The following is a 144,179-nucleotide window of genomic DNA, read 5'->3' as shown; positions in this document are numbered from 1 at the left end:
GGGCTCACCCGGTAAAATACTGCACACGCGAGAAACAGTTCAGTCCCCAGCACTCACATGCAAACCCTTGCTCAGCGGCACCCACTGATCATCCTAGTGCTAGAGAGGTGGAGTCAGGAAGATCCCTGGGGCTTGATAGTCAGCAGGTCTAGCCTGATCTGTGAGCCCTAGGTTCCGTGAGAGACCCTGTCTCACAAAACAAGGTAGAAAGTGGTTGAGAAAGAAGCCCAAGACTGATCTGTAGCCTCCACAGCCACTTGTATACGTATATACCTTATCAATATGCATGCACATGGACACGCTCACATGCACATGAAGGAAGGAAGGAAGGAAGGAAGGAAGGAAGGAAGGAAGGAAGGAAGGAAGGAAGGAAGGAAGGAAGGAAGGAAGGCAGGCAGGCAAACAAGAATTGGCCCCAAAGGGTTCACTGACGTCATTGGGCCTCATTTCTCACTGCAACTTCAGGGTCTGGACTCACCACCTTCCAGATCTTTTCTTCCTAGATGGGTACCAGGTCCCCCAGGGGCAAATAGTTATTCTTGTCTCCTGACCTCAGGGAAAGGGTCTAACCTGGCATTTAACCGCCACTGAAGCTCCAGAATACTTGATGTGTTCACCAGCAGATACTGAGCCTCGTTCACCAAGGACAGGGCAACAGCAGTACCGGGAGGCTGACCTGAAAAGGAAGCAAGGATAGAAGGGTTGCTTCCAGGAAATGCTGGTGAGGCTCAGCCTCAAGCCCTGTGGTTTCTACAGGCAGATGCCTTCCACAAGGGGAAAATGTACAAGAATGTTCTAAGCATGGCTCACATCTCTCCAACAACAGAAAGAAGAGGAAAAAACAAGGTCCTAGCATATCCTGCATCAAATAATCCAGAGAAGAAAATAAAACACTGGTATGAATTTATTCTGATGAATTTTGTTTCTGTAGCAAGGTCTTATTACATAGGCTGGCCTCTGGTTCCCAATCCTCCTGCCCCTACTTCCCCGGGTTATGGATGAGTGCCACCACACTCAGCCTCAGAGCCAATGCTTGGAAGCAAAACTGTAGGGCTAGAGCAAGCCCTGCCTGCCCTGGACAAGACTGGGAGGCTTGTGATGTATGCAGGCTTACATAGGGCTTCCATCAGTTATTTTCATGTATACATATGTGTGCGTGTGTGCATGTGTATTTGAATGAATTCATATGGGTATCTGCCTGCATCTCCATGAAGGCCACAAAAACTGGATCACTTAAGACTAGAGTGACTGACAGATGTAAGCCACGATGTGTGTGCTGGAAATTGAACTGGAGAGGACCAGTGCCTCTCACCACTGAGTCATCTCTACAGTCCCACAATGGCCTTCTAGATGTAACCAGAGAGAATGAGACAGGCAGACAGACAGACAGACAGACAGACAGACAGACAGGCAGACAGATAGGCAGGCAGACTTTGGCAATAAACAGAAGAGGATACTCCAGCAGCCAGTGGGTTTACAAATGGTACTTATGCAGAAGTAAACAGAAGATTCAAAGTTATTGAAAAGGAAAAAATACTGCTGAAAGAATCTGTGAGATTGTATTTTTATCTAAGATGTGATAAAGGGTTGGTTGGGTCAGAACTTGCAGAGCATCTTCAAGCAGAGACAGCAGTCTCCAGAGTGTGTGATCCCACTCTATCTATCCTCTTTGGTCAGCCTAAGGAGGGAGTTACCATTTTATCCTCTACAAAGGGCCTTCTTCCCTGTCACAGAGGAAAGGCCACAGGGCTCCCAGTGCTCATTGCCCTGAGGGCTGACCACCTCCAGCATAGCAAACAAAAGTCCCATTCAAACCCTGGAGCCAGGAATGGGGAAATAAAAGTCTCCACAGCCGGGGCAAAAGATCCTCCCACAGGTCAGGTGACACAGCCAGTCCTTCACTGGGCAGGGAACTGCAGGACCCAATTAAGCTGTCAAGTGACAGACATGAAAGGCAATTCATGTTAGACCCCTGTGATCTGGTCACAGGCCTCAGAAGATGTCTGAGTGACAGTATGTTAACCAAGATCCCTTTTCCCTGCTCCTCATTCATGAGATTTCCCAGAAGTGAGTGGTGCTGAGTACAACCAGGTCTGTCTGCAAGTGGCAGACTCTCAAGTGTGGGAAAGCCCAGCTAGGGTTCCAAGACTTGCCCTTTATGTTCAGTAGTTATTTTTCAAGCTATATTATAGATTTGTGTTGTTTGATTGACTAGACATTGTTAAAATCATAAGAACTTAATCCAGGAGAAATTTCCTAACCCAGATGATCTAACCAAACTTCATAGCCTTCTTATATGTTTCCATTTATATTCTTTTTAGTTCTATAGAGATGTGAGAGGATAACAAGAAAGAGAGTTCTATGCATAAAACAGGTCTGACAAGATTCTACTGAAGGAGGAATGAAAGGAAATTGAAAGAATTCAAATGCCTGGCATGGTGGCACAGTGTCATCTCAGCACCTGGGGGACAGAGGGACAGAAGTAGGCAAATCTCTGAGTTCAAGGCTAGCCTGATTTACAGAGATAGTTCTAGGACAGCCAGGGCTATAGAGAGAAACCCTGTCCTGACAAAAACAGAAACAAAAAAAACTACAAAAAAAAAAACAAAAAAAAAACAAATATATGGGCTGGGGAGGTGGCTCAATGGATAAAGTGGTTGCTGTGTGGGCATGAGAGCAGACACTCAGATTGTCAGGATCTACACAACACTAGATGCACTACTATGCATTTGTAATTCCTGTACACCTAAGGTGAGATGGAAGACAGAACCAGGAGAATCCCAAGGATTTAGGGACAATCTCTTGTGTACTTTATGGAAGCATCACCTGTCAATAAAAAATCTGATGGCCAAAAAGCTGATGTAGAATTAGAAGATGGGACATCTAGCAGAGAGAGAGGATCTCTGGGAAATAGTGAGGTGGAAAGATTCCCCACCTGGGCTCTGACGGCCTCTGAGTCATTATTCAAGAACTGGGGCTTGGGTGAAAAGGCCTGTGATGACACTAAGAGGTTGAGGTCCGTGTAGTTTAGTATATGCAGCAGTGAGCCAGAAATTCTGCCTCAAGCAAGGCACACATGTACACATGCACACACACCACATACACACACATATACCATACACACATATCATACATACACACATACATATATACACCATACACACATATCAGATATATACACGTGCACCATACACAAACCATACACATCACATCATACACATACACACACACACATCATACACACATTAAAAAGATATATACATACATATATGCTACATATATACACACAGATATCAGCTCACATAGTCACATGTATTTTAATGAAAACTCATGAAATTTACATTGCTATGGCATTAAGATGATTATCACAGCACTGAAATAGCTATGGACAAGTTGGAAAGAATCTGTACACATTTTAACTCACAATAACGTTCGATAAAATGTGCTGTCGGGCTGCAGAGATGTCTCAGCAGTTAAGAGCACTAGCAGTTCTTCCAGATGACCCAGGTTCAGTTCCCAGCACTCACACAATGGCTAACAGCTGTCTGTAATTCCAGTTCTAGAGGATCTGATTCTCACATCTGGACTCTAAGGGCACTGCATTCACGTGGTGCACAGATCTATATGCAAGCAAAACACCCATGCACACAAAATAAAAATAAAATATTCTGCAGATGCTATCTTTTGCAACTATTTGAACTCCTTCAAGACTTTAGATAAAAATGTAAAAATGCTCTGGGGAATAATGAAACTTAATTTTTTTCCCCTAAAATCTCCAACCACAGAACTGGTTTAAGGCCAGCTAGTCCTCGGGAGCTTTGTCCTGGGAAAGGCATCCTGGAAGCAATCATAAGCCCACCGCTCTCCCGCTCTGATCCCATTTGTACAACCACAGGCCTGGTCTCTTCTCTGTGCCCCCCACCACCACCATTGCTGCATCCGGGAGTGCCAGCTGTGGTTCCACGTCCCCACGTTTCTTACTATGATGCAGCTGTACCCCAGCCCTCAAGGCAGGTCACAAAACTCCCAGCTTAGAACCTTGCAGTGTGTCCTGCAGTCATGAGATGAAGTCAGGAGTCGTTGCCCTGTGAGTCCACTTTCTGGGCTGAGTGTGACATGCACAGTAACCTAACACTCTATCCCAATGAGGTACCTTTTCTAGGCGTCTTCCTGGCATTTCGCTGGAAGTGTGGACTTTGCTTGATTAAATGACATAGACGGCCAAAAAACTTTGACAGCCATCTTGAAACATTTTCGCCACAATCATAAGTATTTACCCTGGCCAAAAATAAATAAATAAATAAATAAATAAATAAATAAATTTATTTTTATGTAGCAACTCTTTGAACAATTATTCAGATATCAAGTGGGCAAATTAAAACAAGATAACATAAAATAAAATGTTGCCAAGTCCTCACTACCAGGCAGCCTGAAGCAGACAACTTAAGAGAGCTTCAGAGATCCCTCCAAAGTCCAAGTAAATCTGAGATGCAGGGCCCATGCGAGGCTTTCAGAGCTGAGCTAAAGCTTTACACAGCCCCCTGAAGACCTTCTGTGAATTAATTACTGACACTGGGAACACATAGATCAGACTTTGACACTTCTAGCATGATATTTTGCATTAATAAGGCCTTGAACCCAGAATCATGTCCTGTTTTGGTTGTTTGTTTTTTTTTTCAAGATTTATTTATTTATTTTATATATGAGTGCTCTCTCTGTATATACACATGCCTGCCAGAAAAGGGCATCAGATCCCATTACAGGTGATTGTGAGCCACAATGTGGTTGCTGGGAACTGAACTCAAGACCTCTGGAAGAGCAGGCAGAAAAGAACAGGCTGAGCCCTCTCTCCATCCCTCAGGCCCTGATTTCTCCAATGGGTCTGATGGAATGTTTTCTCTCACATTCAGATCACATGGGCTGATATGTTTCATTCACAAAAATTAATGCTGAGACTATGAGGTAATGATGTGTAGGTAAATCTGTTGATCTGGTGTTTTCAAAGTGTAGATTCTGTGGCTGGAGAAATAGCTCAGTTGTGAAGTTGTTCTTCTAGAGATCCTGAGCTCAGTTTTTAGAGTTGACATGGCAGCTCACCCCTGTCTGTAGCTCCAGCTCAGGGCGGGGCGATGGGGGGCAGGGCAGGGGCTGATGCCTCTTCTGACTTCTGAGGGCACCAGGAACACACAATGTGCACATACACACATGGAAGCTAAACACTTAGACACATGAAATAAAATAAAACTCGGAGATGCTCCAGAATCCCCTTAAATGTATAAGGTAAAGATTCAGGGTCACAACCTATGGGATCACAATATCTTAGGTTACAAAGTAGATATGGCTGAAAACTTTAACTTTCTTGGGGAAAATAGCTGGCTCCTTTCTGGAAAGACCTGGGACCGAGAAGCCAGTTTGTAGTGTTAGCCCCTGTGCTTTCAGAGGCCACACCAAGGTCACAGCCATCACCATGGACCCATGGCTCTGAGCAGAAGTGCCTCTGACCTCCAGTCATCTGGAAAGCATTATTAACACTGGGTCCATCTAAAATGCAGCCAAGTGATAATTACATACGACCAAGAAAATAGCTGCACATATTCTAAACAGGCAAGATCTCTCACTGGGCTAGGCCCTCACTGCCATGCGTGATGACCTGAGTCAGTTCCCAGAACCCACATGGTAGAGGAACAAAACCAATGTCTACAAGTTTTCCTCTGACCTTCACATGCCTGCTGTGGCACATGCACCTACATACACGCATGAAAAGAAATAAATAGTGAAAATAATTATACATATTCCTATGTAAATATATTTCTTTCTGTCAGAAGTTTTGCTTATAGCAATGTGGGAAAATGTTTACCCAAAATTCATTGTCCCAGTAAAAAAATGTACTGGAATGAATATTTAAATTGTTAAAACTATAAAAACTGGTACAAATACTACCAGCAAGAGGATGTAGCTCTGCTTAACATGTTAGCCCCCAAGATGGCAGACGTTCAATTGGGCATCAGCATTACATTACCATCCTTTTCTTCTTTCCTAGAGGGAAAGGCCTCAGAGGGTACCTTGCCTGTCTCTTGGGAGACACACAAGTCTCTAGTGAACTGTCTATAGTTACATTTTTTTTTAATTGAGAAAGAAGGTTGGTTGGTATTTACTTGGGAAGATTTTTCATCATTGGAAAATTTGCTATTGCATGTTTTAGGAATAGGTCATATTTAGGTCACAAGGGATACAAATGCTAAAACGTTACTGCTGAGAATGAGACAGGTGAGGGCAGGAAATAAGCCCTTGGGAGTCATAAGTAGTGAAGAGCAGGACAGGCACAGGGAATAGCAAATACAGATTTGAAAACGGGGCACGTTGATTAGTCATGAAGCCTGCATGGTTGGGGTAGAGTGTGCAGCAGACAGAGTAGAAGGAGTAAGATTATTGTATAGGGCAAAGCTCTCTCCTCCCTCTGGGCCACTGTGTCCAAGGAGCCAAGGGTGTTACCTGCTTCTGAGCCTCACCTGTCAGCACACACTCTGCTTTGACAAATCTGAGTCTGTTCTCCATCTTCCTCAAGAGGCACCTGTATGGGCTCCATCCCTGATGAACAGAAGGTAGAAGCAAACTGAGCACCACACAAGGCAGATGACTGTGCACGGGAATGTTCGCTGTTATGAAACACAGTCATTTTAATGACACTGGAATTTGATTGAATGAGGAAAGCGGATGACTCTAGAAGCGGATAGCAAAGAGACGGTCTTCCTCGTTATCAGCACCACAGCACGTGCTTCAAAGAGCTTCCTGGTGTGATATCTGTACTGAGCCATCACACCCACAGTCCCCAGGACCCTTTACAGATGTCTTTAATGGATTCCTCTGCTCTACGAGTCCACTTTTTGAAGTCATTGTTCTCAAAGCTACCTAAAGCCTTTCGAAACAGACAAGCAGGTGGTCATACTGCCCCAAACACATATGATTTCATCTGGTCTCAGAAGCTCAGCAGGGTCAGACCTGGTTGGCACTTGGATGGGGGAAATAGACAGGAAGGATGCTACTGTAAAGATACTGGCAGGGAGTGTATATTTCCAGAATCAGATTAGCCCTGCATCAGCAATCATTATTGCTTTTAAAAAGTTGCACTTGTGCAATTGGAAAGGGATTCCAATGTTCTTCAATTGTTATAATCACCATATACATGCAGGACTAACATACACATATAGTAGATTAAATAATAGCATATTAGTATCCTGGGTACATGAGCTTGAACAAAATATATACAAAAAAGGAAGCTATACTCCAACATCACTAGTGAAAAAAGACACAAAAATACTCAACATGATACTATCTAGTCAAACCTAGCAAAGCATTAAGACATATCATCACATACTATTTTTTTTTTCTCAAGGCAGAAGGATAATTCCGGACAGGATAGTCCACTAACAGATCACACACATTAACAGATGATGAGACCCAAGCATGTTTATGACAAGGGTCCCCCAAGTTCACCTGTCTAGAGAAGAGCTGGACCCCAAGACAGAGAGAGAGAACAACAGAACAGCACAAGAACAAAAGCACTGTGCCTTTAAGAAAAGGCAGAAGGTGAGCCGTTTCCAACAGGGCTTACTATTGTTGGCCCCATGCTGCAAAAGTGCCTTGATGGGACAGGGAAGTTGCAGCTATAAAAAGCTCTTCCATGGCAGAGCAGAAAAGCAGCCACAGCACTTGGGCTTTTCAGTCCATTGGTAGCTGCAGATCTACTGTCAGGCTAGTGTACATTATGACTTATGGAAGCCAAGGTGTATCTGGAGTGATACTCAGGACACTGGAAAACATGAGGCCTACACAAGAGAGACTTGCTTTTTAAATGTGTCATTCTTCTATCTAAAAATACAAAGTGAATAAATAAAATAAAAATCAGCAGAGCCGGGGCGGTGGTGGCGCACGCCTTTTATCCCAGCACTTGGGAGGCAGAGGCAGGTGGATTTCTGAGTTCGAGGCCAGCCTGGTCTACAAAGTGAGTTCCAGGACAGCCAGGACTACACAGAGAAACCCTGTCTCGAAAAAAAAAAAAAATCAGCAGCAACAGAGATGCCCTTCGGTGAAACAATGGGCAAATGTACCTTACAACATTCACACTCAGACACACTTCTCAGTAACATGCAGCTACTTGTCATGTTACAGGCAGGACTTGGGTAGATCTCAAAAATGGTCATGCCGCGTGAAGGAAGCAGTCGCTGAGGTTCACATACTATAGATGCTCTTGATTCCACAGAGGCTGCAGAAAAAGAAACTACAACAGGGGTAGCACAGGCGCTTTGAGGTTTTGGACTTGAGCTGTAGGGTGTGATTATACAAATATGCACATGTATTAAAATTGTTACAGTAGAACAAAGGGTCAATACCAGCATTCTCTTTGGAATGTCAGAAATATTACCTACTGGTTTAAGGAAAACTCAACCATGGAACCAGAAAAAAACACAGGTAAAAGACAAAGTCATAAAGACATGGTTATAGGATGTCATGAAAGTTCAACCACAGTTGGGTAGAAACCAAGATATTCTACAAGTGGGGAGGGGAAAGACCCAGGAGAGCTGTAAAGAATATATAAGCTATATATGTAATATATAGTTATATATAACATATATAATATATGCTATATATTATTTCTTTATATAAATAATATATAAATATAACATATATATGTGAATACATAATATATTTTAATTGCAAGTATATTATATTTATATATTATACTTACTTTATATAATATAAATTATATTATAAATTGTATATTGCATATTATATATTAGATATTCGATGCTATATGTTATATGTTACATATTACATATTATATATGTGTGTGTGTGTGTGTGAAATGGTTATGACCATTACCATTGGGCAAACGAATAAAAGTCTGATGACTCGAGTTCAATCCTGAGAACACACATAAAAAGCTAGATATGGCAGCAGGCCTCTATTATCTCAGCACACTTGCAATGAGATGGGAGTCAGAGACAGGAGAATAGAAAGCTCAAGGTCCAGCTAGCCTGTAATACACAGCAAAACAGCAAAAATAGGAGAGCTTGTCTCAAAAACAAAGTGGAAAGAGAGAACTGACTCCCTAAAAGTCGTTCTGTGATGTCCACACTCACACACATACAGTGATTTGTATAAGGAAAAATACAGGAAAGAGAGGGAAGCTTAAGACATTATGCCAAATGTTTGGATTTTATTTTTCTGGTTTTTCGAGACATGGTTTCTCTGTGTAGCCCTGGCTGTCCTGGAGCTCTCACTCTGTAGACCAGGCGGGCCTTGAATGCAGAAATCCACTTGCCTCTGCCTCCCAAGTACTGGGATTAAAGGCAAGCACCACCACTGCCCAGCAAGTCAAATGTTAAATATTGTCTAAACTGATGGCATAGATGTGTGTTATATTGATTTCTGCCTCTTTGCTGATGAATACTATAGCCATTTAGATGAATTAAAATGTAATAAGTTTTGAAATTCAGTTCTGGTTTCTGCTGGGCACATTTTGAGGATTCAGTGGTCACATATGACCAGAGGCTGCCAACTGTACATTGTAGATGCTCAACACCCTCATCACTTAGAAAGTCACTGGACAGAGCTTTCCCTTGTGTGTTCAAGAGGATAGAACAAAGCATAAAACACAAAGCATGATGGGTAGGGAGAATGAAAGTACAGAGAACCCTAAGATCCCAGGCTCTTATCCCGTTTCTCCTGACAAATTCCTCCAAATAAAAAGAAAACGACCTTTGTGGTCTTTCCTGGACATGGTTTCATTTACTTGAAGATAATGCTAACATTTGGTCATCAGGTTTTTGTTTTGTTGTTTAGTCTGAGAATGGAAGCTGCCCCAGTGGTCTCTCTGTGGAAATGAACCATTTCACACCTTCTGCTTTGATGACCATGATCCTCTGCTGCAGGTCAATGAAGGGCTGGATCAGGCAGAGCCTTGGCTCCTGCTTCTGACTCATGCAAATGCCATTGTGATTCACAACCATCCAGCTCCGGTCATACAGCAGCCCTTGGCTCCCCACAGGCCACTTGGTCACCTAAACAAAAGCAGAGAGGATTTAGGTAAGGGCTCCTCAAAATTATTTATATCATTACATCAAAGACTTTCATATCATTATACAAATGCAGATCATAAATTCAATGCACCCTCTCAAAGGATGAGAGGAGGAAGACACACAACAGAGAGAGCTTTGCAAAGGAAGTGTGGAGATTCAAGACCTTCCCTTTAGTCTCCAGATACAGTGTTCACCCTTCTCCACTGATAAGGAAAGGTATGTGTATACAAACATTCAGAATTCAGGAGTCTACAGTAGCAATGCTCTGTCTTACCCCAAAGTTAGCATCCCTCCCCATAGGGGCCACAGACCCTTCCACTTCAGTGGATGCTGGTCCAGGAGTATCCTTACACTATACAGATGTGACCATACCAAAATGGTCACTGAATTGGCCTACTTCAAATGTAAGTTTGCTTGCTGTCCTAGTTTCAATTGGTATGACAAATACACTGACCAAGAGCAGTTTGGGGGATGAAAAGGTTCTCTTCTAGGTTGAAGAGAAAGAAGGCTAGAGAGGAAAGGGGGAGTAGACCCCTTTAGACTACTTCCTTCTGATTAGGAACATCAGGTTTCTTGGTCCAAGCCCAATCAGGATATCTCCAACCAGCAATCCAGCAACCCAGCAACCCAGCAACCCAGCAACCCAGCAACCCAGCAACCCAGCAACCCAGCAACCCAGCAACCCAGCAACCCAGCAACCCAGCAACCCAGCAACCCAGCAACCCAGCAACCCAGCAACCCAGCAACCCAGCAACCCAGCAACCCAGCAACCCAGCAACCCAGCAACCCAGCAACCCAGCAAAAGCAAAAGCAAAAGCAGCAGCACCAGCAGGAGCAGCAGCCACTGCCCTCTCCCCTTTATACCCCCACCAGAGTTCCCAGAATTAAACTATCTGCATCTGGTAAAAATCACACCCTTACTAGTGCACCAGGCAAATCATAATCACCTGCTGTGAAACAGCCTCTTATCCCACACCTGGGATTAAAACAAAAACATATTCACATATCATGACTGGGTTTTTAAAACCAAAGTGACATTTCCTCTCTCTGGTGACTCTAGCTCATGGCAAGCCAGTAATAAAAATTAACCAGCGAACCTGCATTGTTCATATTTGTGCAGGATTTAAATGTGAAGCATATCTATGTGTCTAGATCCCGTGCACCAATGCCATTCACAACCAGAAGGATTGGATTGAAGTCAAGATATCCAAAAGGAGTGACTCACTGAAGTGATCATTTTAGAGAGAAGCTGTTTGGGCAAAAGGGTATGCTGTGTGACACACCGTGACATGCTGCAACTTCCACTGTGAGGTGTTTGCTTGTTTTCTTTTGGAGGGAAGTTACATGGGCAGAGGGTGGATCTGGAAGGACAGGGAGATGAGTGGGACTAGAGTGCATGATGTGAAATTCACAAAGAATCAAGTAAAAGTGTAAAATAAACGAAAGAATGGATTGAAGGAAAAATCAACTGTATTGAGCCTCCGAGTCCCAATGTTCCTCCTGTGCTTACAGCCCATCTGTGAAAACAAAGGCAAGGCAGGGTCCTGTCTGCTCAGGGCATGTGTGCTGACATGCTTACACACTTGTGACCAAACCCTGACATTATGGAAGCAATGTCAGTAAGGAAGCAATGGAAAGGAGGAATAGTTTGTTTGGGCTTCTGGTCTGAGGGAACACCCATGCCATCATGGTGGGGAAGGCATGGTGGTGGGAACAGCTTGAGCCTGGGGTGGCAGAAGTGTGAGTTGCTCGCTCAGATCTCCATGGGCCAGGAGGCAATGAAGAGACAGAAGCAGAGTTGAGCTGTAAATCTAAAATCCACTTTCTTCAGCTTGACTCTACCTCCCAAAGATTCTATGGTGTCCTAAAACAGCACCACCAACCGGGATGAAGTGTTACATGACATGTGAGAGACATTTTACATCCAGGCTCCCAGAGAACCACCCTGGAAAGCAGGACAAGAAACAACCATGATCTCTATGCCTTAGGAGGAGCCAGAGATTGTGCCTGAGACTCAGGTGTCTGGAATCTTCGAAACCTCAGGTTGGCCACAACAAGGAAGACTGTCTTTCAGATAACTAAGTCTGACTGCCAGCCAAGGCAAGTCACCTGTCCCCCCACGCAAGGATCACCCAAACAGCATGTCTTCAGGTGTGTGACATAATTCAGTATCTACAAAATGTTACTTCCAGGGTCCCCTAAAAATGCCCAGGTCTGGTGGATATTGAAATTCTTCTTATTAACCCATGTGTTAATAAGAACACATGTACGATGTACCAATGTACGATGATGAACCAGGGATAATGTTACCACCCCTCTCATGCAGTCATTGAAGAGTCAGATGAAACAAGGCATGTCAAATGATTCAACAAAGAGTCAATCCATCCATCCCGCTGCAGTCACAGTCAACTGATACGACCACGAGGTATTTATTTGCATCTCAGATAGACCAAGCTGGAGAGGGAGCTCAGATGGTGAACTGTTTGTTATGCAAGCAAACTGCATTAGGTCCCCAGGACCTGTGTAACTTAGGTGTGGTGGCTTCTACTTGTAATCTCAGCACTGGGGAGGTGAGGACAGGAAAATTTCTGAGTCCAGCTGGCCAGCCATTAAGCCTACAAAAAGAGATCCAGGCCAGTGACTGACTCAGTCTCAACAGACAAGAGGAAGGAATGATGGCTAACATCATCCTCTGGGCTCCACATGTATGTGTACACATGTACATGCCTTTCATACACACGTGCAACTGTACACACACAGAAACGTGAGTCCTGGTAAGCAGCATCGTATTTAAGAACTCATCCCTACCATAAAGGATAATGTCTGCCCAAACGACAACATTCTGGCATTTGGTTTGAGTTTTGCCTGCTTTTCTTCACTTGGTATATTGTTCATTTGCTTTTGTAAATAAATAAATAAATGAATAAATAAATAAATAAATAAATAAAGCAAGCTATGCACTGCATCAAAAAATAGGAGAGAGGGAGAAACAGCGCTCAGAGAAAGAAACAAAGCAGCCATTTCTGTAAAGCCCTTACCTCAAATGCAGCACAGGATTTGATGGGGTAGAGGTAAATGTTGGTGACAATGTGGGACCCCGGGTCCCCATTCAGGATTCCTGCAGCTTTGTCTTGAGGGGTCTGCTGGATGCTGCTGGCTTTGCTCAGAGACGGGTGCAAGTCCATGATGTTTGTGTCAGGATAGGAGCCATTGCAAACTGAAGGGTCTGTGCAGGAACCTTCCTGAGGTGAGTGACAGTCACTCTTTGAGGTTAAGGCCCCAGCATCACTGATGCTGGCTTGAGGAACAGGCTGGCCACTGGGTGAGTGGAGGTAGATAGCACTGATGAACCTGAGAAAGGCCTGGGCATCTTCTAGTGTGGACATGTATCCAAAGGAAATCCTCACAGAGCCGGTGGGTCGTCCGTCTATAATGTCAACATCATCCCCACAGACATGACCCGCCTAGAATCAGTCAGATACGTCAGTCAGGTTCATGCTTCATGGATAAGTTGGAAAAAAAAATATTTTAAAAATAAATTGTATTTATTTTAAAATAAACTCAGGAAGGCAGAATTGCTGGGTATCTGAGAAGCCATTCCTACTCTGCAGACCCAGGGACACACTGCCTGGGCCTCACTTTAGTCAGCCGCAAGCGAAAGCTGATGCCAGGCTCAAGAGTCTTTAAAGAGAGTAACAGCAATTCGTCATGAAGAGCGTTTCCCAGAGGGCTCGTCAGACAGACCAAAGTTTCAGAAGCACCAAGAGCTCTACTTCACAGTGTTCCCAGGCTGAGACAGAACACCAACTGGCCTCCCTCAAACAACCTCTCAAAGTATCAAAGGAAGCTGGCATCCTGACAGCAGCCCTTGGAAAGGAGAAAGGCCGACAACACCGGTCCATAGCCCTTGAAGACCAGGATGGGAAAGACAGGGGCACTCCATCTCCAAGTCCAGCAGCCTGGTGTTGGTGGCAGTCGTGTGTGCATTAGATGCTCAGGACACATCCTTAGGCCAGGCCAACACTCACAGAGATGTGACATAGCCTTCCATCACCATCCAAACCATGGCCAGAGCTGCAGGCCCTGAGCTCTGTACCTCTTGCTGCCTTCTCTTTCTCTTCTTTTCTTCATCTTCCCTTACCTCCTCTCTCTCTCTCTCTCTCTCTCTCTCTCTCTCTCTCTCTCTCTCTCTCTCTCTCTGTCTCCTGTCTCTCCCTTTCTCATATAGAAATGATATTTTCTCATTTTGACTAGTTTTTTTTGAGAATTTTGGAGAATATATTTTGAATGTAATCATACCCCCTCCCCCAGCTCTTCTCAAATCCACTCGCCATCTCCACCCAACCAACTTTGTGTCCACCTTTTTTTCCAAATATATATTATTTATTTATTTTTATTCTATGTGCACTGATGTTTTGCTTGCATGTATATCTATGTAAAGGCATCAGATCTTCGGGTTACAGATAATTGTGAGCTTCCAGGTGGGTGCTGGGATTTGAACCTAGATCCTCTGGAAGATCAGTCAGTGCTTTTATCCACTGGACCATCTCTCCAGCTCCTGTAACCCCTTTTTATAAGCCTTTAACAAGTACAGTTTGTGCTGCCCATACACTCATAGATATTTGACTCTCTTGACTGGGGCGTGTTCGACCTACCGGTAGTAGGCCCATTCTCTTTTTTTAAAATAAAACCCAGCAGCTAGAGAAAGTACCTAAGGAGCTAAAGGGGTCTGCAACCCTATAGGTGGAACAACAATATGAATTAACCAGTATCCCGGGAGCTCTTGTCTCTAGCTGCATAAGTAGCAGAAGATGGCCAAGTCGGCCATCATTGGGAAGAGAGGCCCCCTGGTCTTGCGAACTTTATATGCCTTGGTACGAGGGAAAGCCAGGGCCAAGAAGTAGGAGGGGGGGGGGAAGGGAAGTGGGGGGATGGGTCTGGGGGACTTTTGGGTTGCATTTGAAATGTAAATGAAGAAAATACCTAATTAAAAACAAAAAACAAAAAACCCTAGCTCAGAAGCTGGAGAGATGGCTCTTGCCACACAATTGTGGTGACCTGAGTTTGAACCCAGGAACCTAGGCAAAGGTGGAAGGAAAGAACCAACTCTAAAATGTTGTTCTCTAACCTCCACATGTGAAATGTGCCCCAAGTGACCACATATCATTCATACACATACAATTGTTGTTGTTGTTGTTAACTGGAACTTAGCACATGCATATCCAGTGGCAAGAAAAAGAAACTCAAATTATCAACTACTGCAAAGTACATAGGGCTCTTTGCCACTTGCAAACTGGAATGCCCCCCAACAAGCTCATGTTTGACACTTGGCCACCCATCTGTGAGCACTATTTTTGGGAAGTTGTGGAAACACTGAAAGGTGGGACCCAGATGCAAGAAGCAGGCCACTGCCCCAGGGTGCTTAGAGTCCTGTCTGGTTATATGCTTCCTGTCCGTTAGGAAGCCAGCATCTCTCTTCTGCCACACTCCCACTGCCGTGATGTCCTGCCCAAGCACTGGGGCCAAGGTGACCATAACTGAACCCTCTGAAACCAGGAGCAAAGCATGAGCTCCTCCCAGGTGAGCTATGTGCATTGGATGGTCTGTCAACAACTGAGAAACTGTTCTGTGAAAGGGTTCAAACAGTCCATGTGTTTCCAGGGTGAAAAACTTCCACTGCAGGAGAAGCAGGGGTGGAGTGAGGGGAGGGGCATGAGGTGGGGGGGAGGAGGGGAGGTTCCTGGAGCCTTGGAAGAGCTCCACACACTCCCAGCCTGGAGGGAAGCTAAGTGTGGTTGGGAGGCTGTGCCCAAGGAGTGAATGGGCGATGGTACGTAGCTGAATGTCTCCCACTAACAACCCTCTTCGGTTATATTTTTAACCCCAAGCCATTGAGACAATTCATTGGGTTAAAGGCACTTGGAACCTAGCCTAAAAACCTAGATTTGATCTGCAGGAAAAGGACAGAACCAGCGTCAACAAGTTGTCCTCTGACCTCTACACACACACACACACACACACACACACACACACACACACATAAAAGTAATGTAACTTTAAACATTACTCGCAAAATAATGAATCAGAACATACTGCCCCAGAGCTAATAACATCAAGCTCTTCCTATTCTCTCAGCCCCTTCTCTTTCTGGTCCATTCACAGAGTGGGCCTGGCAAAAGGGTCCTGAAGAAGCAGCCTCCACCAGGCTCAGTGACCAGCCACCGTACAGCCTTGCTGACTGAAGTCTGTACAGCCTACAGGGTCTTGTACTGACCTGAAAATGTTTCTTCACCATCTCTTCACTTAGCCCCAGGTGCCTCTGGCAGGCCCCTAAGTTACAGAAGCAGCCAGTTCTCAGGTGGATGTTGTACAGGCTGGCCATTTTGTCCACCTGGAGAGAAAGGTGACATGAAGTCAACATCATAAATGTCAGTTTTGCTACAACTGCCTGGATCAGAATTCTGGGACAGCAGTGAACATCTCTTTCCTAACAAAAACATGGTAAGTGATGTGAGTCTGGACGCTTGCTCTAAAAGCCATGGCTGCTATATTGCAAATATAAATGCTCCTTCACATTGGCCACCACGGGCTGTGACCACGCAGCAGACCCCGGTGAGGTGCTGTTCTGGGCAGCACCAGCTTGGCTCACAGCCTGTCTCAAGCATAATGTGGGTGTTGTATGACATCTAAGTCCAGGTTCAAGTTCCTCCAACTTTAGGGTCATATAGGATTACTGTTCACGTGCCTGGACAAGTGGCCCCCAGCTGTTGGCGCTGTTCTGGGAAGTGGTGGGACCCTTGGTAGCTGGGGCTTCACTGGAGGAAATGGGCCACTAACATGTGAGCCTTTGACGTTGTAATCCAGCCCTTCCTCTCTCTGCTGAATGGTGCAGGCATGAGATACCCCGTTCCAAACCCCAGCCATCGTGGAGCTGTCACCCACTATCCCTCACCTCAGTGATGGACTACACCCCTTTACCTGTGAGAAAAACCTCCATCCCTGAAAAAGCTTCAACCAGGTATTTTATCACCATGACAAGGAAGAAAACCAAGATAAGGTTCTACAGGTTTGTGCACATTTGTAAAGTGTTCTAGAAACCAGAGTTTACCCAGCTGAAGTGCACTTGAGAAAATATCAACTTCAGAACGAAGTCTAAACTAAGAGCCCGTGTATTTCCAGTGAGCCTCAGAACAGTGAGTGAACAGTTGGTTATTGCTAACACCTTTACATTGACCACCACAGACTGTGACCACGCAGCGGACCCCAGTGAGGGCAGTACCAGCTTGGCTCACAACCTGTCTCAAGCACACAGGGTATAAGTGTTATGTGACATCTAAGTCCATGGTCAAATTTCTCCAGCTTTAGGTTCAATTAGGATTGCTGCTCGCTCAGTCCAGGTGTTATGAGTCTCTGCTGCCCCCTGGAGGCTCTAGGATGTACCCTGGCAGGTCTAAAACTCCCCAGCTCAAAACAATTCTCTGTCCTCAGCCTCCAGAATAGCAACATGCCACAGTGCTTAGCTAAGTAATAGACCTTTTTTGAGGTGTAACGAAGATGCAGATGTTCTGGGACATTTAGGGGAAATAAGCAATATCTTCCAGCTTTAGCTGAGTCGGTTCCAACTCTAGCCCTTCCCAACCTGCAAACCATAGTTTCCATCTTTCCCGATTCAGGGGGGAAATTCATGCAGAGGGTACCCTGCAGAAACTACTTTTAATCAGCCCACAGGTCCTTTAAGGTCATTTCACCCATAAACTAAGGCAGAAACGGGGGCTTCTTCAAAGCTGGGTGAATTCTTGATGCTGCTTATTTAGAAATAACAAACAAACACATAAACAAAGGAGGCTCTGGACTCTACCTCATGCCAGCAGAGCTGTGGTGTGGTCTGACGTATCTCTGTGGTACGTGAAGTGACCTCAGCTGTGGTGCTCTGCTTTTCTGTCTGATTTAGGTGCCTTCATTTTCAGGCAAGTTGTCATCTGTGCCCTGACCCTTTCTCTCTACCTAAGAAGGCTAAAGACACACACAGGCAAGCTTGGGCAGAATTGTGTACTCATGAGAGTTGAAAACCCCTGAGCTGAGGGTGGTGGACATGTATAATACCGGCCCTCAGGGCGAGGAGCAGGGAGAATAAGAGGTCAAGGTCATCCATGGCTAAATAGTGAGTTCTACACCAACCTTGACTACATGTGACTGTGTACAAACAAACAAACAAACAAATGTCCCTGAGTGAAGCTGTCTCATGGAGCCTGGGCTTTCTCACAGCTATTCCTGGGGACTTTTAGGAAAATTTCAAGAGTCAGAAAGACTTCCAAGTTTAGACAAGAACATTGCTGGTATAAAAGGGACAGTTAGAAGAACATAGGAAAAGCTAGACCTTGTGGTTTGAACCAAGTATAATGGCTAACACCAGCAATTCCAGCACACAGGAGCTAGGGATAGGAGGAATGCTATGTGTGCAAGGTCATATGTGTGCAAGGTCAGCCTGGGCTACAGTGAGACTCTCCCTCCCCACTCCCACCCCCCAAAAAACAAAGAATCAAATCCCACCTGGGAGTAGCCAATGATCTTCCCACCATCATCCAACACGTTAAAATTGATGATTGGACCCTGGACATCGGGGCTGCTGAACTCAGAATCGCTGTAAATGCGCACCACAGGGGCCCCGTTGGGGTAGTGGAGGGAAGACAGGGCAGAGTGGGTGTACTGCACCAGAGCGAAGGTGTGCTGCTGTATGTTCACCATGCCGCCTAGGGACAAGAGCATAGGACACATGCATGGCCTTAGACACAGACTTCACATACAAATCACTTGCTCCTGTCCAACACATGCTTATTACAAATGGTCAACCCAGACCTCTGGTTAATGACTTTAAATACAGCTTTCCTTATGACAAAGTTGATGTATTTTTTATATTTTATTTTACATTTTATGTGCAAACCATGTGTATAGTACCCGCAGAGGCCAGAACAAGGAGTCTGATTGCCTGGGACTGGAGTTATAAACACTTGTGAGCTGCCATGTGGGTGCATGGTATTGAACCTAGGTCCTCTGGAAGAGCAGCCAATGCTCTTAACCCCTGAGACAGGTCTTCAGCCCCAAAGTCGGCATTGAGTAAGTTTGTCTTTGTTGTTTCTATGGAATATTTCTAGAGGAATTGTTGTTACATTCTTTTAAATATATAATTATATACATCATATATGTGTGTGCATAGATATATTCATATACATGTATATTTGTAGTTACATACATATAGTTACTTAAACATTCAACTATTTAAACTCTTTATGAGCCAGTGGCAAAAAAAGTATGTAATATTTTAATCATTTTCTGCCCTTAATGGTTAATGTTTTTGCTCTTAATGGTAAAGTGTTTTAACATAATGTATACCCACTGTCAAATGGATAAAAACATGCTAAGCTAAGTGAATAAAGGTATTATCATGCCTCTTAGATCTTAAACAAGTGGCTGGAGTAGGCAAACTCACATAGACAGAAAGTCGATCCGGAGCCACTCAGGAGTGGGGAGAAGGGAATGAGCAGATGCTCAGTTTGAGAAGATCAAAACTGTTTGGCGATGACCAGTGGTGACCACGGTACAGATGACCAGTGGTGATCACGGTACAGATGACCAGTGGGGACCACAGTACAGATGGGAGAGGTGTTTGGGGAGGCTGAATGAGCAGAAGCACCTGCTGAGTACCCACAAGCTCACTGATCTGGATTTGATGCCTGGAACCCATACAAAAGCCAGATGCAGTGGCATGAATCGGCAATCCCAGCACTGTACAATGTGATGGGAGGTGGTCTCTGAGATCTGCAGAAGCCTGCAGGGGAGCTGACCGGGAGTACACAGCGCAACAGCAGAAAGAGCACAGCAGACCCTGCCTCGGACCAGGGAGAAAAAGAGAACATAAAACTTGCCCTCTTATACACAGAGAGAGACAGAGAGAGAGAGAGAGAGACAGAGAGAGGGAGACAGAGAGAGAGAATGGTACGCACCATGCCACATAGTTCTAGAAGCTCTGGAAAGAATTTCTAATAGCATAGCACCCCAGGTGATGCCTGGCTCACCAGACATACTCTACTCCAGTCACAGACCTTCATGTCCATCCCCAGATGTCCAGCCACAGAAGGTGTTGCTTCTGCCTGTGTCTAGGCACCTAGAGCTCTTGTCAGGAAAAAGAGATTGCATCATATGAAAGATGCTGGAAGACAGAGTGGCTGGGACCTTGATGCCGGGCATTAACAAGACCTAGATTCTCATTCTAGCCCTCCCAGGTACCAGCTTGCCAGACTGGGAAGACATTCAACCTTTCTGAGCATCCACTCCATTGTGTGGTAAGATGGCTTGTCAGCAGCTCCCTTGTGGGGCTCTAGAGAGAGTCCAAGCAGGCGAGAGCTGGTAAGACCTCAGGATTGGTGACATGCCCCACCCACGTCACAGAACTCTGCCTCCACCATGCAGTTACTAATCTCTGTCTCTTGTATGACCCCTGTTAAGATGTGGTTGTGCCTGGAAAGGTGGAAACCAACCCTGCCAAGCCCTCCTGTGTATACTCAGAGCAGTTCTGAAGATGTTTAGAGTCAGACTTCAGTGAGGGTAAATTCCAGCTACTTAGCACAGGCCACGAATTTCCCCAGACCTTGTCTTCTTCACCCTCAGCAGCACCACACCTATACGTGGGACCTCGAAAGGACACAGGCAGCAAAGCCTTCGTCCATTCGGGTAAAGATGTCTACTGACTGACCTGTGAGGCGCTCCAGAGCATCAAATCCATGCTTCAGCGCTATTACATCAAGGAATGAGATGGTGCCATCTTCGAACCTGTAGAGAACAAGGTATCAGCCCTTGGCCAACACACTCACACTCCACCTGAATTCTGAGCTAGATAAGGACAGCTGGCCATAGGCTGAGTGATGTTAATAGATTCCTTCTAGGGCCTTACAAAACAGACTCTCTCCTCCATGGGAGGAGTTTTGCATGCCAAGACCCATCTAGCCTCTGGTCCTGACTAACTCCGCAGCCTTTCAAACGACTTCAGACTTCCTAAGGTGGGCTGCAGCCGTGCTGTGACAGAGGTCACGAAAAGACATGAATGAGACTTGAAACACGAATGAGACACACTTTGCAAATCTCAAGAGGAAGTTGGACAAATCTGGCCGCAAACTCCTGAAATACTGAGCTCTGACCACAAGGGGGCACCACTGACAAATCATCAAGTCGAGGATCCCACTGACCCCTGAGACAAAGGAGTCTCTAATTCCAAAATGTATGGAAGCACAGGTTTGTGTTAAATATGAAAATCTCATTAATATCAAAGATTTGAGTCTTCCTTATTGCCAAAACGTTTGCTGGGTTTACTTTTCATCAGCTTTTTCTTTGGCTCATCACTGACGGTTCACTGTGCCTCGGGCACTGTTCCAGGTGTTAAGTACACAGCGGTGACCTGATAGGCAGGCTCCTTTCCCACAGCATCACCTTCTATAAAACAGGAACAAGGCTCAGCAAGCACAGGCAGAGAAAACGAGTAGCCATCACCCCAAGGCAGGATGGTACAACCTCAGAGAAGGCGGCATGAGGCCAGTTCCTATGTAATGAAGGTTTGAATGGAGGCTAAGTAGACGTCAAAGAAGAGGAGATGAGGACCTGGTGATTTCAGGGAAACAGCATTTTACAAAGGAAATCTGCACAGCCCTTCACAGAAGCTCAGCACACTACCAGGAGTGGCAGGGTAGTGGGACAGTGGCAGGAGATTGTCAGAGAAGTGGATGTGACATGAGGCAGAAATGCTGGGTGGCTCTAAGATGACTTCAGCAAAACCCACATGATCAGGGTAGGAGGGTAGGGTTGGAATGACCACAAGTTCAAGGTCACCCTCAGATGCAGAGCAGTGGGAAGGCTTATCTGGGTTTTGTGACCCAGTCTCAAAAAAAGAAGTGTGACCTCTGGGGAAGGACAACCTCCAAGGGTACGATGGGAACTTTGGGACACATCCAGATGAAGGGAGGCAGGCAACTGCAGCAGCCGTGTCCTGACTGTAAGACTGAAGACATGGTTCACTCACCCTTTACGAATTAAGGTTTGGTCTTTTGCTGTCTGTTGTAATGCTAAGTTTTGGGCCCCCAACACCGGGTTGTCCCAGAGATGAGAGTCCACACGTACATCCTAGCCCCAAGTTATTTCTGACTGGTAAATACAGATGGCAACAGCTAATCGTCAGGTAGAAGAGACATAGGTGGGGTTGAAGTTTCCTGGGCTTCAGGGTCAGAGAGGGACCACAAGGAAGAGGAAGGTACAGAAGGAAGAAGAAGAAGCCTCCATGAGTTAGGAGTCAAGAGAGCATGGCCCTGAGGGCTGGCCTATTGGAGTTAAGAGCAGCCCCAGGGAAACATAGTAAGTAGAAAGAACTCAGGTTATCAATAGGAAAGGAGATTCTAATAGCATAGAAGGTAGATATCTGCCCCAGCTTTTGTACTGTTTAAGGCCTATTGTAAATATAAAGGCTATGTGTGTGTGTTATCTGGGAACTAAATGATTTAAGGTGGGATAAATAATTTCTACAACATTTATGCCTGTGTATTGAGCTTTTCATTCCCAGTTCTAGCCTGGGGCTTGTGGAGAAGATGGGCTTAAAAAGGCAAGTAATACACTCTTCTCTCTGGGCATCTAGTACACTTTAGCCATAAAGATTCCATCCGAACCAAAGGGATGCAGTCTGATCCAGCCAGCCCTAGGATCCAGCCCTCTAGAGCGGTGCATTTCTCCAGACCTTCAGGTTCCCTAGTCAGCCAGATTTAATCACACTGTGTCTTTGTCCTGTTGTTTTGTTTTTAATTTATTTATATTGTGAAGTGCTTGGATGAGAATGGTCCCCCATAGTTAATATGTTTCAATGCTTGGTCCCCATGTGGTAGAACATTTTAGAAAGGATTAGGAGGTGTGGCCTCATTGGAGAGGGTGTGTCACTAGGAGTGGGCTTTGAGGTTTAAGAGTCAGGCCCAGTTTCATTTTCTTTCTGCTGGATGTTTGTGGATAAACCCTCAGGTTCTGCTCCAGTGTTACGTCTGCTTGCCTGCTGCCGGGCTTCCTGCCATGATGATCATGAACTAACCCTCTGAAACTGTAAGCCGGCCCCCAGCTGAACGCTTTCTTCTATAAACTGCCTTGGTTGTGGTGTCCGTTCTGCAACAATAGAAGAGTAACTAAGACACTTTATATCACAAATGCTATTCTTTTTCTCACTTAGTTATTCTAAATGAACTACTACACTCGGGTTTAAAAGATTTTACGCTAGCATTCCTAGTTTAGGGGTAGGGTGCTTTCCTGGTTTTGGAGGGTGGTTTTATTTTGGTTTGGGTTTGGTTTGGTTTGGTTTGGTTTGGTTTGGTTTGGTTTGGTTTGGTTTGGTTTTTTGAGACAGGAAAGGACCTATAGCTGGCCTCAACTTCTTGTGTAGCTAAGAACGATCTTGAACTGAAATCCTCCTGGTTCCACCTCCCAAATGCTAGGATGAAAAGAGTGGGATACCACACAGGCTCACAGCCTACATTAGAGCATTCACTAAGGAGAAGTCCTAACTGGAAGATTCTTCCAGCAGCCTCCTAACATGTTCTGATGTGCATTTATTTATATAAAAGAGCATAAAGTTCAGAGGTCAAGCCATATGTACCCACAGCCGCTGGGTGGGGGACCACTCCCTATCCCTGTGGCCCAGTGACAAGCTAACTAACACTGACTTTGCCACAGAGTGAGACCCTGAGTCTGCACCTGGATGCTGTGCATGGAGCGTGAATCTGAGCCACCTTCCCCTCAGGCCTTCTCAAGTACCAAGTAGTTAACTAGATCCCTACCACAACCCTACACTGTCCTCCCAAGCCAGTGGCCATTTTGACCTGCCACACATTCGACATTCTGGGTCCCACCTTCCCCATCAGGAAGGCCCTCAGCAAGAGTCGCACAGCCTACCATGCAGCCTGAGGAGAAGGCTCCGGCTCTGGAAGGCACCATGCAGCCTGAGGAAAAGGTCCCGGCTCTGGAAGGCAAGCCCCAGCCTGCCCTATATTCTTAGTAACCACTCTCAGCCTGACTCCCGGGAGGTCGCCACCAACACTGCTCCTCAGGTTTTGGCTTTGTTTGGGTTTGGTTAACTCTTGCTGAGGAGCTAAGCAGGGTCCACTCTCGGCATTGGGAAATTGGGGTTGCTGTGAGCTGTGTGCTCGTGTGTTCAGAGTAGCATCTTTTAGGATTACTGCCGATCACTGTACTGCGATTGCTGCCGATCGATTTCTCCCCGGTGCTCTGAGACCAAAGCCTGGCACCGTTTCTTTCCTGCAGACTCCTTCCTCTTGCAGATGCCCATCTGTTTCTCCACCTCAGTGAAGAAGCTACACACAAGGCAGAGAGTACACAGAAGCCACCCATGGCACATTCCTGCTCATCTCTGCCTCCCAGATCTGAGCCCCACCCCAAACTGTCCTATTGATGTCATCAAGCTTCCTTAACCTGGGTTCCCTTATACCATCTTACAGGTCACACATGCTAGCCTGCCTTACTGAAGGACGCAGGACACCCCGTGGCAAGGTTACCTTTCTGCCACCGATGACCTTGGGATGTAAAAGTCCTCTCCTGCAAGGTAGGCAGCTGCAGTCCCTCCTCCGAAGTAGCCTTTCCTCAAGAGAGGAGCCACGTGCTTATTGACTAGCAGAGCACCCAGGCCTGTGGGGAGCCCAAAGATCTTATAGAAGGAGATGGGGATGAAGTCAGCCTGGTGAGCTGACAGATCCAAGGGGGAAGTGCTGACGTAGGAGGCTGCATCCAGCAGCACAAACCACTTCCCCGGTGCATTCACAGGGCTCCTCCACCCAGACTTGACCTCCTCTATCCATGACAATGGGTATCTGGTGCCTGAAAAGTTACTCTGAGCTGGGTAACAGAAGAGGTGTGGAAGCTGACAGTCGGGGTCACAGGCTCCAGCATCCTTTCCCTCTGCTGACCACATGTCCTCTGGCTTGACTGGGGTAGATGTGACACTCATGGCTGCAGCCACCTTCCTCATTCCCACCACAGAGGTGTGGTTGTCAGTGAGGTAACAGAAGTGACTCCCACTGTTTTCTGGGCTCTGGGCCACCCACGGAAACGCCTCTGCCACTAGCCTGAGAGCAGCTGTACACCCAGCTGTGAAGATCACGCTGTAGTCCTCTGGTGTGGTGTGAAAGTGAGTCAGGATCCTGGAAAGAAGCACAATGTCACGGCGGGCTCTCCTCTTTGTCAAGTGCAAGGTTTCCAAGTTGTTTTAGGTCTACTCAGGAGGGCATCTCTACCTTCCAGGACTGCTTGGCCACTGTTGTACAAAGGGCAGGGCAGAGGAAGTTATGCACGCAGACTGGCCTGGAACATTCTATTTAGCTAAAGATAACCTTGAATTCTTGAGAAGAACTTAAACTTCTTGCCTCTGGAGTCCCATCTCTGCTTGGACACAGCAGAAATCTAAGACATAGGTTTGAGGCTGAAGCGTGCCTACAACACAAGAGCCCTGGACTCAGTCCCCAGTATAACCTAGTGGCATTACCCAGAATGCAGAAAGGAGATGAAAAAGTCAGGAATATCCTCAGCAATCTAGTGAGTTGGGAGCCAGTCCAAGACACAAGAGACCTTGCTCCAAAAAAGAAAAAAGAAATTCCAGCATACATAGTAAGTTCCATGGTGGCCTCAGGTATGGGACCAAAGCATCTTAATAAATAAATTATAATTAAAGAAATCTTTAAGGGAGCTGTGAAGATGACTCAGCAGTTTAAAGCATTTCTTGTTCCTGCAGAGGATCTGAGTTCAAATCCCAGCACCAACCTGGTAGCTCATAACCATCTGTAACTCCAGTCCCAAGGGTCCTGATGCCCTCTTCTGACCCCTGTGTACATGAGACATGAACATGCACATATATACATGTGGGTAAAGCACTCATACACATCAAATAAAATAAATAAACCTAAACAATGTTTTAAACCTGTAACCTGATTATTATTTGAAAATGCATTCATCTTTTTACCTCCCCTACGTAATTTGTTTTGTTTTTTGTTTTGTTTTGTTTTGTTTTTTGAGACAAGGTTTCTCTATATAGCCCTGGCTGTCCTGGAGCTCACTCTGTAGACCAGGCTGGCCTCAAACTCAGAAATCTGCCTGCCTCTGCCTTCTGAGTGCTGGGATTAAAGGCGTGCGCTACCACGCCCGGCTTCCCCTACGTAATTTTAATGAATGGATTTTTAAAAGATATTTATTCATTTGTTTAGTGTTTCCCTAAGTGTGTGCCTGAATACACACACACACATACCATGTGTATAAGTGCCCATGGAAGACAGAAGACATCAGATTCTCCAGAACTCATTATAGATAGTTGGAAGCCACCTTGTGGGTGCTGGGAACCAGACCTCAGTCCTCTGCAAGAGTAGTTAGCACTCTTAACCTCTGAGCCATCGCTCCAGCATTGCCTTTCCTGCTGCTGCCCTGATAGCACATTCAAATTTGAAATCATTTGAATTCTGTTGGGTTAAAGTAACCATGTGAAGATTACTTATCACAAGCCAGTTTTAATACATGGAGAACAGTTAAAGAGCTCCCTACCATGCAAGGACTCGTCAAAACAATGGGGAAGTTGAGTGGCAGTGCACACCTTCAGACTCAGCACTTGGAAGGTGAAGGCAGGAAGATTATGAGTCCATGGCCAGCCTTGCTACAGATAGAGTTAGAGGCAAGCTGTGTGATGCCCTGTCCCAAAGTGATAAGAGGATTATGAATAATCAAAAAGGCCTAAGAAAACAACCTACCATTAGGAAAACCAGAATATGTGCTTCTTTCTGAAGACATAATGGGGACCATAGGTCACTCCTGTCACCCCAGTTCCCACCCAGAGCCACCATCTTGTGTTTACCAATGCATATTGTACTTACTCTTGCCCTCTGTCTTCTGACCTGAGGTTATTTTCATACATGTGTTGTGTCTTAGCTGAATTCTTTCTGAAACCATCTCAGAAGTTCTAAGTGGTATAGATGTCTACTAGAAAGTCTGTCCACCTAGGTAGCAGCTTAGGCAGGTATCCCTGTGGCTCACCTGTAGCGGACCTGCTCCACAGTGTCGTGGGTGAGTTTGCTGGTGATGTTCTGGCTGTGAGGATTACCTGGTGGGTCACAGAGACAAAGTCTTAGTCTGTGTCCCTTCAAAGCCTTCTCCCTCCACTTCTTAAGAACTTAAAACATAACATTCCCCTATGGTCCAACAATTCCACTCCTGGTACCTACTCAAAAGAAATAAATGTTTATATTCATACAGATTGAACAAATGTTCATACCGGCTCTAATCATAAAGCCAAATTCTGGAAACAGCAGAAATGGCCAGCGACTGTGAACAGACAGGCACAATACAACAATCCCCATAGAGTGAGTAACTGTTTGGTAATGGGAAATGCAAATCAAAACAACCCTGAGATTCCACCTCACACCAGTCAGAATGGCTAAGATCAAAAATTCAGGTGACAGCAGATGTTGGCGAGGATGTGGAGAAAGAGGAACACTCCTCCATTGTTGGTGGGATTGCAAGCTTGTACAACCACTCTGGAAATCAGTCTGGTGGTTCCTCAGAAAATTGGACATAGTACTACCGGAGGATCCAGCAATACCTCTCCTGGGCATATATCCAGAAGATGTCCCAACCGGTAAAAAGGACACATGCAGCCGGGCGTGGTGGCGCACGCCTTTAATCTCAGCACTTGGGAGGCAGAGGCAGGCGGATTTCTGAGTTCGAGGCCAGCCTGGTCTACAAAGTGAGTGCCAGGAGAGCCAGGGCTACACAGAGAAACCCTGTCTCGAAAAACCAAAAAAAAAAAAAAAAAAAAAAAGGACACATGCTCCACTATGTTCATAGCAGCCCTATTTATAATAGCCAGAAGCTGGAAAGAACCCAGATGTCCCTCAACAGAGGAATGGATACAGAAATTATGGTACATTTACACAATGGAGTACTACTCAGCTATTAAAAAGAATGAATTTATGAAATTCCTAGCCAAATGGATGGACCTGGAGGGCATCATCTTGAGTGAAGTAACACAATCACAAAGGAACTCACACAATATGTATTCACTGATAAGTGGATATTAGCCCAAAACTTAGGATACCCAAGATATAAGATACAATTTACTAAACGCATGAAACTCAAGAAGAATGAAGACCAAAGTGTGGACACTGTGCCCCTTCTTAGAATTGGGAACAAAACACCCAGGGAAGGAGTTACAGAGACAAAGTTCGTAGCTGTGATGAAAGGATGGACCATTTAGAGACTGCCGTATCCAGGGATCCTTCCCATAAGCAGCTTCTAAACTCTGACACCATTGCATACACTAGCAAGATTTTGCTGAAAGGACCCAAATATAGCTGTCTCTTGTGAGACGATGCCGGGGCCTAGCAAACACAGGAGTGGATGTTCACAGTCAGCTATTGGATGTATCACAGGGCTCCCAATGGAGAAGCTAGAGAAAGTACCCAAGGAGCTAAAGGGATCTGCAACCCTATTGTTGGAACAACATGATGTACTAACCAGAACCCCGGAGCTCTTGTCTCTAGCTGCATATGTATCGAAAGATGGCCTAGTCGGCCATCATTGGAAAGAGAGGCCCATTGGACTTGCAAACTTTATATGTCCCAATATAGGGGAATGCCAGGGCCAAAAGAATGGGAATGGGTGTGTAGGGAAGTGGGGGGCGCTATGGGGGACTTTTGGGATAGCATTGGAAATGTAACTGAGGAAAATATGTAATAAAAATATTAAAAATTTAAAAAAAAAAGAATGTCTAACTGACTTACAGTGACAGTTGATATACATGCAAGCAAAACACCCATGCACTTAAAATAATAAAACAATTAAAATAAGTTTTTAAATGGCTGAATTGCACAAATGAATTAGGTAAATGTTATAATGTGTCAATTGTAACTCATTAAAACTGTTAAATAAGAAAACCACTCTGCTAATTTATAAAACAACATTTGTACCTGGGAAAAGGATTAGGGGCAGGAAGTCAGGGACAGCCAGGACAGCCTCAGCACTCTCTGCAAACTCCCCTTAGGTGGCCAGGGACTCTGTCCATTAGCTCTTCCCATCACCAGACAGAGCCACAGACCCCACTGAGTTAGCACTCTGTTGGCTGCCTCTTCATTCCCACCACCTCTGCTGGCTCTGTCTCTGCAGAAACACACTGCTGTCCTCCTGCGAGCATCCAAAGCGGGCAGTGTGAACAGCCCCTGCCACCTACTTGCAACACTGAAGGCTCACCCAATCTCACCTCTCCTTTCACTGACTTTGAGAGAAATATTCCTCGTCTTTGTGTTCCCCAAGTGTCCTAATCTCCCTCAAAGCTGTTTAGACAGGAGCCCCATGGTGATTTGAATACTAAATGTCCTTCTTCTCCTCACGTCTTTAAAACTTGGTTCCTAAGCTGGTGATGCTGTTTGGGAGAGTTGAAGAACCATTAGGAGGTAAATTTTTGCTGGAGGAAGCAAATCAATGGGGTCTGGAGGTTTCATAGCCCTGTCCCTTCATTTACTCTCCACTTCCTGACTATACCTGGGAGATGAGCTGACGCCTTCTGCTCCTACTAAACTGTAGCCCTTTGAACTGTCAGCCAAAACAAACCTTGCCTCTTTTAAGTTGCTTTTGGTCCAGTGTTCGGTCAAACTACATTGGTATCTGGAAAGGCCTGGACTACTGGGCCAGGCACCATCATTCCCATGCTCTCTGTTGCAGGTTTACCCTGTTTGCTTTCTATTCTCCTTCCTTAACATCAAAGGGTCACACTGGATGCCTGGCCACTGCAGCTACCACAGATTCCTCTCACATCAGCTAGCAACCTGTGGGGCTTGGAACACATTCTCGATGCCTTTGCTCGGATCAATTTTTAAGTCTGTGTCTTTAGAAGCACCTAGAACTGGAAGCTGCCAGTCATCTCTCAGGATAACTGCTTTCCCACACTTAGGGCTTTTTTCAAGGTTACAGAAGAAGGTTTTCAGGTCTCTGCAAATCATAGGTGAACATTAAGATAAAATCCCCCACTGGCACCTTCTTCTCTGAGGACTTCCTCAGAATTGAAGATTGCCTGACTGCCCAGAGTGCAGACTTAAACCCCTGTGCATATCTATAGCATAACAGGACTGTCATGAACAGGAGCATCTTGGGGTGGGAGGACTTGGCCTTAGGCTCTGTTCCCCTGAATCCAGAACTTTTAAAGTGTGCAGTGTTAGGTTAGCTGCTTGCCCTTTCTGGACCTCCATTGGCTCACCTGTAAATCAAGATGCTGTGAGGCTTTTCCTGGGAAGACATAGAAACATTGAAGACAGCATCAAGGCCAAAGAAAAGACTCCATCCAAGGCCAGCTTGGTGAACTAATGAGTGTCTTTAGATAACACATGAATGTGGGTCACAGAAAGGTAGGTATACTGTAAGAAGTCCCCGGGACACTTTACAGGCAACTTTACCCAACTACAGAATTGTCCCAAACAGGTCAATTGTTTTTCTCTTGTGTAAACTTTGAGGGAGGGTGACCTTTGGGGAATTTGAGAGTGCTACCGAGTCCCATGAGCTCCTCCATCAGCCTCCCACATGGGAGTGGGCCTTGCCCTGTGAGGGACACATGCACCTGTGAGGGATACCTGCACGGTAGCTGGCCTCTACCTTCTCCTGTTGTCCCAGTGAATTCTGGCTCATCATCCAACATCTGTTCCCCTCCTAACGTACACATTGCCAACCCTCCTGCTTTCCTGCAGATGCCCATGATGTCAGCCACCTTTGCACTCAGCCTTTTTTATACAGTCGTTAAGCACATTTAGTTGGAGATCATTTGATTAAGGTCTTGTCTTTCAGGTCTAGACTGAAGTCTCCCACAAGAAAGGGGCTACGTCTTCTTCTAATGTTATAACACTACAACCCACACATGATAGTGACTCCGTGGGATGTATAGAGTGAATGAATGCTCCTCATGATTCCCTACTGTCTTCACTGTACAGTGTCTTAGCGCCACCAAACACAACACTTTCAAACGTATTTTCCCTTCCTGACACCAACCCATTCTGGAAGTGCTCTGTGTGTCCCTGAGCTGGGACTTTCTACCTCAGACACATGTGTATAATACATGATGACCCAGGGTGCTCGCCTGACCCTCCATGTGGTTTGACCCTGCTCCATGTGTTCCCCATGTTCTCCATGAATCCAACAGGATAAACATAAATTAATGGATTAATCAGAAATCAGTGTACGTAATGTTCCTTACCATAGACATTTTCCATGAGATCCTTAGTGAAGTTTGTGAGCTGGCTCTGGGGGAACAAGGTGGCTCCTGCATGGTCAAGGTAGACAGTTCCTAAACAAAACAAACAAACAAACAAACAAACAAAAATCACAAATAAAGCTGTAGGTCATCCTCCACTAGTCTTCCATTGTTTTATGTAAATCTGACTAGTGTGAGCACACTGGGGTCCATCCTTTTGTTTCTGTTTGTCTGTGTGTGTTTGGTTTTGAGGCAGGATTCCACGTATCCCATGCTAGCCTCGAATTGTCTTTGTAGTCAAGGATGACTTTGAATGTTTGATCCTTCTGTCTTCGCCTACCCAGAGCTGGGACTCCAGGTGTGCAGCACCACACTCACCTTTCAACACAGCAGGGATCCCTGACCCTCTTCCTATGTGTTTCTTAATATAAGCCCAGGGCCCCGAGGAGCCTACTTGATAAGCAGCGCTCTTGCCAACCTGGAAAGACATCCCACACAGGAAGTACCCAGCAGACCTTTGTGACAAATAATGAAACAGCAGTCTCAAGCTCATTGACACCCCATTCTGGAAGCTGTGTGCTTCCCAGAAAGGTGGCTCCCGATCTCTCTTTCGCACACTGTCCTACCGTCCTCAAGTCTAGACTAACCAGTAGGATTTCAGAGAAGTTAAAGGATAAAAGCCTTCCTCGCAGCCTTGCCTCTGAAGACAAAAGACAAACTAAGACAAACTGGAGGTGCTATGATTTGCCTATCAGATTGGCAGAGATCGAAAGAGTAGTGCCTCCCTCTGGGGCAAGGGTGTACGCAGCAGGCCAACAGCACAAGGCTGACAGGAGGGTGAATCAATGCAGTTTCACAGAATAACATCTGGGCAACATCAGTCACACCGTAAATAAAGTCGCTTTGCCCCAACAATTCCTTCTGCAGGTGCAGCTCATAAATACCTAGGATTTTGCAAAATGACTTGTGTGTGAAATATACATTATAAAATCACAAGACTGAAAAGGAATGTCCATTGGCATCTATTTCAGGTAAGCTCAGCTCACATCGGTCTCTTTAAAGTCCTGTTTCTTGTGAGGACTACTTCAAGAATGCTGACCCGAGACAGGAGCAGACGAAAGATGCAGCCAGAGCTCAGCTGGTAAAGGACTCTCCATGTAAGTATGGGAAGCTGACTTTCATCTCCAGAATCCGGGCTTATGATCCCACCAATGGGGAAGCAGAAGCAGGGGGGTCCTTGGGGCTCTCTGGTCTGACATCGTGCTCTAATCCACCATTGCCAGTGTGATGAGAGACCCCCTCAAGGAAACAAGCAAACGGTGCCTAAAGAACCAACAGGCTGACTTATGCTTTTAACAAGTGCTCACCAATACATGTGACCCTGCATGTTCACACACACACACACACACACACACACACAGTGAGCTCCCATGAAGCAAATTCTGGGATACCATTTCAAATTCATAAAATACTAATAGGTCTATTTGGCTTTTTAATTCATTTAATATTTGTGTGTGTGTCATGCAGGGTATATGTTTATTTATTTTAAAATAATTTCATCGTGATATAACCCACATACCACAAAAGTCCATCCTCTGTAAGTGTACAACTTAGTGGCTGCTGTGTGCTTGAGTTACCTAATTCTGGAACATTTTCATTCACCTCCCCTGAAAATCACCATTATTAGTCACATATCTCCACACCCTCAAGTAAGTACAGGGTCTGGAAGTGAGAAACATTACAATTCACCTTAACAGGAAACATATGCACATATGCACACCCAGTGAGCTGCTAGAAACACCCTGATGACAGCCACTGTCCAGGGGTGACAGTGGTACCTGTAGTTGGAACCCAGGGGAGGTTTCTTGGCCATTGTTTTTCTATCTCATTTGTCATCTTTTAAATCTGATGCCATTAAAATATATCACCTAATCTTCCCCAATGTTTTTAAAGTTCTTTCTTGGACAATAATGTTCCAGATGGTCCTATACCCACAAGTATGTGATCAGTACAAATTGAATTCAGATGAGAGAGACAGACAGACAGAGAACAGAATTTGGAGAGTGTGGGAAGGATGAAGTTGAGTTGAGTCTGGGAGAATCTGGGAGCAAAATGGAGAATGAATATAACTAAAATATATTACATAAAATTCTCAAAGAATTAAAATCATAATTTTTTGAAACTAATTCTTTTACTATAGGTTGTGAAATAAATGTTCAGCAAACTGAAAGAAAGGTGTTGTTCATCTGATAGTCAAAGCACTAAGGTGTTTGCGTGAAAGCTGAACCGGCGGCTCACTGGTTAAGAGCATTGGTTTCTCTTCAATCCCCAGCACCCACACAGTGGCATAAAATCCCAGGCCCAGAGGATCTAATGCCCTCTTCTGGACTCCAAAGGCACCAGGCATGCGTGGGACACACGGACACATACACCACATTAAATACCCATATACATAAAATACATTTTTTAAATTTTAATTACAATTTTTAAATGATGTTTGGGTCAAGAGCCAATGCATGTTGAGACCCAGGCTCTGAGGAGCACTGTGCATGTTGCCCAGAACCTTCCAAGGGGCTAAAAAGCTAATCAGAAAGACCTTGCTGTGTTTAGCTTTACCTCAACAGTTAATCTTGCAAAAGAAGGCAACTGAGATAGGTGAAGCAGAGATCTGGCCAACAGTTCAGACCCAAGTCAACAGGCCAAACGGATCTTGCCCCCTGCCAGCCATTCTGGGGCCCTGTTCTGACATCTGCAAGTGGGATGAAACTAGTAGGTATTTGACAGTACCCAGATGGATGCCAATCCAAAAAGCTAGCTATACTAGGTCTTCAAAGAAGAGAATTCAAACAAATTTTATTTTCTTTGACATATTTAACTGTCTCGTTAGCTGTCTGGTTCTAATTAATTAATATTCGGAGACAGAGATGGAAGAGAAATAGAGAAGAGATAGAGGGAAAGGGGAAAAGAGGGAGAGGGAAGGAAAGAGAGGGAAGGAGGGAGGGGTAGACAGCACATGGGGGGGTGTAGGGAGAGATGAGGAGAGATAGCAGGACCTCATCTGGGCCCTGTACCTTTAACTGTCTGTCAGCCCCTGATTCTGGACTGCACAGGCCACAGCAGGATGCTCAGTATATTCCCTTCACTTAGGCCAGGAAACCCCATCCAACTACTTAAGCAAAACATTGCAGCTTCTGCAGCCTACGTGTTTAACTGCTCAGAGCCACTTTTAAGCGGGTACATTTTCGACCCTGCAGAAAATCTCCAGGGAGGGAAATAGAGTGGTGGTTGGGCCTCTTTGACAAGCTTGCTGTGTTGGATAGCTCTCCAGTTTGTTTGTTTCAATAGGGAAAAATAAATATTCCCCAATATTTCAGAGGTAGGAAAAGGTACCTGTTTAATCCACAGAAGTCTACTTCAGGGGTGAGAAGATTTCTCAATGGGTAGAATGCTCACTACCCAAGCTTGAACCAGAGTCCCATCCCTTAGATGGACATTTAAGAAGCTAGGCACACCAGGTGTGGTGGCGCACACCTTTAATCCCAGCACTCGGGAGGCAGAGGCAGGCGGATTTCTGAGTTCGAGGCCAGCCTGGTCTACAGAGTGAGGTCCAGGATAGCCAGGGCTACACAAAGAAACCCTGTCTCAAAAACAAAAACAAAAACAAAAAACAAAAATAAATAAATAAATAGCTAGGCATGATGGTGCACACCTACAAAGCCACAGCTGGGGAGGTGGAGACAGCCTAGACAATCAGCAAGTGCTAGGCCAGGGAGAGGCCCTGTCCCAAGAAATAAGATAGAGAGTGACAGAGGAAGACACTGTTGTCATCATCCTCTTGTCTCTGTACACGTGTACCGTACACGTGTACCTGCACAAGTGTACACACTCAATGTGCACCTGCACAAGTATACACACTCAAAACTGTACTTCAAGCCAGACATGGTGGAGAAAGGGGCAGGTGATATCTGTGAGTTCAAGGCAAGCCTAGTCTACATAGAAAGTTCCAGGCCAAACAGGACTACACAGTGAAAATCAACTAACTCTCTCTCTCTCTCTCTCTCTCTCTCTCTCTCTCTCTCTCTCTCTCTCTTCCTCTCTCTTCCTCTCCAACCCCTCTAGGGGGTATCTATTTCAACCACAATGCATCCAAGGAATTCACTAAATAAATAAAAGACCCATCTGGGTATAGCCTCTTGCCTGTAACCCTACCTCTTGAGAGGCTTGAAATAGGAAGCTCCTCACAAGACTGAGGCTAGCCTGGGCTACATAATGAGTTCTAGGGCTGAGTGTAAAGTGAGATTGTTTTGAAAAGGAAAGAAAGAAAGAAAGAAAGAAAGAAAGAAAGAAAGAAAGGAAGAAAGAAAGAAGGAAAGAAAGAAGAAAGAAAGAAAGAAAGAAAGAGAGAAAGGAAGGAAGGAAGAAAGAAAGAAAGAAAGAAAGAAAGAAAGAAAGAAAGAAAGAAAGAAAGAAAGAAAGAAAGAAAGAAAGAAAGAAAGAAAGAAAGAAAGAGAACCTATATCCCGTCACTGTGGATGTTAAAGGTTTTAAAGGAAGATTGGCTGCTACAAGCTAATGTCAAGTCTGGGTGCTATTCTCTGACAAAAAGGAGTGGGGCCAGGACGGACCTAACAGACCTTTACTTTCAAGGTGGTATAGAGGGTGTGAGAGATCACGATTGGAGAGGATCTGAGATTAGAGGAGGGTGGCACTGAAATCATTATTCACTACACTCTTCAATTTGCTTCAAAAAGAGAGGAGGCCTGCTGCTCTCTGCACCTGTGGATATTCATATCAGACTATTTATGTTTGGCAAGAAATTTCCCTATGAAGGCAGGGTATAAAGGGAGGAGGGGAGCCAACAAAGAAGCTGAAAGGCTGTCTCCAACCAGAGAAGAATGGGGAGAAGTAGGTAGGAAAGCTTTCTCTACAGGGACACAGGGAGGAGGTCACAGCTCCCCAGGCCCACAAAATAAAAATAGTTGTTCTTCCAAATGAGGAAGGACCACAGCGCTGCTGTTCTGCCACACACAACGAGGCAGAAACCACAAGGGACCAAACAAATCCATGGACCGCAATCTTCCTGCTCCTGTGGGTTCTGAAGTTTAATGAAGCGCCCCCTTCTCAGCCAGACGCTTGATCTGCAGCGGTGGGCTGGGCTCTGCTACACCTGCAGTTAATCTTAGCTTAATTTCCAACTCAATAAACAGGTTCTACCTTATGATTCCAAAGGATAGGATCCAGTCTAACAGGCGGGCTCACAGACTGAGCCTGTTCTTAAAGTTCAAATTGCATGCTTCTCTAATTCTTCCAGTTTTCCCAGCAAGCTAGAGCTCAGACAGAGCATTGTTCTGGCCTCAGAAAAGAGAAAAATGAGGCTTGGTGCCAGGAGAGCTTGGGGCACACCTGTAAGCCCAGAGTTGCAGAAGCCTGAGTAAAGAAGATCGAGGTAAGCCTCGCCTGAATATCAAGTTCAAGACCAACCTGGACTACGTGACTACAAGGAACCCTGTTTAAAATGCCAATAGTAATAATAGTAATAAAAATAATGTTTCCAAAAGACTATGGACAGAGAGGACATCCCTATGGAGAAAGGGGCGTGGCCACGTGAGATCTGTCAGCTGATTGATCGCAATCTCTGGATTCTCTGTCTCAGAGTCGCTTTTTCAAACTGCGTGCAGTAGCTTCCTGTGCACTCCTGGCCTGTGTGAGGCATCCGAGAAATACCTCTGCTCAATAAATTGTGTGACCTTGGCTATGGTGGCGTCTTTAGGGTCGGGTATTCTCCCGGCAATAGAGTAGGGTAAAGAGAACCCAAGTTCTATTTGCAGTGTGTGGAAAGGCCTAAAGAGAGGTCAGGCTGGTCTCACACCACGGAGCAGTCTATGTAACAATTATAGCAAGAAGGTCTATGTAACAATTATAGCAAGAAGTCTTGCTACTGCGGATGGGACAGTGGGGAGCCTGCGCGGGAACTGGGACACCGAGCAGACGCTCACAATTCCTCCCAAACTTTCGATTCCTGAGGAGTCCATCCCTGCTTGACCTTTTAGCTAAGATCAAGTGCAAAGTGCGTCCCAAGTGAGACAGCGCGCCCCACACCTAGGTTCCAGCCCTGTGTGTCGCCGCCGTGTTAGTCCCTCACCTGCCAGACGGCCAAATTCCTGGTCCCGCAGCGCGCTCATGCTGCGCAAGCCGTAGCCGTGGGCCAGGCGCGGTGTGCTGGCTTCCAGATGGCGCTGGAAGGCCGGGGGCTCAGGGCCCCGCTCTGCCGCCCCGCAGGCCATGGATCGCGCTTGAAGTCTGCGGGATCCAGACCGTCCAGCCCGGGAAGTGAGCAAGGCAGGCGATTTCGCCAGGGCTGAACCCCGGGTGACTCGGGTCCCCACCCAGGGGCGGCGCCTCGCAGGCCGGCCTTCTCAAAGCTCGCTGACTCACGGAAAGCTTTCAGTTCCGTGCGGCCTTTGCCCACCTGGGACGGGACAGGACCCGGTCGCCCACTCTGCGGTCATCGGTCATCGCCACAGCTCAGCGCTGATCAAGGGACACCTGGGTGCGAGTCCCGAAATATCTAGGTGCTAGTAAGGCAGGTGGCAGGAACAACGTGCCTTTTTCACTGAGAGTAAGTGACTCCGAGTCACTCTGAGTCCTACTGGCCCAGAACCTGGGATCCTCGCCCGCTGCGTTCCAGCCCAGCAAGTCCTCTTGGACTGCTGTGGTCGCCTGCACTCCCTGCGTTTCAAAGGAAACCACTGGGCTGCTTTGTGCAATTCCCAGCGATTGTGCAATTTTGGAGCCCGGACGCTCTGGTGTGACTTCCTGCACCCCGAAGCTCAGAGCACAGGTTCTCAGCACTGCTGAGAGAACCAGGCAAACACAACAGCGCAGAGTAGGGGCCAATATCACCTATATCTGAGACAACGGGGATGGGGAAGTGGCTGGTTGCACAATCCCTGGCGGCATAGGAAGACATGATAAAGTGAACTCAGGTAAAGCGGGGGGGGGGGGGGGGGGGGTGTGAGAAACCAAATTTGGAGGGCACCACTGCGGAACACTGTCTTCAGGAATTGCACGTACTTGGAAAGAGGCTCACATCCCTACACAGAGGCGGACCCAGACTGAGGCCCGGGAGTTTAGAGCTGGGCGATCAGATGGGAAGCCACCAAGTTTGAAATCTGGGTCAAGGCCAGCCACTCCCCTCTCTGATACCCTGGACAAGGGCCAAAGATACAGTGGGATAGGTGATGATGGTAGGGAAGCCTAGTGGTACGTGTGACTCCTGGCCTAGTGCTACAAAGGTTGGGCAGGAGTGTCCAGAACAGAGAGGTTATGAGGTCCAGATAGTGCAAAAGGGGATTCAGGGACAAGGGGGGCGGGGGGGGGGGTTCCTGAAGACCAGCTCGGGATGACTCAGCTTAGTGGGATTGGAAGACAGAGCAGAAGGGGGCGGGGCTTGCTAGGCTCAGGCACAGAGAAACAATGTGGGCATCTACTCAGGCTGTCTAAGTGGGGATTCCCAATCAGTGCGGGGACGGGGCGGGGAGATAGGCTGGAGACAGAAGGCACATAGGGAGCTTGTCTGGAGCTTGTCGGAGGGTACCAAGGGAGCTTGGGGAGGAGAGAAGAGTGACAGGGCACCGAGGGAGTTGGTATAAAGGGGACACTAGAGGACAGGGCCTCTGGACCTGTGAGGGTTAGCATGACTTAGTTAACTGGTTCACTGTGACCTAGTGAGGACAGTTGTCACTGAGCCAACTCAGATGGAGAAGCAAGGAGGAGGCCTTCCCACTCACTAGCTACCTCCAGACGACCTTTGCCTATTGGTCTTGGATGCCGCTGGAGGTCAAGGCCTACCCTCATGAGGCACATCTCCAGACAGGTTAACATGAGGTTTAACATGAGGTCTGCCAGGGTGCTCCCTATATGAGCTGATTCACTCTAGCTCATGCAAGTAATTCTGTATGTCCACCAAAGTAGCATGTACCTCCCGAAAAGAGAAGCTGCCAGTCTAGGTATTGGGGTAATTAGGAAATCAAAAGGGGTCAGTTGAGCAATGTAGCAGCTTTCTCTCCAAAGCCCAGCTGTTTGCTATAGTGGAATGAACTAGACCCCAATCAGAAGAAAAACAAAACAAAAACAGGAAGCTCCCTCCCCCAGAGGGACTGAAGAGACCTTTCCTGTGGGTAGAAGCTGAAAGGGCAGCTTGGAACCATGAAGAGATTGGGAACAAGGGTCCATTATATTTATATTTATAACGTAATGTTCAAAACAAAACCTAAGTGTACTGGCAGACTATAGCCAGCATGGGCGCACCCAGATTTGCTCCTCCAGGCGCTGTTTTATCCTGGAAGTTGTATTTCCCCTGTATTTATCCAGAAGCCGCCCCTCCTCTCTTCCTTCTGTGCTAGGACATCTCATCTCTCCTTGCCTCTCATCCGGCTCTTTGCATCTTAACTCTGCCACTAAGAAGGGGAAAGGACGTTTTAGTCTTCATAGCAACTGACAGGTAACATTTGAGGATGCTTCCTGCTGGATTATTTGCCCAAGCAAACGCTATGTCCCCTAATTCTGTAAGTGGGTGACAATGCACCCTCCTAGGTTCTGGGGAGGGGCATTCTTAGGCTGAGGCTCAGCAGTAGAGCCCCTTTTGGTGGGAAGCCCTGGATTAGAACCTCAGCACAGCAGGAGGGAGTAGAGGGAACCAAGTAGAGAGAAAGAAAATGGAAACTCTGACTCAGAAACCAAGTGTCTGGGGTGGAGGGTTAATGTCCCAGCCTCTCTTTGTATTGAATATAGCCACAATCCTAAATTTTGGCCAAGGATATTGGGCAGAACTATGTGGGACTTCCAAGAAACACCCTTAGTTAGGAAAGCAGAGATCATGGCACGCAACCACACAGCTGGCAGGTAGAAGAAACAGGGCAAATGAAAAGCCTGGGGATCTGGAGTTGAGAAATTCCCTGCCCATTCTGGGCTGCCTAAAGTAACTTCTTTTGTTTGAGAAATAGTCTACCTTGTATAAAGGAAGACCATTTTGCATTTTCTTTCAGACACAGTTGAAGCGAAAACCAGAGTAATATTCGAATACTTTCCACTCACAGCGAAGAAGGGAAAACTTGCCCACGGTGGGTAGGAGCCAGGGTAAGCCCCGTATATCCACTGATTGCTCAAGCATAGGTTCTGAGGTGCACCTAAGTGGCTGTCAAGAATACACAGAACCCAGCCAAAAGAATTAGCTGGACAGTCACTGGCCACTCGATACAGGGAGCTCTTGAGAGAGCCCACAAAGCCAGGCATCTCAGGAGGATGCCTTCTGCCATGGTTCCAAAACTCTGGGCCTACCTGATTGTGGGGTTCAGAGTTCTCTAGACCTTCCGGGGCATGGCACCCATTCTTTCTCTCCCCTCCCTCCAGCCTCACGGTCATTGTCATGCAGGTTGCTTGCTTGCATTATCAGGGAGTTCCATCAGGGCCATCCACTATTTGTCAGAAGGGGAAGGAGTAACAAAATACATCCTTTGGAATTTGTTCCATCTATGGATTTGCCTGTTCATACTTTTTCACATGTAGAAGACTATATGGTGGGTTTTTTTTTAATATATAAGACCATTTCTCTCTGTCAAAATTCTCTGATGTGCAATGTATAGACAACAACAGATCTATTACCCTCAGGAGCCTTGCGTAGCTGAGAACTCAGATGTGCCCTGAGAGTCATCACATACATGTGTGTAAATGTCTGTGAGCACAAGTAAAGGTATATATGCAAATGTCGCTATGTAAAGGGGTGCCAGTTAACTTTATACAGACAACAAATGCCTAACCCCAACCCCCAAAACATGGCTAATGAAGACTCCTGAGTCTGCTGTGGAAAGACAGCAGCTACAAACTAAACTCACCCCGAACCATGCTGAATAAAAGTGACTTCAATGCCTGGAACAAAGACATCTCTTTGTTTAGTGTAGTGTCCAAATATATTTTATTTAGGGATTTTTTTTTCAAGGCATACCAATTAACACCCAGGAAAGGGGTGTGTCTATGAACATTGTTTAAAACTGTGGTTAAATATAATACCTGCCATCAGGCGCACCAGCTGTAGTATACTTCCGCTTGCTCACTGTACAATCTCCAGAGCCTTTTCACCTGTGACACTGTGCCCAGCAAACAACCCTCGGTTCCCTCCCCCCCCACCCACCCCCCAGGGTCTGCTCACCAGCACTCTGGAGAGCTAGGATAAGAGTCACATAGTATCTGTCTTTGTGGCCAGTCTATTCCACTTCGCATGGTCCCTCAGGTTTTACCCATGTTGCTATGTGGGAGACTGTGTCCTTTTAAAGGCTGGATATTATTCCTGTAATGTAAACCTGTTCATCCAGCTACGAAACACAACATTCCCTCTCTTGGCTGTGGTGAAGGATGCTGTGTGCTTCAGAGAGCTCTTTTAACATTTTAGTACAATGTTTGCTCCATCTATTCTGTCCATTGAAAAGTTAACTCCGCCAATGAAAGGAACCAACTCAAGCCAAGTTAAAGTATATAAAGGCAGATTTGTTGGGAAGCTGCTCTTGGGTGGGTTTACTGGTCCCAAGGAGTGAGACCAGGGAAGTCATCATGGGGAGAGAGACAGAGGGGAGAGGGAAGAGAAAGAAAGCATACACATGCAGGGAGGGAGAAAATGCAGAGAGAAGGAGGGAGGGAGGGAGGGAGGGAGGGAGGGAGGGAGGGAGGGAGGGAGGGAGGGAGGGAGGGAGGGAGGGAGGAAATGTGGGAGAAGGAGGGAGGGAGAGAGGGAGGGAGGAGAGGGAGGGAGAGGGAGAGAGACTAAAATGTCTGGGTAACATAGGAGAGAGCTTCTGGGGAGAAGGTAAGTCCAGCCCCTGGCTGCCAAGCTCAGCATAGAGGGCAGGGTATGACAGCCATTCATTCCCTGTAACAGGTAGGGACTGAGGGATGCTGGGAGAACCTGGAGACCAGGTCCTCTTCAGTATGTAAAATATACAACTCAGCATATTTTGTCCCAAACTGAATCCCAACATCCATCAATTGTATTTTTATGTATTTAAAGCTAAGTTTCTTGAGCAGTAATATGCCCCTAAATTTAGGGCTAGCAAGGTGGCTCATCTGGAAAGGCACTTGGCACCAGCCCTGATCACCAAGTCTGAGCCTCAGAATCCAGCTGGTGGAGGGAAAGAACTGACTGTAGAAGACTGTCCCCTAACTCAACTCACATGCTCACACACATGCACACAAAACTAATAAAGAATAATGAAATGTTTTCATTTCCCTAAATAGTAGTCTATATACCAATGACAAAGGTTTAAGTTTTTGATTTTCCAAAGTCATTTTGAAAAGCTAAAAGAATGAATGGCCCCCAAAGTACACATACAGAGCTAGACATGGTGGCTCACCCCTGAAATCTCAGCAGTTGAGAGGCAGAGGAAAACCAAGAGACACACACACGGAGCTGGAGAGATTGCTCTAAGGTAAGAAGCACTTACTGACTGACCTTACACTGAGTTCCATCCCCGGTCGCCATGGCAGCTCACGAAGCCACCCTGTAACTTCAGTTCCTGGGAGGACCTGACACTTCTGGCCTCCTTGCACACCTGCAATCACTTGCACATACCTTCACACAGACATATACACAGAATCAAAAAACAAAACTTAATTTTTAAGGCACATGCAGTGCTGGAGATAGATGACTAAGTGGTTCAGAACTATAAAAGGAACTTCTATTCACCTGAAAAAATTGTCTCAGGCTTGCTGCCTCCGTCTGCTAATCTAGGCCTAGTCCAGGAAGCTTCTGGCCTCTGTAAAATCTAATCTAGGCCTAGAATGTTTTTGGCCTCTGAAACTTGCTGCTGGATAAACTCACTCTTTCTAGTTCTTTCTAGTCTCTGGCTGGTTGGTTCAACTCAGTGGTTCTGGCTCAAACTCATCTCCACTCCGACTGATTCAATCTGGCTTCTTCTGAATTGCTCTGCTTGGCCTCATACTAACTTTGGCAATATGTTCTAATCTTCTACCTCCTTCTCATTCTCTGTTTTGTTCTGTTTTCACCTGTGTCTAACTCGTCCTCTCTCTGCAACCTATCTCTTAATAACTGTCCCAGTAAACTTGCGCTCTCTCTCTCTCTCTCTCTCCCTCAGGTAGCTCCCCTTTTCATTTCTCTTCTCCTGAGGGTTGGGCATATCCTATTCTGTCAAATCTAACTCTGATTTGTCATTTTGTCTGCCACTCAATTAGACATCAAATTTCACTTTCAAATATGGGTGTGTGCTTCCCTCTACAAACTAACCTTGCCTTCATTATTTGGGATTAAAGGTATATACTAAGGCTAAGCCACACCACAATTAGAAACTGGTTTTTCCAGTAAACAACACAATCTCAGGGTTTACAGTGTAATCAAATATACTGCAACAAAGAGCACACTACACCAAAACAAAAACACAAACATTAATATCCAAGACTATACCTTCACCAAACCCTAGTACAGTAGGCCCTGAGAATGCAAAGTAACTGAAGCACAAAATGAGGATATATTCAAAATAGCTTTTATGAACATGTTCAAAAATCTTAAAGAGGGGACAAATAAATCCCTTAATGAACTTCATGAAAACACAAGTGAAACAAAATAATGAACACAATTCACAATATAAAAGTAGAATTGAACAACAACAACAACAAATAGACTCACTAAATAAAACCCAAACTAAAATAAAACTGGAAATAAAAAACCAGAGCCTCACTGCCAGAGTACAAGACACTAAAGAGAGAATCTCAGGCATGGAAGATACGGCAGAAGAAATGGATATCTCAGTCAAAGAAATGTTAAGTCTTAACAAACAGCCCAGGCACCAAAACACCCAGGAAACCTGGGATAGTCTGAAAAGATCAAACTTGTGAATAATAGGAATAGAAAAAGGAGAAGAAATCCAGGCCAAAAGCACAAATATATATGCATATATATACATATATATATATATATCAAACTCATAGAAGAAAATTTCCCAATCTGAAGAAGACGGTGCCTACACGAAGCAAACAGAACACTAAATAAGATCAGAAAAAGCCAGGCAGTGGTGGCGCACACCTTTAATCCCAGCACTTGGGAGGCAGAGGCAGGAGGATTTCTGAGTTCGAGGCCAGCCTGGAACAGTGAGTTCCAGGACAGCCAGAGCTATACAGAGAAACCCTGTCTCGAAAAAACAAAAAACAAAAAACAAAAACAAAACAAAACAAAACAAAAAGATCAGAAGAGAAATTTCCCACAACAAATAATAATCAAATCACTATATGTGTAGAATGAAGAAAGAATATTAAAAACCACAAGTGAAAAGGACTAGGTAACTTATAAAGGCAGACCTGTAAGAATAACACCTGACTTCTCAATGGAGATTCTGAAAGACAGAAGGACATGAACAGATGTTCTATAAACTCTAAGAGAGTACAGATGCTGGCCCAGACTACTATACCATGCAAAAACTTTCTATTCTCACACACCTATGGTCACTCAAAGGAGCTAAAACCATCCAGTGGAAAAAAGACAGCATTTTTAACAGCTGGTTCCACTGGCAGTTAGCATGTAGAAGAATGCAAATTGATCCATTCTTATCTCCTGTACAAAGCTCAAGTTCAAGTGGATCAAGAACCTCCACATAAAACCAGATTCACTGAAACTAATAGAAAAGAAAGTGGAGAAGAGCCTTGAGCACATGGGCACAGGGGAAAATTTCCTGAACAGAACACCAATAGTTTATACTCTAAGATCAAGAATCGACAAATGAGACCTCATAAAATTGCAAAGCTTCTGTAAGGCAAAGGATACTGTCAATAGGACAAAAGGGCAATCAATACATTGGGTAAAGATCTTTACCAGCCCTACATCTGATAGAAGGCTAATATCCAATATATACAAAGAACTCAATAACCAGAGAACCAAATAACCCTATTAAAAATGGGGTACAGAGCTAAAGAAAGAATTCTCAACTGAGGAATACTGAATGGCTAAGAAGCACCTAAAGAAATGTTCAACATCCTTAATCATCAGGGAAATGCAGATCAAAACAACCCTGAGATTCCACATCACACCAGTCAGAATGGCTAAGATCAAAAACTCAGGTGAGAGCAGATGCTGGCAAGGATGTGGAGAAAGAGGAACACACTCCTTCATTGCTGGTGGGATTGCAAGCTTGTACAACCACTCTGGAAATCAGTCTGGTGATTCCTCAGCATATTGGAAATAGTACTACCTGAGGACCCAGCTACACCACTCCTGGGCATATACCCAGAAGATGCTCCAACATATAATAAGGACACATGCTCCACCATGTTCATAGCAGCCCTATTTATAATAGCCAGAAGCTGGAAAGAACCCAGATGTCCTTCAACAGAAGAATGGATACAGAAAATGTGGTACATTTACACAATGGAGTACTACTCAAAGAACTCATGAAGTTCTTTGGCAAATGGATGGAACTAGAAAATATCATCCTGAGTGAGGTAACCCAATCACAAAAGAACACACATGGTATGCACTCACTGATAAGTGGATGTTAGCCCAGAAGTTTAGAATACCCAAGAAACAATACACAGACCACATGAAGCTCAAGAAGAAGGAAGACCACAGTGTGGATACTTCTTAGAAGAGGGATCAAAATACCCATGGGAGGAGATACAGAGACAAAGTTTGGAGCAGAAACTAAAGGAAAGACCATCCAGTGCTGTCCCACCTGGGGATCCATCCCATATACAGTTCCCAAACCCAGACACTATTGTGGATGCCAACAAGTGCTTGCTGACAGGAGCCTGATATAGCTGTCTCCTGAGAGGCTCTGCCAGTGCCTGACAAATACAGAAGTGGATGCTCATAGCCATCCATTGGACTAAGCACAGGATCCCCAATGGAGGAGCTAGAGAAAGGACCCAAGGAGATGAAGGGGTTTGCAGCTCCATAGGAGGAACAACAATATGAACTAACCAGTACCCCCAGAGCTCCCAGGGACTAAACCACCAACCAAAGAGTACACATGGAGGGACTCAAGGCTCTAGCCACATATGTAGTGGAGGATAGCCTTGTGGAACATCAATGAGAGGAAAGGTCCTTGGTCTTGTGATGGCTCTATGCCCCAGTGTAGGGAAATGCCAGGACAGGGAAGCAGGAGTGGGTGGGTTAGTGAGCAGGGGGAGGGGAACGGATAGGGGGGGTTTTGGAGGGGAAATGGGCAAAGAGGATAAAATTTGAAATGTAAATAAAGAAAATATCTAATAAAAATTTTTTTTAAAAAGCCTACTACAATAGGCAGAAAGAAAACCATTCTATGTTAAAAACAAATCAAAGCACTACCAATCTACAAGTCCAGCTCTACAGAATGTGATACAAGGAAAACTTAAGTCTAAAGATGTTGACCTCACCCAAGGAAATATAAGGAATAAACAATCCCAGGACAATGAATCAAAAAGGGACTGTGGGAGCCCACACTATAGTAACAAAAATAACAGTAATCAATAAATACTGCTTATTGATAACTCTCAATCTTGGCAGTCTCAATTCCCCAATAAGAAGACGCAGACAGATTGATTTTTAAAAAACAGGATCTATCTTCCTGCTGCTCCCAAAAAACACACCTTAACATCAAAGATAGACATCACCTCAGGGAAAGATATTTTAGGTAAATGGACCCAAGAAGCAAGCAGATGTAGCCATTTTAATATCTGACAAAACAGACTTCAAAACAAATCTAATCAGAAGAAACAGGAAAGGACACTACTCATCAAAGGAAAAATACACCAAGACTATATTACAATTCTAAACATTTAGGAACCAAACACAAGACTACCCAAGCTTATGAAACACTAATACATCTAAAATCACATACTGGACCTCACATAGTGACAGTGGGTGACTTCGTTACTCCACTCATGTCAATAGACAAGACTTCTAAACAAAAACTAGACAGAGAAATGTTGGAGTTAAATAACATCGTAAATTCAAAGGACCTAGCCTAACAAGTATTTACAAAGTATTTACAAAAGATTTCACTCAAATACAAATGCCTTTGTATCAATAGCTCATGGAACTTTCTCCAAAACTGACCACATACTTGTACACAAAGGAAGTCTTAACAAATACAAGAAAACTGAAATAACACCCTACAGACTACCTGACCACCATGTACGAAAGCTAGATATCAACAAGAGAAACAACAGAGTACACAAACTCATGGCAAGTGAACAACTGAATAAAACAAACAAACAAAACAACACACACACACACACATAAAGGGTCAAAGCAAATTAAAAAGAAAATATTTTCACACAGAATAAAAACTAAAATAAAACATACCCAAACCTATGACACGGTGAAATTACACGGTGAAATTAGTTCTAAAAGGCAAGTTCATAGCACTAAGTGCCAGAGAGAGAGAGAGAGAGAGAGAGAGAGAGAGAGAGAGAGAGAGAGAGAGAGAGAGAGAGAGAGAGAGAAGAAGAAGAAGAAGAAGAAGAAGAAGAAGAAGAAGAAGAAGAAGAAGAAGGAGGAGGAGGAGGAGGAGGAGGAGGAGGAGGAGGAGGAGGAGGAGGAGGAGGAGGAGGAGGAGGAGGAGGAGGAGGAGGAGGAGGAGAGAGAGAGAGAGAGAGAGAGAGAGAGAGAGAGAGAGAGAACCTGGAGAGACTAGAAATACAAGGACCATACCTCAAAACAACAGAGGCTACATACAGTAAGCCCACAGCCAACATCAACCTAAATGGAAATTCAAAGCACTTCCACTAAGATCAGGAACAAAACAAGGATGCCCACTCTCTCCATATCTACTCAGTATAGTACTTGAAGTCTTAGCTAGTGCCATCAACTGACAACTGAAGGAGATTAAGAGGATGGCAAATAATAAAGGAAAAAGTCCAAGTATCTCTATTTGCAGATGACATGATCTTATGCATAAGAGTACCTAAAAACTCCACCTGGAAGCTTCTACAGCTGATAGACACATTCAGCAAAATATCAGGACAAAATTAACACACAAAAAGCAGTAGCCTTCCTACATACAAATGACAGACTGAGGAAGAAATCAGAGAAATAATACCTTTCATAATAACCTCAAAAAAATATCTTGGGATACCTTTAACCAATCAAGTGAAAGACTTGCATAATAAAAACTTTAAGACTTTAAGAAATTGAAGACATCAGAGGTTGGAAAAATCTCCCATGTTTGTGAGTTAGTAGGAGTAATATAGTAGAAATAGCCACCATACCAAAAGCAATGTACAACTGAGTAATAAAAGAACTACTGGAAGTATCACCATCCCTGATTTCCAGTTGTACTACAGAGCTATAGTAATAAAAAATAGCATGATATTGGAATAAAAACAGACACATTGATCAATGAAGTTGAATTGAAGACCCAGACATAAGTCTACACACTTATGAACACCTGAAGCCAGAAACACACACGGGGAAAAAACAGACACCAAGATGTAGGCATAACGTTATTGTGCACTGTGTAAAGATGATCCTTGTATTATTCAAATGCAAATGTATCCCCATATCTGGTCTCCATCCTTATTCTGAGAATCTCCTTTCTCAGATCAGGATACCACCAGCAACAGACCAACTCCCTGCCTCAACCACTCTATGTATATGTAGATGAGGTCTTTTGCCATGTGGTCTCTGAGGTCAGAGTTTCTGAAAACAGGAATAAAGGCTTCCCAAGTGCTGCGATTACAGGTGTGAGTTACCATACCCACTCTCTGGGTGCTTTTAAAGCCATACTACCCATTCTACAGGCTTTACAAAGTGGCCTTGAAAACTCAAATACTGAACTCTCATTGTTGTGTAAACCAGGCTGGCCCACAGAGACACTCTAAAGAGTTTAAAGACCCCAGGAAGTCATCAAAACCTGGTACTGATGGTATTGGGATTATGTGCTCAAGCAAATGCCCAGTTGTGCCACAGGGCTTCTGAGGCTTGAAGCTGTTTCACAGTCACCTGGAGATTTGAAATGGATTCCATTTCTGGGCACAGCATCCCTGGGACTGATGCCATGGGTATGGATGTATGATGCCGGCATGGATGTGGGACAGTTGAGAGCTGAGGCTACAGTATGACAGAAGCGCCATCAACATGGAAACTTGTGTTCCTTGGACCTTGTCACAATAGTCTCCTCCCAGATTCATACAAATGCAAAAATATGAGACCATGGTTGTGGGGCAAGTGGAACTGTTACCAGACAAAACTGAGAAGGTTGGACAGATTCAGAAGCCTTGCTATTCTCATATCTGAGACCAGTAGTCCTGTCATCTGCTCCCAACCTGGTTCCTGTCCTGGAGCACGTGACCATGACACCCCCTTGGACAGAGACCTACAAACCATAGGAAGAGAACCTGCCATTCTTGTCATCCCCTTTTCCCTCTCTGAAGGCTCAATGGTTAGTCAAAACTCGCTCCCACTTTGCTATCAGCTTAATAGGATTCCCAGGACAAATTGACAACCATTATCCTGACAAAATATAGCCTCTGCCCTCCCTCTGTTGCAATGGCTACCCCCCCCCCAAACTATTTTCAAAAAGCCCATAGTTGGAGCCCCCTCAATATTTACCACTGGTGGAAAGAAAGCTCAGCAATAATATACTACTCCCCTAAGGATGAAGCCCCTATTCTCTGATTCAGAGAGCTATCCCATCAATCCCCCAATATAAAGAATTATATGCCATCTATCTAGTTCTAAAAGAAGTCAAGGGGCCCCCTAACCTCTTTTTCAGACAGTGTATATGCTGTCAATTTGCTCCCCTGGTTGTCAAGATCCTTCATCAAACTAGACACCAACCCACTTTCCCCTCTACTCATACAGGTCTCCTCCTCCTATAGGGAAGAGCCTCTCCCATCTATATCTAGCATGTCCAATCTCACAGTCCTCTGCCAGGTTCTATATCCGAGGGAAATGCACTCACTGACCAAACCACCTCAACAGGGACATTCATGGCCTCCACTGAGCAAGCAGACCAATTCCATTCACACATACACACACACACACACACACACACACACACACACACAAATATAAAAGGGCTTCATGTCTGCTTCCCCCACATCCTCCCTTGCTCAATTCCAAAGGATAATAAAGACATACTGCTCTTGTGCATCCCTCATTACCATCCCAGCTTTACAAATAATGGGTACCAATCCCCTAGGCCTTAAATCCAATGCCTTATGGCAAATTGATGTCATCCATATTCACCAATTTGGTAGACAGAAATATATATTTTGTTACCATAGATACATACTTGCATTTTATATGGGCTACAGCCCAAAAAGGTAAAAACTTAAAAATGTTAATTCACCATATGCTTTCCACCTTTGCCATCATGAGCATTCATCAACAGATTAAAAACTGATAATGGCCTGGCCTTCACTAGCTCTCAATTCAAAACCTTCTCCACATATTGGGAAATTGCCCACCATACAGAGATTCCCCACAACCCTCAGGGCCAAGGAACAATGGAAAGAACACATCAAACCCTAATAGCCCAAATTCTAAAACAAAAGACAACCACCTATCCCCCTAATGTACAATTAATGATAGCTTTGACTACACTAAGTATATTTAACATCTACACAAACTCCAAACAAACCTCCTATCTCCCTCCATTGGCACACACCAAAATTAACACCACCACCTCCCATCCCGATGGCATGATCCTTTGGATGGAATTTGGAAGGGACCAGACCCTCTCCTTACAACCAGGTGGGGTTTCATTTGTGTTTTCCCACAGGAACAGTCTAAGACTATCTGGGTTCCTGCCAGAAATGTCTTGACACCCCACCCCAAACAAGATGGCCCACCTCTCACTAGCAGATCAAGAACAGAAGAGGAGGAAGAAGCCCCATGCCCAAAGGAACAAGATCTCCTAGAAGGTCATCCATGACCTGGTGACTGCCGCCCAGGCCATATGCCCTCCACAAGCTCCCCTCTCCTCTATTCTCTTGGCTGTTTTTGCCATTCTTCATACTAACTCTGCTACTGCCCAGTCTCCTTAGCCTTCCCAACACTTACCACAAGAGTCTTTGCTAGGAAAATCTACAATGAATACAACAATGTCATAGGAACCCAGGATTGCTCACTGGAAGGATGTCGATCAGGATTGAGATCCCCCTACATCTGAATTCCATCTCTACTACCCCTAGCCCTTTCCTCTGCTTTCCTTACTGAAATAGGTGTCTCCAGGTCTCCATATATAGAGGTTGCATATATTGGAGCTGCAGAATTGAATCCACCAACTGCAGCGGCACCATGCTCGCTAACCTTAAAGCTCATTTTCAGCTTTCCCATCAGTGATCCATGGGATAAGCATTAGTGAACAGGCGTCATGGGTACACACCACCCTAATGGCTATGCCAAATACCCCATAGTCGACCTACATGTCTTCTGTGAGCTTGTCCCCACTTCCAAATCAGTCTTGACCCATGTTAATATTCTTCAACAGGAAAATCAATCTCAGAAGGAACTCCAGGCCACCCCCTCCTGGCTATAGTATATCCAATATGCAGCTGACCTCCGTCCCTTAACCACCCACCCCAACTCCTCCCAATCGTTTTCCTGTGCTTCTCTCTCCTAACAGCTATTAGCAGCCATTCCCATTTCCCTTCATGAATTCCATGGACCCTTACCCACAAGAAAAGCACAAGACATTCCCCTCTTTGCCTTGTAGAACCCTCCCTGAAACTCCATCTTACATGTGCCTATGACATCACCATTGCTAAGTCAGTGTTAACCCTTCTGCTCTCCTCTGTTGCAAAGGCACTACAGATGCCTGTATTAGCCTCCCCTTTCAAGGCTCCTGCAACCCCATGATAATTGTTCCCCAAGTTTATCTCCATGAACCTGAAGAACTCACCTTGCAGATGAGAGGAAGCTGAAAGAAGAGAGATCTTCATCCCTCTGCTCACTGGACCGAGCCTTGTTGTTTCCCTGGGCATGACAGAAACCAGTAGAGCAGCCCTTGTCCAAACACATCTGGCCAGTGACTTCCAGGACAAGCTTGACCAGGCAATGGCCTTCTCTGCAGACAGCCTTTAGTCCCTTCAATGCCATATAACCTCCTTAGCAGGCAGGAATTATTCTCCAAAACCAGATGGCCCTGGGCTTACTGACTGCTGAACAGGGAGGGACTTGTATTTTGCTGGGGGAGGAATGTTGCTTCTATGTCAATGAATCTGGGCTGGTAGAACAAGATGTACAAACGCTCAAAGAGCTCTGGGGGGATGTCCGCACACACTATGCTCCCAGCACTCCTATCCCTTAGTACTCTAACCCCGTGGTAGCCTGGCTTTATCCTCTCCTTGGCCCCATACTAGAGCCTTGCTTCTTTAGGCACCCTGCCTCACCTAATTTCTAAAGCAGCAGATGAGTGGCATTGTAAAGATCACTACTCATCAGGTCCTGCTTCAGTATTAAACTGTTCCCAACACAGGAGACAGTTACTCTGATGACACTGCTTCTTTACAAAAAAGAAAAGGAGGAGATGTGGGGCAAATGGAGCTGTGCTACCAGACACTGGCAAGGGTGAACAAATTCATAAGCCCCGTGCTCTCATATCTGAGACTGGTAGCTGCTTCATCTGCTCCTGACCTGGAGCAGATGACCATGGCACCCCGTTAGGATCATGACCCCTAGTTATGTAGTACAGAGTTCTCCATGCTAGAGAGGGATTTGGATGGGCCAGCCCCAAGGGTTTAGCCAATAAGCTTCCCTTCCTGGACATTCCTTCTTGCAAAACGTATTTAATCTCGGGTCCACCCTGAGAAAGTGGTTTCTACACGTTTTCCACAATGAATGAACAATAGGGACAAGCAAGGACTGTCTTTCTCATTAAGAACTACTGTGGAGGAAGCCTTCTGTCTATATGACGCCGTATACCAAGTCTCCCACAGAAGGCCCTTCCCTGCTTCCAGATCCCCTGAGCTAAGCCAAGTCCCCCTCCCCCTGAACCCGAGAGGCCCCCTTGGTCTGACTCACAAGGCTTCCAGCAGCGACTGGATGCCTGCGAGTCTGGTAACCCAGCTCCTCACCTCAGCCTGCCTTGTTACTCACCTGGGCCGGGACCCCCATCTTTGGCTATGTTCATAGCCTAGCGCCCCTGTTTTGTTTGCCCAGAAGAGTTCACACACCCCAGTGGTGAGATGGAACATGGAACCACACGTGGCCAGTAATGCATCAGTGTATAACCAGCTGGACAGGTGATATTGACACACACCCAACTGATAAAGGGCTGCTGAGAACAGCCCAGCCAGGATTTCCCAATGCTGTCAAGGAGACTTAGGCCCCGAGTGCAAAGTCTTCACTTTTCATGCTCTCCTTCTGGAGTGAATAACAGAGCCATCTTCCTATGAAGAGACCAGACAGACACCAGGGACATGTAGGACTCGTGGTGTTCAAGGCAAGTGTATACTTGGAACCATTATCACCTCTCTTCTGCCTAGGACAGCTGTCGAGACAAAACCATCCATTTCATTTGCTGGTGCTAGACACTGATCCGTGCTGCAAGCTGAGCATTATGTAAGTAAAGGAAGGAAGGAGAAACCGGGAACTGGGAATACACCTCAGCTTGACGATGGCATCTGCTCCCACCAAGGAAACCCTCATGTTCTTCCCTTTTACATTCAATTTGCCAGATGACCACTGTCCAGGACAGTGGAATCCCAGGCTTGCAGCAGGCTGCAGCCTCACATCCTCCCACACCTCTCCCAAATGCCCACTGTTACTGGCCTTCCTCATCCCAATGTCTCCAGCCCTTCCTTTCCTCCTGAAGTTGTCCTGATGATGCATTTCCTTCACTCTCATGACATCAGCTGTCATCTAAATTCAGGTGGCTCTTATTGTCCATTCCATAATTTATTACTTTATATCCGGAAATGATACTTGAAGCCCTTCAGTGCCTTTAAGTAAAGGAAGGGAACAGCTACAGCTCAGGCCGGCAACTGCCTGCCAAGGTCTGGAATACTTGTCAGCTAGTAGGACAAGAGGTCAGGACAGCAGACTGTGTGGTGTGCTATTTACAGGGAGTGTACAAATCAAAGCCCAATACTCGGGACTTCTGTTATTTCTTCTATCTCCAGCCTGTGAAGAAGGCAATAACAAGAAAGCATCCCAAAGGTGCTTTGAACGCGGCCTGAGTGTGGACTCTTGCTACGCTCTCTGGTCGAGTCAACTGAACAAGCTGAGAGGCTTAAAAGTCACTCATGAGGCAAAAGAGTTTCAAGGAAGCTCTCCTCCTGGAGTCTAGCGTTCCCTACCCATACAGTAATTTTTCATTCCCGAGTTCCATTCCCACGTTAGTCTAGTGTATGGATCCACGTGCTCTCTTTCAATATTTTCCTATCATAAGTGCCTTTTAAGATTGAATTCTGACATAGCTAAAGCCGTCTGCCAGTGTTCCAACAGTCCTAGTTCGTCCTTAGCAAGACCTTGGGCTTGGAATTCAGTACTGCCCCTGGTATTACACTATCTCTTTGAGTAAAAGTTAGGTCACTGCCCTTCACAGGAATCTACCATCACCTAGGAAGAAAGAAGTTTCTGACCGTAGGGGAAACCAGAATAGATGCTTAGAATTATAGCTGAGTTACACCTATTTACAGGAATTCACAATGGTTTAGGAAGCAGATCGGGCTGTGGTTTTAGAGTATTGCATTATTCATGAGATGGTTAGCTAGAAAGGAACTCCCTAGTTAGAACCATGACTTGGGTGTGAAAGCCCTTGCCCTAGGAGTGAAAAGTTCTCACACCTGGCTTCTAAGACTATAGCTGACCTTAGATAGGGCTGACTTTGTCTCAATTATTTTATTGCCCAGTTCCTTCCGATCTTTGCATTTTCATTCCTCTGTTCTGTGTAAGAGTCATTAAGCATCCGGTTACCTCATTTGTACCTTGCAGCTATGTCACCCAATTTCTTTATTGTCTTCTGTATAAAAAGTCTGATGCTCGAGTTGTAAAATTACATTCAGATTCTACACACAACCTCTCCTGTGTGCATCTGTCTGTCATTCATCCACGCTTTGCCCACCCGCGTCAAGAGACCCCGTTCCACGCAGACACAGGGACCCAGAGGGTCTGCAGCAGACTCTAAAAGTCCACATGCTGGAAGACTACTGCCTAGTGTGGTAACGTTGACCGTTAGGGGGACCTTGAAGAGGCAGGGTCTAATGACTGCTAATCGGGCCTTTAAAGGGGAGTGCGGTCTCCTGAGAGCATTTTAAGCAAATCTGGTCCCTCCCTCAATCTCTGTTGCCTTCTGTGTTGCTCTCCCTATTCCACAGGCTTTCCCCACTACTGACATCCCACCTACAAGGCCCTCACTAGAACCAGGAGACTCCAGGTCCATGCTCTTCAACTTCAACAACTCTGAACTAAATAGCCTGTTTCTTTACCAAGTACCCATCCTCAGCAATTGGTCACAACACAAAGCAGACACAGAGCTGAGGACTCAACATAAGGCAAAATCAGATGAAGTTGGGCACAAATTAAAAAAATGTTCTTAATTTGGAACACACAGAGGTACATCCAGGCATCTCTGACAGCATGGGTAAGGTTCAGGGTGGTTATATATATACCATGTGACAAGGGAAAGCATTTAGGGGCTTCAACAGATAGTAGCTAGGGAAACTCATTCATTCAAAAGGTAAAGAAAGGGGATCTATTTACATAACAAACACTTAAGACAATTCAGATGGCTAGGGTGCGGACGCGACTTCACAGTGCGCGTCTGTTAACTCTGTAAATCTTCACAGTATGGTCCTCGCCACAGCTTGCAAAATGCAACCACTCCGGCCCCTCTTCACTCTGCTCGGTGTCGTCATCGTCACCGTCATCGTCATCCCTGCAGCTCTTCCAGCATAACCTTCTGATACCCAGGCTGTGACTCTGGCTGCAACCGAGACAGAGATCATAAGGTCAACACAAGTCATGATTACAGAACACTCCACTGGAGTTGTCCTACAGTGACGTAACCACAGTACCCACGCAGCAGTTATAGCATGGATGGAAGGCTAATACTCCAGTAATTTTATCCTATATTGTAAATACCTTGCTCTATTTACTTTCAAAACAGACTAATACTTTACTCACTGGCCAATGACAATGGCCAAAGGAACAAGAAATAGTAAATTTCTGTCTAATGTCTTCTTTATCGTCAGTAGAATGGCTGAAGTGACTATTAAGGTGAGCCTTTTAGAGGCCAGCTAAGAATGTAAAGGTATTTCCACTAGGTCAGGCCACCTTAGTTCAATGCCTGTGACAACCCAACTTATGCAAGTTGACCTCTAACCTCCATTCACATTATTGTATGCATATGCTCAGATATGAACACAGTCTTACATAAGTAAATGTAAAATTTCCTATAAACTAGTCTTTTAAGATGACATTTTATCTCGATTTAATTTCAAGATTATTGATTTGTTTTTGTTTTTGTTTTGTTTTGTTTTTCCAAACAGGGTTTCTCTGTGTAGCCCTGGCTGTCCTGGAACTCACTTTGTAGACCAGGCTGGCCTCGAACTCAGAAATCCGCCTGCCTCTGCCTCCTGAGTGCTGGGATTAAAGGCATGCACCACCACTGCCTGGCTTTCAGGGTTTTTTGTTTGGTTGTTTGGTTTGGTTTGTTTTTTTGATACAGGGTTTCTCTGTACATCTCTGGCCTTTAGGAGTTGCAAAATTCAGACATCTCTTCTTACTTGTTTTTCATTTGTTACCTTTTAGAGTGTTGTCTAGCTATGTTGGCATTCTTTTTAAAAACAGAGTTTCAAGTTCTATGACAGTCTTCAGTAGTTAACCCTAAGTAGTTAACAATCTATTTTGAACATTATTACTCTAATTGCCCAATTTTGTAAGACACCAAATAGATCTTTATCTTCATTTGTGAGCATTTCTTTTCTTTTGTGTACAGTGTTTGGCTTTCATGTTTTCCCATAATCTGGTTTATAAAATAATGTTCTCTTTTCTAGTCGCCGAGATGACATGGAATCTGTGTGGACTGGAGTCAGGAAGACTGCCAGGGCTTGCTGGCCACCAGCCCAGTTCTAGATTCAACGAGAGTGAATATGGCAGAGAGGAATAGAATGGACACCTGCTGTCCTCTTGTACATGTTCAAGGAGACGGGGATATGTTGGAACATGTGTGCATATAACTCAATGGTAGAGTACTTTCCTAACATGCCTAAGACCCTAGGCGGAAACTCTAGCACCACAAGATTCATCAGTTAATTATAGTACATGGCTCCTAGGAAGCCAATCTGAAAGTCCTGCTTTTAGTTCTGTGAATGCACTACTAACAAAAGCTAAAATTTAGTAATTAGAATACCGGTTATCCAAATAACCCAGCATATTAAATCTAGAATTACTTTCATGTTGCACACCCTGCCTATCATTACAACCAGAAGGAAATAATCACCAGATGAAAACCCTGAACTCTTTACATCTTCCTTCCCATGCTAACTGGCTTCCCACACTGGGGCCATGGAGAAGTCTGAATACCAAGCCAGGGGCCACGCACTGTGTCCAACAAGGCAGAAGGAAGTAAAGAGAAAGGGAGGGCAGGAGCAGGAGTGCCCCAGGGATGCCCCCAGCTGCTTCCTTTTGTAGCAAGCGGAGCATGAGCTACTTCAACGGCAGGAACAAGTCAGACACAAGTTTTAACAAGCAGTTACAGTGAGCACTAATGGCTGTGGAAGGCCTGCTCTCTAATCTCTCACCAGCATGAGGACACTGTCAATTAGGACAGCATTTGAAACTATGTTTAAACAGTGCAGACCTCAAAGACTGAAAAGCCCAAGAAAATGAGACACAGAAAGCTATCAATGACTTACTGAAAGCTCAGACATTAAAAACAGTAACATGTGCAGGTAAAAGAGGCCTCTGCTAGGATAGGGGTGTAGCTCAGCTGGTGGAATGCTTGCCTAGCATGTATGAAGCCCCAGGTTCCATCCCAAGCGCCACTGTGATGGTGCAGGACTGTGATCCCCGAACTCAGGACACAGAAGAGTTCCCCAGACCTCATCTTGGAAAGGAAAGAAGAGGAGAGAGGAAAGGCAATGGACAATGTCTGTAATTGCAGTGCGACAAAACCCGGCAGTCTAGCTGAGGATACCAAAAGCTGAGTCCCACTCAATAGCAGCTGTCATTTTAGGAGGTACAACTTGGCCAGAAATCTCTGTCCCTCTATGTGAAAATGTTCACAAAATTTGCCACCAAAGACTACTGCTTTTTCTATCTAATCAGATGGAAACAAAGTAGAGAGAAAATACCTTGGATTTGTTTCTACACAGCTGGTCCAGTCATTGATTTCTTGGTTGGTCTTGTTCCAGGAGTATATACAAATCTTCCCACTCTCTAATCCAATTGCAACAATGTATCTGTTTTTTTTTTTTTTGGGGGGGGGGGGGGAAGATGACAGAGGTTGGTTTAGCATGAATTTCTCTTATCTCTACCTGCTCTTGAGTGCTTCCTCAGTGTCTCAATTGCCCATCCCATACTGCTTTGCTGAGTCTCTGCAGAAGGTACATGTAGGTCCACCTGTCCTAAGCTGCCAAGCCCTCAAGTGTTTTCCCAGCACATGCACTGAGCCCTGTTCTCCTAGGCTGTTTGTAACAGAAAGCAAGGTGGTGCACAGACTAGAATAAGAACCTTCATTTCTACTCCTATTTGACCACCAATCACAGAATTCTAAGACTTAAAACTTCTTACAAGAAGCAGAAGCACCTTGAAAGCAGTAGCAATTCTGAAGGTGCATCCACACACCAAGACAAACAGTAAGTGAGATGCTACTGAACAACCAACCAGGCTTCACAGAAACTGACCTCTGGGCTGGGTTAAGCACAGGGCAGACACTGACAGCTGTCACAGAACTGCCCACATCCAGGATCGAGGAGCAGGGACGGATGGGGTGCTCCATGGGGTTATGGCTGGAGTTACACTCGCCCCAGACAACCACCTAGAGCACAAATCACACAGTGAGGCATCTTCCGCAAGGTTTCTAGTGCTGTATTCCAGTGGGGTTTTTGTACAGCACAGAGAAGCCACAGTGTGCCAGACACAGGATGAGATCTCAGAAACAGAAGTGGACCAGAGAGCATGGAGTGTTGTCTATTATGTTCTGTAACACACAACATGGTTCCAATGCACTGAAATCCCACCCATCATGCCTTGCCTACAGTTGCCTTGCTACATATTAGTTAGAGAGGAAGTGAAGCTCCTCTTCTACACTACCTAATTCTCAGGCAGTCAACTTGGCTATCAGGAGGACAGAACGTTGACAATACATCCTGCATAAGACACACAGCTTCCCTGTGAGCCCAGGGCTCAAGGTTATTTGACTGGCACACAGAAACGGAGAAGGAAGCAGGGCTCCAAAGGCAGGACCAAAGCCTGATTCTGAACAGGCTCTGGAAAGCACACATTGCTGAAACTGCAGCAAATGCACTTGGTCTGTTTTAGCCAACATATCCCTGAGAGTTAGGTAGACAGAGCCTGCATCCTCAGCACCCAGCCAGACTGGGAGAATGATACTGGCAGGTCCACGGTGATGTGCTTAGTATGCACCAGGCCCAGCTTGCCGGCTCTGTTCCAGGTATCCAGATTGCTTTCACAAAGGGAAGTTGAGGAAAGGAAACACTACACCGTTCTACCAGCCCTGGACTAAGAAACTCAGAAAAGACAATACTCTAAGGAGCACGAGAGCAGAGGGACGGCCAGGAGCCATGGGCAGTCCTTAGGCACTGGGCAAGGGTGAGCTCAAGCACAGAGGGCTGCCTAGTTCCCTGAGTTTGTCAAGCTTCAGTCATGTTCTGCTCTTCCATCACTAAATTAGACAGTCATAACCTTTATTACCAAAAACTGGGAACAGGGAGATGGCTGAGTCTTTAAAGGCTTGTCACACAAACACTAGGGCCTATGTTTGATTCCCAGGACCCGTGTTAAAAATAAAACCCAAACCAAAATAAACTAATCCCAAGCAAGGTGTTATACCCAAACCCTGCACCAATAATGTCCTGGCTCAACAGCCACAAATAAAGCCCATTCCCAGGAGTGTGTCACTCAGGACACAGGAGTGCTGTCTCCAGCCCTAACCGCTCTCCTGGGTTCTCCCTTAACCAAACTGGGACTACCTGATAACAGAAACTGACCAAGAGTTCTTCTCTTCATGTTTCAGAGAATATATTTATAAAGCTTAAAAAGAAAAACCCTTTTAATATACATGTATAATGAAGAAGTCATGAACTAATTTGTAAACATCACGAGTAAGGCAGAACAATGTGCTCTTAAATATAACTGCAAAAACATTATCTCACATTTGTAAAAATATTAAGTTTTACCTTTGGTTGAGAAACAAAACTTACCTTTTTGTCTCGACTTCCAGTGAAGAAGTACTTGCTATCAGGACTCCAGTCACAAGACCAAATGATTCTACTATGCACAGAAGTAATTTTGTTGGTGAATGCAAAGAGACTAAAAAATGGATCTGAAAATTAAAACAAAAACATTACCACATATACACTGCTCACAAAGCAGGACAGGTGCTCTGTGAGGCACCAACATAACTCAGAGGCCACTTGGCCTATGTGCACTGACCCTGCAGCAGAACCAGAAACGCTCCCTCAGCACAAGCCTGTGTGCACACGGCTCATACTGCCTCCACTTGCTAGTAACTGACAACAAGAATCTTTTACACATTCAACAAAAGGCTAATTTATGCTTCTAAAACAAGTCTGAAATGATTTAACTGTATTCCGGAAATAGCCATTTGCATATTACAGGAAAAAATACTACAAAGAGAGGAGGGAAGACATATTTTTTCTCATAATATATAAGCAGAAGGCTTAAAGGTAATTTCTAGCCTATATATTTACTATGAAACTGCTATGAAAAAAGAATAAATTTATTAATCCATAATCCAAAAAGATATAAGAAATTAACACCTACATCATTTATAGTATTTCAACCTTTTCTTTTTGTATTTATTTTTAACATCTGCTTATTTATTTATTTAGTGGGTGTGTGTGCACCCACATGCATATATAAGTGCTTGTCAGAGAACAAACAGCTTGTAGGACTTGGCTCTTTCCTTCCATGTGTGCATTCTAGCTACTGAAACTGGTCCTCAGCCTTGGTGGCAAGTGCCTTTACCCGTGGAGGCATCTTGGAGGTCCGAGCACTTCAACTTTTAAAATGAAGTGCTGCAAATTAGGAAGTCACTAGTGATGTCAAAGGAGAACAATTGCTCTAAACGTACAATGGTGTTACATCCTGACAAATGGATCTACTGAATGTCCTAGCTTACACAGTCTGCTGTAGAGTGGTAGCTTTCACCAGGACAGCTGTGGGTCCCCAACGCACACCACACACCACATGGCTAAGCTCAGGAGAAGATCAAGATTCAATTTCTGAAATGGGGTCTGTACAGTGGGCCTATCACCTTCACATGACTACGAGGAATGATCTGTGTCTGATCATGCCCACCCCTCTACAAATAATAAACAATTAAATCTTACAAAAGAAAAAGGTTTAAATAAAGCCAAGTGCTCTCCAGTTGCCCGAGAGCACTGAATTCTCACAGCCTGTCACAGGCTGTCTCCACCCTGTTGCCTTTCTCTTCATTTCACAGCTGCTAAACATGGATAAACGCCCATGATAGCCTTACTGAGAACTTTCACTACACGGGCTGCTTTACCGAACTCTGCGGAGGTCACATCCTGTCTCTTCCACAAAGACCAGGTTCGATCTCTGGAAACAGCCAGTAAGAACTTGTCATCAGGTGAGAAGGTCATCTGTGTAACGGTCAAAGTGTGGAAAGCAAGACTCTGCACTTGTTTCCAAGATGCCGTGCTCCAAAGAATGATAGCTGCGTGTTCCTTCTGAGATGCCTGCAGGCCAGAGATGAGACACCATGGGTATAGAAAAAAATCGAAAGAACACATTTAAAAGAGCTTAGTGTCTCGGTGGGTCTATTTTAATACATCTCTAACAAAAGCCTCCAGAAAACTCTAGGGAGGTCACACACAACCGCAGAGATGAATTTCTAAAAGATAACTCCTCAGGGACCCAGGCACAAAGAGAATGTCTGAACATTTAATAACAACAGTCGCGTGTGTGTTAACTGTGTGGTGAGCAGTTTAGAAGTCTCTATTCTGGTGAAGAAAGGAGTGAGTAGCACTGGACAGAGTCACTCCACAACAACAAATAGACTAAGGAAGAGGACTTCACCCTATTTACAAACCTACCAACAGAGCTTCAAAGCATAAAAGAAGGAATTGAGAAGGACAGGTAAATAACTCTCAGTGGAGTCAGAGACCTCAAACTCCACCAGGATAGCAAAGAGCATACACAGCTTACACCATCCTTAACTAACGCCCATGACTGACAGTCACTAATTCTATACCTTCCTTTCAACTGGACAGGAGATTTCACCACCAACAGATTTCAAAGGAGTCAAGGCATAATGTGGTCTTAAACTTAGTGAAACAAAAACAAAAAGCAGCAATAGAAAAAGGTTTTGTTTATGGACACTAAATAATACAGTTAAAAATAGTCAGGAGGCCAAAGGTGATCAAAAGGGTGCAAAGTGTTTTTCACTGAATAAAAACACAACATACTAAAGTTTGTAGAATGAATGCCTTATATGGACCAGCTCGTCCCAAGGTTATGCTACAGCTGAGACAGAAGAAAAATGCAGACAAATCCAGGTGAACTTTGTTGCACTGACAGAAGGCAGAGGTGCACGTGAATGCATGGATGAACACACACACACACACCATGAAGACTAGGTAAGGAGAGGTATAGAGGTATTTCCAGTACAAAGAATAAAAAGATGGCATCTGGTGGTTTGCATGCAATGTCCCCCATAGTCTGGGCATTTGTAGGAGTATGTATGGTCTTGCTGGAGAAAGTACGCCACTGGTAGAGGGCTCTGAGGTCAAAAGACTCTCCCTATTTCTCTGTTTTCCATTTGTGGCTTGATAGGCAAACTCTCAGCTCTTAGCTGTTCTGTTGCCATGGATGCCTGCTGACACATTTCCCCACTATGTGGGTGACTGACTCTTATTCTTCTGGAACTGTAAGACCACACAAACCCTTCCTTCAACAGTTGCCTTAGACATGGTTTTTACCACAACAATAGAAAACCAGCATCTCTACTGATTCTGCAGCTACTGAAAAGGCCCTAAGGGATGGCTGTATAACACACAGGCTTATTTAGCAGCCATTAAAGGATTCACTTGTAGTGTGGCATTTTGAATGACAATGGCTCCCATAGGCTCATAGATTTGAATACTTTGTCATTGAAAGGTTTAAGAGGTGTGGCCTTGTTGGAAGAAGTGTGTCATTGGAGGTGAGCTTTGAGGTGTCAAGCCAGTTTCAGTGTCTTTCCTTTCCTGCTGCCTGTAGATCCAGGTACAGAATTCTAAGCTTCTTCTCCAGTACCATGTTTGCCTGCATGCTGCCAAGCTCCCCACCGTGATGAAAATGGACTGACCCTCTGAAACCAGTAGCCAGCCCCAATTAAAAGGCTTTCTTTTTATAAGAACTGCCTTGGTATCTTAACAGCAATTGAATACTGACTAGATTAAAACGCTAGTTTTTACTTAAAACTAAGTTAAACTAAGGTTTAAAACCTTTCCCAGGCCGAGCAGTGGTGGCGAACACCTTTAATCCCAGCACTTGGGAGGCAGAGGCAGGCGAATTTCTGAGTTTGAGGACAGCCTGGTCTACAAAGTGAGTTCCAGGACAGCCAGCTAGGCTACACAGAGAAACCCTGTCTCGAAAAACCAAAAAAAAAAAAAAAAAAAAAAACAAAAACAAAAACAAAAACAAAACAACTCTTTCCCACAAAACCCACTTCCATCATGAACATTCTACAAAACTATTGGAGGGGTTTGGCGAGATGGCTCAGTGGTCAAGAACACTGGCTGCACTTCTGGTTCAGTTCCCAGGAGTCACAGGATGGCTCACAACTGCTTCTAACTGCAGAAGAGGGCAGGGGATTTCTTGGTTCTGGATGCATGAATATGGCACAGAGACATACACTCAGGCAAACACTCATACAATTTAAAAAAGGGCAAATCCAGTTTTATAAGCTCATCAGGGAAATTATAGAGAAGGAGATATTTCCATGAGGCTCAAATTGCTCATTCCTTAAAACCAAAGGAAACTACGCTGGTTTGCTGCTGCTGCTGCTGCTGCTGCTGCTGCTGCTGCTGCTGCTGCTGTTCTAAGTTTTCTGAAACAGGGTCTTAGGTAGCCCTAACTGGCTTCAAATCTTACAGCTGTAGCTGAAACTGACCTCAGGTTCCTGCTCTTCCTGCCGCTACCTCCCAAGAACAGAGACTGCAGGTGTGTCCTGTCACTTTAAAAGGCCTTTTACCTTTATCTATTTCTCATGTCTGTGGGCGGTGGTATGGGGAGAGGGAGCCATCTGTGGATGCTGGTCCACCATGCAGATAGTAGTGATCAGACTCGGTCCTAATGGTATGCCTTTACCTACTGAGCACAGCATCAGTCCTTGGTAAGCTCTTAACAAACTTGTATTGAACTGAATTGAATAATATGTAGAGAAATGGGGTTTGGTTCTAGGAATGGTAAAAAAAAAAAAAAAAAAAAGATTAAAAATCATACAATGTGCTTGGTATGGCTCATGGCTTCAGTCCCAGTAATTGGGAAGTAAGGCAGGCAGATCTCTCTAAGTTCAATGCCAGCCTGGTGTACAAAGTAAATTTTCTTATCTCAAAAAAACCATATAAAATATATAGGAAAAAGGTCTCATAACCATGTGCTGAGAGCAGACACCAAAACCTCTCAGCTTTCCAGAGGCATTGTGTGGAGAGCAGCACTGCACGAGGTGGGCAGGTAGCTGAGACAGTGACAGCTATTTTACTTTGACTCTAAAATTATTCTAAAAGGTCATCCCTAGGGGAAATTAAAGACTCGTACAAAGAAGGCGCGTTATTCAGACATTGCTAAAATTCTCTTCAAACTGATGTACAGATTCACTACCATCCCCAGAGACTGTAGAAACTGTAATAAAACAAACCAGAACATACAGTTGGTAATAACCTTCCTAATTTAAAGGTGTGTCATACAAATAACACTTGGCAGGAGACGCTCACAAGATCTCAGCCCTCTCAGAAGCTGTCGGCCTGGAATGGCTGCTGAGGAATCTCTCTGACCATGACTGGAGGGTGGGGAGCGAGCACAGCACAGCACAGCACAGCACAGCACAGCACAGCACAGCACAGCACAGGCCCTCAGCAGGGCCGGCCAGCGGGGATGAGCCGCATCTTCAAGCTCATCTGTGTTAAACTTGGGGAAGCCAAAGCTCTTTGCCACATGGATCTGCCAGTGGACAGGGAACTGGACCTTGGCCCTGCACAGGGCCTCAATCACATGGTCTTTACCCTGCAGCTTGGTGAAGACAGACATATGATCTGGCCCCTGTGCTCTGAAGCCTCTCAAAGCCACCCCCATACATGGCTGGAGCCTAGACTGGGGACAAAATGAGATCCCAAACATGCATACATAGCAGCCAACTAACTCTGTCGCCAAGGCCCCAAATGACAACACAGGCTGCACTCTCCCAAGGAGCTGCTGCTGCAGCCACTGCACACCCCTGTAAGGAAAAGGCCTGGGCAGCCTACCTAGCTCCCAAGAGCATTCTCTTGAGTGATGTGAGCACTGAAAAATGTCACGTGCACATTGTTTGTGTATGTGCACAGGGATCAGTACCCCAAACCCAAACTTTTCAAGGATACACTCTAAGAAAGAATGAGTTCTAAAGTGGATTTAAAAATGTAATCATATGTTTTTAAAGAAAGATGAGGAGAAGAAAATATGAAAAAGATTCAGGCAATGGTACCTAACGGGCCGTTTCATGCAGACTCTGCCCATATCTGCTGAATTTACAAAAGCCTAGTGTCTATAATTACCCGTGACTGAGTAAAAGTAAATACACACACCCCACAAACACCCTACCTTGCAAGCAGAGGCAAGTAGAGTCTTGGAATTGTTACAGGCCACACAAACTATCTCATAGCCATGTCCGTACCTAAAAGTGAAAGAGAAAGGATATGCCTTTACTTTACACTGTAAAAAGACTACAGAGAAAGGATCGCTGCCTAAACCTAACTCACATGCCGTCACGGAATGTCACATTTGCCTAGCTAACTGTATAGGAAGAAACCCAGGAACCCAGAGAAAAACAACAGCTCCCAAGGTAGCGTCCCTCCACACAGGTTTTCATGTCTCACGGCCACCAACCTGAGCATCCACCATGGAAACATGTTGCTGGGAACCCACAAAAATAAAACCGTCTGGCTGAGTAACGAAGAGAAACAGAGACTATTCTAGACTTCTCTACCTGGGAAATTAACACCAACTGACTGGCAAACATAATAAACAACAATATAAAACAAACAAGAAGAAAATTAAAAACCCCATGAGGTTCTCTCATCCCTAGGACGCTCCATTGGGCAGGAGGGCCCCGTAGGTAGGAGGAAGGGGAAGGCCAGCGTCAAGAGGAGACCCTTAAGCCACACTAACTTCAGGACAGTTCAACTTACAGTTTCTGAATCTCAGGCCACAGGGTGTTCTGCAGAAGGTGATCCTCAGTGGGAGGTTCTACAAGACATTTTTAATTCTATCATACATTTTGAATACTACATATTCTTTTTCTCTCTTTAGCCAAATACAAAGTAAAAGCCACCACTCTACTTTAGGTCCCCAATCACAGAGTAGACTGTGTGTGCTAAGGATTTCATTAACTTGTCGTTTTGTCATGTCTTACCATTAAGGACAGCGGGCTGAAAGGTCACCTGGGGAGACCCAAAGGCAGGGCCTATGAGCTCATCCTCCTCAAAGGGCTGAGAGGCTATGTCTCCTAGTTTAGAGAGACACAGATAACATGAACAGAGGGGCCATGACAGTGCCGCAAAGCTACATATCAGAGAGCAGCAGCCTTCCAAATAATTACCTCAGAGCTGTGCCTAGGTGCTGCAAATGTGTTTCTATTCTGGTATTTTCCAAACTAGCTCCTGAAGTAAGAATGAATTCCATAAGGATTCTGTCCATTTTTTTTCACCTAGCTATTTGCAAGGGTGTGTATATATATATATATATGGTCTGTTATATATGCAATATATATTTTGCATATATAAATTTTGCATATATAACTGATCATTCAAGTTGCTCACAATCTCACTGGTGACTGAATGGCTCTATGAAATCCTGGGTGAGAACTGTTCCTGTGTCAGTGGCTACATGTGAATAGAGCAGTTATCACAAAATAGGAGGTTTTAAAACAGTCATACAGGAACACTGGGAGTGCATTACACAAATCTGTAACTAAGTTTTAAGTACTAGAGCCATTCAATTATTTTGGAAACTAAATCCTTACCCTGAAAGAGAGCTTTATTTGACAGCCCTAATGCAGGAACAGTGGCTCCTTCTGGAAGATCATAGTCCTGGAGAATGAAAGGCACATTTCAGACATTAAAAGTTACTGATACGTCAAGTACCACAAAAAAAGTCTTGTTCATAAATGCAGAGAACAATTCCAGCCTGTTGTGTGTGGCTGCCATCTTTCCAACTCCTGAACTGGCAGATGCCACTCCAAGCAATCCCTCTCCAACAGACAGGTCCTACCCGCCATCCCACCTTCCCCACAGTGCAGTGGGTTGCAGACTCTAACAGTACTATAAAATGTAAGGCCAAGGTCTCTGCCTCCCCACCAAAAGCCTCAAGGGATGCCCCCAAGACAGAGAAGTAGCCCGAAGACACATAGTCATGACATTTTTACTACATATATGTAAATAACTTAAAGCTACTTTTACAACTCAGTGAAATATGAGTGGAAGAGGAACTCTGCCTAGACCCTGCACTCACATGTGAGCCATATGCTAACCACCAGGAATGGTATACAACCATATGCTGAGTGTTTACCAATTCAGCTCTACACAGACTCTGCAAGTAGACATGAGTGATAGGAACTTAAAACACCAAAGGACTGAGAACGGCGACCTGGCTGGGTAATGCTGCATGCTGTCCCATACACTGTGGAAAGGGCAGCGAGAGGCAACCCAGCACTCGTCATGAGGACAAAGTCCGCTATAGCACACAGAACCAAGTATATGTCCGGAGCTAAACCTTTCCTGGAATCCCAGGAACAGCACTTCATTTCCTAGAACTTGACAGACCCTGAACCTGCTCTCCCTCCATCCTTCAGCAACTGAGAAAGCTGAGGCAGGAAGTGCTGCCATTGAAGCCTTTCCTACTCTGCTGCTAAGCCCCTCACACTCTGGGCTCCCACAGAATCCTCTCCTTCCACAGTGCTTTTCATGCCATTCTTCCAACAGCACCAATATGAGCGATTATTAACTGCCACCTAAAGCCCTCCAGCACGCTCCTTCAATTCTCCAGTTCCCTCTTCAACAGCCTCAGCAGCTCTGGCTTCCCTCTCCCACCCATCTATCTACCTTTTACCTGTGACCCAACTCTTAGTAATAAAGTATAAACAGGCACTTATGTGCAATAGAACCATTCTCTATAGCCAACTACTTCATTATCTTGCTCTCTCTCTCTGTCTCTGTCTTCCTCTCTGTCCCGTGTCCCCCCCCCCCCCCCCCGCCTCTTGTTTTGTTGTAGACAGGTCTCACTACATAGCTTTAGTTGACCTAATACTCACTATGGAGACCAGGCTGACCGTGAACTCATATACATCTGCCAGCCTTTGCTTTTCTTTCTTTTCTTTTCTTTTTCTTTCTTTTTTTTTTTCTTTTTCTTTTGTAGCTCTGCCTGTCCTGGAACTCACTTTGTAGACCAGGCTGGCCTCGAACTCAGAAATCCACCTGCCTCTGCCCCCCCCATCCCCCCCCTCCACACCCGAGTGCTGGGATTAAAGGCGTGCGCCACCATGACCGGCCAGCCTTTGCTTTTCAAGCACAGGCATTAAAGGCATACACATCTAATTCACAATCTTATAATCCACGTTATTTGTTTTCTTCAGCACTAGAACCATGGAATGGATCATGTACATGCCACATAACACAAGCTGAATTTTAAATCCAAATTCAAATATTTTTCTAAGTACCCCAAATCTTATGTAAAAAGCAGACATAAATAAACAAAAATAAAAAATAAGTCTCATTAAAAAAATATGTCCCAGTAAAACATTTCAGTGGGGCTAGACATGGCTCAGTGGTTGGGAGCACTGCTGCTGTCCACAAAGACACTGGTTCCATCCCCAGCGTCCACACGGTGGCTCACAGTCAGCTGTGAGGTCCAGGAGCTCCTCCTCTTCTGGCCTCTTAGGCACTGCATTTATATGATACTCAGACATATATACAGGCAAAACACTCATACATACAAGTCATAGTAACTTTAATTTTTAAAAAAATGGCTCATTATTCTAATTGGTGAGCTCTTTCTTTCACAACTTATTTTCCCGTCATATGATGCAGTTATTAGGCCAGAAGTGGTGGCACATATCTTTAATCCCAGCACTTGGAAGGAAGACACAGGTGGATCTCTACAAGTTTGAGGCTAGCCTGGTCTATGCAGCAAATTAGAGCCCAGTCAAGGCTACATAATGAGATATTGTCTCAAAATAATTTAAATAAAAGATGCAGCGATTAACTCTTCCTAACCTATTAGTTCAGTGCCCCACTTCTGCCCTACAGAAAGACTGGAATCTTTATCAAGATAAGCTTTGTCCATCACTCGATCCAGTCACCTACAGTAGAGACAACATTTGACAATCATATTATCATCATATCAATGAACATGATATTGCTGTTTTAGAGTCTTGAACTCATTTGTTACACAAAGATCTGTATTTATTTATTTTATTTATTTATTTAAGAGTTATTTTCTGTGTTCATGAGTGTTTAGCCCACATGTATATGTGTGCACCACATATGTGCCTGGTGCCTGTGGAGGTCAGAAAGCACCTGATCTCCTGCAACTGGAGTTAAGGAAGGTTGTGAACCACCACACGGGTGCTGAAAATGAAACTCAGGTCCTCTGCAAGACCAGCAAATGCTCTTCACTGCTGAGCCATCTCTCCATCCGTGTTTAACACGATAACCACTACATGTCATGGCTCCCATAAAAGTCTATGAAACCTGAAACATGACTTAACTTTTTTCTACCTGTATGCTATATCTAAATTAGAGAAATACTCACATCAGAGAGCATGTGACTTAGTGACTGTCGGGAAATGACACTAAAATTTTCCACAAAATTCCGAGGAGCAGAAAAAACACGAAGAACTTTCTCGTCTGCTCCAGACACAAACTGAAACCGATCAATCATTGCCAAACACTTGATGTTGTATCCATGTATCTGAGGCCTTGCGATCTCATGCCAAGTGACCTGGGGTTAAAACACAGCACATATAATGAAAACCAGTGCACACTTCAAAACTCAGTCCTCTTGAACAAACAAAATGCAGGATGCAAAACTTGCCACTGCCAAATAGTTCCCATTGCCAGCAATCCAGTGGTGTGCAGTGACGTCCCATGGTAGCCTCAGCCTGAACGTCCTAATGCAGGCTACTCACTTGGGAAATGTCAAGTGGGAGGAAGGCCCTGAATTAAGGAGGAAGATGTCTTACCTGTGATCGGTCCTTCTGGTCCTTCTTCTTCCATGGAGCGAAAAGGCGAGTGGTCTGATCGGTGCTGGTAGTGATAATGAACTCTCCCTCTGGATCCCACATCAGGTCTTGGACGCCATCGAAGTGTCCTGAAATGACAATCTCTGGAGCCCACTGCCTCTGCAATGAAAATGAGCATACACATAGACAAAATAAGCAGGGACCACCAAGAGGAAACTGCTAAATATTCAAGATCAGATCATAAAATAAAAGGAGCTGTTTCCCAACCAACATGAAACTGTAATATGCAAATGTGTGCTGTATCCTTTGAAACAGTAATTGTGGGAAACTTCCCAGCAGCCAGATAGCTTGATGTTACCTGTCTCTCAGCTCTCCTGTAAACCAGGTATTAAATAATGACCACCATGCAAATGAATTAGGAGGACTAAATGAGTTTATACTCATGAAGTATGCAGACAATGACAGCATATTCCATGTGCTCGCTGAACACTTATTAAACTCCATAGGGAAGAAAGAATATTAAGTCAAATGAGATGGATTTTGAGTGGGAACCTAAAGCGTTTCTATATTAAATTAGAGGGCTTGGCCAAATATGCTAGTGCACACCTCTAAACCCAGCACTGGGGAGGCGAAGCTGAGAGAGCTCTATGAGTTTAGGTTAGCCTAATCTACAAAGAGAGCTCAAGGACAGCCAGATCTACACAGAGATACCCTGTCTCAAGAACGAAAGTTACAGGACCTGTGGGTACAAAGACAGAGGGATGAACCACACCAAGTTGGTCTACCTGTTCAACTCACAACAGCAATCATGGACACCGAGGCCGCCACATCCCTGCCCCCACAACCCCTTTTTCAATAAATTCAAGTAAGAGGAAAATGAAATTAACTATGCAACCAACAGGTTGTTCAAAGCCAAGCCTAATGAATATAGAGTATTTTCTTCTGTTTTATTTAAACAGGTTCTCGCCGGGCGTGGTGGCGCACGCCTTTAATCCCAGTACTCGGGAGGCAGAGGCAGGCGGATTTCTGAGTTCGAGGCCAGCCTGGTCTACAAAGTGAGTTCCAGGACAGTCAAGGCTACACAGAGAAACCCTGTCTCGAAAAACCAAAAAACCAAAAAAAAAAAACAAAAACAAACAAACAAACAAAAAAAACAGGTTCTCATGTAACCAAAGCTGGCCCCAAACATGCTTTAACCCAGAGGCTGGCACTAACCTCCTGATATTCCTATCCCTGCTTCCAAGCACTGGAATTACAGGCATGGACTAACATGCTGGCTCAATAATTGCACTAAGCTATATCTTGTAAGAACATATGGCAAAGAAATTATATTAATTCCCCTACCGTACAAGTACAGGTTGTAAAGGTAAGCTCTAATGGGTGCTTATAACAGGCTCTGAGTGCTATAGGCAGAACTCTGCAATTATCAGCACAGTTTTCCAATAGTAACTTCCTACTTGTTCATAAAAATCAGCCCTGGGCTGGGGAGATGGCTCAGTGGTTAAGAGTACTTGCTGAGCAATCATGAAGACTAGAGTTCAGATCTCAGCAGCCACGGAACAAGCCAGGCGTACTGAAAATGTCTGTAACTCCAGCTTGCAAGGACTCTCCTGTGCACAGGCAGGTATGAACACCTACATATACAACTGAGCACATACTCACACAAACATACATACATGCACACAAAGTAAATCTTTGAAAAATAAAGAATATCAATCTTGAAGGGTTAGAAAGATGGCTCAATAGTTAAGAGTCTATACTGCTCTTCCAGACCACCTAAGTTCAGTACCAAAAAAACCATGTCAGCCAGCTTACAACCACCAGTTCCAACAAATCCAATGCTCTCTTTCAGCTTCATTGGCACCTTTATTTACATGCACACACCCACACACAGACACATTAAAATAAATCTTAAAATTAATCTTGATCATGAACAGTTCATGTGGGCTCCTGCAGGAACTCTGTGTGCTCAGTTTTGCTGACAACCTAACACTGTTCTAAAAAACAAGGTCCATTTAAACCTCCCTCCCAGCAACAGATGGAAATCCTCTGCACAGGCACAGCGAGACTGTTCCCAGGTTTGAGTGCCTCCTTCCTCATCTTGTGCTTTTCTTCTGCAAAGGTCCTCAAAGTCCCGCTGAATTAAGGAAATAAGGTTAGAATTAAGAAAATAGTTCTAAACTAACGTCATAGACTTAGTGGCAGTTTTAACTGTGAAAGTAATCCTAAAGTTAAGTCAAAACGGAGTCTGGGAGACAAAATCTCCACTAGGACAGGAAGTTAAGATCTCAGAGGGATTAGTATCAAGGCCGCAAACCGAAATTGTAAAGGGAACTACTGGGCTAGTGAGACGGCTCAGAAATCAAGTCACTAGCCACCAAGCCTGCTGACAGCTGAGCTAAGTGCCACCCATAGGACAGGAGGAGGGCACGGGTCCTGCAGGCCGTCTTCTAACCTTTACCCCTGTGCACCAACATACCCACCCATGCACACCAACAAACGCACAAAAATTTGCAAAATATATTAAAATAGGAAGGTATAAGATATGAGTTCAAAATACAAGTCACATTTCACCAAATATTCTTATTTCTTTAGTTTGTTAAAATTTAAAAATCACTTACATAGCATCCAGACCCTGACTTTCATCTGTACATGATTGGGGGGAGGGGAGAGGACAGACAATCCAGGGCCTCAGATAAGCTGAGCCAATGCCACTGAGCCACACTGCAGACTCACATAGACAGCATCATTCAATACTGTCGCACTGCTATACAACTCTGCATTCTTCTTCCTAGAAAAGCCCAAACTTCTAACCTAGTATAAATACCACAGACTATCTTTAGAAATGAATGTCATTTCTGCTTAAATGTGCCTACTAGGAAAGCCCAAGTCAGCAAGAGGCCCACATGCTCGTACTGGGTTTACGGTACTCTGTTTCCAAAGGTGCATTGCTCCGTGGAATGCATGAGCGATGATCATGGTGCCATTTTCACCGAACTGGCAATCATAAAAGCCCAGGGTATTTCCACCTACTTCACCTACTCGGACCTACACAAGAACAGAAAAACACTTATCAATCAATCAATAGGTCCATTTCTCACACTAGAAAAGGAGTTTAGAGGGTAAGTTACAGTTTTTTTAATGTGCAATGTATACAAAGAGTAAAAATTTACTCTTTGAAAATTTACTTTAGGAAAATACTCTAAAAAGTTCCATTTTGTATTTCTTAAATATCTTACCTGTTCTAACCAAACCCCTGACTCTTCATCTGGAGCCCAGAGAATCATGGTTTTGTCCATGGAGGCAGACAGCAGTCTCACTGGCTGCTGCAGAACGCCATCTGAAGACAAAAACTATCTTTAGATGATCAAAAAGCAGAGTTGGGAGACTGCCAGGACAAAACAGAAGGGCAGGTAGCACACTGCCTGCTACAGCCAAGCCTGCAAAGGCAGGTGTGATGGCTCACACCTACAGCCCAGCACTCAGGAAGCTGAGGCAGAACCACTGCCTCAAACCCAAGGCCAGCCTGGGCTCCACTGTGAGACTGGACAAACAGCCATAAGATCTGCTCTAGTACACACAGCTGTGATCTATTTAGACAGTGGAATATTATAGGGTAATGAACCAGCGCTACATGAACCACTATGGCTGTATCTTGCAATCCTCCTGCCTCAGCCTCTCTAGTGGTGGAATCACAGGCACGGCACCATCATGTACAGTAAGATTATTTTTTAGTTTTCAATTAAGCCTGGCTTGCTAGAACAGGAAAAGTAAATCACACAGCTAAGCGAGCAGGCTCTGAGCTGCAGAGACGTAAACAGTGGGGCCTGGGCCAGAGCAGGTGCAGACTTCTGTGTTAAGGACAGTAGCGCACATGGGTCAGGAAAAGGGATGGGGTATGGGTTGGAAAGAAAGAGAGCACTATGCAAGGTTGCAATGCACACACTGGAGCTAGCTGAGAAGCATGGAACAGTGAAGAAGACGCGGGGCAGACATGCACTACCTAAGAGCTGAGTGCTGACCACCTGGGCATTAGTGATTGCTTTTCCTGGGTCAAAGAACCAGCCTGCGCCTTCCTCAGCTTTACAGCAGCACCAGCCTCAGCATGGTACCCTGTCCCTCCCTCATACACAGAGAGGAAGGGCAAAAGACAGAAGAGAAAAGCGTTGTTTTCCTACATACTGCCTCTCAGTGTCATCCCCTGCACATTATCAAGAAGAGTAAAGGTTCCAGTGAGGTTGGCTTGAGTCAATTTTCCTTACACTCCCGAATCCCACAGAAACTTTAAAGAAACAGAGCCAGCAGGATGGCAGTGTTAGCATCTTGCAGCAGCCGGCCAGACGTCAGCACACTGATTACACAGGTCAAGACGCCTCACATTTATGAACTTTAGTTCCCCTCAAAGCAATCCCCCGTTACATGTAATGAAGCAAAAGCTGTCGGTTGTCCTCCTACCTTTGTAAAATGAAGGCTGCCAATGAACTGCGTTTACCCAGTTTTCATGTCCAGCCAGCACTGTCTCCAGGGTAACCGCAGCCGTTGTTCTAACACCTACGACAGAAGCAACTCAGGGACCCTTCCTCATAGCTCTTCCAAAAAGAACATTTGTAAATTCAAGAGTGTTGTGTAATATGTTAAGAAATTAGAACAAAACATAATCCAAATTCAACAAAAAGAACAAACAAACAAACAAACAACCCCGTACTTCATTAACCTCTCCCACTAGAGAAAAAGCTAAACATAAATTTTCTCCTACATTTTTCTATTTTAAAGAATTAAGAATATATTTTACTATTTGAAATATTCCTAAAAAGGCTGTTACACAACAAAGAGCCAAATCACACATGATTACATTTTGAAACATCTCATGTATGACTCTTATGTGTCAGCTCAAAACTGAGGCTGGACTGGAGATCAGCTGTACTCTGCCTAGCATGTGAAGTCCGGGGTTTAATCTCCAGCACACCAAGGAAAAAAAATAGCCTTAAAGTAAAACCAAGGCTAGGGATATAACTCAGGTGAGAGGTGGGAGAGGGCAAGTCTGGCACACCACAGTCTGGCTTCCATCCATAGTGTAACATTAACAGGGCAGTGTGCACAGCCTGGCTTCCACCCCTAGTGTGACATTAACAGGGCAGTGTGCACAGCCTGGCTTCCACCCCTAGTGTGACATTAACAGGGCAGTGTGCACAGCCTGGCTTCCACCCCTAGTGTGACATTAACAGGGCAGTGTGCACAGCCTGGCTTCCACCCCTAGTGTGACATTAACAGGGCAGTGTGCACAGCCTGGCTTCCACCCCTAGTGTAACATTAACAGGGCAGTGTGCATAGCCTGGCTTCCACCCCTAGTGTGACATTAACAGGGCAGTGTGCACAGCCCTCTAACAGCAACAGCATTCAGAGGGTAGGAGGAGGAGGAGGAAGTTCAGGAGTTAGGGAGGCCAGCCTGGGATGTATGAAACTCTATCATTCATTCATTCATTCAGATAGATAGTAAAAACAGGTAAGCTAGCCTCCTTATTTCCCTACTTAATAAAATAAGGAAAACTAAATTCCTATTAGAGACTTTAAAAGCAAATACATGAAAATTTTCATATTTTCCCATAGCTATTTATTTTGTCTATGTCATTTCTTGGTTTTTCCCTATATAACTGCTCGCTTTGTAACTAAGACAACCCAAGAACAACACCTAGAGAGCGAAGTCTAATGAGGACCGACAAACGCAGATACATCTCCATCATACAACATGCCCATAGCATCTGTGGGTGGGGAACCCTGTCTATTACCATACTTATGCAACAGTCCATTACATCTAATACTTAAGAAAACCCGAATTACACATGCCACTCAAATGTAAACAACTTAGCTTGTCCTTATGAATGTACTCCAACAGGACCAGAAGTCACACTATTCCTTTAGGTCTTATGCTATGCTTGCAACAATCCACAAATTAATTCACTGAATAACATTAAGCATACCCTTCAATAATTAAAAAGGCTGGAATACAGTTCATAAAAATGCTTTAAACATGAAAAATAACATCTCATATAAAAATAGAAAGCTGCCCTTCACACAGAAGTAAGACCCAGACAAATGAAAGCTAGCAGAGCTAGGCACCGCTACCTCAAACCCCTCATTGTCACTCACCGCCATCCTTTATAGTGAACGTGTTTTCCTTCAGCCTTAAACTACCATCCTTGGTTTCATAAGATGCTGGTTTCATATACAGTCTCCATATTCTTATTAGGCAGTCCTGTGAGCAGCTTGCTAGGAAAAGGTCTCTACCTATTTAGAGAACACATACTACATTACTTTTTAAAACACAGTAAATTTAGGTGTAAGACTTTTTCTTCTATGGTGTATATATTTCTAGATCCAAAATCATTAGACTTTGTTTCCTTATCCTTCATTTATTTGACTGGCATTCATTTTTAATGCTACTGGTAAATATCCACAATGTTAGTAAATATGCATATAACAAGTGGTTCTCCACAGCTAGGCCATGAAGTTCTAGAAAGAACTCTTCAAGAACATCTACATATAAGTAAGATAACTACTGTCATTCTGCAAATATCAATTTATCTCGTGTTTTACCATGCACTCAGGAGTTAACAAATAGGTTTTCTGAGCCACTGAGACGGCTCAGTGGGCAAAGGTACTTTCAGCCAAGCCCCTGTGACTTTGATCTTTACAAGGTGAAAGGAAAACCTGCTTCTCACCCCACAGTGCTGTCTTTCAATCTCCAGATGCGTGTCATAGTATGTGTGCTCCTTCTAACCAAACTTTTTAAGTTTTGTTAGACAATGTGGGACAGCAGGCAATGTAGCCCACAAAGAAAACTTAGAAACTAAAGCAGGAAAGGCCGCCTTTCTGGACTAACACAAACTTGTCCCCATCATGTTCACATCTAGTAAAACTTCAGACTGACCAAAGGTTGCCCATTCCACGCCTCTTATCCAGTCCTCATGTCCGCAGAGAGAAAGCGCTTTCTGAAACTAGGAAGATAACAGTCAGTAAGGTGCGCCTTGGATACAGCACTGAGAATACTGGACCTAGACTTTTACAACTATTCCAAAATTTCTTACAGAATGAAAGGAAACAAGGGCCTAGAACTAACCAACTCTATTCCTGGGACTCTCTCCTTTGGCTCAGAAAAAGCATACACTCTGTGTAGAGGACAAACAGGACCAGAGAGTACTTCAGAGGGGATGCTATAAGGCACTCGAAAGGTTAAGGGGCAACACCAGCATGACATCTTTCTTCTCTCCCTCCTCCATGTAGCAGTTTTATGGGTGTTAGTTATCAGTTTTCCTCTAATATCTGTGCCTGATGACCAAGGAAGTGGTTATGTGGTGTTCATAATGTGAAAGAGCATCTAACAGAACTGTCGAGGAGGTTATCCTGTGAATTACTCTGCTTTGAGTTGTAACATTCCTAAAAGTGTATCATCAAGAAGTAGTTTACATTTAGACATGTCACTAAGCAAAACACAATTCTAGTTTCTAAATTGCCCTGTTTGGTTGCTATCCCTGGGAGGCTTCTCTCTTCTGAAGGGAAACGGAGGAGGAGGGTGGAGAGGAGGATGGAGGCGTGGGGGACGGAGGAAGTAGGGGCAGAAGGAGGGAGGATGTCATGTACGAGAGAACACAAACACTAGTTACCTGGTCATCCTGTTGAACATATAAGTGAATTCTGCAGTCATCATCACCACATGCTAATACTGGCACTAGGAAGGAAAACAGGCATGGTTGAGAGTCCTGCAGCTACAGTCACAGGCGAAGAAACTGCCTTCTGCTTCCCACACCATGACACAATAAATAAAAGGTCATTAGACATTCTACATGGTTCACATCAGTGATTGTTGACAAACTCTAATAAGACAGTGCACTCTGTGCATTACGATGAAGGGGAGACAAAGGGAGAAGCCGAACAAGGAGGGACCAGGAGAAAACACGGGCTAAGTGCTTGCCACATAAGCCTGACTTCAATCCTTGAGTTCAATGCCTGGAACCCACATAAAAAGCCAGCTGTGGCGATAATCCCAGCACTCCTTGGCAAGATGAGAGACAGACAAACTGGCAGAAAGTTTGCAGGCATCTATCCTAGAATACATGGTGTGAAGAGAGACCTTGCCATAGAAACTGGGTAGACAGATAGAAGGACTCCCAAGAGTTGTCATCTAACCAAAAGAAATGTTAAGTAACGAGTAAGGTGCATTCCTACACCACCACCAGAGGACCTACGGGAAAAACTGTTACCCCAGCTGGAAATGAAGCACCTCTGAGCCCAGCATCAGTCACTAACTAAACATCTCAACTTTATGTGTTCCAGGACTTCACAGACTTCACACTTTGCTTGAAAATGAATTAAATGTCAAAATACAAGAGCACACAATCAAACAAATGGTTAAGAAGCACTAACCTCCCTCCCTAGCCACCTCTGCATCAAGCAAGCATAGCATGGAGTCAGAGTCTCACCCAGCTCCTGCTCTTGAGGGCAGAGAGCAGAAGAGCTGGAGTTTCCCAGCCTTGCCTCTGGCAGGTGGGCCTGCCCTCCAGGGAAAGGAGGGGGTAAAGAGAACCACAGTCTCACATCAACTGCCATTTCCGTGACTAAAAGAGGCAGGTGAAGTCAAACTCATCACACAGGACATGAAGAGCTGCCATCTTAAGAAGCTCTCACAGGTAAGCACTTTTCCACTTAGTCCAACCCTCAAAGAACTACTTTCTCAAAACTATATTTAGATACATCTATGATAAATTACATAAGCAGCAATATTAATTTGGAGCATATATTAAGTCAATAAAATCTCAGCTAAATTCCTAATAGCTGTCTGTCTTAGTCAGGGTTTCTATTCCTGCACAAACATCATGACCAAGAAGCAAGTTGGGGAGGAAAGGGTTTATTCGGCTTACACTTCCATACTGCTGTTCATCACCAAGGAAGTCAGGACTGGAACTCAAGCAGGTCAGAAAGCAGGAGCTGATGCAGAGGCCATGGAGGGATGTTCTTTACTGGCTTGCTTGCTCAGCCTGCTCTCTTATAGAACCAAGACTACCAGCCCAGAGATGGTCCCACTCACAAGGGGCCTTTCCCTCTTGATCAATAATTGAGAAAATGCCTTACAGTTGGATCTCATGGAGGCATTTCCTCAACTGAAGCTCCTTTCTCGGTGATAACTCCAGCTGTGTCAAGTTGACACAAAACTAGCCAGTACATTGTCCTTAACTTTATGATCTAGATTTAGGTGTTGAATACTGTAATAAATGTTACATTTTAACCATCTCTATTTGTTCTTCTATTTCTGAGTCAGAGTCTCATGTAGCCCAGGCTGGCCTTGAACTCCCGATCCTCTGCCTCTATCTCCCTAATGCTGAGGTTACAGACATTTCTCTCAACACCCAGTTTATTTCATAAGCACATTTAGATACAGGACTGGGAGCTCAGTGGTAAAGAGCTATGTGTGAATATGTGTGAGGCTATCAGCTGGATCACCAACACAAGAGAAATAAATGTAACAGATACAAAGTCAAGGCTCCAAGTATTTTCTTTATGCATTCTTTTAATAAATAGCAGGACACTTACCATTAGTACCAGGCAAAATAGCCAGGCAGACAGAAAGAACGAATCCATCCCTGAAGCTCAAGGTCTGAAGGTATTTGACTGAAAAACAAAACTCACCATGAGCAGCTGCCTCTCAGCTTCTCTAAGAAAAGAAGCTGTGTGCTATCACTAGTCAGGGTGCCAGGAGACAGAGGGAGAGACGTCAACCCCAAGCCTCAGTCATCTTGGGAAATTAACTTGTTAAATTTCAACAAAATTAGAGAGAACAAAATAGCTCATTTAAAAATTAGGAGGAGTTTACTTAGTCAAATAGTTTGGATAAGGGATATTTTGAAAAAGCCAAAAAGAAACACATTCACATTAGAATTGTAATATTCTAAAGATGCTTAAAATGTTGGAACTTATGTGTGTTCTTGTAGTTGCTACTCATTTCACAATTTCTACTTCTTTTCCCTAGATTACCTTCAGACCCCTTTTTAGACCAGATTCGCACAGTAGAATCTGAAGCTGCAGAAGCTATCAGGGCATGCTGCTCCCCTTCGGATGGCCCACTCTGGTAAATAGCATGTACAGCATAAACAGGTCCTTCATGGCCTTGGAGACGGACTGATTTTAAAACCTGAATCAGGAATGACACACGTGTTATGAGAACAAAGGAATTATAAAACTGGGCTGGCTCATGTCTCTAATCCAGAACTCAGGAGGTTGATAAAGTCTGTGGCTAGCCTGGGCTATCAAATGACTGTCTCAGAAAATCAAGATCAGGAGACCGTAGATAGAATATGAAAGCTGTACATTCGCAATGTTGGCATTTGGGAGGTAGAGACAGGGGGATCATTAGTTCAACATCATCCTCAGCTACACAAGATGAGAGGTGCACTGAGCACTGTGCACACAGAAATACAAGAGTAGGTACCCAACCCCAAGGATGCCTTTCCCTTGAACCCCAATTCCTTTCACACCCCCACCCCACTCAGTCTGGCCTCACTCCTCCCTCAGTTGACTGTCCCGTCACTAGGAGTTTAGAGAAGCACTAAGGAAAAGCCTGGCAAGTCTGTCTCTTCAGGTCTCAAAAATAATAGCTCACTTCTCCCTGGATTCTTCTGCTAAGACTGGGCCAAGTGGGAGTAGGTGGCATTCTGCTCGCACTCAAATGCAGGTGGCTCCAAAACCCATCTCTACTTGGCCCTCTATTTCCGGTACCTCATGTTGGGGGCATGGGGCAGTAAGTCTGGTCATAGAGCCAGCAGCTCCCATGACATGACTGCACCTGGTTCTGTAGCTTCCTACTTGCCTATTTTTCTCTGCAGAAGCGCCTTTCCCTGGGGCCCTAAGAAAGAACTGAAGTTTTACTTACTCATCTCCCTGTCCATCATAGTCCCAATTTATTTTGTAACTAACCTGTCAGTGCTGAGAGTCTTTAGACCCCTTCTTCCTTCCTGTTTCTCCTATGCTGTTAGCACTGCTCTCACAGTAATTGACGTACTCCATTAGCAAAATCCTGGGCCTCATACATAGTAGGCAACTGTTCTGCCACTCCTCTGTACCCCAGCCTTGAGACAAAAAACCTTGAGACAGTGTTCTGCTGTATAGCCTATAGTGACACTGAACTCATAATTCTCCTGCCTCAGCCTGTTAAGTGCCGACGATATGGCCTGCACCACATGGACAGCCTAAACACAAACTCCTAAAGCTAGTACTCAATGTGATCTTCTCCTCTTCTTCTGCACACATGTATTATATAGTAACGTTTCCAAAACTGTCTCCTCTGAATTCAATGGGATGTTAAGAGATTTTAAATGGGAATGGCAAGGTCATTCCTGTAATGTTTTTCTTACTTGGAATCCTCACCCCCTAAATTTTTCCCAAGACAGTTACCCTCCACTTTGCACTCCAACTCAAAAGTCATCCATGGTTTGGGAGGTGCAGCAAGTTCACACACCTGGGCTGCGACCACTTTGGATTTTCGTTATTCAAGTCCACTCTACCCTCAAGATGATGTCCTTGACTCACAACAGGAAGGCTCTGCTGTATGTACTCTGTAGGGTAATGTTCAAAACCAGCACAACTACTTGTTTCACGTTTTTTAGTCTTTGCCTAAAACTAGAAACAACCCAACTACTCATCAAAGAGGCCCATCACGTCATCACACAGTGTGTGGAACACCACTTACAACTACAGATCTACATACACCTGACAGCAGCTACCCATTTACTACACCAAAATGTCTGTCATTATTAAAAACAGAACAGCTCGCATGAGATCAGTCACCGGGACAAGTGACAGCACATAAATTTGGAAGCAGAAATTAGAGGAAGGATACAGGCCTCCCAGCTGGGAGACTGCACACAGCTGTAACTCCAGCCGTCTAGGTCATCCTGTCTTTAAGGCTAGATGAGGGCATATAGTGACACTGTCTCAGAAAGTGTGTATGTGTGTGCTGTTTATGTGTGTCTGTGCACATGTCTGTTTTCTGTTGACCAGCTACTCCTGGACATGGCCTGGCCTAGAGTATGAAAAATCCAGCAACACGCCATTGTAGAAGTCGATTTTCTCTTTCCCAGAAGCTATCAACTACAAAGAGCTTCTTAGTTAGGTGTGGGACTTTGTGTCCACTTCCCCTTCTTTGTGCTGGGACTTTATCTTCGGATTTAAAAACAATAAAGTATATGGGTTATAGATAAGCAAATAATGTTCATAGATAAGAAAGAAATTAGGGCACTTCATAAATAAAGAAAACAACAAGCCAGAAATGAGAGCTCAAACTTGAAAAGTAAATATCATTTCTTAGAATGAGACACAGCTACTGACCTGATTATTCTCCAGTTCCCAGTGAATCACCCGATTGTCAGATCCTCCAGACACCAGCTCAGTGGAAGGGGCTGAAAAAGTTGTATCTCAGTAATTATTTGCATTCATACCATCTCTTTACCTAGTTATTTTCTTTCTTGTTTTTCTGGGTTTTGTTTGGTTGGGTTTTTTGTCTTGTTTTTGTTTTTGTTTTTCTAGACAGGGTTTCCCTGTGTAGCCCCTGGCTGTCTACTCCCTCTGTAGACCAGGCTGGCCTGGAACTCACCAAGATCCACCTGGCTCTGCCTCCCGAGTGCTAGGACTAAAGGAATGAGTTACCACCTTTTCTTAAATCAAGTTACTTTCATAATCAAGTTTTTAGGAAATCTAAATTATCTGGTGACAGAGCCTTATTAGAGAATCACAGGCTATAGTGTAACATATAACTCATTTAATGTAACGTCACTTTTAAATGGAAGGTAAAATTAATATGTCACAGCAACAACCTATGAGGTGATTCTAGCAGTCTTTGATAGTAAGTGGTAGCAATTAATATATTTACAGCTGGGCTCTGCACATACATACAAGCTGTCCTTTGTATTATATGGTGGCTTTACTGACTTGATGCAGAGTTACTCTGATTTGCCAATTGAGATAGGTAGTGAATGTATTAAGCTTTTTCTTTTAATATCACAGATAAAACCATAGAAGTCTCACCAATTCAAGCAAATTCTGCATTTGTACCTGGATCATAATGCAGAACGGGAAGGAAGTTACCTCATAGTACAGGACTACAGGACAGTAGATCCAGAAGGACAACTGGGAGAATTCCACAGGACTGAGAGTTTACAGCAACCAATAAGGTAATGGAAAATCCTGGAGTCAGGGAATCTTAAATGAGGGGGAATCCAATACAGTCAAGCATTCTAAACTTGTGTTCTACTTCACTCTCTGAAAACCCTAAAAAGCTCGGAATGTGGGCGATGTGTGTCAGTATTAGAAGTTAAAACTAAAAAATACTCCTTAATAGTTCATTTAAAAACTACGATGATAGCCAGGCAGTGGTGGCACACGCCTTTAATCTCAACACTTAGGAGGCAGAGGCAGGTGGATTTCTGAGTTCGAGGCCAGCCTGGTCTACAAAGTGAGTTCCAGGACATTCAGTATTTATAGAGAAACCCTGTCTCGAAAAACCAGAAAAAGAAAAAAACAAAAAAACAAAAAAAAAAACTACAATGATGTTGGGCCTGGGAACACACACCTTTAGCCCCAGCAAGCAGGAGAAAGAGACAGGGGCAGTGCTGTGGATTTGAGGCCAGTATGATCTACATAGTGAGTTCTAGCCAGCCAAAGCTACACAGTGAAACCAAGTCTTTAAAAAACAACAATAATTACACAACCTAGATGGCTCATTAGGTAAAGGCACCTGCTATACAAACCTATGACCTGAGTTTGATCCCCAAACCCTGAAAGGTAGATGGACTTCTTCCACATGCACTGTGTGTGACATGTACCCTAACCCCACTGGCAATAGTAATTTAATGGGGCTGAAGAGATGGCTCAGCGGTTAAGAGCACTGACTGCTCTTCCAGAGGTCCTGAGTTCAAATCCAGCAATCACATGGTGGCTCACAACCATCTGTAATGGGATCCAATGCTCTTTTCTGGTGTGTCTGAAGACAGCTACAGAGTAGCTGTACTATACTACAGAGTAGCTGTACTATAAATAAATTAATCTTTTTAAAAAGTAATTTAATTACTGATGTACAAAATATGTTGTATTGGCCGGTTTTGTGTCAGAAACAAACTAGGCATTGGAGAGGAAGGAGCCTCAGTTGAGGAAATGCCTCTATAAGATCCAGCTATCCAGCATTTTCTCAATTAGTGATCAATGGTGGAGGGCCCAGCCCATGGTGGGTGGTGTCATCCCTGGGCTGGTGGACCAGGGTTCTATTAGAAAGCAGGCTGAGCAAGCCAGGGGAAACAAGCCAGTAAGCAGGACCCTTCCAGGATTTCTGCATCAGCTCCTGCTTCCAGGATCCTGCCCTGTTTCAGTTCCTGCCCTGAATTCCTTCAATAGTGAACAGTACTCTGGAAGTCGAATAAACCCTTTTCTCCTCAACTTACTTGTGGTCATGGTGTTTCATTGCAGCAATAGAAGCCCTAACTCAGACAAAGGTTAATACAAATTTTTATAGGAGCTAAAGAATTCTAATGTTAGAACCATAAAAAATTAATAAGAACAAAGGCACAATGTTGTATGTCTACAAGGCTCTTTAATGTCTGGCTATGTTAAAAAACAGCTTAAGCTTCCTTCATATCTGCTTCTTTGTTTAGTCTGTTAAGTATCACAGGTTGAGTGGCTGATAGAAAACCATACAGCACACTCATGACAGTCTGTGAATGACTACACTTGTTAGTGTGATGAAAACAACATGGGCCTCACACATCTCAGAATCACCTGGAGTCCTCTGATCCAGTATAGTCGCTTACTTTTCAGACAATGCCATCCAGTGCAACAGAGGTACAAGGTCTTAACTAAATAAAGCAATGGTCTATCTATGGCAGAACAGACTTGGGTCAACTCCATCTATGCCCTGCTCACAGGTTTTTCAATCAGAAGCCATGGCACAGGGTATATCCATGCTTCACCTGAGGTCAAGTAAAAACACTAGTCAGCCATTTCACTGGGTAGACCTTTGAAAATTTTTTCCAAACATATAACGTCAGTGAAGGAAATGCTAAAATATGAAGAGCAATGAAAGAAAAACTACTAACCACACTTTATCAAAAAGCATCTGAGATCAACACTTACAGCCATCCTCTGTACGTATCCACTGCAGGCAGTTGACTCGAGCGGTGTGGCCATTCAGATTGGTAATAACCACCTTTTTCTTTAGAGAAAAAAAAATACCAGTTAGTATATTAGAGTGGAGGCTACAAAGGAATCGGGAAGTAAAATATCAGTTATCAGTACTTTGACACAAAAAAAAGGAGTAGAATTCCATCAATAGAGTTGCATTTCAAACCACACACGTCTAACTGTAGCTTAGGCCACCCATTCACTAGAGAGCTTTCCTGCCTTTCCACACATCACTCTCAGACTCCTACTCATAACTGAAGACCTGAGCTCCTGGGATCTTCACTTACATAGTTCTGCTCGCCCCACCCACCTTGTCAGCAAACCTGTCTTGGTTCTCCAAGACAAGCAAGTAGTCCTTTCTTTGTGGGCCATAGTCTTTAGCAAAACACTATTACAATGCATTAAGTCAAAGACTAATTCGTTTATTTCATGTGCATTGATGTTTTGCCTGCATGCATGTCTGTATAAGGGTGTTGGATCCCCTGGAATTGGAATTATAGACATTGTGAGCTGCCATGTGGGTGTTGGAAATTGAACCCAGGTCCTCTGAAAGAGGAGCCAGTGCTCATAAGTGCTGAGCTATCTCTCCAGCCCAAGTTAATGGTTTAAAGAAAGAAAAAGAAAAATCTGCAGTTAATGTATACACATTCATGGTTCATTTTGAGCAATCTGTATTTAATGTATACGAAGTTGTGGCTAGTCAAGTGGTAGGTTCTTTAGCCTTAGTGACCAGTGACACAAGGTCACAAGACTACAGCTATCATAGCCATTCCAAATCTGATCCCTGCAAGTTCTACAAACAGATTCCCAGCAGATCCTCAGCCGCCCGTGGGCAGCCTTACCTCACCCACAGCTAAGGTTTGCTCAATGCCTTCTCTGTATAGCCCTTCCCATGTTTGTTATCAACAGTACTGACTGGATGCCAAACGTATACCAAACAAAATTTCTCATGGCCAGGAAAAGGGAAGAGGCAAGTATGCATAAATTAATATAGTTAACGAATGAGCCCTCGAGGCTGGAAAACACTGGTGGATTTTGTTGTCTCTCCCACTAGATAAGTAATTACTCATTATCTTTGTAGCTTCACAACGCCTACAGAAAGCTTAGAGGGGGAGAGGCGCTCAAAAAATGCTGAATAAACAGCATCCTCAAATCTGTATTGTAGCATTTCGTGTGAAATGCACACGCCTGTGCGTGCATGTGTGTGTGTGCTCATGCACACCAGAGGCTGATATCCAAATGTCTTCCTCAATCAAATTCTCCACCTTATTTCTGAACCTGAGATGTGTTTTGGCTGGATGGGTAGCAAGTGAGCTCTGGAGTTAGATACACACAGATGTGCCTGGCCTTTACATGGGTGCTGGGGAATCAAAATTTAGGTCATGTCTGCCATCATAAGCCATCTCTCAGACCCCGTATGTGTCTTTCTACTCCTTTAATTAAATACCCAACCAGAAAAATACTTCACAAAGCATTTGGGGGGTTCTATGTTAAAATATAGTTTAAAATCCTCTAACATGACTATCGGGCTATCGTTACAAAATATGACAAAGGTGAACAGGGTGGCTCAGGTCTGCAGTCTCAGCACCTGGGTGGCTAAGGCAAGAGGATAGAGAGTTTGAGGGTAACTTCAACTACACAGTGGATTCAAAGAGACAAGGCAGCCTAGGCTAAAAAGTGAAACACTAAAAAATAAAAACATTTTTAAAAAAATGATGGAAGCTATCGGGGACAAATTCACCAAAGCCACTGACTTCTGCCCAAAGATGGGGCTTCTGCCAGCTTAGTTAACCATCACTGAAGGCCAATGCAAAGTTTGCCTTTGGCTTGACGTGCTTCTTCTTCTTTTTTTTTTTTTTTTTTTTTTGGTTTTTCGAGACAGGGTTTCTCTGTGTAGCCCCCGCTGTCCTGGCACTCACTTTGTAGACCAGGCTGGCCTCGAACTCAGAAATCCGCCTGCCTCTGCCTCCCGAGTGCTGGGATTAAAGGCGTGCGCCACCACGCCCGGCTGACGTGCTTCTTCTTGACAATCAAGACTATCTATAGCAAATTGATAAGAAAGAAGAGGCCGAGCACTTGGGAGGCAGAGGCAGGTGGATTTCTGAGTTGGAGGCCAGCCTGGTCTACAAGGTGAGTTCCAGGACAGCCAGGGCTATACAGAGAAATCCTGTTTTGAAAAACCAAAAATAAAAAATAAAATAAAATAAAATAAAAAAGAAATAAGACCAGCATGCTATAGGTTAGAGGAAATTTTTTTTCATGTAGAACTTTGTATCTGCAAAGTTTAGGAAAATGGGATTTAAAATTAAATTTTAACAATGCAGCACTGCCGGGCAGTGGTGGTGCACGCCTTTAATCCCAGCACTTGGGAGGCAGAGGCAGGCGGATTTCTGAGTTCGAGGCCAGCCTGGTCTACAAAGTGAGTTCCAGGACAGCCGGGGCTATACAGAGAAACCCTGTCTCGAAAAACCAAACCAAACCAAAACAAAACAAAAAAACAAAACAATGCAGCACTGTGAGAAATAGACAGGCATCTACACTACATTTTAGTTTACAGCGTTTCAACAGGCACAAGGACCATGCAACTAAGGGCACCATCCTAAAGGTTACTTTAGGAGAGGGTCCTAACTCCTGTAGCGTGCATTAATTACTCACTTGAGAAGCTAAATAGGAAAACTACCAAATAATAATCAGCCGGCTGACGTTCAAAAGATGGGTTAAGGCCTGCCTTATAAACAGGAGTTAAGACTCCCATCCTCTATTTTCTCCACAGTTCCTTAAAAGCTGCATTCACGTACCTAAAATGTCTTTACATTTCTTTGCAATTCAATGTAAGTTCGCTAACTATGCTGCAGGGGAAAGAAAGAAGAATTCAGCTGCTTTAACCCACGTCTACATTTCAGTTCTTGTAAGGGTATTGAGAAGGATGTCATCCTTGGGATTTCAGCCCGGGGATCACAAGCCACAGGCACCCTACGAGACGCAGGAGAGAACAGAGCCCAGGTCGCTTGGGAGGCTCCTACACCCCTGGAGTGTGCTGGACCGCGCACTCGGCCTGCAAGCGGGGCCCGCAGCGCACGCACGCTAGAGGCTCCGAGTCCAACTAATCCCTCGTACCTGAGGGTCATAGAGCACAACGGAGCAGGATGTGCCGAAAGCCAGGAGTCCTCCGGGCCCGGTATTCCAACTCAAAGCTCCTCGAACCCGGTTCGGGCAGCAAAACACATGAGACACCTCCAGCACAGAAGAAACCATGATGCTAGGTGGTCAATGGCCGAGCTCCTCCCGCGCACTTCCGCCCCAGAGCGGAACTACTCTACCCAGCCGCGAATACTCCGGCCTTCGCCAGCCGGTCGGGATTTCGAAGGGGCCGGGGCGGAGCTAAGAAGCCCAGCTCCGCAGGCCACGCCTCCCGGCCACGCCCCCGTCTGCTGGCGTGGTTCTCTCCGGTAGCCTTCGCTCGCCTCGCGCATCATTCTGACCGCTGCTCCGCGCGTGAGCCAGGCCTGACCGCTGTAGGCAGGGCACTCTCGAAGGAGCTCGTGGTCCCGGACGGTTCCATCGGGCCCGGCTGCCCACAGCGGACCAGACTGGGCTGAGGTCCTGGCGTGGAGCGGAAGGGCGCGAGGAAAGGACCCGCGCCCGCCCCTCCATCGCGGCGAGCCCGTGGCGTCTGAGAACACGCGGAAAAGCGGATCGGTCTTGGCAGACCGGGCTCCGGAGCTGCACTGCGCGTGCGCCACGGTGCTAGCAGCGGGAGGCGGCGGTAATTACCGATTGTCCTGCTTGGAGGAGGCGCGGCAACCCCGGGGCCGAGGGGTGGCCGGGCTCATGATTCTGCCGCTGCTCCACGCCTCGTAAAGGCTTCTCGGAGACCGGAGCTGCGCGGGTTCCCAGCCCCCTCGGACCTCCCGCGGGGAACCGAACCTGCGCGCGGGGCCGGGCGGCGGGACATCAGGAGAGGTGAGTTCCGCAAGACCGCAGCGGGGCGGCAGGACAGAGCCCCCGCAGGCCCGGATCCACGGAGACAGGGTGCTGGGACCAAGCCGGGCGACGGAGAAGGGATGCTTCGAGGGCCCCGCCTCACGCCCCACTAGCCCGGAATAGCTGCCCCTCCCAACTTAGGGGCCCCATATAGGTTTGGGAGCCTCAAACTAGGAACTTTCTGCGATGGTTTAACTTTTCACCTTCAAGGAAGCTTACTAACGTGTTTCATTACAGAAGCCCTCATAAAGCAAGCGTTGTGCGCTTTTCCGTTTTCTCCACTACCTCCTTTTTCGAGGCCTCTTCTTCTGGCTTGCTTATTTCTTCCACATACAGAGACTCGGCCTGTGAGGAGATCCAGGGACCGGTCTCTGGCCCTCAGCATCTTACCCTGGCTCAAGGCCAGATCTGCCCCACCCATCTGGTTGACTCGCCTCTTCTCCCCCTGGGGATGATTTTTTTTTTTCATGAATCTTTTTGCCTATCACGTGAATTCCCACCATGTGAGGCCCCAAAGATAATTGGCAGGATTCTGGTCCTATATGGTTTTGTGTGCATCCGTTTACCTGTGTGCCTAGTATGATAATCAGCACTTGGGCAACAGAGGAGTTTAACAAGCACTTCCACTCTGAATTCATCCTTGCAAATAGATATTACCGGCTTTTCAGATGAGGTCATGAATGTGAGACTGTGCCAAGGAACAGCTTGGAATATGGAAGTTTGTTTCCCAGTGTCCCTGTATAGTTCAAAAATCCCTCAGTATCTTTTACTAGAGACGTGTTGAAAATCCATCCAAAAATCTGAGCTGACTCTACTGTACTATAGTGCTTCTGCTGCATTGACTTCTGCTTTTCCAGTACCACTTGAAAAGGAGTGAGGTCAGACCTTGAGTTCTGAACTTTATCTGAGAGAACATTCTCTAGCTAATATGTAGCATCTGAAGAACAATGCTGTGTGTTTTCAAGAAGCTTAAATTACTTGTTCAGAGAACTATTATGCAGTTATTCAGAAGAATTGGGAAATCAGAAGCACTGCCACAAAATCAAGTCTGATTCAGTGCTGAATGGGGGGGGGGGTGCAGAGATCTCGTGTGTGTGTGTGTGTGTGTGTGTGTGTGTGTGTGTGTTCCTGTCTGTTTGAAGATGGGTAGGAAATGACCTGATTCACACAACAACAAACTTGGTAAAATTATGTAGGGCATAAGGAGCATGATGTGTGTCCAAAGAAAATGGAATCTTCTTTTTAAAAAATTCAGATTGCCAGTTGAGACTATTGTTTCTACTTTTTCTATTTGTAAAACGGTGGCGGGGCCGGGGGGGGGGGGGGGAGGAGGGAAGTGGTTTTGAGCTGAGGTTCTCAGGAAGAAGCTGATGGCATGGCTATGAGCACATGGTTCCTCCTCCTCCTCTTCCTCCTCCTCTTCCTCTTCTTCCTTTTCCTCCTCCTCCTCTTCCTCCTCCTCCTGGAGCATTTGCAGGGTTAATTAATTGTATCTTTGCACGTGACTGTCCTGCATCTGCTTCAGGAGACCACAAGCCCATAGTCAGTCACCCATGTCTCCACAGTACCTCATGCTATCCTAGCCAGAACTAGCAGTGCTGTGTGGTGTAATTAGGCATCAGTTTTCAGCATGAAGTTTCTTCAGTTGTTCTAGAAGTATGGTAAAGCATTCCCCCCCCCCCTATCTTTTCTAGGAAGGTGCAATGGCCACAGATTTATCTGTAATCATGATCTTGACCTTTGCCCTTTGGGTTACAAACCCCCTTCATGAACTACAATCAACAGCTGCTTTCTCTCAGACCACTGAGAAAATAAATTCAAATTGGGAACCTGGCGTTAATGTTGACTTGGCAGTTACCATGCAGCGACACCATCTGCAGCAGCTATTCTACCGCTATGGAGAGAATGGTTCCTTGTCTGTTGAAGGCTTCAGAAAATTGCTTCAGAACATAGGCATAGATAAGATTAAAAGAGTCCATATACACCATGACCACGAGCATCGCGCTGACCACGAGCATCACTCGGACCACGAGCATCACACTGACCATGAGCATCACTTGGACCACGAGCATCACTCAGACCACGAGCACCATTCCCACCGCAGTCACACAGCTGCTGGTAAAAACAATCGGAAAGCCTTTTGTCCAGACCTTGACTCTGATAATTCAGGTAAAAATCCTAGAACTAGTCTAGGGAAAGGATCTCGCCCAGCAGAGCACATGAATGGTAGGAGGAACATCAAGGAGAGTGCAAGCTCTAGTGAAGTGACCTCGGCGGTATACAACGCTGTCTCTGAAGGAACTCGCTTTGTAGAGACAATAGAGACTCCAAAACCTGGGAGGCGCACCAAAGATGTAAACCCTTCTACTCCACCCAGCATCACGGAGAAAAGCCGAGTGGGCCGGCTGAGTCGGCTAGCTAGGAAGAAAAGCAATGAGTCTGTGAGTGAGCCCAGAAAGAGCTTTATGTATTCCAGAAACACAAATGACAATATTCAGGAGGTAAGATAAATGCTGTGCAGTATTTAATGCGCCTGTTTGTTCCTCCTAGGGGTGAGTGTGAAATAAAAATAAAACGGTTGTTCTAAAAAGAGAGAGCTTTTCTTCCTTCTCAGCAAGGCGTTGGCTCACTATGCAGACTGTGTTGTAAACATCCTTGGAGACTAGCTCAGAAGAATAGTATTGGGCTGTGCTGGGTTGTAAACATCCTTGAGAACTAGCTCTGCAGGAGCACAGTGCTGCCTGCTGAGTATTCCTAATACAAGGTTTATTACAACCGTAGAGAGATGCTAAAGTTAATTGTGGAGAAGGTGTCTAAGGATAAAAAATATTAATAAATAGGCAGTGGGGGATCTGAAGAAGTTGTAGGGACAAGCACAGTTAAAGTGCTGAAATCAACAAGAGCAGCTCTGTGTCTCTCCTTGGCAGAAACAGCCAACAGTGTCTTGGGAAGTGATTGAACTTGGAGCAAATTAGACCAAGAATGTCAGGTAGTGAGAGTCTCAAATCATGTGACTCTTCTAGACTAGACTTCCCAGCCCTACATTAATCCCTTCAGCTGCTCAGTAACCAGCACCAACAACAGCGGACTTATTCGTTGCTGGTCTTTAATGACCAAAATGTAGCTATGCTGGGATATGACTGAAGTTTGGAGTCATTATAGCAGTAGTCGCAACCCTGGCAACACTGGCTATGAAGTTGTTGCAAGTAGTGTTGGTGAACAATCATGAGAGTCTGAAATGTGTTTGTAGATGAGAAATAGATATTTTAACCAGGTAAGCTTTTGCTTTTTGGACTGGTTGCCTAGAGGAGTTTCTCTTCAAACTAAGCTTGCGGTCCAATTAAGCTGTTGACCGCATCTGCCTGCTGGGGCAGGTTTGTTTCATTAACCAGCATTGCCCTCTGTAAGAGTCATCTGTATCATTTAATAATCTCTCTTTGCAGAGAGTCACTCTGCCAGGCACGTAGACAGAACGGAGCTGAGTTTTTGCAAGCAGTGTCATAGCAGGAAGAGCAACGTGTCTTGGGCTTGTTGAGGCCAACTCAGAGAGTATTAGTCCCAAAACCTATTTCTCAATCTCTAATGAACCCCATTTTGAAATTAAAGCTCATTTCCTTAATAACTTTATACAATGAGTTAACAGGCTTGTGAATCTCCACTTATCCCCAAGCTTGTTCCACAGGAGGTTTTCTCCCTTGGAGAATGACATACCATCGTTGTGTCAGCGTATCTTCTTTGGGCTACTAGAAGCAAATTCCAAAGTGCTGAAAGCAGAGCTGATTTTAACTGGCATTAATTTTATCAACAAAGTAGCTTTAGTGAGTAAAGGTGATGAGTCAGACTGCATTTTAGAGTCTTCCAGTGGGAATTTCTCTCTGTGATTTTTTTTTTCCCCTGTCATTTCCTTCAGTGTTTCAATACAACCAAGCTGCTGACATCCCATGGCATGAGCATCCAGGCTCTGTTGAATGCAACGGAGTTTAACTATCTCTGCCCAGCCATCATCAATCAAATTGATGCTCGGGCTTGTCTGATTCATACAGCAAGTGAGAAGAAGGCAGAAATCCCTCCAAAGACCTATTCTTTACAAATAGGTACAGTTGCCTCCATTCCATAAAAACAGTTTCTAGTAGATGCACTTAGGTTGTACTTCTCTTTCTATTTGAGACTATTTTTCATTGTCGCTCTAGATACAGTGTCTTAGTTGTTCTGTGACCTGAATGTTCTGAATATACATGGTAAAAGTTGTTTGCTTCTTTTAAAAAGGCATGGGGTGGGACGGGGGAGGGTGTTGGCACTGGAGAGGTGTCTCTGGTCAAGAGCACTGACTGTTCTTGCAAAATACCTGGTTCAGTTCCTAGCACCCACAGATGCCTCACAACCATCCGTAACTCCAGTTCCTGGGGATCCAGTGCTCTCTTGTGACCTCTGAGGGCTTCTGAATGCATGTGGTGCACAGACGTGCACTCAAGCATATACACTGTACATAAGATAAAATAAATACTTGTTTTGTTTTGTTATGTTTTTCGAGACAGGGTTTTTCTGTATAGCCCTGGCTGTCTTGGAACTCACTTTGTAGACCAGGCTGTCCTCGAACTCAGAAATCCGCCTGCCTCTGCCTCCCAAGTGCTAGGATTAAAGGCATGCGCCACCACGTCCGGCAATAAATACGTTTTTAAGTAAATGAAGCCTTGTATGTTAGCAGCTGTAATCCCAGCCTTGGGGAAGCTAAGGAAGGTGGATTGTGAGTTCAAAACTAGCCTAGCCTATGTATGTATGCACTCTGGCTGATATTAGGATAGCCTGCCTAGAATGTGTCATCTTTGTGGGAGGCATTCAGTGCCTTTAATGTACTGAGAGAGAGAGACTGTCTCAAAGAAGGGAAACAGTGGGGAGGAAGAACACTATAATGAGGAAGAAAGAGAGACTTTTTAAAAATTGTTTACATGGAAATTAGTTTTTCCTTGTTTTCTTCTCTCTCCTGTTTCATAGCTTAGCTGTTCTAAGAATGAAAGCAGTCATTGGGCCCCAAGTAAGAGACAGTTTATCCTTGTAAGTTTTTCTCTTCCGTTAACCCCCATTTGAAGATTTTTTTCCGCTGTAGGTAGGCATAGAAACACACACCTTTAATTCCAGCACTCTGGAAGCAGAGACAGGTGGATCTGTGAGTTCCAGGCCAGCCTGATCTACATAGTGAGACCCTATGTAGACTAGATTTACCCCTGATCTTGAAGTCTCTGTATTTGTGTGTGAGGTTCTCCATCTGGACCTGCAACAGGATTACATGAGGGTCCTAACCACCCCAAATTCAGCTGCTCTGCTTACATGTTTAATGCCCTCATGGGAATCCTCTTGGGTTATAAGTTACATGACTTTCCTCTGCTCTGATTGGTTTGCCAGCCTGGCTTGGTGGCTTCATCGCCATTTCCATCATCAGTTTCCTGTCTCTGCTGGGAGTCATCTTGGTGCCACTCATGAACCGGGTATTTTTCAAGTTCCTGCTGAGCTTCCTCGTGGCGCTGGCTGTCGGAACTCTGAGTGGCGATGCTCTGTTACATCTTCTCCCACATGTAAGTTCCGTGGCTGGCCCATTCCTGCTGTGGTTTATCTTTACACATTGAAAATATGAGCATTGGCGTTGCGCTCAGACTCCTGCTGTTGGTATTTATCAGAGGTTAGAAGTTCTGAAAAGAGCCGGGCGTGGTGGCGCACGCCTTTAATCCCAGCACTCGGGAGGCAGAGGCAGGCGGATTTCTGAGTTCGAGGCCAGCCTGGTCTACAAAGTGAGTGCCAGGACAGCCAGGGCTACACAGAGAAACCCTGTCTCGAAAAACCAAAAAAAAAAAAAAGAAGTTCTGAAAAGTTGATTGTAGAGTGTGTTTGATCACATGCATGATTGTAGTACATGTTTGATCACATGCATGATTGAAGTACATGTTGTAGGGACTTTGTCTTTGCTTTTTTGCTTGTGTCTGTTACTGACTGTACCAAGTTGGACTAAGCTTTTTAGACGGACTGAAAGAGAGAAACCCTGCTTGAAGCTGAAGCACTGTGACAGCAGCCACAATGGGAACTTCTTGCTTACCTGTTGTTGTCACAGACTGAAAATGTGTATGCCTCTTCATGTACCCACGACATTTAGGGGTTTCCTTCAAAGTTGAATCTGTGTGTTTAGAGATTCATTCTTCATGACCTGGATGACCATTTCAATAACCAGGCGTGATAAGTCCCAGAAAGGAAGTGTTTGGGGGTCCCATTTTTAATTTTCCTCAGGGCTGAGGGTGTAGCTTACTGATAGAGCACTTGCTGGAAATGAATAAAGCCCTGGCTTCAGTATACAATACTGAAAAAGGAAAATTAGCCCAGAGGTTTATTGGTTTGGTAGAAGGGGAAGTTATTCCTTTCTAGAACACTGGCAATCTCATGTTGGATTCAAAATGAAAACTATTCTGAGTGGCAGTCTCCCTGACTACCAAATGACAGGTGTTTAGGCGTACCATCTGCAGGAAGTGGCCTGTGCATAGCTGGTACCCCATGCCTTCGTGAGGATGCTGCGCAACTCACTATTTTCCTGTCAAGTAGCATCGGCTAATTACTGCTACATTTTGCTACAGCCTGCAGATGCAGTGCACAGCTTCTCAGATACCTGCAGAGCCCATCCCTGTGCACTGCCTAGGCTTCTCACAAGGCTGATCTGATGAGCCTGATAGGAGCCTTTCAAGTGGGCCCTGTAAGTCACAGATACTGTGCATGGTAAGCCTCTGTTCATAGTGGCCATGGTAACTTGGCAGACATTGAGAATATTCTATTCCTAAGTTATGGTGTTCAGTTTGGAGAGTATCGCCCTTACACCAACCAGACCCACCCTGTTAAGTGCATAGCAGATAGCATTCACTGAGCTCTGGGTTGCTAGCTGCCCAGTGTCCTCTTTATTTTCTCAATGCCTCCTTAATTCTAAAGTCTTCAACTAATAGCTTAATTCTGAATTATGTCATATGCTGACATAAGAAACCAGCGAATTAACAGTGCGTATCATTTCCCTTGCAGTCTCATGCAAGCCATCACCACAGTCATAGCCATGAAGAGCCAGCAATGGAAATGAAAAGAGGCCCCCTGTTCAGCCACCTGTCGGCTCAGAATATAGAAGAAAGCTCCTATTTTGATTCCACGTGGAAAGGTCTGACGGCTCTAGGGGGCTTATATTTCATGTTTCTTGTGGAACACGTACTCACACTGATCAAGCAATTTAAAGATAAGAAAAAGAAGGTAAGGCTACAGTTACTGAGGACCTGCCCTTACTTAGAGTGGCACTCTGGCTGCCATTAGGATAGCCCACCCAAAATGTGTAATCTTTGTGGAAGGTATTTGGTACTTCTAAGGTGCTTTGGACCCCAGAGGTATTCATGTAGAACTTCTACATCATGGTGACCCTGAAGGAGAAGCCTGCCTCCCTGCCTCTTTCCTTTCCTCCCTCTCTCCCTCCCTCCTTCCCAGCCTTCTTGCCTCCCTGCCTCCCTACCTTCTTCCCTGCCTCCCTCCGTCCCTCCATCCCTCTTTCCTTTCCTCCCTCCCTCCCTCCCTGCCTGCCTCTCTGCCTGCCTGCCTTTTGTACACATGCATCTGAATAGAGAACAGATGTTAACATCAGTCTCCCTCAGTCACATGCCACTTATTATTTGAAACAAGTGCATGCTGAACCTGGAGCTTGCCAGCTCGGCTAGGAAAACCTAGAGAACCTCCCTTCTCCATCTCCTTAGCTCTAGGATCACAGGCACACATTGCCACCCTCAGTTTTGGGGGTTCTGGATATCTAAACTGAGGTCCTCATAGTTGCACAGCATTTACTTTGCCAACTCAGTCATCACCCAAGCCTCAACCATGAAGTGTCCAATCTGCTTTATTCCTTGTAACTCTTGTGTATACATGCACACCCCCCCCCAAAGCAAAAGCCTCGAAGTAGCACAAATGCTATGGAATACATCAGTATGTATTTGTGCTGTGATTAAGAAATGTCGTTGGTTTTAAATTAATTGCTCTACCGCTGCAGTGTTGTTGTGTTTTGGAGGACACATGACTTACAAGCTTATCCTTTGAAAACTGCAAATACTACCTGCCAGGCATGAGGTGGTGTCCCTGTAACCTGATGTGAGCAGGCAGCTCAGCCACAAGACTGGCAGAAGAGCTCTCGAAAATGAGGAGCGTGCCGGGCGTGGTGGCACATGCCTTTAATCCCAGCACTCAGGAGGCAGAGGCAGGCGAATTTCTGAGTTCCAGGCCAGCCTGGTCTACAGAGTGAGTTCCAGGAAAATGAGTGCAAGCAACATGAGGTGTCTGACTGTAATCCCAGCACTGCAAGGATAGTCAGCTGCCATAGTCAGTTGGAGACCAGATGGGCTGTGTGAGACCTGTCTCAGAAGAATTTAGATTAAAGCCAGTTAAATGTTCATCACCTGATTCAGAATCTTGGCAGGTGGGGTGTGGTAGGGTAATGACTTCAATATCTATTTTATTTATGCCTATGCTGTAGCTCATCTACATTTCCAATTTTGGATTTTTTTGGTTTCTCTAAAATTGAACAAGAGGTTACATACTTACAGAGCTCTTCTGCTATTCTGAACATGGATGCTAGCTTTTGAAAATACTGTATGGACAGCTTACATAGATTAGCTTTTTTTTTTTTGTCAGAACTTGCCTGTGCATTTTTAAAGGCATTCAGCTTCTTGCTCGCAGAAGTAACTATTCTCACCGTCATTTCGAGTTTGAGCAACCTGTAATTAAGTTGGGCAATTATACAACCGGCGTCGCTGGCACGGAAAGTCTGAAAATAAAGCGTAGCTGGCTCGGCCTGAGCATCAGGCTCACGGTGGGAACAGGCACATGTGTGAACACAGGTGCCTGAGCATCAGGCTCACGGTGGGAACAGGCACATGTGTGAACACAAGTGCCTGAGCATCAGGCTCACGGTGGGAATAGGCACATGTGTGAACACAGGTGCCTGAGCATCAGGCTCACAGTGGGAACAGGCACATGTGTGAACACAGGTGCCTGAGCATCAGGCTCACGGTGGGAACAGGCACATGTGTGAACACAAGTGCCTGAGCATCAGGCTCACGGTGGGAACAGGCACATGTGTGAACACAAGTGCCTGAGCATCAGGCTCACGGTGGGAACAGGCACATGTGTGAACACAAGAGCCTGAGCATCAGGCTCACGGTGGGAACAGGCACATGTGTGAACACAAGTGCCTGAGCATCAGGCTCACGGTGGGAACAGGCACATGTGTGAACACAGGTGCCTGAGCATCAGGCTCACGGTGGGAACAGGCACATGTGTGAACACAGGTGCCTGAGCATCAGGCTCACGGTGGGAACAGGCACATGTGTGAACACAAGTGCCTGAGCATCAGGCTCACGGTGGGAACAGGCACATGTGTGAACACAGGTGCCTGAGCATCAGGCTCACGGTGGGAACAGGCACATGTGTGAACACAAGTGCCTGAGCATCAGGCTCAGGGTGGGAACAGGCACATGTGTGAACACAGGTGCCTGAGCATCAGGCTCACGGTGGGAACAGGCACATGTGTGAACACAGGTGCCTGAGCATCAGGCTCACGGTGGGAACAGGCACATGTGTGAACACAAGTGCCTGAGCATCAGGCTCAGGGTGGGAACAGGCACATGTGTGAACACAGGTGCCTGAGCATCAGGCTCACGGTGGGAACAGGCACATGTGTGAACACAGGTGCCTGAGCATCAGGCTCAGGGTGGGAACAGGCACATGTGTGAACACAGGTGCCTGAGCATCAGGCTCACGGTGGGAACAGGCACATGTGTGAACATAGGTGCCGCATCAATCCTGTGATTGTTCACCCTTAGGGATCTTGCACTCAGAAAAATGTCTTGTGTTAAACTGGGCAGGGTGACACACACCGGAAAATCCCATGCTTAGGACTTGGAGGAAGGAGTGCCATGAGTTTAAAGCCAGCTTGAACTACATAATGAGTCTCATGGCAGTCTGAACAATATAGGGAGACTCTTGTTTCAGAAAAAAAAAAAAAAATTTAAAAATTACTCATTACAAATGTGAACCCTCTGTTTAATGGCCCTGTGATGAGAGGAAAGTAAGTAAAAATAACTTGCCCCTGAGCTGGGCATGATGTCACATGCCTGTGCTCTTAGCACCTGGAAGATGCAGGCGTAAAGATTAAGATCTTAGGGTCATCATCTGCATAGCAAGTTTGAAGCCAGCCTGGGCTATGTGGGTCTCAAGGGGCAACACAAAGAATACCTTCTTCTTGCTTTTTCTTTTAATTTTTAAAATATTTAGTTTATTTTATTCTAGTATGTGTATGAATGCTTTGCCTGCATATATGTGTATATACCATGTGTGTGCTTGATGCCAGTGGAAATCAGAAGAAGGCATCAGATTCCCCCTGGTCTAGAGTTACAGGTGGCTGTGAGCTACCATATAGATGCTGGGAGTGGAACCCAGGTTCTCTACAAGGGTAAAATGCTTTTAACCACCGAGCCAACTCTCCAGCTCAGCCACTTTATTTTAATGTCCAAAATCAGGTTCCATGTGGCTGTTTTCATTGCTATACTAAGACTGGTTTGAAGATATCCTTTTTATACATATATATCCTTTAGAATTATTCTTAGCTTTAAAAAATAAGCTCACGGGGCTAGAGAGCATATAACGAGTATATGCTGTCTTAAAGAAGACTCAGGTTTGTTTTCCAGCATCCGTGTGGGGCAGCTTCCAGCCCCTTGTAACTACAGCTCCAGGGAATCTTACACCCTCTTCTGGTGTGTGCAGGCACCTGTACTCATGTACACATACCTGCACACATACATATAACTAGAGAAAGTAAAAATAAGAATATTTTAAAATTTGTTCATTTTTTATGTAGGGAATACTTGAAATTTGGTTTGTGAGGCTTTGGTTAATTTTTACTGTGCTTATTTATTTGTTTATTTACTTTTTTTTTTTTTTTGAGGCAGAATTTCTTTGTGTAGCCCCTGGCTATCTACTCTCTCTGTAGACCAGGCTGTCCTTGAACTCAAGAGATTTGCCTGCTTCTGCCTCCTGAGTGCTAAGAATAAAGGCGTGTTTTACCACTGCATGACTGTGGGTTTTTTGTTGTTTTTTTTTTTCCAAATGTCCAAAACCATAGTTTGTTAATATCTTTATTTCAGTTAGTTTCAGTTTTGTAATTATGTTTATGTGGAGGAGTCACGTGAATGCCAGGACACACACAGAGGAAAGAGGACAGCTTGCTGTAGCCATACACCACACAGGTCCCAGGGAGACAAGGCAGGTCCTCAGGCTTGGCAGAAAGTGTCTTTCCCACTGTGCTTTCTCAACAACCCTAGTTTTAAGTTTTTACCTAAATCTTACCTAACCGTCCTTTAACCTGGTACTCTATGCCTTGAGATTCTAAACAGCAGGCCGTTATGTGAAATATAGCAGTTTATTTTCTAACTATAGGTCTCTAGTGAACTATGAACCGTGTGTGGTGCCAGGATCGTTAAGTGCAGCAGTAATGTGATCTGCATACTGCTGTGCATTGCCACAGGGAAGCTGAGTATCTCTATTTTAAGACACCCAGTAGAGTGTAACAGAAGCATTGAAGATCCAGGGCGTCTGTGTCCGGTGCAGTCCCTCTGTCCATGTTGTATCTGGCACATAGCAGGTGATGATAAATGCTTATGGAACAGAGGAAACATGAGACACATGGACCAGCAGAAACTACTCCAGATAGCCTTCACCAAGCTTTGGAAACATTAGCTGTTCTGTTCCCAGGTTAGGTTTCAATGTTGGGTTTATTTTTTTAAGAGCATTCAGGTCTTCATATTACATCTTAATTTCTTTTCTCCCTCACAAAGATAAATAAAGTTAAAAAAAAAAAGTTGAGTATATACCATGGCTGCCAGAAGCTGGTGAGTCCTTATCATAAGAGGGACTTTCCTTGAGCAGGTGTAGTGGCAGTGTGGAGCCTGCATTCCAGTGTGGGTTACTGCTCATGCGCAGTCTGTGTATTTAGACCTTTACAGCAGCTCCCAGGGCACATTAAATATGTCCACAGTCTTTCTGTCCCCCGCCCCCTTCACACAACCATTTTTGATGCTGTTGTAGTCCAGGCCTAGTTAGCTTCCTCTCCCAGTAAAACAGTCACCTCCTAACCAGCCTGTTCACAGCATTCCATTCTTCCCTCTGCTCTGTTTACACAGAGCAGGCAGCGCTCTACAGCTCTGCTCAGAGTCCTCCAGTGACCTCCCATTGCCTTCTAGACAGAGAGCACTCCCAGCATGTTCTGTGTTACCTGGCTTCCTTTAGCTGCAGCTTCCACTCTTCTAACCCACCACCCCACCGTGGAGAGAGGCCTCTCGGGCTATCAGGAGTTCCTTTTAGCTCCAGAAGAGAGCTGGATCTTTGCTATTGAGGGCCCTCCCTCATACTTAAAAAACTCCCTAGATCCTGCCTCTCCATCCTTCACTCCAGAGTCCGGCTCACCCTTTCATTTCGGTTTTACTGCTGCATTTTTAAAGAGCCCATCCTGAAAGTCCACTAGGTCCTATGTTTTATACTCTAATAGCACCCTGTGGTTTTCTTTCATATAGTGTATCAATGATTACAAGCAGAGAATTGTATAAGCTTTATCCGTAGTGAGGCTCCAGCCCTCTGAGTAACAGCTGCACGGTAGCGGCAGTAGTGACTAGGTGTGTCTTGCTCATGTAAATAAATGTAATGCAAATAATATAGTATGTGATCATTTCTATAATTAGAATATTATCTTCCACATAAGTAGATAATGCTCAGGCTCATTTGTTCTGAGGGACCTCTGCAACATAAATGTTGCTCAGACTCACACAGGGAGCCTAGCCCTTGGAGTGGTCACAAAACTCAGTAATAGTCAGTTCCTGAGGCCCACACCCAACCCCAGGACACAGGGTGAGATAAACAGAGTGCTGTGCAGCCTTAGCTACTGATGGAAACCCTATCTCAAAGCCGGGGTGGAACCAGGGCAGTGGTGGTGCAGGCCTTTAATCCCAGCACTTGGGAGGCAGAGGCAGGTGGATTTCTGAGTTCGAGGCCAGCCTGGTCTACAGAGTGAGTTCCAGGACAGCCAGGGCTACACAGAGAAACCCTGTCTCAAAAAAACAAAAAAAAAAACAACAAAAAAAAAAGGCTGTGGTGGGGTGGGGAGGTAGGGGAGAAAGAAAGGAAAGAAGGGAGGAAATTCTGATAGAATGCTCGTAGTAGACTGCTTGCCTAACATGCATGAATACCTGAGTTCTCTCCTGGTCACCACACAAAAATGTACAAGAAAGGAAAATGGTTTTTAAGAAAGATAAGATTTTTTTAAACTGATAATTTCAAGGCTAAATAATAAATAGTTCAAAGTTAAGCATGAGGAGTGGAGAGATGGCCCAGTGGCGAAGGGCACTTGTTGCTCCTGCAGAGGACTGGGGCTCAAGTTTCAGAACCCATGTCAGGTAGCTCCAGTGCCCTTACCTGGCCCTCTGGGCATACAGACAGACAGACACATAAATGAAAACTAAACCTTTTTAAAAATGTTGGTGTTTTACTAGGGATAAGTACTTGAGTCTGCATAACAAAAATGTATGAAAAATGTGTCTAAGAAGTGGCCCAGAGGTAAGCAAGCCTGAAGGAGATGGCTGTAACTGGCCCTCAGTGCGTAACAGGTTTTTGTGGGTTTCAACATATGGATGAGTCACCCTAGGATCTAATTAAAGTCCGCATTCTGCAGCATTGCCAGGACTCCTGTGTTTCTAACCCTTACCACGTGAGTCCATACCACAGTAGCTGGAGCAAGGCTACACAGGAAGGTAACTGTGGTTAATCTGACTTGGGGTGCCAAACAAAGAAGTAGAGGCACTGTCCCTGGATGGCTTTTATTTCAGTAGAGGTTGCCTTTTCTGTGTCTTTTGCTTACCTGGTTTTTGATTGGTTGTGGTGCTCAGGCTTGGGACCCAAGGTCCCACCTATGTTAGGCAAGTGCTCTAGCTCTGAACCACAGACCCAGCTGTATTGAAAGCTGTCCACAGAAGCAAATCAACTATTTCAAAAAGCTGTTTTTGCTGGCTGTTTCAGAATCAAAAAAAACCTGAAAGTGATGAGGATGTGGAGAGCAAGAAGCAGCTGTCCAAATACGACTCTCAGCTTTCCTCAAATGAAGAGAAGGTGGACCCAGGGGAACGTAAGTCTCTCTCAAGACTCAGACTGGATGACACTGGGATACAGGCACCAGGGACCATTTGGGAGAGACGGGGCTATGACCTTTCATTTGTTTCCTAAAGTATCTCATTTTAAAAATTCTCTCTTGAGTGCTCAGATGAGGATCTGTAGTGTGTGCTGGGAGCCTCCTGAGAGGCAGGATCGAGTGTCTAAGGAGTGGCTTATCCCAGAAGGCAGTTCTCTGCAGGTGTTGGCTGTGAGCAAAGAATATGGGTCAATATGTCTAAGGCCTTCCTGCACACCTCTCATTGAGTCATGGGAACTACCACAGGAAATCACTGCTGGAGGGTTCCTGTGTAATTATCTGTGATGAATTCTTTCCCTGGGGAAATAGAAACAGTTGCTTGCTCTCTCCACCTGCCCAGGACAAGGCATCAGTGACAAACCTAAATATTGCTTTCACCAGAGCCTAACTTGGAGAATCAATGAGCTTCTAATAGTAGCACGGGCAGCCCCAAGGCAGCCATACCACCCACAAGTCTCAACCAGTATAGACGATGAACTCCCCATAGCTGCATAGATGGAGTCTCCCTTCTGTTCACCTTCTACCCTCCACTTACCCCACCAGGTACAGATCTTAATGCTAGAGCCAGTTAGGGCAGAGTAACATACCTGGCTGGCTGGCATATCAGGTGAGAGGTCACCACACTCTGGTGCCTCCTGCTGTGAGGGACTGTCAGCTATCAAGGGGCCCAATCTTGAGGGTCTTAGCTTAAAGCCACAGTGTGTGTTCCTGGAGCTATGCCTCCAGGACCTTGGCATGAACCTAGGGACTCTGCTCTCACTTCCTTCTGAGTGAGGTCATGTGAGACCAAGGTGAGTGTTGCTTTGTATCACCTTGACTTCTGGGAAAATCTTAATGGTACTTCCTTCCCGAAGTCACACACAGACAAGCAAACTTCCTCTTAGCTGACGAAAGAGACTTGTGTTTCTTTGCTTTCTACTCACTGAGGGTCACAGTTTTAAGAATAGATTTAGAATTTTTCACAAATTCATACTCTATCATTAGAGTCAACTTAAACTTGTTGAAGGTGTCCGCATATCCCCAGGGCCTGTGAGACAGGTGCTTCAGCCAGGCCTGGGGTCACAGGCCTATAATCCAAGCATTGGGATCTCTAGACAGGAGGATTGGGAATGTGAGGCCTGGGCTATATAGCAAAACTATAAAACAAATAACCCAGAATACCTAGCACAGGATAGGAGCTCAACAAATAGCTACTGCCTAAGGACAAGAGCCTGCTGCTTGTCAGTAAGTTCCCCCTGCATTTTCTAATATGGTATGTACTGGCTGGCTGTGTGTGTGTCAACTTGACACAAGTTAGAGTTATCACAGAGAAAGGAGCCTCCCTTGAGGAAATGCCTCCATGAGATCCAGCTGTAAGGCATTTTCTCAATTAGTGATGGGGGTGGGGAGGGTCGGCATTGTGGGTGGTGCCATCCCAGGGCTGGTAGTCTTGGGTTCTATAAGAAAGCAAGCTGAGCAAGCCAGGGGAAGCAATCCAGTGAGCAGCACCCCTCCATGGCCTCTGCATTCCCTTCTGCCTTCAAGTTCCTGCCCTGTGTGAGTTCCTGTCCTGACTTCCTTAAACAGCAATGTGGAAGCTGAATAAACCTTTCTTCCCCAATTGCTTCTTGGTCATGATGTTTTGTCCAGAAATACAAACCCTGACTAAGGCATGCTGCTTTTCTCTAAATAGCAAATAAAACATGTTGACTCTTCTTTCTGTAACTGGTCATTCTTCAGCATTCTGAATGGTCTTGAGTGACATTTGTAAGGATAGGACCAGCAGGTCAGGGATGCTCCCCAGAAAACTGGTAACAGTGTACAGGACAAAGGGCAGCCTTACTGTTCCAGTCTCCTTTTCTTTGTCCATGAAGACAATCCATATGGACCGTGGACAGGAGCCACAAGCCCAGCCAGTAAATGTTTCTTAGTGATGATGATGATAAAGTAATTAAGATTATTTTGCTGTTACTGTTTTCCTTCAATTTAGTCATCTGATGAACAGGAAGTCAGCTGATAGGGCTACACTTTTTTTGTTTGTTGTTTATTTTCTGTGACAGGGTTTCTCTGTATAGACCTAGCTGTCCTGGAACTTGCTCTGTAGACCAGACTGGCCTCCAATTCACAGAGATCCACCTGCCTCTGCCTCTCAAGTGCTGAGATTAAAGACTGTGCTACCACAGCACACCATGATTTTTTTTTTTAATGAGAAGAAAAACTCATCTTTTCAAATACAAGGAGGTAAAAGATCTTAAGGGAAGATCAGAAGGGCAGTTGTGGAAGACTAATATTCCAAATTCTTTCATTCAAAGGATGCAGTTCAATTGGTAGCTCTTGCCTAGCGTGCATTGATGCCTGGCTTCCATTCTCAGCACCACGTAAAAACAGGCTTTATGTAAGTCTGTAATCACAGCACTTGAGAAGTGCTGATGCCGGGCAGTGGTGACGCATGCCTTTAATCCCAGCACTTGGGAGGCAGAGGCAGGCGGATTTTTGAGTTTGAGGCCAGCCTGGTCTACAGAGTGAGTTCCAGGATCAGCCAGGGCTACACAGAGAAACCCTGTCTCGAAAAACGGAAAAAAAAAAAAAAAAAGAAAGAAAAAGAAAAAAAGAGAGAGAGAAGTGGTGACATCAGGAGTTTTAAAGACATCCTCTGCTACATAACAATCCAAAGGCTACCTGGGCTATGTGGACCTTGTCTCACAAAACCAAAATCAAAATAAGCTCTGAGCCTGGGTGTTGGTGGCACCAGATGGACCCTTGTCTTCCCAAGCTTGGGCCACTCCTGTACTGAGCCTTCTGGTCTTCTCTTCCAAGAGCTGGGCCCGCCCTGTGAATGTGCTGCTCAGAGGAATGGCTTTGTCGAGACTAAAAATGTTAATGCTCCCAGCTTTAAAATCATACAGGAGCAAAGGGGAGCTTTCAACTGTGTTTACCACACACATCCCTTCCTGGTGAACCAGAAGGACTGTGTGGAAGTCACTGTCACAGCTCCCAGGAAAGTCACTTAGGCACTGCAGATAATTCTAGAACATGGAATTCTGTGTTTTATGTACTGACTGCAGAATTTGGATTTATCAAGATGAGATCCCCTCATCTCTCACTTTTTACTTTATGACAATTACAAGTCTGACTGGCTGACAAGTAAGAACAGAGAATAGCATGTATGACATTGACTGAGTTTCAAATGGACTGTGGATAATTATGATAGAACTTGGTTTTTTCAGTTCCAATTTGTGGAAGTCCTGTACTATCACTGTTACTAGTGATCACAACAGTTTTAGAGATATGTGATTGGACAGAAATGTCAGAGAAAGTGAATAAATAAACAACAACTACAACAAAACCCACTAGTTTTTTACCACTTTGAGAACAGTCATATTCTAATGATTTTTAAACCAACATGTATTACAATTCTGAAATTTTTCCTGTAATTAAAAAAATGAGTCATTAATTGGCTGGAGAGCGAGCTCAGTGGTTAAGAGCACTGGCTGCTCTTCCAGAAGATCCGGGTTCAATTCTCAGCACTCACATGGCAGCTTACAACTGTCTGTGACTCCTGTTCCAGGGGCTCTGACACCCTCGCACAGACAAACATGCAGGCTAAACAACAGTGCACGAAAATAAATGAATAAGTCCTTAAAAAAAAGAGTCATTAATAAACTAAGTGGGACAAAAGAGAGGGACTAAGAGGAAATAGGATCAGTGAGCCAGATGCTCAGTGCAGACGGGTGCTGGGTGTCAAGCCTGCTTACCCGAATTCAGTCGGTGCTCCCCTCATGGCAGGGAAGACAACCCCAAGCAGTTGTCTCCTGACCTCCACACACGTGCTGTTGCCACATGCCAATCCTGCGCACACCAAATAAATACGTGTAATTAAAAATTAAACTTAAAAATAAACCCTTTAATCTTATAAGATAGGATCTCGCTATCACTGTGTTGCCAGGACTGGTCTTGGAGTTCTGAGCTCACGTAACCCTCCCTCGGCTTCTTCGGTGCTACAGTTATGTACTTGAAACCCATTCCTAAAACATGTGATATATTTCACATTTGAAGAACTCACTAGAGCCTGTTGCCATTCCTCATCAACACTGCTCAATCCTGCAGGCCTGAGAGCTACAGGGCCCTAAGGTGATTGACTGGTCAGCAGTGGGAACATCTGAGCTGTGTTCAGGAACACCAACAGATGTTCATTTGGTCTCAGTGTTCTCTGTATTTATTCCTAGGACCTGAAAGCTATCTTCGAGCGGACTCCCAAGAGCCCTCCCCCTTTGATTCCCAGCAGCCGACGATGCTGGAAGAGGAAGAGGTCATGATAGCCCATGCACACCCACAAGAAGTCTACAATGAATATGTGCCCAGGGGCTGCAAGAACAAGTGCCATTCACACTTCCACGATACGCTGGGCCAGTCCGACGACCTCATCCACCACCATCACGACTACCATCACATTCTGCACCACCACCACCACCAGAACCACCACCCCCACAGCCACAGCCAGCGCTACTCTCGAGAGGAGCTGAAGGACGCTGGCATTGCCACGTTGGCCTGGATGGTGATCATGGGCGACGGGCTGCACAATTTCAGTGACGGCCTTGCTATTGGTATGCTGCCGCATAGCTGCCCCTTGCTGTTAGCCTGGAAATGTTACGTTAAATGTTCTCTCAAATTTAACAAAAAATAGGCGCCAAAATGATCAAAATACTTTTTTTGTCTGCTTTCTAGTAATGAAGTGCTCAGGAAATGTGGGCTACAGATCAGCCTCAGATCTGCGCCCCATCTGTTGCCTAGGTTGTACTTTAGGCTGGGGCTCTCGCTCCGTGAGTGGTAGAGCACTTACATGGTGTCTGTAAGCCCAGGGTGGGAGCCCTTGCATCAAACACACAAAGGTTGTTCTTCATCCAGGAGTTCTTAAGATCAGGGTTTAAACAGGAGTGGTAGTTCTTGCCTAGCATGCATGAGTGCCTGGGTTCCAGACCCCTAACGTGAAAGCACTTTCCCTGCCGGAGGGCAGAGAGGCAGTGCTGCGTTTCAGCCAGGCCCACTGGGCCCACTGCTTAGGCTGATGGGAGGAATGCCCCATGCACGGCTGGTAGATGATTGGTCAGCAGACTTAGCTTTTTGAATGGGAGGGGCTCTGTCTTGCTGCTCACATAAAAGGGTGTGTGTCCACAAGTCTGGTGGCATCGTGAATTCCCCTGAGGCCAGTGAAGTACTTCCGACTGCAGAGGGCTTTCAGCTAGTGGGATTTACATTCTCAGCTCAGGGTTCTGTATGGTAGCGGTCCCTTCTCAGATTTGTAGATGTAGGCTCATTGCTAGTCAACTGAACCTTTCCCTCCCTGTCGAGTATGCCTGTGCTTCCTAGGGGCATCTAGGCCCAGTGAGATGGGCTCTGAGATTCCTTAAACAGAAGATAGGGTTGAGGCCCGTGGGACAGCTCAGGGGGTAAAATCCCTTGCCACCAAACCAGCCTGTCTGAGTTCAGTCCCTAAAATCCACGTGGGAAAAAGAGCACGCCAGCTCCCACAGGCTGTCCTCTGACCTCACAAGTGCCATGGTCACACACAAGTAAAATAAGTATTTATTTTTATTTCTCTATTTTTTGGTACAGAGTCTCTTTCTGTTGCTCTGGCTCACTTGGAGGGGTCTATATAGGCCAGGCTGACCTAGAATTCGCAAAGTTACCCCTGCCTCTTCTTCCTGGGTACTATAACTAAATGCACAACCATGCCCAAAGTAAGAAGGTGAAGGCTGAGCTAGGAAGATGGTGTTTACACACAATGTAATGTCCTTGTTTTCCCGTCGTTTCTGTGTAGTGTGTACTGTGCTTTCGGGGCCTCAGACTCACCCTTGCTGACTTCGTTTACACAGGTGCTGCCTTCACCGAGGGTTTGTCCAGTGGGCTAAGCACCTCTGTCGCTGTGTTCTGTCATGAACTGCCTCATGAACTAGGTAAGAGAAGCATGTGGGCAGCTTCTGCTGTGGGACTGAACCTTGCTGCTGTCGCTGGTGCCTGAGGAGCACTCCAGTAGGCTGCTTCATAGCCAAGGCCTGCCTTCCCGGCGTCTGCTCGCCAAACTGCCCTTCTTTCTCGCTGGACACAAATTTGTTTCCAGCCAGAATTCTGACCCTACGAGTGCATAATACCTGTGTGGGTCCAGCTACACCTGGGTCCCTTCTGTAGTCGTCCTTTCTGTGTTGGCACACTGGGGACGTGAGTGGCTGGGCTCCTACAAGTGCACGTGCATGACCATCATCCCACCACTTGGGTGGCAAAGCAGAAGGATCAGGAGTTGACAGTCATCCTCATCCACATAGTTTGAGGCTAGCCTGGGCTAAGTGAGACCCTGCTTCCCAACCCCCAACTCCCAATTCCCAAACCCAAAGAAACCAGAACTACAGCATACATGGGAATACGTCTTAAATTACACAGGAAGTTAGGAAGGAGGCTGTAGCTTGTGTAGTCGTGGCTCCATAGGAGTGCACTTGCCCAGACTGCGTGACAACCTCGATTTAGCTCCAGCACCACCTAAAAGACAGCAGTGGGTCAACACTCAGTAGGTAAGAGCACTTGCTGTGCCAGCCCAAGGACCTGAGTTCAAATCCCAGCGTTCTGTGTTCCCGGAGCCCCAGTGTTTTGGAGGATGGAGACAGGAAGGTGAGTGGGCTTACTGACTGCCAGGCTAGCTCAGGGTTCAGGAAGGGACTGCCTCGGAGGGTAGAGTGGAAAATGACAGCAGGAAGTCTTGGAGCTGAAGGAAAGGGGTTGGTGAGTGGCACTTCTCACTTTACTACAATGTGAAACCTTCCTCCATCATTTGGATCCCAGTTCCTGTTTCTTCTCATGGGCACATGTTCATTCACAAACACTTGGACAGCTTCACTTTTGGTCCTTGGCATGCATCCTGCCATTCAGAAGGCCTCCCCTCTACCTGGCGCATGCTCTGTAAGCCCGTGTTTCCCTTGCTCCCCATTCTCAGTCCTTCCTGCCCCGTGAGGCTCTTAACATTTCCATCTCCATGACTCAGTGGCTCTTAGGTGTTGCCTTTGTCACTTGCGACCATTCCTTCAAGTCCACACCACCCCTCCCTCCATCGCCAGGTGTTTTATTGTTGTTTCTGCGTTAGTGTTTCTGAGATTGGGTCTCATGTAGCTCAGGCAAGCCTTAAGCTCACTGTGTAGTTAGGACAACTGAACTGTTGCCCTTGCCTGCAGCTGCAGTGTCAACCCCTTCTAGACAGTGCAGGAGTGCAGCAGGGCACGTGCCCTCCCTCACTCACCATCACTGACACCAGGAAGCCTGCAGACACTGCTGCATGGGATTATCAAGTCTTTGAGACTGCTGGAGCCTGCGAATGCTGCTCTAGCCCTGGATAGTGTCTTTCTTTTTATTCCCCTGGAAAAAGATCAAACTTTTTTTCTATATCTGAAAAATCTTTTAGATGTGTGTCAAAATTATCTTCAGTGACCCTGCCCTCATTTTTCTTGTTTGTTTGTTTTCTGATAAAGGTGACTTTGCTGTTTTGCTAAAGGCTGGCATGACCGTCAAGCAGGCTGTGCTCTATAATGCTCTGTCAGCCATGTTGGCCTATCTTGGAATGGCAACAGGGATATTCATCGGGCATTATGCAGAAAATGTTTCTATGTGGATATTTGCACTCACTGCCGGCTTGTTCATGTATGTCGCTCTGGTTGACATGGTAAGTTTCCAAGAAGTCAGAGGGCATTGACTTGTATGGTAAAAAGCCATTGCAGGTTCTGGGGAATGGCTTGGCTGTTAAGAGCACATCCTCCTCTCGCAGAGGATCAGGGTTTGGTTCCTAGCACACATCCTGTGACTCAGCCCCATGCAGCTCCATCACCAGGATCTGACCCCCTCTGTAGGCAATGCACAAGCACAAACCCACATTCACATAAATACAATTCATCTTTTTTTTTTCTTTTTCTTTTTGAGACAGGGTTTCTCTGTGTAGCCCTGGCTGTCCTGGAACTCACTTTGTAGACCAGGCTGGACTTGAACTCAGAAACCTGCCTGCCTCTGCCTCCCAAGTGCTGGGATTAAAGGCGTGCACCACCACACCCGGCTCTAATCTTTTTTTTTTTTTTTAATTAAAAAAAATCATTGCAAAAATGGTGTTAATTCCAGTGGTGAGACAGGATTGTGGGTCCAGAAGGATGGTAGTTAAGACTGTAGGAACCCTCTGAGCTCATTGTCTTTTGTTGATTTCTGTTTATACAGCTTTCTCCTACCCAAGAGTTACCAGGAAACACGTGAAAACTCCTCCATTTGTAGAATGAGGCCCTGCATTGTCTATAAACTCACAGTAAGCCCAGCCCAGGCCACGTGTTGTCAGCAGGCCATACTTAAAAGGCCCTTTTGACAAAGTAAAATTCCCTTGTCCACTTAACACTCCTAAAGCAGGCCTCTTGTGCACTTCCATTCTGTGCGGTGTGAGAGCAGCCTCTGCATCAGAAGTGAACCTCAGACCTGAAGGTAGTACCTCAGTACCTGAAGCAAGGAAGCCAGCATCACCTTTCACTGAACAGTGGGTGAATGTTTACCTGCTTGGAACCATAGTCGTCATTGTCCTAGTCAGCTGCTAATGCTCAGGGCCCAGTGCCCTACCAGAGTCAGTGTGCATGTAGTCAGTCAAGTCCTGGGACAAAGACCCAAGCCACACTGTCCTTCAGACTCTCTGGTTTCTCTGTTCTGAAAGCTAAACTGTTGCTTCTGCCTCTTTCAGGTGCCTGAGATGTTGCACAATGATGCTAGTGATCACGGATGCAGCCGTTGGGGATATTTCTTCCTGCAGAATGCTGGGATACTTCTCGGCTTTGGAATTATGTTACTCATTTCCATATTTGAGCATAAAATTGTGTTTCGTATAAATTTCTAATCAAGTTCTAAACCCTAGAGCAGCTTAAAGAAGTACTGTTGTTTGTAGTTCCAGTAGATGGTAGAAATACGTTCATATGCTGTGATACACAGCATTTAAAACTAGTGAGTTTTGCAATTTTTCTATCAAATTTTGCCATTTGTTATGCTTATAAAGTCAGTTCCATTGGGTAACATAAAGGTACGTTTTAATATTTAAGTTATTCTGTTTTGGAAATGTAAATGCTATGTGCGATCCACCAGTATTACCCCGCTGTATGTTCTGGCATGCCGTGTTGTGTCTATTTTAGAGAAAGTGTCTTTAATGCTCTCCTGTATAGCTTTAGCATTAGTTCCCTGCTGGAGTTGGGCCCTTGCTAGTGGTGAGAAAGAATGGGCACAAAACCCGAGACACCAACAGTTCACACTGAGTGTAGTCAGGAAATAGGAGGAAAAGAGAACAGGAGGATTGAGGAGGTATATATTGCTTTGAAAAATCACAAGGTTGGTTGTAACGTTGAGAGGGGGAAATTCTAGATGTGTTTTAAAGGGGCATGTTTAGTTCCGAGTACGTGGACATCTGTCAAATTGTTATGTTCCTGTGAAACAAGTGAACACTCTGATACACTTCATCTGCTTGTACATCTGTATGATAGACAAATCTAAATATGTTAATCCAAGCAATGTGTCACTTGGCTGAGAAATGAGGAGTTTAAATCTGTGTGTGGAGATGGGCCAAATGAGTAACTAGTGTGTGTCACCAGAAGACTTGGTTTTCACCATGGTCAGTTATGCCTGAAGTTATGTGAACATTCTAGTTGTCTAGGCTTCCAAGTGGCAAGTATTAAAACTTTAGCCCATGAGAGGAGGGTAAGACCTGTTCTGAAAATATTTTGACTTCTTGGATTCAAAAAGCACTTAGCTCTCTTTCTCTCTCAGTGCTTTAAAATGTCATTGTGAACAACTGTCCTTTAATGTATGACACTGTAGATACATTGGGGCTGTCTGTAGCACTGTCTGGATGTTTCTTTCTTAAAAAATTAAAGTGTCAACTCAGTGTCAGGCCTTGTTCTCTTTCTTCTTACAGTCTTAGCCACTGTCAAGCATGCAGCTGAGGAGTGCTGAGTCTGTTTACACTGTCTTCAGAACCTTTTATCTTGCAAGATGAAAACTAGACCCATTAACAACTTCCAGCCTGAGATAGTGGAACATGCCATTAATCTCAGCACTTGGGAGAGGCAGAGGCAGGTAGATCCCTGTAAATACAAGGCTAGCCTGAACTACATAGTGAGACCCTGCCTCAATACAAAACTGCTCCCCTCCTCCTCCTCCCACCCTGATAATTTCATTTCTATAAGGTTGAGATCCCTGAGGTCTGGAGAGTCGGAGCTGTGGGTACAGCCCTTACTATAGCACATTAGGAGGAATTCACAGCCCCAGCACCCATATAAAAAGTCAAGCATGGTAGTGTACTCTTGTGTAACCCCAGCAGTGCAAGGGCCAGAGACAGCAAGATCATTGGGGTTTGCTGGCCACTAGCCTAGCCAAAAGAAATCCATAAGAGACTAATACAGGCCTCCACACGCACATGGGTGTGCATATTTACATACATGTGTGCAAACATGCCAAAAATTACATGTCTAGTAGTTGTGATTTGAATGGGGGATGTCCCCTGTACACTCATATTTGAACACATGGTGATGTGTTTGCATGGCTGGTGGTGCCTCTGGGGAGGTTGTGAAGGAAGTGGGGAACCCAAAGTAAACCTTGAGTTTCTCTGCTGGTTTGCTCTCTGCTTGCTTCCTGAGTGCAGATGCAGTGTGACTGACACAGTGTGACACCAAGCCTCCAGTTTCTGTCACCAAACCTTCCCTGTATCTTAGCATGCCCCCCCCCCCCAGGCCTCCATGATAGATTCCATCCCTATGGCACTCAGCCAAAATCCATCCTTCCTCCATTAAGTTGATTTTTTTTTTCAGGGTTATTTTATCACAACAGAAAAGTAAAGATACTGTTTTTTTATGTAATAATCTAGATTAAAATATACCAGCCAGTTCACCTATATATTACTTAATGTATAGCCTTACTCAGTTTCTGAATTCTTGATTTCAAAGGACATTTTAGAGAACCGTGATCCATAGTTTGACCCCAGCTTTCTCTGACTTTGGAGGGGAAGGGAGATGGGTGCACCTGAGCATGTATGTGGTTACGCATCCAGGTGTGTGCACATACATGTGGGGGCCAGGAGGTCACCTTGGGTGGCTTCCAAAGTCATTCACCATATTGTTTGAGAGAGGTTCTCTCACTGAACCGGGAACTCTTGGCTTCAGCAAGACTAGCTGGCCACAGAGCTCCAGGGCTCTGCTGCTCCACCCTGCCAGCTCTGAGACTCCGGTGAGCATCACTGCATCTGGCTTCTTCCATGGCTGCTGGGGATCCCAGCTCAGGCCCTCATGCTTGTGTGGTCTGCACTTCACCTACTGAGCCGTCCCCCAACCCCAGCTGTTCCTAACTAACAAACAAACAAAAAAAGAAACAGTGCCTAAAGATGGACAAGTGTTCAAAGTATTATTAGCTACATTCTAAATAGAATCAGAACAAGTGAGCAATTCCCCCACCTCCTACTATTGGCAGACTGTGAAACCATTATTTCTTTTCCCTAATGCAGAGGATTATGGGTAACAGAATTACTTGTTAGAGAGCCTGCTGGAAAGAGAAAAGCGTCTGCTTGGCTGACTGACCGCTCTGCTCCCAAGAGCCACAGACCTGCTATGCTGCTCCTACTCTGGCTGTGCAAGGTGAAGGGCTACTTGTTCTAACTGGAAATGTCCCTTGTCCTGAGACTTATCAGGTGACAGTGTGTGAGCCTGGCCCATGGAAACAACAGGACCCCTGTGCAGTTCCCATTCCAGTTTGAACATGTCAGCATGGACGGTACATTGAAGCAGTTAGTTCTTGTGTTTCTGTGTAAAGCAGAAAGGAAAACCAGGAACTGTAAACCAGACAAAGTCGATGTTGAGGTGACTAAGTGAGGCCACTGAAGGAAGTGACCCTCCCTTTTCTCCAGGACAGTTTAACAGTATGCTTTCCTCCATGGTACTTGCTTAGCCGATTCCAAAAGATTTAATATGTTATATTTTCATTTTTGTTCACTTTCAAGCTAATAGGATAGGGGAATACTATACTTATATAAATCCAGCAAGTTAGATGAGATGGAACAAGTTTATAAAAAACAAATAAATACCCCTCAACAGAGGAATGGATACAGAAAATGTGGTACATTTACACAATGGAGTACTACTCAGCTATTAAAAGGAATGAATTTATGAAATTCCTAGGCAAATGGATGGATCTGGAGGGCATCATCCTGAGTGAGGTAACATATTCACAAAGGAACTCACACAATATGTACTCACTGATAAGTGGATATTAGCCCAAAACTTAGGATACCCAAGATATAAGATACAATTTGTTAAACGCATGAAACTCAAGAAGAACGAAGACCAAAGTGTGGACACTGTGCCCCTTCTTGGAATTGGGAACAAAACACCCATGGAAAGATTTACAGAGATAAAGTTTGGAGCTGTGAAGAAAGGATGGACCATCTAAAGACTGCCATATCCAGGGATCCATCCCATAATCAGCTTCCAAACGCTGACACCATTGCATACACTAGCAAGATTTTGCTGAAAGGACCCAGATATAGCTGTCTCTTGTGAGACAATGCCGGGGCCTAGCAAACACAGAAGTGGATGCTCACAGTCAGCTATTGGATGGATCACAGGGCCCCCAATGGAGGAGCTAGAGAAAGTACCCAAGGAGCTAAAGGGAACTGCAACCCCATAGGTGGATCATTATTATGAACTAACCAGTACCTCAGAGCTCTTGACTCTAGCTGCATTTGTATCAAAAGATGGCCTAGTCGGCCATCACTGGAAAGAGAGGCCCATTGGACTTGCCAACTTTATATGCCCCAGTACAGGGGAATGCCAGGGCCAAGGGGTGGGGGTGGGTGGGTGGGGGACTGGGGGGGGGAGTGTATTGGGGACTTTTTGGATAGCATTGGAAATGTAATTGAGGAAAATACCTAATTAAAAAAAAAGAAAAAAATTAAAAACAAATAAATAAAAAACAAGAATTACGAAGACTTCCCCAATAACCAATGAGCAGTGTTAATAACACTAGCTGTAAACTATGACCTCTTGGCTTTTTGACTGATATCAAGTATACTGTAATTATCAGAAAAATAGGATTAATAGTTAATACTTCTGAAAAAACTGAATTCAGACTGAGATGATTTCACTGGTAAGTGAGCTAATAAGAAATGAGAACAAAGGGTCAGAGAGACTGCTCAGCATGTAAACAGACTGCCAAACCTAATTACCTGAGTTCAGTCCCCAAGACCCCATGATGGAAAGAGAATGCTGACACCCACAGGTTGTTCTCTCGCCTCTACACGCAGGCCAGGGCATGTGCATATACATGGGAAAAGAAAGAAATGTAATTAAGAATGTCTGTAACTCTAGCTCCAGGCAATCTGACAGCCTCTTCTGGCCTCTGCAAGTACTGCCCTCATGTGACCATATTCACACATAATTTAAAATAATATAAATAAATCTTATGGAAAAAATAAGAACAATATCAACTACAAATCAAGGAGGGCAGTAAGATGATCGTTAGATGGAAATCAATTATATATGACAGAGAGGAAGAAGCCTCAATAAACTACCAGCTAATATAGAGTCAAAGTGCTAGTGCCAGGAGACTAAGGCACAACTGTCTAATTGCAGCACTTGCTTTCTCCATATTCAGGAACTCCTATATCTCAAAGTCAGGAAAATAAGTCGCATGCAGGTTTGAAAGGGTGAGGTTGTTGCAATTCCCAGATAACATGACCATCCACATAGAAGACCCCAAGGATAGGGGCTGGAGAGCATGCACAAAGCCTCGAGTTCAAGTCTCACAAAAAAGTCCCAAGGTTTCAACAAAAGGTACAAAAAAACCCCAAACAAACCTAAACCCTCCTCCAACACTGGGATGTGGAAATAATGTCAGTTACTTTGTTACATTGTGTGAAATGTATTAGTTATTTTGTTACATTGTGTGAAATGTATCAGTTACATTTGGGGACAGCAATGACCAAAATACCTGAAAGAAACACTCTTTTTTGACATCCAGTCTCTGCATGCAGGAGGTGCACATAAAGTCACATAGCAAACATATACATAAAAAAACTACTAATAAAACTTTAAAAATAGATGTTGTATTAGTCAGGGTTCTCTAGAGTCACAGAATTTAGGGATAGTCTCTATATAGTAAGGGAATTTGTTGATGACTGTAGTCTGTAGTCCAACTCCCAACAATGGTGAGCAGCAGCAGCTGTGAATGGAAGTCCAAGGATCTAGCAGTTGCTCAGTACCACAAGGCAAGCAGGCGAAGAAGAGAGTCTTCCTTCTTCCAATGTCCTTATGTAGGTCTCCAGCAGAAGGTGTGGCCCAGATTAAAGGTGTGTGCCACCACACCTGTATCTGGGACTTGCTTTGTCCCAGATGACCTTGAACTCAGAGATCCCCTTGCCTTAGTCTGCAGGGATTCATAGCCACGATGATTCAAGATCTCCACTCCAAGATCCAGATCAGAAACTTGTACCTCCCAGCTTCAAGATCAGGATCACAGGTGAGCCTTCCAATTCTGGATTATAGTTCATTCCAGATGTAGTCAAGTTGACAATCAGGAATAGCCATTACAATTCACCCCTTGTCAACTTGACACAAATAATATCTCATGTCCACATGAAACAATAACAAGGTCATGAATACACCTAACATGATATAGCTATCCTTGTACAGTAACAAGCACATTTGTAAATTTACAATGGGGCAATGCCCCTTGGGAACATTCTTTTAGTATCTCAACTTAAATACCAATTAACGTTAAAGAAATTGGAAGAAGACAAATGTGTTCTTTTTTTAAAAAAAAAATATTTATTTTTTTATTTATATAAGTACACTGCAGTTATCTTCAGACACACCAGAAGAGGGCATCAGATCTCATTACAGATGGTTGTGAGCCACCATGTGATTGCTAAGAATTGAACACAGGACCTCTGGAAGAGAGGTCAGTGTTCTTTTTTTTTTTTTTGATTTTTAATATTTTTATTACATATTTTCCTCAATTACATTTCCAATGCTATCCCAAAAGTCCCCCATAGCGCCCCCCACTTCCCTACCCACCCATTCCCATTCTTTTGGCCCTGGCATTCCCCTATATTGGGGCATATAAAGTTTGCAAGTCCAATGGGCCTCTCTTTCCAGTGATGGCCGACTAGGCCATCTTTCGATACATATGCAGCTAGAGACAAGAGCTCCGGGGTTCTGGTTAGTACATCATGTTGTTCCAACAATAGGGTTGCAGATCCCTTTAGCTCCTTGGGTACTTTCTCTAGCTTCTCCATTGGGAGCCCTGTGATACATCCAATAGCTGACTGTGAACGTCCACTCCTGTGTTTGCTAGGCCCCGGCATCGTCTCACAAGAGACAGCTATATTTGGGTCCTTTCAGCAAAATCTTGCTAGTGTATGCAATGGTGTCAGCGTTTAGAAGCTGATTATGGGATGGATCCCTGGATACGGCAGTCTCTAATTGGTCCATCCTTTCATCACAGCTACGAACTTTGTCTCTGTAACTCCTTCCCTGGGTGTTTTGTTCCCAATTCTAAGAAGGTGCACAGTGTCCACACTTTGGTCTTCATTCTTCTTGAGTTTCATGCGTTTAGCAAATTGTATCTTATATCTTGGGTATCCTAAGTTTTGGGCTAATATCCACTTATCAGTGAATACATATTGTGTGAGTTCTTTTGTGATTGTGTTACTTCACTCAAGATGATGCCCTCCAGGTCCATCCATTTGGCTAGGAATTTCATAAATTCATTCTTTTTAATAGCTGAGTAGTACTCCATTGTGTAAATGTACCATAATTTCTGTATCCATTCCTCTGTTGAGGGACATCTGGGTTCTTTCCAGCTTCTGGCTATTATAAATAGGGCTGCTATGAACATAGTGGAGCATGTGTCCTTTTTACCGGTTGGGACATCTTCTGGATATATGCCCAGGAGAGGTATTGCTGGATCCTCCGGTAGTACTATGTCCAATTTTCTGAGGAACCGCCAGACTGATTTCCAGAGTGGTTGTACAAGCTTGCAATCCCACCAACAATGGAGGAGTGTTCCTCTTTCTCCACATCCTCGCCAGCATCTGCTGTCACCTGAATTTTTGATCTTAGCCATTCTGACTGGTGTGAGGTGGAATCTCAGGGTTGTTTTGATTTGCATTTCCCTGATGATTAAGGATGTTGAACATTTTTTCAGGTGCTTCTCTGCCATTCGGTATTCCTCAGGTGAGAATTCTTTGTTCAGTTCTGAGCCCCATTTTTTAATGGGGTTATTTGACTTTCTGGAGTCCACCTTCTTGAGTTCTTTATATATATTGGATATTAGTCCCTTATCTGATTTAGGATAGGTGAAGATCCTTTCCCAATCTGTTGGTGGTTTTTTTGTCTTATTGATGGTGTCTTTAGCCTTGCAGAAGCTTTGTAGTTTCATGAGGTCCCACTTGTCAATTCTCGATCTTACAGCACAAGCCATTACTGTTCTATTCAGGAATTTTTCCCCTGTGCCCATATCTTCAAGGCTTTTCCCCACTTTCTCCTCTATAAGTTTCAGTGTCTCTGGTTTTATGTGAAGTTCCTTGATCCACTTAGACTTGACCTTAGTACAAGGAGATAGGAATGGATCGATTCGCATTCTTCTACATGTTAACAACCAGTTGTGCCAGCACCATTTGTTGAAAATGCTGTCTTTCTTCCACTGGATGTTTTTAGCTCCCTTGTCGAAGATCAAGTGACCATAGGTGTGTGGGTTCATTTCTGGGTCTTCAATTCTATTCCATTGGTCTATTTGTCTGTCACTATACCAGTACCATGCAGTTTTTATCACAATTGCTCTGTAGTAGAGCTTTAGGTCCGGCATGGTGATTCCACCAGAGGTTCTTTTATCCTTGAGAAGAGTTTTTGCTATCCTCGGTTTTTTGTTATTCCAGATGAATTTGCAGATTGCACTTTCTAATTCGTTGAAGAATTGATTTGGAATTTTGATGGGCATTGCATTGAATCTGTAGATTGCTTTTGGCAAGATAGCCATTTTTACAATGTTGATCCTGCCAATCCATGAGCATGGGAGATCTTTCCATCTTCTGAGAGCTTCTATAATTTCTTTCTTCAGAGACTTGAAGTTTTTATTATACAGATCTTTCACTTCCTTAGTTAGAGTCACGCCAAGATATTTTATATTATTTGTGACTATTGAGAAGGGTGTTGTTTCCCTAATTTCTTTCTCAGCCTGTTTATTCTTTGTGTAGAGAAAGGCCATTGATTTGTTTGAGTTAATTTTATATCCAGCTACTTCACCGAAGCTGTTTATCAGGCTTAGGAGTTCTCTGGTGGAATTTTTAGGGTCACTTATATATACTATCATATCATCTGCAAAAAGTGATATTTTGACTTCATCTTTTCCAATTTGTATCCCTTTGATCTCCTTTTGTTGTCGAATTGCTCTGGCTTGGACTTCAAGTACAATGTTGAATAGGTATGGAGAAAGTGGACAGCCTTGTCTAGTCCCTGATTTTAGAGGGATTGCTTCAAGCTTCTCACCATTTACTTTGATGTTGGCTACTGGTTTGCTGTAGATTGCTTTTATCATGTTTAGGTATGGGCCTTGAATTCCTGATCTTTCCAAGACTTTTATCATGAATGGGTGTTGGATCTTGTCAAATGCTTTTTCCGCATCTAAGGAGATGACCATGTGGTTTTTGTATTTGAGTTTGTTTATATACTGGATTACGTAGATGGATTTCCGTATATTGAACCATCCCTGCATCCCTGGGATGAAACCTACTTGGTCAGGATGGATGATTGTTTTGATGTGTTCTTGGATTCGGTTAGCAAGAACTTTATTGAGGATTTTTGCATCAATATTCATAAGGGATATTGGTCTGAAGTTTTCTATCTTTGTTGGGTCTTTTTGTGGTTTAGGTATCAGAGTAATTGTGGCTTCATAGAATGAGTTGGGTAGAGTACCTTCTGTTTCTATTTTGTGGAATAGTTTGTGAAGAACTGGGATTAGATCTTCTTTGAAGGTCTGATAGAACTCTGCACTAAACCCATCTGGTCCTGGGCTTTTTTTAGTTGGGAGACTATTAATGACTGCTTCTATTTCTTTGGGGGATATAGGGCTGTTTAGATCATTAACCTGATCTTGATTCAACTTTGGTACCTGGTATCTGTCTAGGAACTTCTCCATTTCATTCAGGTTCTCCAGTTTTGTTGAGTATAGCCTTTGGTAGAAGGATCTGATGGTGTTTTGGATGTCTTCAGGATCTGTTGTTATGTCTCCTTTTTCATTTCTGATTTTGTTAATTAGGATGCTTTCCCTGTGCCCTCTAGTGAGTCTGGCTAAGGGTTTATCTATCTTGTTGATTTTCTCAAAGAACCAGCTCCTTGATTGGTTGATTCTTTGAATAGTTTTTCTTGTTTCCACTTGGTTGATTTCACCCCTGAGTTTGATTATTTCCTGCCGTCTACTCCTCTTGGGTGAATTTGCTTCCTTTTGTTCTAGTGCTTTTAGTTGTGTTGTCAAGCTGCTAATGTGTGCTCTCTCTAGTTTCCTTTTGGAGGCACTCAGAGCTATGAGTTTTCCTCTTAGAAATGCTTTCATTGTGTCCCATAAGTTTGGGTATGTTGTGGCTTCATTTTCATTGAACTCTAAAAAGTCCTTAATTTCTTTCTTTATTCCTTCCTTGACCAAGGTATCATTGAGAAGAGTGTTGTTCAGTTTCCACGTGAAGGTTGGCTTTCTATTATTTATTTTGTTATTGAAGATCAGCCTTAGTCCATGGTGATCTGATAGGATGCATGGGACAATTTCAATATTTTTGTATCTGTTGAGGCCTGTTTTGTGACCAATTATGTGGTCAATTTTGGAGAAGGTACCTTGAGGTGCTGAGAAGAAGGTATATCCTTTTGTTTTAGGATAGAATGTTCTGTAGATATCTGCCAGATCCATTTGATTCATAATTTCTCTTAGTTTCTCTGTGTCCCTGTTTAGTTTCTGTTTCCATGATCTGTCCATTGGTGAAAGTGGTGTGTTGAAGTCTCCCACTATTATTGTATGAGGTGCAATGTGTGCTTTGTGCTTTACTAAAGTTTCTTTAATGAATGTGGCTGCCTTTGTATTTGGAGCATAGATATTCAGGATTGATAGTTCCTCTTGGAGGATTTTACCTTTGATGAGTATGAAGTGTCCCTCCCTGTCTTTTTTAATGACTTTGGGTTGGAAGTCAATCTTATCAGATATTAGAATGGCTACTCCAGCTTGTTTCTTCATACCATTTGCTTGGAAAATTGTTTTCCAGCCTTTCATTCTGAGGTAGTGTCTATCTTTTTCTCTGAGATGAGTTTCCTGTAAGCAGCAAAATGTTGGGTCTTGTTTGTGTAGCCAGTTTGTTAGTCTATGTCTTTTTATCGGGGAGTTGAGTCCATTGATATTAAGAGATATTAAGGAAAAGTAATTGTTGTTTCCTGTTATTTTTGTTGTTAAAGTTGGCATTCTGTTCTTGTGGCTGTCTTCTTTTAGGTTTGTTGAGGGATTACCTTCTTGTTGTTTCTAGGGCGTGGTTCCTGTCCTTGTATTGGTTTTTTTCTGTTATTATCCTTTGAAGGGCTGGATTCGTGGAGAGATAATGTGTGAATTTGGTTTTGTCGTGGAATACTTTGGTTTCTCCATCTATGTTAATTGAGAGTTTGGCTGGGTATAGTAGCCTGGGCTGGAATTTGTGTTCTTTTAGTGTCTGCATAACATCCGTCCAGGATCTTCTGGCTTTCATAGTCTCTGGTGAAAAATCTGGTGTCATTCTGATAGGCTTGCCTTTATATGTTACTTGGCCTTTTTCTCTTACTGCTTTTAGTATTCTATCTTTATTTAGAGCATTTGTTGTTCTGATTATTATGTGTCGGGAGGTATTTCTTTTCTGGTCCAGTCTATTTGGAGTTCTGTAGGCTTCTTGTATGTTCATGGGCATCTCTTTCTTTAGATTTGGGAAGTTTTCTTCTATAATTTTGTTGAAGATGTTTGCTGGTCCTTTGAGTTGAAAATCTTCATTCTCATCCACTCCTATTATCCGTAGGTTTGGTCTTCTCATTGTGTCCTGTATTTCTTGGATGTTTTGAGTTAGGATCTTTTTGCATTTTACATTTTCCTTGATTGTTGTGCCGATGTTCTCTATGGAATCTTCTGCACCTGAGATTCTCTCTTCCATCTCTTGTATTCTGTTGCTGATGCTCGTATCTATGGTTCCAGATTTCTTTCCTAGGGTTTCTATCTCCAGTGTTGCCTCATTTTGGGTTTTCTTTATTGTGTCTACTTCCCTTTTTGGGTCTAGTATGGTTTTGTTCATTTCCATCATCTGTTTGGATGTGTTTTCCTGTTTTTCATTAAGGACTTCTACCTGTTTGATTATGTTATCCTGTTTTTCTTTAAGGATTTGTAACTCTTTAGCAGTGTTCTCCTGCAATTCTTTAAGGGATTTTTGTGCTTCCTCTTTAATGTCTTCTACCTGTTTACCAGTGTTCCTTTGTATTTCTTTAAGTGTGTTATTAAAGTCCTTCTTGAAGTCCTCTATCATCATCAGGAGATATGCTTTTAGATCCGTGTCTAGCTTTTCCGGTGTGTTGGGGTGCCCTGGACTGGGCGAAGTGGGAGTGCTGGGTTTTGATGATGGTGAGTGGTCTTGGTTTCTGTTAGTAAGATTATTACGTTTACCTTTCGCCATCTGGTAATCTCTGGGGTTAGTTGTTGTCGTTGTCACTGTTTAAAGATTGGAGCAGAAGCTGTGTTCCACTCACCAGCAGTCTCAAAATCCTGTGGCGGGGGTCGTGGGTAGCTGGTGGTACCCCGGTGCTGGTCCAGCCGGAAGAGGCCTGTGGTCCTACTCAGGCCGGTTTTCTGCTTCCCTAACTAATGCAGTCTCAGGTCCCGCGCGCAATTGGATTGTAGCAGAAGCTGTGTTCCACTCACCAGCAGTCTCAAAATCCTGTGGCGGGGGTCGTGGGTAGCTGGCGGGTGTCAGGCGACCCTGTGCTCTAGCTACCCCTGTGCTGATCCGGCCGGATGAGGCCTGTGGCCGAGGTCAGTGTTCTTAACGGCTGAGCCAACTCTCCAGCCTGACAAAGGTGTTCTTAACAAAATAAAACAGAAGCATTCTTGTTACTTTATAATTCTTGTTTCTGTAACAAGATAACATGACCATCCTTATGTGGCCTTATAACTCCCTTCCTCTAATACCCACTGTGTTTCCTCCTCGGCAAGCACCTCTGCAGGTCTTGGCTCTTTTCCTGAAGGAGTGACCCATCCTTCATTCCTGATGGGTCTGCATTCTTTGTCATCCTGCTTGGATTAGGCTGTTGTTTTTTCCCATTGATTTTTAATCATAGGACATGGTAGTACTGAGAGATGCCCTAAGGGATCTCCTACACTCCAGACATAATCCTGCTCACCTCCATTGTGGAGAGGCAATCCAATGTCCCCATGGTAATCTGGATCTATCACCCCTCCTAACTCTGTTATTCCTTTTTTAGCCTGCTGGTTTAAGGCCATTAGAAGCCCAAAATGACCAGGGAGAAGTCTGAGCTTCCAGTTCAATGGAATGTTTGTTGTGGCTCCTGGTAGGAGCACTCCACCCTCTGGAACCAAAACTTCTAGGCCAGCAGAACCTAGGGTTGTGGGGACAGGAAATGAAAAATTTCCTAGAGGGTCACTAGGAGTGATAGAGAGTGGAACTATTCCCTTTTCCACCCCTTGATTCTTGGACCCATGGATCCTGGTTATGGGAGAAGCTGTACCATATATCGAACACTGATTAAAAGCATATACTGCCTCTGAAGAACTCTGTCACAGCCCTCCATGCTGCTGCCACCTAATTGGCATTGTAACTGAGCTTCATAAGGCCATTCCATCTTTCTACCAGACCTGTTGCTTCAGGAGGATGGAAAACATCATCATCATAGACCAGTGAATTCCATGATCATGGGCCCACTGTCGCACTTCTCTGACTGTGAAATGAGTTCCTTGGTCAGAAACAATGCTGTGTGGAATACCATGACGATGGATAAGGCATTCTGTGAGTCCACACATGGTGGTTTTGGCAGAAGCATTTGTAGGGAAGGCAAATCTATAACCAGAATACGTATCTACTCCAGTAAGAACAAAACATTGTCCTTTCCACGGAGGAAGTGGTCCAATGTAGTCAACCTAGCACCAGGTTGCTGGCTGGTCACCTCAAGGAGCGGTGCCATGTCTGGGGCTCAGTGTTGGTCTCTGCTGTTGGCAGATCTGGAATTCAGCAGCAGCTGTAGCCAGGTCAGCCTTGGTGAGTGGAAGTCCATGTTCATGTGCCCATTGAGCAATGACAGGGATGGCTGGGGAAAGAGGCTGACCATCCATGTTCCCCTCCCGAATATACACAAAAGAGCTAGTCTCATTTAACATAGATATTCAAGAGCTATATAAAGAGAACTTCAATCCCACTGTGGTCATAAATATTTACATGTATGCAAAGGTATTCTTCCTATAGATAAAAGGAAGGGACTATAGACATGATCTGAGAGCTCATGGAAAAAAGATAACTTTACATCACAGAATTTGAGCCTCTCTCTTATGCTTTTTAAAGGAGAGAAAAAGGGACTTGTAATTTAAGTGTGAGCAAGGTGGCTAGCATTCATATTGCTAAAATGTGCTACCCAGTCTGCTAAGGGAGAAAAACCATCAATGGTCTTACCTAGCTGTAAGATATGAATGCTATGATAGCAAAGTGCCAGGTAAGATGTGCCCACTGGTTCAATAGTGCCATAATTGTTATGTGGGTAACCACCTGCTTTCTGGATTTGTTAACCTGTCTCAGTTAGGATTTTATTGCTGTGAAGGAACACCATGACCAAGGCAACTCTTATAAAGACAAACATTGAATTGGGTCTTGGGTCTGACTTATAGTTTCAGAGGTTCAGTCCTTTATCAGCATGGCAGGAAGTATGGCTGTGTGCAGGCAGACATGGTGCTGGAAGAGCCCAGAGTTCTACATCTTGATTCGCCCATCAACAGAAGGGGACTGTCCTTCGCAGGCAGCCAGGCAGGCTCTGATTCCACACTCAGTGGAACCTGAGCATAAGAGCCCTCAAAGCCCACCTACATAGTGACACACTTCCTCCAACAAGGCCACACCTCCTAGTAGTACCACTCCTTATGGCCAAGCATTCAAACATGTGAATCTATTGGGGGCCAAACCGCCACAAGGCCTGATACACAGGATGGAAGTCTTGCCTTTCTTTTTTCTTTCTTTTTTCTTTTTTCTTTTTCTTTTTCTTTTTTTCTTCTTTTTTCGAGACAGGGTGTCTGTGTGTAGCCCTGGCTGTCCTGGAACTCACTCTGTAGACCAGGCTGGCCTCGAACTCAGAAATCCACCTGCCTCTGCCTCCCAAGTGCTGGGATTAAAGACGTGAGTCACCACCGCCTGGCTAAGTCTTGCCTTCTTAATGTTTATGCCCATAGATTATCCTGTTCTTGCCCTTGTTCAGAGAAGCTTCTCCATGCAATGACTGATGACTGATGCAAAGGCTCACAACTGGCCAAAGTGCTGAGGACACGTGACTGTTGACTGTTGAGCCCAAATGAAGCATCTGTACCATCCCTGCAAGGCTCAGGCATGCCATGGAAGAAGGGCAGGAGAATTGTGTCAAAGGATTCAGAGGATGCTATGAAATGCATCTTCTGGACATGGAAACGGCACGGCTGTTGTACTTGTGAACGCAGTTACTTTTCTATCGCTGTGATAAAACACCATAACCAAGGCAACTATGGTAGTTTGAGTGAGAATTCACAGGCTCATGTATCTGAATGCTCAGTTACCAGGGAGCTGAACCATTTGAGAAGGATTAGGAAGTGTGGCCTTGTTGCAGTAGGTGCGGACTGTTTTGTTGTGGATGAGCTTTGAAGCTTCAAAAGCCCCCACCAGCCCCCCACCTCTGTGGACTAACCCTCTAAGACTGTAAGCAAGCTCAATTAAATGTTTTTCTTTTTAAGAGTTGCCTTCCTCATGGTGTCTCTAACTAAGACAAGTGAGAATAAAGAAATTTATTACTATTATCATTATTTTTAAAAATAATAATTTTATCACTATCATTATTTTAGAAGATAACTTATATGAGTCTGCTCTCTTCTTACACCGGATATTCAGGTTATCAAGTTTGGGAATAATGCGGTTCCCTGTTTGAGCCATCTCACTGGCTGTACTGGCTGATTTTGTGTATCAATTTGACATGCGTTAGAATCGTCAGAGAGGACAGAGCCTCCATGAGATCCAGCTGTAAGGCATTTTCTCAATTAGTGATGAATGGGGAGGGCCCAGCCCATGGTGGGTGGCTCCATCCCTGGGCAGGTTGTCCTGGGTTCTATTAGAAAGCAGGCTGAATGAGCCATACGGGTTGAGTCAGTAAGCAGCCCCCTCCATGGTGTCTGCATCAGCCCCTTTCTCCAGGTTCCTGTGCTGCTTGAGTGCCTGTCCTGACTTCCTTTGGTGATTAAACAGTGCTGTGGAAGTGTTAGCTGAATAAACCTTTTCCTCCCTAACTTACATTTTAGTGATGGGTTTTTTTTGTCAAAGCAATAGAAACCCTAAGACAGTGGCCTTCAGTTTTTCTTAACAAAAACAAACAACAAAAGAGGCAAATTGAATATTGGATAGGATCATGAAATTAAATGTCACATTGCACATATATGTGTTATACACATGTACTTGTACAGGCATACATGTACATGTAATTTATTAAGGTCTACTGGAGTCCTCTATGTAATCCCCCCACCCCCAGTTCTCCAAAGAGCCCAATAGTATTCACCCTGTCAGTTCTACATTGCCCATGAATGAAGTTCTATGAATTTAATTGCTTTCATGAAATTTCCAAAAAGTATCAATGCCACAGTCAGGGCTCAAGATCCTGCCTACTGATACCCCCAAGCTGAAAACGTAGGGAATTTAGATTAGGCATCCTTGTTCTGAGAGAGACTTCCTGCTCTAAAGCCTGGTTTTCTTCTGTTTTACCTTGTTTGAGGCATGGGCTCCCTCCACTAGAGATGTGCACACAGCCTGAGCTGTGAGGGCTCCTCAGGTCATGGATTTTGTTTTCTCTTCGGTTCCCAGGAAAGTGTGTGGTTCTGAGGAGGGAGGCATGGTGTCGTTAGGAGGTGCAGCTGTCAAACAGGCTCGACTTGTTTGGCTGCACCATAAATCACCAGACTTTGCGCAGAGAGGAGCCAGCCTAGCAGTCCAGGACTTAGCTAAGCACAGCCTGATCATTTGAGATCATTTAGGAACACTGTCCAAAGAATGAACTACTGTCAAGATGGATTTACAAGTCTTTTCTGAGCTCCCACTGTGACCAGTGACCTTCTATGTTGGTGGTATTCTGTTGTGTTTTCTAGGAACATTCTAATAACAGTTCAGAAAAGCATGCCAATAACCTGGCATCCCACAGGTTTTTAACCATCAAGAATGTTGTTTGTGCCAAGTCAGGATCTAATTACAGTTCGATGGTGACGGTGCTACCAATAAGCAAGTACACCCTCTTCCATGGCTGGGAAGTTGTCCCAATACACTAACCAGGCTAGCTTTGAACTATGGAGGCCAAGCTGGCTTCAGGCTTACAGCAACCTTCCTACTTCAGCCTCTCAAGTGCTAGAACAATAGACATGAGCCATCCAATACATTGAAACACACTGTTTTGTGAATTGGACTTGCACCTCCCCCCAGGAAGCACAGTAGAGCTGACCCTATTGGTGGAGCCCATTGTGAGCTGGCCTCAAGAGCGTGAGAATAGGCTGGCCTTGTCATTTGTCTGCCATGGGCATGGGCAAGGGCCCTCTTCCACCCTCACCCCTCCCTACCTATAGCAGGTGGGAGAGCTGGCCCTGTCCCTCATTGGCTGCAGCACTTGGGAGAGCAGGTCCTCCACCTCTATTGTGTGTAGCACAATTAGAGCTGGTCCTGCTGGCATGGGTAAGAGTAAGCTGGCCCTGAGGGCATGAAAGTGAAAGAGCTGTCTCTGCCCTTTGCAGGTTAGGACATTGGGTGAGCTATTCAGGACAATGCTGGAGAGCTTGCTCTGGTGGTGTGGGTGTGGGAGAGCTGGTGATATAACCAGCTTAGCTACCATCCAGGGCTTTGAGTTAGCCCTCCCCAACATCCACCCCATCAGTGAACTGCTGGAGCACATGAAGATCCATGTGCTGTAGATCCAAAGCTGCAGGATCTCCACAAGACAGGGCAACAACAACAGGATATGTAAGAGAAATCTTCATGAGGTGGCTCCTGGGTATCGATAGTGTAGCAGAAGCCAGGGGCCTCGAACTAGACTGGTGATTCATTGTTTTTTGTCTTTTTAAAGGATTTATTTATTTATTATATGTGAGTACACTGTAGCTGTCTTCAGATACCCCAAAGAAGGGCATCAGATCTCATTATGTTGTGAGCCACCATGTGGCTGCTTGGATTTGAACTCAGGACCTCTGGAAGAGCAGACAGTGCTCTTACCCGCTGAGCCATCTCTCCAGCCCTGATGACTCTTTGTAATGAACATTTACATTTGCAAGTAAAGAAGTGGGAACAAAAGTGAGTATGTGGGACACACTGTGACACACTGCAGCTTTCACAATGAGACGTTTTCTTCTTTCTTTTGTGGGGAAGGTTGCAGGGGCAGAGCATGAGTGGAAAGGGACAGGCAGATGAGGGGCTTGGGGGTGCATGATGTGAAGTTAACAGGGAATCAACAGGAAGTTAAATTTAAAAAAGAATTATGGGGTAGAATATATTCAATGTACATTATATAGTTGTATGAAAATATCTATATACCACAAAGAAAAAAAAGTAATGTTAAGAAATCAGGTGTTTCTCCTGAAAAAGCCCACATGAAGTATTTGATTTGTGATTCAACTTATGTTTTTGATAGTGGAGTCTCGGATCCTATCTTTCTGATCTGCCAAAAGAATTCAACAGCTGACTTCCCACCTTCAAAAGCATTCCTCCAGGTGCCACGAATCCACATCACTGGCTCCCTGATGCTGGTGGTTGGTTATTGCACTGGATATTTGTAGTTCATCTCTTCTCACTTCTCTAACCTCTGGGCATTTGGGGTACCCTAAACTCAGCCCTTGACCCACCCCCATCTGTCTGCATGCCACCTTGCTTGTCTCAATTATAGATCCAATTGTCAAGATCCCCAAATTATAACTGCAGCCCAGACTGCTCTGAACCTGCCTACCTGACACTGCCCGCTTAAATTGCAAATTTAATGTGAATTCCTGTTGTTTTTCTCCCCAAATCTTTGCCCTCCCACTGCCTTCTCTGTCTTGGCTAATGATAACTTCAGCCTTCTGGTTTTAGCTCAGCTGGAATCCTTAACATCTTTGACCTCACTGTCTCTCATCTGTGTCCCCATCAGCCTGGTCTGAACTCCCCCAGAGCCTGCCCGCTATGCTAGCTGCCTGCTCTTCCTATGCAAGCAGTAATTGGTCTCTGTAGATTTATGCTGTCCCACCCCCGGTTCCTCTTGTCAGAACAGATAGAGTGCTTTTGTTTTTAATTGAAATGCCAGACCATCCTGTTCTGTTCAAGTGCTTTCCAAGAACTTGCTGGCTGTCTGAGTAAAAGCCAAAGCCCTTGCAGGTCCCATGTGAACCTTCTTCCCCACGTGTGTCTTGCCTTCCCATGTTTTCTCTCTGATCACCGTTCAAGGCCCCCACCTATAATGATACCCTGAATAAGTATGTGGTTTATGCTTCCCTCCTTTAGATCTTGCAATGTCACCCCAGGAAAGATTTTCCTGGCAAACTAGTTGGAAAATTCTAGAACCCATACCTCCCTTTGCCTCAAACCAGTAGGCATGAACTGATGCCATATATTATACTTGAAACTACACATTTCATTCTTCATTTCCACGTAAGAAAGATTTCTGAGAAAATTTTGTCTGGTTTAGCTGCTGTTGTATACACAGTTAATATTAATATTAACTGGGACAATTAGTATTAATATTAATATTAATTGTTGAGCAGGTCCACCTGCTGTTGACAAGGACCACCAGGAACATTTAAACCTATCTGGTTTTGTCTTTCTGCAATGAAGAAGTGTGTTCAGCAGAGGGCGCCATAGAAAAGCAAATCTGAAGGGCATTCCTAGTACTTTGAATAGTCTGTATAGGTGTACAGGAATAGAGGGTTCAAAAGGGCACCAACCCCCTCAAGTTAAAGTTGACCAGGCAGTGGTGGCACACACCTTAATCCCAGCACTCGGAAGGCAAAGGCAGGCAGATTTCTGAGTTCAAGACCAGCCTGGTCTACAAAGTGAGTTTCCAGAACAGCCCGGCCTATACAGAGAAACCCTGTCTCGAAAAAACCAATAAATAAATAAATAAAAAGTTGACTCAGTCTCGGTCCTGTACAGAGAAACCCTGTCTCGAAAAACCAATAAATAAATAAATAAATAAATAAATAAATAAATAAATAAATAAAGTTGATTCAGTCTCAGTCCTGAGTTTGCTGTCCCTGCTAATTGTATGTATGTACTGTGTATATTGTAGCCCCTCCCCCCTTTTATGAAGACAATGGGTTAAGAGCTGAGTATAATGTTTCTGAAAGGCACTCTGCATATAAGATGGTCACAGGAAGGTCCAGCTTTAACCCTCCAGGACAAGGTATCTGTCTCGGAAAGTTCCCCTTGTCACAACAACACCTCTGCAATCAGACCATTCCCATAGTTCAGTCCAAATGGATTATTCCTCCCAAACAAATATGGTGGGTCTGTTCGACAGGACTGATCCCTTGCGTGAATGGGGCAATTCTTAATTCTTCTACCCCGGATGAATTCTGTATTTTGGTTCAATTAGTGTCTCGAATAACCTATTATTTAGAGGAAACAATATTGAGAGCCTTAGTAGGACAAATTGAGGGAGACCTTATGAGGCAAAGGAGGGAACCACAGTGGAGCACTGTGACACCACATTGAAGCACTGTGACACCACATAGGAACACTGTGACATCACAGTGAGCACAGTGACAGCACAGGGGAGCACTGTGACACCACAGTGGTGCACTGTGACAGCACAGTGGAGCACTGTGACAGCACAGTGGAGCACTGTGACATCACAATGGAGCAAAGTGAATTCACAGTGGAGCACTGTTACACCACAATGGAACACAGTGACACCACAGTGGAGCACTGTGACACCACAGTGCAGCACTCTGACTCCACTGTGAGCACTGTGACACTGCAGTGTAGCACTCTGACAGCACAGTGGAGCAAGGTGACATCACAGTGAGCACAGTGACAGCTGAGTGGAGCACTGTGAACCACAGTGGAGCACCGCGTCACCAGTGTGGAGCAATATGACATCACAGTAGAGCACTGTGACACCACAGTGGAGCATTGTGACCCCACAGTGAGCACTGTGATACCAGTGGAGCACTCTGACACCAGAGTGGAGCACTGTGACACCACAGTGGAGCACTTTAACACCATGGTGGAGCACTATGAAAGCACGGTGGAGCACTGAGACGACACAGTGCATCACTGTAACATCACAGAGGAACAATGTGACATCACAGTGGAGCACTCTGACACCAGTGGAGCACTCTGACACCAGAGTGGAGCACTGTGACACCACAGTGAGCACTGTGATACCAGTGGAGCACTCTGACACCAGAGTGGAGCACTGTGACACCACAGTGGAGCACTTTGACACCATGGTGGAGCACTATGAAAGCACAGTGGAGCACTGAGACGACACAGTGCATCACTGTAACATCACAGAGGAACAATGTGACATCACAGTGGAGCACTGTGACACCACAGTGGAGCACTGTGACATCACAGAGAATCAATGTGACATCACAGTGGAGCACTGTGACACCACTGTGGAGCACTCTGTGTCTTTAGCATTAATTCTAGGGGAAGGACTAGCCAGGCCTGGCACTGGGATAGCTGTGCTAGCATTACAAGGAAAATTTTATAACAGTTTAAAGACAGACATAGATAAAGACATCTACCAATACAGACTCTCTGGCTAAAGTGGTGTTACAAAACAGGCGGGAATTAGACTTAGTCTTCCTGCATCAAGGAGGGCTATGTGCACCTTGCATGAGGAGTGCTGCTTCTATGTTAACCATCCTGGAGTCATCTGTGAGTCATTGGGTAAGGTCAGGGAAGGCCTGAACAGGTGCTGGAGAGAACGAGGAGACTCTTAAAAGCTGGTACCAGCCGGGCGTGGTGGCGCACGCCTTTAATCCCAGCACTCGGGAGGCAGAGGCAGGTGGATTTCTTAGTTCGAGGCCAGCCCGGTCTACAAAGTGAGTTCCAGGACAAGCCAGGGCTACACAGAGAAACCCTGTCTCGAAAAACCAAAAAAAAAAAGCTGGTACCATTCACTATTTGATTCCTCCTCTTGGTTAACAACACTTATTTCCACCCTCATGGAGACCCTTAGTTATTCTTTTACTGCCTCAAAAGATCAGCCTTGCCAATGTTTGAGAAATGGTGTATCAGAGACAGGCAGTCAGAGACACACGTAGGAAGAGATGTGTCCTGCTCTGGATAATTTGGAAAGGTCTGACAGAGGAGGTGGTATCTGATCTGAGGTGTTTGGGGGGTTTATTGTTGCTCTTTGACAGTGCCTTGTGGCTACTTACCCTCAAACTCACTCCTAGTCAAGGGTGACTAGGAGCCTTGAACTTCTGGCTCTGTTGCTTGCACATTCTGAGTGCTGGGGTTACAGGTGTGTGCTACCAGTACTTCCGGCTTATGTGGTGCTAGGGAACAGACTCAAGGGCTCTCTCTGGCCATTGCAGGCAAGTACCTGCCTCACTGAGCTCCTGCTCGTCCCTGACCTGAGTTCCTAGTGAGAAATACCAATTGACTGGTAAGAAAACACTTTGTATACTATGGAGAAACATCTGAAATAATGACAGATATATAGACAGAATGGCTGAAGTTTGCTGTGGTGGGGTCCAGGTAGGACTTGGTGTGTAAAGATTTGGCGAGGAATTGATAATTATTGAAGCTAGTAACAGACAGAAGGAAGTTTGTTGTATTTCCATGGTTTTATATTCTATTTTAATTTTTATTTTGGAAAATATCTACTGTAGACTGGCCCCAAACTTGTGACCCTCCTGTCTCAGTCTTTGGCCTACTGAAATCAAGGGTGTGCGCTGCTACATCCAGCAAGTTAATTGAATATTAAACTTTGTATATTCTTGGAATTTTTCATAATAAAAATTCGATCTAGAGTTTTTCTTTGGTATGGTAGTAAATTACAGCTAGCATAAAAATTGCCAGTTAGTCCTCTTCAAATGTGGAAGTCAGGGGCAATAAATACATTTCAATGCCCTACAACCTCCACCACTGTTGATAGACAGAGCTCATTTGCATCCCAAACAGAAACCCTGTGCCTATTCATATTAAGTTCTTCTTCCCCCTCCTATTTTTTAGGCATTTTTATTAGATATTTTCTTCATTTACATTTCAAGTGCTACCCCCACAGCCCCCTATACCATCCTCCCCCCCTCCCCCACCGCCCTGCTCCCCAACCCACCCACTCCCGCTTCCTGGCCCTGGCAGTCCCCTGTACTGGGGCATATGATCTTCTGGATACCAAGGGCCTCTCCTCCCATTGATGGCTGGCTAGGCCATCCTCTGCTACATAGCAACTAGAGACATGAGCTCTGGGGGTACTGGTTAGTTCATATTGTTGTTCCACCTATAGGGTTGCACACCCCTTTAGCTCCTTGTGTACTTTCTCTAGCTCCTTCATTAGGGGCCCCGTGTTCCATCCAATAGATGACTGTGAGCATCCACTTCTGTATTTGCCAGACACTGGCATCACCTCACAAGAGAAAGCTATGTCAGGGTCCTCTCAGCAAAATCTTGCTGGCGTATGCAATAGTGTCTGCGTTTGGTGGCTGATTATGGGATGGATCCCTGGGTGGGGCAGTCTCTGGATGGTCTTTCCTTACGTCTCAGCTCCGAACTTTGTCTCTGTAACTCCTTCCATGGGTATTTTGTTCCCAACTCTAAGAAGGAGCAAAGTATCCACACTTTGGTCTTCCTTCTTCTTCAGTTTCATGTGTTTTGCAAATTGTATCTTGGATATTCTAAGTTTCTGGGCTAATATTCACTTATCATGTGTGTTCTTTTGTGGTTGGGTTACCTCACTCAGGATGATATCCTCCGGATGCATCCATTTGCCTAAGAATTTCATGAATTCATTGTTTTTAATTGCTGAGTAGGACTCCATTGTGTAATGCTGCAGACTAACCCCTTCTGGGTCTCCTATCTGAGCAGAACGGGTTCTGGTTGTAGGTGGGCAAAGGAGTTGGCAAAAGTGACAAACAGACGCGACACAAGAGAGTGTGCTGGATCTGAATGTAATTTGTCAAATCGAGCATCAAACTTTTTATACAGAGAAAATAGGGAAGTTAGGTGTCACACCAGCAAGGTACAATGCTGTTACCGGATCCTTACATAAAACAGAGAAATGCAAACACGAAAGGATTGGCAGGAACCAGCTGGGATAAAATTCAGTGTTAACCACTGGGATCAAAAGCAGCCCCACCTAAAGTCAGCTTAATCTTAGAAGCCAGGGGCAAGGGCTTGGTGCCTTTACCATAGTTCCTATTCTAAATTCTTGTGTATGGGTATAACTCAGCTATCTACAGTTCTAAGTATCTACTCTGGTTCCTCCTTAGATCACAAACTTCCTTCTTCCTAGATAATGGTAAATTCCTGTGTAGGGCAGTGACTTAGCTATCCATGCCCAGGGTTGGCTTAAGGACTGACTAGGACTGGTGAAGAATCTAACTTAGCCATATACCAAATAGAGGCTCTTATAATAAAGCAATATTAAGAGAAAGCACACAGATCCATTTACCAACTAAAGCAAGGATATTGGAGCATTCGCAATACAGGAAGACATGATTCCAGGAGACTAAGTTTCTGTGAACTTTTCGCCTAGGGACAGTGCCCAGGATTTTGGGTCCTGCACGCTTGTCACTACTGGAGTGGATGTAGCAGTGTAAATGTACCACATTTTCTGTATCCATTCCTCTGTTAAGGGACATCTGGGTTTTTTCCAGCTTCTGGCTCTTATAAATAAGGTTGAGAATTCTGTGCCCTATTTTTAATGGGGTTATTTGATTTTCTGGAGTTCATCTTCTTGAGTTCTTTGTATATATTGGATAGTATTCCCCTATCTGATTTAGGATTGGTAAAGATCCTTTCCCAATCTGTTGGTGGCCTTTTTGTTTTGTTTTGTTTTGTTTTGTTTTTGACAGTATCTTTTGCCTTACAGAAGCTTTGAAATTCTATGAGGTCCCATTTTTCAATTCTCGATCTTATAGCACATGCCATTGCTGTTCAGTTCAGGAATTTTCCCCCTGTGCCCATATCTTCGAGGCTTTCCCCCACTTTTTCTCTATAACTTTCACTGTCTCTGGTTTTATGTGGAGTTTCTTGATCCTCTTAGACTTGACCTTAGTACAAGGAGATAAGAATGGATCAATTCTCATTCTTCTACATGATAACCACCAGTTGTGCCAGCACCATTTGTTGAAAATGCTGTCTTTTTTCCACTGGATGATTTTAGCTCCCTTGTCAAAGATCAAGTGACCATAGGTGTGTGGGTTCATTTCTGGGTCTTCAATTCTATTCCATTGGTCTACTTGTCTGTCCCTGTACCAGTACCATGCAGTTTTTTTTTTTTATCACAATTGATACGGCTTTAGGTCAGGCATGGTGATTCCACCAGAGGTTCTTTTATCATTGAGAAGAGTTTTTGCTATCCTGGGTTTTTTGTTATTCCAGATGAATTTGCAAATTGCCCTTTTAATTCGGCGAAGAATTGAGTTGGAATTTTGATGGGGATTGCATTGAATCTGTAGATTGCTTTCGGCAAGATAGCCATTTTTACTATATTGACCCTTCCAATCCATGAGCATGGGAGATCTTTCCATCTTCTGAGATATTCTTTGATTTCTTTCTTCAGAGACCTGAAGTTCTTATCATACAGATCTTTCACTTCCTTAGTTAGAGTCACACCGAGGAATTTTATATTATTTGGGACTATTGTAAAGGGTGTGGTTTCCCTAATTTCTTTCTCAGCCTGTTTATTCTTTGTGTAGAGAAAGGCCATTGACTTGTTTGAGTTAATTTTATATCCAGCTACTTCACTGAAGCTGTGTATCAGGTTTAGGAGTTCTCTGGTGGAATTTTTAGGATCACTTATATATACTATCATATCATCTGCAAAAAGTGATATTATGACTTCTTCCTTTTCAATTTGTATCCCCTTGATCTCCTTTTGTTGTCTAATTGCTCTGGCTAGGACTTCAAGTACTATATTGAATAGGTAGGGAGAAAGTGGGCAGCCTTGTCTAGTCCCTGATTTTAGTGGCCCCTCCTATTTTTTCTGTCTCCATTACATGATATCTAGCTTATTTCACTTAAGTGTGATGTTTTCAAGGTTCACCCACGTTGTACATCAAACAGTTTACTTTTATATGTATGTTCTTCATTTGTACCATCCTCTCATGTGCTCATTCCAATCAGCAGGAACCGATAGTACCAATTATTACTTTTATTTATTTATCTATTCATTTATTTAGTGTGGTGTGCATGCATGGCACAGCTCTCATTTAGAGGCCAGAGGTTACTTCTAGGACAGTCAATTGTCTCCTTCCATCACGTGGAGTCTGGGGATTGAACTGAGGACCTCAGCTTGGTATCAAGAGCCTTTATCCATTGAGCCATCTCACCGACCCCAAATAAACATTAAAAAAGAGCCGGGCGTGGTGGCCCACGCCTTTAATCCCAGCACTCAGGAGGCAGAGGCAGGCGGATTTCTGAGTTCGAGGCCAGCCTGGTCTACAAAGTGAGTGCCAGGACAGCCAGGGCTACACAGAGAAACCCTGTCTCGAAAAAACCAAAAAAAAAAAAAAAAAAAAAACATTAAAAAAGAAATTCTCAAGCTGGGCGTGGTGGCATATGCCTTTAATCCCAGCACTTGGGAGGCAGAGACAGGCAAATTTCTGAAAGTTCCAGGACAGCCAGGGCTACACAGAGAAACCCTGTCTCGAAATAAAGAAAAACAACAAAAACCAAAAACCAAAACCAAAACAAACAAACAAACAACAACAACAAAAAGAAATTCTCTTGAGATGAAGGAGGTGGCTCAGTAGGTAAGTATCCATTGCTCATATGTAAGGGTTTGAGTTCAGATCTCCAAAACCCACACAGTTGATTGAAACACAGAGAACTCCTGTAATCACAACATTCCTACAGTGAGATGGGAGATGGAGACAGGATAGTCCCTGCAAGTTGGAGGACATGCTAAACCTGAGTGTGCAGCAACAATCAAGAGACACGGTCACCTGAAAGGTGATGAGCAACACTTGAGGTTGTCCTCTGAGCGCCACATATATGCACCAGTGTACATGTGTACACTCACACACATACACACACTCACTCACTCACACACACTCATTCTCACACACACATAGTCACACACTCTCATACACTCACTCACTCACTCACACACACACACTCACACAAACACACTCACTCACTCATTCTCACATACACATATTCACACACTCACACACACACAAACACACACACTCTCATACACACACACACACTCTCACACTCACATTCTCACACACAACACACACACTTTCTCATATACATAACACATACACTCATACACATTCACCCTCTTACACACACACTCATACTCCCAGAGAGAAAGAAGGCTATTCTAAAAAAGGAAATTCTTACTATCTGTGAACATCAGTATTCTTTTTTTTAATTAATTTATTTATTATATGTAAGTACACTGTAGCTGTCTTCAGACACTTCAGAATAGTGCATCAGATTTCGTTATGGATGGTTGTGAGCCACCATGTGGTTGCTGGGATTTGAACTCTGGACCTTTGGAAGAGCAGTCTGCGCTCTTAACCACTGAGCCATCTCGCCAGCCTGAACATCGGTATTCTTAGAGCAATCATGTTAACCTTTATATATTCTTTGTCCCTTTATTTTGATAATGCTGTTAATATAATAAACCGGGGAAACCAATTTAGTGTGAGGACGGTAGATATGAACTTTCCAGGTTCACTGAGATCTCAGAGTAAGAAATTTAAAGTCTCAAGATTAGAGAAGGGTCTTGATACATGCTATTTGGGTGTTTAATGGATAGAAGCAGTGGACAATAGGTTTGGGGAACAAAGACATTTCTCACTGCTAGAGGTTCAGGAACGGCTTAGGCAACTGTGGCGAGCTTCAGAGCTATGAGAACTGCTCTCACATGTTTTTAAATTTTTAAAAAGGATTTATTTGTTTTGTGTATGTGAGTTCACTGTCGCTGTCTTCTGATACACCAGAAGAGGACGTTGGATCCTGTTATAGATGGTTGTGAAACACTGTATGGATTTTTTTTTAAAGATTTATTTATTTATTACATGTAAGTACACTGTAGCTGTCTTCAGACACTCCAGAAGAGGGTGTCAGATCTCATTACGGATGGTTGTGAGCCACCATGTGGTTGCTGGGATTTGAACTCAGGACCTTCAGAAGAACAGTCAGTGCTCTTAACCACTGAGCCATCTCTCCAGCTCCGCATGGATGTTTTTATGCACAACAGTGACAGTGCTGTCACAAACAGGGCAGGTGATCACTTGTGTGTACAAAACTAGAAGGTGAAGGCTGAGCTAAGGGTCTCCAGGCAAAGAAGCTGCAACTTCTCTTACGCAGTTTTGGATAACATCAGCAGCTTCCCTTTCAAAAGTTAAGGTCAGGACAGCAGAATATACTTCCTTACTGTTTATGTCCTCTGAGGATACATTGTATTAGAGAATTCCAGCGTACTTGGGACAACCAAAGCTATCTTTGTACTTCCTCGGTTCATTATTTAGAATAGAATAAAAGAAGCCGGGCGTGGTGGCGCACGCCTTTAATCCCAGCACTCGGGAGGCAGAGGCAGGTGGATTTCTGAGTTCGAGGCCAGCCTGGTCTACAAAGTGAGTTCCAGGACAGCCAGAGCTATACAGAGAAACCCTGTCTCGAAAAGCAAAAAAAAAAAAAAGAATAGAATAAAAGGATAATTAAGTTATGATCTAGTCAGGAAACAGAGCCAAAGCTATTAGTCTAGGCATTTACTCATCTATAAGAAGTCTCAGGGTTGTTATCTCATGGAACAAGGAAAAAAACCGCGAGGATAAAGATGATACCAACTACATCAAATTTCCAACCATCAGAAGGTTATGTAGAAAACATGTTATCTATCTAACATCAGCACGTCATGGTCCTTTTGTTGGAAGATGAACTGTCAGTCACCCAGTGTCACCCTGGCTGTGGAACAGCATTTGCATGAACAGGAGAGCCAACCAAAGCATCTCATCTCTGTTTCCTTTGTCTCCTAGAACTCATTCAGTAATGCTGAAAATTCTGTAGACGTCCATAGGGAAGGAAGGACAACAGGTTCCCTGTTCTGACATGGCATGTGTTCCATCTTTTTGGTTAAGGAAGATTTATTTTTACTGGTTTAAAGTATGTTGTAAGTAAGTATGTGTGTTAATACCTGAATGCACAGGCAGGTGCCTGAAGGGGGCATCAGTTGCCCTGGAGCTAGAAATAAAAGTTGGTTGTGAGCTTGTTTCTGTGGGTGCTGGGAATTGAAATCCAGTCTTCTGCAAGAACAGCAAGCACTCATAACTGACAGTCATTTTCCCCCGTCACACACAGGCTCCATCTTTAGACACCAATATTTTATCAACACTTTAGAATCTTCTGTCATTTAACTGATTGAAGAAGTCCTTTCCATTAGGCTCTTCTCTGATCTCCTCTGGAACTAGAAGCTCTTTGTCCAAAGGACTGATGATCCTGCTTAAGTGACAGGCGAGGACTGGGTCAGTTCATATCTACTGACACTCAGGCTCAATTGCGTTCTCCAATTTATTGTGTCAGTGCATTATCAAAGCAGAGGAGAATCAGAGACTTAATTAAAGACCAGTTTATTCTAATAATACTATTATATTGTAGATAGTAAGATTATCTTTTACAATTCCAAGTCTTTTAATTTAATTCATAAAACACAACATGATATCAGTTGACAAGGGTGGGTTTTTTTTGTTTGGTTTGGTTTTTTGGGGTGTTTGTTTGTTTGTTTGTTTGTTTTTCGAGACAGGGTTTCTCTGTGTAGCCCCATCTGTCCTAGAACTCACTTTGTAGACCAGGCTGGCCTCGAACTCAGAAATCTGTCTGCCTCTGCTTTCCAAGTGCTGGGATTAAAGGTGTGCAACGGGCTGGTGAGATGGCTCAGTAGGTAAGAGCACCCGATTGCTCTTCCAAAGGTCCGAAGTTCAAATCCCAGCAACCACATGGTGGCTCACAACCACCCATAAAGAGATCTGATGCCCTCTTCTGGTGCATCTGAAGACAGCTACAGTGTACTTACATATAATAAATAAATAAATCTTTAAAAAAAAAAATTAAAGGTGTGCAACACCACCGCCCGGCTACAGGGTGTTTAAACCTGGAAACCTGAAACTAAAATCTTCTGCGGGTTTTTATTTGTAGTGCTTATTGATAAACATTTGTTTGATTCTTTAGCTTTGGGAAGCACAGAATCATTTTTTTTTCTTAAAAACATTTAGTGTGTGTGTGTGTGGGGGGGGTAGCAATGGGGACACATGCAAAGATCAGAAGATAACTTTGTGAAGTTACTTCTCGACCTTTCCTTGGCTTCAGAGGTTGAATTCGGGTCTACTAGCTTGAATTGTCCATTAGCAAGCACTGTTACCTACTAAGCCATCTCACTAGTCCCAGGGGCTGAATTCCAGCTCAGTTCAGTGACAAGTGACAAGTATCTTTGCTCTCTTGAGACACACCAGAAGAGGGTATCAGATCCCATTACAAATGGTTGTGAGCCAAGGAGTCAGTGATCTAAACCACTGAGCAATCTCTCCAGCCCCGTTCACACATTACTTCATTGAAAAGATAGGATTTACTTTAGAATGCTAGGGTTGTCTTCTTGTTCTTGTTCTTGTTCTTCTCCTTCCTCATCTTCCTTGTCTTCCTCGTCTTCCTCATCTTCCTCGTCTTCTTCTTGGTATTTAAGTGGATAGCTTCTCATGTGTCCCAGCTTAGGCTCCAGCTCTCTATGTAGCTAAAGATGACACTGAAGGATCTTCCTGTCTCCATCTCCCTGGTGCTGGGATAACAAGCGTGTGACACCATGCTCAGTGTATGAGATGTTGGAGACTGGACCCAGGGTTTCCTGCATGCTGGGCAAACTACCTTGTGGTCTTTGAATGAAAATGATCCCCACAGGCTCATAGGGAGTGGCTCATAAGGAAGGCGTGACCTTGGAGTAGGTGTGGCCTTATTGAAGAAAGTGAGTAACTAGGAGTGGACTTTGGGGCTTCAGAAGCACAAGCCAAGCCCAGTGCTCTGCTGCCTGCCTACCTAGATGTAGGACTCTCCTCTCCCTCTCCAGCCCTGTGATGGTCTGCATGCCACCATACTTCTCACTATGACAATAATGGACTAAACCTCTGAATTGTAAGCCAGCCCCAAGGAAGTGTTTTTCTTTATAAAAGTTGCCACGGTCGTGGTGTCTTTTCACAGTAATAGAACC

The 144,179-nt window shown here is 44.7% G+C and overlaps 3 protein-coding genes and 1 non-coding gene across 4 annotated transcripts in view; 1 reads left to right on the top strand and 3 right to left on the bottom strand.

Moving 5' to 3' along the window:
- Nucleotides 1–38,103, bottom strand: part of Mocos (molybdenum cofactor sulfurase) — a 48,307-nt gene extending 10,204 nt beyond the window's left edge. The window contains exons 1-12 of the mRNA XM_021150722.3: nt 37,523–38,103; nt 31,384–31,473; nt 27,183–27,249; nt 24,668–25,309; nt 20,830–20,906; nt 18,630–18,829; nt 16,354–16,470; nt 13,118–13,543; nt 9,899–10,061; nt 6,510–6,588; nt 4,154–4,278; nt 571–676 (exon numbers count right to left, since the gene is read on the bottom strand). Coding sequence (XP_021006381.1) covers nt 571–676; nt 4,154–4,278; nt 6,510–6,588; nt 9,899–10,061; nt 13,118–13,543; nt 16,354–16,470; nt 18,630–18,829; nt 20,830–20,906; nt 24,668–25,309; nt 27,183–27,249; nt 31,384–31,473; nt 37,523–37,664 — 2,234 coding nt within the window. The 5' untranslated portion in view covers nt 37,665–38,103. The remainder of the gene's footprint in view (nt 1–570; nt 677–4,153; nt 4,279–6,509; nt 6,589–9,898; nt 10,062–13,117; nt 13,544–16,353; nt 16,471–18,629; nt 18,830–20,829; nt 20,907–24,667; nt 25,310–27,182; nt 27,250–31,383; nt 31,474–37,522) is intronic.
- Nucleotides 38,104–55,873: 17,770 nt separating this feature from the next.
- Elp2 (elongator acetyltransferase complex subunit 2) lies at nt 55,874–89,541 on the bottom strand. Its single transcript, XM_021150718.3, has 22 exons — nt 89,343–89,541; nt 86,178–86,256; nt 83,385–83,455; nt 81,036–81,192; nt 80,595–80,672; nt 78,671–78,735; nt 77,938–78,004; nt 77,157–77,294; nt 75,465–75,560; nt 74,249–74,349; nt 73,926–74,057; nt 71,010–71,168; nt 70,580–70,768; nt 67,794–67,860; nt 67,185–67,277; nt 66,961–67,018; nt 66,374–66,446; nt 62,082–62,274; nt 60,751–60,872; nt 59,212–59,345; nt 58,660–58,767; nt 55,874–56,288 (listed from the first exon to the last, which is right to left on the bottom strand). Exons 1-22 carry the CDS (start codon nt 89,478–89,480, stop codon nt 56,114–56,116), a joined length of 2,493 nt encoding a protein of 830 aa, XP_021006377.1. The 5' UTR covers nt 89,481–89,541; the 3' UTR covers nt 55,874–56,113.
- Nucleotides 89,542–89,634: 93 nt separating this feature from the next.
- Nucleotides 89,635–114,406, top strand: Slc39a6 (solute carrier family 39 member 6). The gene is made up of 10 exons (XM_021151057.3): nt 89,635–90,188; nt 91,904–92,710; nt 94,120–94,303; nt 95,610–95,779; nt 97,257–97,475; nt 104,325–104,430; nt 108,699–109,076; nt 110,346–110,426; nt 111,984–112,174; nt 113,219–114,406. The coding sequence occupies exons 2-10, from the start codon at nt 91,913–91,915 to the stop codon at nt 113,369–113,371; spliced, it is 2,280 nt and encodes a 759-aa protein (XP_021006716.1). The 5' UTR covers nt 89,635–90,188; nt 91,904–91,912; the 3' UTR covers nt 113,372–114,406.
- Nucleotides 114,407–129,995: 15,589 nt separating this feature from the next.
- On the bottom strand, nt 129,996–130,128 carry LOC115029966 (small nucleolar RNA SNORA24). The gene has a single exon (XR_003835518.1). It is a non-coding gene; the product is annotated as a small nucleolar RNA SNORA24 (small nucleolar RNA).
- Between the last annotated feature and the right edge of the window lie 14,051 nt (nt 130,129–144,179).

The sequence above is a fragment of the Mus caroli genome, unplaced genomic scaffold, assembly GCF_978045245.1.
Source record: "Mus caroli unplaced genomic scaffold, Mus_caroli_1 scaffold_19, whole genome shotgun sequence".
NCBI lineage: Eukaryota > Metazoa > Chordata > Mammalia > Rodentia > Muridae > Mus > Mus caroli.
Note: the sequence above shows the minus strand (reverse complement) of the source record. Positions and strands in the feature narration are given on the sequence as shown.

Bases quoted from the DNA above. Each gene is read 5' to 3' on its own strand.
- Elp2 (XM_021150718.3), bottom strand. From the start codon at position 89,480: ATGGTTTCTTCTGTGCTGGAGGTGTCTCATGTGTTTTGCTGCCCGAAC. The intron at 77,295-77,937 runs GTCAGTCTGAAG...TTCTCTAAATAG, and splicing joins CGTGGAATGGGCAACCTTTG to GTAGAGACCTTTTCCTAGCA. The intron at 75,561-77,156 runs GTGAGTGACAAT...CTTCTGTCGTAG, and splicing joins GTTCACTATAAAGGATGGCG to GTGTTAGAACAACGGCTGCG.
- Slc39a6 (XM_021151057.3), top strand. From the start codon at position 91,913: ATGGCCACAGATTTATCTGTAATCATGATCTTGACCTTTGCCCTTTGG. The intron at 95,780-97,256 runs GTAAGTTCCGTG...TTTCCCTTGCAG, and splicing joins TGTTACATCTTCTCCCACAT to TCTCATGCAAGCCATCACCA. The intron at 110,427-111,983 runs GTAAGAGAAGCA...TTTCTGATAAAG, and splicing joins TGAACTGCCTCATGAACTAG to GTGACTTTGCTGTTTTGCTA.